General features: G+C 43.2%; 1 protein-coding gene and 1 long non-coding RNA gene across 2 annotated transcripts; one reads left to right on the top strand and one right to left on the bottom strand.

Annotated features, from left to right (window-relative positions):
* Positions 1-54,985: 54,985 nt before the first annotated feature.
* Positions 54,986-56,044, bottom strand: LOC148056641 (uncharacterized). The gene is made up of 3 exons (XR_015702501.1): positions 55,887-56,044; positions 55,710-55,793; positions 54,986-55,015 (listed from the first exon to the last, which is right to left on the bottom strand). It is a non-coding gene; the product is annotated as an uncharacterized LOC148056641 (long non-coding RNA).
* Positions 56,045-56,334: 290 nt separating this feature from the next.
* CUNH8orf48 (chromosome unknown C8orf48 homolog) lies at positions 56,335-97,803 on the top strand. Its single transcript, XM_087748346.1, has 7 exons — positions 56,335-56,467; positions 61,567-61,689; positions 68,513-68,745; positions 71,218-71,370; positions 72,503-72,587; positions 84,211-84,285; positions 94,664-97,803. Exons 2-6 carry the CDS (start codon positions 61,614-61,616, stop codon positions 84,267-84,269), a joined length of 606 nt encoding a protein of 201 aa, XP_087604472.1. The 5' UTR covers positions 56,335-56,467; positions 61,567-61,613; the 3' UTR covers positions 84,270-84,285; positions 94,664-97,803.
* Positions 97,804-129,856: the final 32,053 nt, after the last annotated feature.

Raw genomic sequence — 129,856 nt, 5'->3', positions numbered from 1 at the left:
CTGGGGATGGCTGCGCACCTGCCTGCCCATGGGAAGCAGTGAATGAATTCCCTGCTTTGCTTGCATGTTCGGCTTTTGCTCTACCTATTACACTGTCTTTATCTCAGCCCACGACTTTTCTCGCTTTTACCCTTCCGATTCTCTCCCCCATCCCATCGGGGGGGAGTGAGCGAGCGGCTGGGTGGGGCTTAGTCACCGGCTGGGGTTAAACCACGACAACTGGGTGGGGATCGACTCTGTGGCGCTGCAGAACGTACATGTATAATAGCAACACTTCTCCCTCCTCCTCCCAAAGGAAAGGTTACACACAGAAGGCAAGAAATAAAAAATGAGGGAAGAAATAAGCATGTTGAGATGAGGAGCAGAAGACATGGAGTAATAGATAAATTTCTCAGCCAGACACTATCACCCTCACAGCTTACTCCCAAACTAATTATTATCCCACAGAGATCAGTTTTGAGCAGGAATCCCAAGGAATAAAGGGTGCCAACTTCTTCCAGGGAGCTTTTCTCAAGTAATAGATGGAGCCCTGGGCAAAGTACAGAGCGGAACTGAGCTGCTGAGGCTGGCAAATGCTCACCTTGGAGAAACATATTGATTCAGCTTAATCTGTGAGGAATTTGAAAGCAAGGGCAATTCTAACCCACCTTTACCATAGGTGTGCTGCCAAGGGGGGAGATGCTGTCCAACGCAGAACTTGCTCCCTCTCACCTGATGCAGCAGCAGGTTTGCAGCTCCTTTTTGGACCCTTCAGGTCTGTCCCCACATCTTCTACCAGAAATCGGCATTTACTGAACCTGAGGAGATGAAGCAAAGGGAGGTATCAAAAGAAAGCAACTAACAGAGAACTACGCCACAGAGCTGAGGCTAGCAAATAAATTTTGAGTGTGTTTGAGGAGCAAGGTGAAATCATAAAAAGGGATCTTATAACTACCCAGATCAATGATGAACAGCATTTTAAAAGAGGCTATTTCACCTGTCCTCCAGCTTCTTTTGTTCTGTGTTGCTCTGCTTTGTTGTTTTCAAAGATGATATTTTAAAAAGTCAATTTGATCAGACTCTTTGCTAAGACAAGGTTGAGCTGTGTTTCATACAATTAATCAGAGCTGTAACCGGCTAGAATGCTTTAAAAAAATCAAACTCCACTGCATTAGCTTAAAAAAATCAAACTCCACTGCATTAGCTCCATCAGAGCATTCACTCCGTAACAAGAAATAACATGGCTGCTGTGGTAAACTGGAGGCAGAACGGTGAAAGAAACAGCTGGATTTTCCAGGTACCCGGAAAGTACTTTTAAAATATGAGGTGGAGTCATCAGTAACTCCTGCTCCCGACAGAGTTGTTGTGAAGTGGAACAAGAAGGACGCGTCCCTGCAATGCAGCAGGTTCCCTTGCAGGGCTGCAGCCTCTCGGCTGAGCAAAATGCAGTCTTGAAGGCCTCTCCTTTACAATGCTGGCTGTAAATACGTCCGTACGGCTCATGGCAGCGCCGTTTGCTGCCGAGGTACTCGGCTGCGTACTGAGCCAGGCAGAGCCCCACCAGACGTTAGTACGTTGCTTCTGGCCCTGGGGTACTCTGTAGACGCAGCCAAAGAGATCAGCCCTGCGCCCGTTAGAAGAGTGGCTTCAGTGAATATTCTTCTTGGACAGAGGCTTTTGACTGTCCTCCACTGGATCACGAGGGGCACTCAGCATCTTCAGACTCCGTTTGCTGGATGAAGAAAACTGACACAGAGCAGTGTCTTGTACAAGGCCACCAAGACAATGTCACAGCCTTGACTGAACTTCTAAGTACAGCTCACAGCATCTTCAGACTACAGGGGTTTTTTTTGTCATTTTAAGTCACATTTATTACAGAAATCCCCTGTACTACAGGAACCTGTAATTCTTTTGATCTTGCTCTGAGTTCCTTACATTGGCATTGATTCTGCCCTTCATATGGAGGCCACCATCAGCCTTGCTTTCAGTGGTGCTACCCCCAGACATCAAATTGGTCAGGTTACGCAGAGGCTTTCTCCTGATAGAAGAGTGGCTTTCTAAAATTATTTTGCAGTCTGCAAGACCAGTTTGAAGATCTTCAGTTTGCAGGGAAAGGTAAGCTAAGTTGTAGGTGTGGTGTGTCCCACACCAAGCAATTCCTGTAATCTCGTTGTTATTAGTCACTCACCATTTAGGAAGCGTTTAACAGGCAGCTAGTCTACCACAATAAATCCCTGTCAACAAAACAGTGAAATCTTGTGTAATGCCGATGAAAATTACATTTTGTCTGGGAAACATTTGAGAAAAAAACAATTTACTGTGCCATTTTTACTGAGTGAAGGATGGGAGGGGGCATTACTAGACACCCCCACTGCTATGCTCCTGGAATATGAGTGCCGAAGGGGCTGTTGAAAAGGGAGCCTCGTTTGCAAGTGTTATACAGAGAATGGTGCAAAAAATCCACGGAGATGGTGGGTTTAGATACAGTTCAATAACCAGTCCCAGTCAGTATGCACGCAGTCCTGCCCAGATGCTGGATTCTGTCATTTTGTAAGCAGACAGCATAATGTACGTGCACGGCCAAGTCCATTGCTGGTGCGCTGATGCTAAGGTCAGCTGAATGACACCAGGCATGAATTTGGCCATCGGAGTTTGTTTTTCTCACTTTAATGATACTCAAGAAATAGCTGTCTCAGGAAATAGCCTTAGGGAGCACAGATTTTGCCCATATTTTAGAATTTTGACTGTCGCAAATAGATTCTGAAGTATCTTCCCAGAGAAGAAAAATTTAAAAGTAGCCTAATTCAGGGAATATGAGGCTGCTGAGAAGCAGGAAGGCAGAGCTGGGTAAGGGCTCCTGCAAACTTTACTTTAACCCTTGGAGCTGTCCTCATTCTAAAGGGCCCTTCAGTGGAAATTTTTTAAAGTGAGTTTAGATATCATGAGGTGGTGTCAGGGGCCTTATGTGCTGAGCTGCAGCACCGTTATAATTACAGCCTCTGCTAAGAGACCCAATATTACGCAACTAATGAGTTTCGCCTGAAGGTTTGGGAAATACCTCATGGCAAAAATCTGTACCATTTCTTACCCCTTTTTCTGCTGCCATCCCCTGGACAGCGATGATGATCTTAGTGCCATGCGTCTGGGTCAAGTGCAGTGGTTCCTACCACCTGGTTGCTGATGCCGTACTGCAGTTATGTCTGCCACGTCATAGGATGTCAAGAGATATGCTTGACAAAACACGACGAGTTCATCCCTTGTACTACTGAAGGAGTCTCAGGACTAGCACATGGGCTGCCTCTGAGGTGGTACTGCTGAAGTAATTCAAAAATCCAGTCTAGCCCCCGATCTCCCCTTCAAAAGGTTTTACACCGCAGAAGAGGTTGTGACTACAAACGGGCACCGAGCAGCCTGCATGCAGGGACCATCCCTGTACTCGGCTAAATTCAGTACAATCAAATGGAGCAGCTCAGATGTCCCTGGTATTTTTAGACTCCCCGGTTGTGTTGCTTTGCTTTAGATTACTAATCTGCTAGCCATGCTGTGATGGGGCTGTGGGACAGCACCTCCAGCCTGCTTAGAGTCAGAAGGTTTTTAGTTAATTAAAGCATCACTTGCAGAGATGGAAAATCACTAAGGAGATGTGAGGTAAGGAAGTGTTCAGTAGAGTGTTGTGGGTTTTTTTTTCCTTCACAGTTGCTGTGGTTAGATGTTTTTAATGGAAAGAAAACAAAATGTCATCATAACAACTCTGATGGAATCACCTGACACGTCCACTTCCAGCAGAGTTTAGAGAGCTAACTGATGAACACATAGTTTCATCTGGTTTCTTGCTCTTGGAACTGAACTGAATACTTTCATAACAAATAGTTCGTACAGTGAAGTTTCTTCTCTTTTCCAGTGAATAGCTAGGAGCAGGTTGTGATGTTTCTCAGAGGCATTGTTTTTTACAAAATGATTCTACAGGATTCTTCTTGCTTATTGCCTTGCAATTTGAGCTGCACTTCTTGTTTTTTAATTATCATCTTATCATTAAGTGGCATTGTTTCTGCCCCCTGAATAGAACAGTCTCCCTGAGCATCAGAAGGCATGCTCATATAAAATTTACTTGCTGCCTGAACTTGAGAAAACAAGATATAAATCTGACTTTTGCAAAGAGCTGGGTTACTGAGAACTCACTTGCATGAACATTCATGGAATGGGATCGTGAGAGAAGTCTGAGCAAGGCCAAAGCAGATGTGTTTACAGTTTCAAACAAATCTCTGTAGATCGTGTTCTGCAGTACGTGTCCATCTCTGTTTGTGACAAGTAAAGCCTCTCAGTCTTCAAACACCGCAGATCCTGGGCTTCCCTAAGGACACAGAGCTATTCTCCCTCGGCTGGCTGTCAAGTGGCAAAGTTGTTTCCTGGAACTTCTTCTTAGCAGCTTCCATTGCACACTGGGCTCCTGGTTGGATTAAAGCTCTGCATCAATGAATCAATGACCGAGAGCCAGAATGGCTGTCTTCCCCTTGGCACTGCGCTGGGTTAGCTGAGGGCTGAATTTGGCTGGCTGTCTTGCTACATCTGGAAACGGATAAGGGCACTGGGACCTATTATACAATAGAAAAAAAGAGATCATAGTGAATTAGATCCAAAGCAGAGCAGGCACTCAATAAGGATCTGACGGGTACTCTTCCTCTAGTGTAAGACATGATCTAACAAAATACAAGTGATCTAGTGCATTAAAATACGCGTGGCAGAGAGACTGAACAGAACAGTCCTTGCAATACTAACATGTTTCAGGGTCTTAAATTCTTTCTTCCAGCACACAAAGCTCTGACCCAGCCAAGCTTGTCAGCAGCGGCAAATCTATTCCTAACTATTTTTCTTTGATGAAATGGAGTTGTTCTTTTTTTGAGACAGGACTCAATCCACAGCGACAAAGGGTGGATTATCTGCCTCTCAGCAAGCTATTGAAACCTCTCAGAGTGAATTTGGATGTGGGTTTAGGAAAGCTACTGAAAACATGCCAAGAACTGTATAATGCAGGGAAGGAGAGCAGGGATGGTACTTAAATGCAGTATGATATGAGGATGTTAGCAGCATCCGAGAATGCTGAGATGGTGTTTGGCAAATGACAGAAAGGGATATAAGTCAGGACTGGAGCCAAACTCAAGCTTTACTTGGCTGCAGACAGAATCTCCTCTGGGGTTTTTCTCTGCCATACTTAGAAAATTGTTTTTTCCCATTTGTAATGAAGCTCAAATTTCAGTATCTATGCATGCACTCTGTATGCAGTATCTTTTTAGTGAGAGAATTAGCTAGACCTTTTCCTGAGGCCCAGCTTTTATTCGAGGGTAAACAGAGGGGCTTTTGGAGATAGCTACTTGTTAGAGATCAAATTAAGGAGGGGATGTCCGTAGGGCTTGCAGTGGAAAAAATACTTTAGGATTCTTCTATGCTGTCTCTCTGAGAGCTGCCTTCTGTATGTTGTGCCTATCTGCGGATTTGACTCTCTTGTTCAGTTGCAGTTCTAATCATCTTACTCATGCTTCATTTCCCGCTGTAAACAAAAGGAATTTTAGGCTGCCCTTTGCTTTTTTCTTCCAAGTGGCTGCATAAATTTGCCCTTTTTAAAAAAGTGACTGATTATTTTATTGTGAAATCATGTGCTCATCTAGTCAACATTACTGAGTTGAGTCATCCCATTGTCAGGGAAAGCACCCTAGGGAACAAAGACGAACGATTGCAGGTTATTTGTCACCAGCAGTGTGTGGAGTGCTTAAACTCACTCAGTGATAGCAAATGACAGCAAGATGACTTTGTACTTAATACATTCGAGATACACTATAGTCTGGTGAAATCTTTCCTGGTTTTATGTATAGGAACAATGGAAGCCTCAAGGGGAGGCAAACGGAATGTATACGTTTTTCCTTCTATCTCTAAGCACAGCCAACTCTTACCTTCTTCCAGTGGGGCTCCCTGATCTTTCCGAATTCCGTTGCCCATGAGCCATGTTTGCCTGTTCCAGTGTGCACTGGTTCTAAGTTGCGACGTGCTTTGTTAGGTTACATTTCCAAGGAATATCATCAACTTCCACGCCATCTCTCTTCACCGCTGACAGGGTCAAAACGGCTTCCAGAAATAAGCTGAAAAAAAATATTGGAGAAGGGTGAAGGGGTAGGGAGGGAAACAACGATCTTGGCCAGGGCTGGGCATGACAACGGCTCCAGTCCTCTCTCCACTCTCTGCTGTCCTTTGCCTAGATCTGCCTGAGAATTTGCAAACACCACTGCCAGCCCCTGTAGGGCAGTCCAGCACTGGAGGAATCCTCGCATCCCTCCATACCAGTTACCACCACACTGGTTTCACGTGGCCCGGCCAGTCTTGTTCCAATAGTCCCAGCCCCATGTGAACGGATTGCCTGGTTTTATTCTTGCGCACCCGTACACCCAAAGGAACCCTTAAGACCGAGCACATTGCTCTGTAATGTGCTGTGTTCAGGGCTGTCTTGTTGTTGTTGTTGTTAAGGAGAGCAATCTTAATTTGGGGGCTGGTGCAGGGAATAGAGTCCCTTCAAAGTCATCTCTTTAACTTAGGTGTCACAAGATTGCTTTAACTGAAGAGCAATGGAAGAAGCGGTGAAGAATGGTGTATCCCATTCATCCCTTGCTCAGCTTGTTGGACAATACTGTCCAACGACGACGTCCTGCCTGGTGCCGACTGAACATCTATGAAAGCTGGTATGTGGGCAGGTGAAGCATGAATGTTTCTCTACAACGAACTGGAAAAATAATACGTGGTTGTCTAATAAAGTACTTCAAGGACACGCTAAAAGCGAACTTGACAGAGAGCAATTTGTCCAGCAACTCTTAGCGCTCTTAGCTCCCAAGAAGTAGCGACAAAATCCATAGTGTGAAGAAGCACAGGCCTCTTCCATGCCCGTGCACAAAAAGCCCGCGCAAGGTGAAGAAAACAGCAGCCAGCTGGCTCACACTTGTAGTGTCACTGGAAATTGTGGAACAGAAAGCGTTTACCGGCTATAGGTCTGTACTGTTGTTTGCGAATCTATCACATTTACTCATCCACTGCTGGTCTGGCAGTATCGTCCCCAACTCAAGATGACAAATCGGATTGAAAAGCCCACTGCATCACCCACCCACAAGCAGAACCTTGTTGCTCCTGGATAATGTAATTCCAGTTCGTAAGAACTGGTTTATACTTACATTGTCAGAAAATAAACACTTACTAACAACTCCCATTTCTCACTTTTCTCACACTTCCTCTTTAATATGAAATCTGAGAAGGGAAACACAACAGATACCCGGATGGTTCCACTCAGGGAACTTTGGCACACCCATCCCGCTATTTACCACGCCCTTACTGAGCCGATCTGTTTCGAGCAGGCAGGAGTGCTGGTAACTTCCTAGGGGAAAAGCTTTGGAAGAGTTCGGTGGGTGCTCACAGCGGTGGTTACTATGTTAGCAGCGGGATGCATGTGTAAGATACCTGCCTATGCAAATAGAAAAGGATATGGGGAAAGAGTCACAAAAGAAAGACCTCGGTTTTTTTCTTTTCTCTTAGTAAGATACATAACAGAAAATTTAGCCTTGACACTTAAAGGTAGAATTCTTCTTCTTTACACTTAATATAATCTGTGCAACTACTACTTTGTGATGCTAATGAGACCGTACGCCTTCTAGAAGAAGACGGAGACTATAATGTAGTCTGTATCAACAAAATATGGCTGGCTTAGAACTCAATGAGCCTTGACAGACCAGCAGCACATACCTGACCCACCACTGCACAGCAAATTCTTTACAGTTTGTTCTCAGTAGAAATCTTTCCTCTTCCTTTTTTCTCTCTTCTGCTGAACCCAAGCTAGACACTTTAAAGGCCACAGCAATTCAATTGCTCATCAGCAGAGCAAGCCTAGGTCTAGAATTCGTATTTAATTTTCCTGGACCATCTTAGCTTAGTCAATTCTCTACAAGGTTTAAATGAAAAAAAAAAAAAAAGATGCAGCAAAGCAGAACAAAATGACCTTTCAGCCCATGGATGAAGATTTTAACTGAAGAACAAAACAAAGCTGAGGAAAAATCCAATAAAGTTTCTTTTCATACAGATGAAAAGCAGTTCTTTATTTTGTTCAGATTTCAGGATGCGTATAATAAAGCTAGCCTGTAACATTTGTTTCACTTAACATTTCGAAAGCAAAGAGCTTCCCCTAAGCCAGCCCGTCGGCAAGTTATTCCTAGCACGCTACGGGGAACGCTGTGCACCGTGAACTATGCCACGCACATCTTTACTGCATGTAGCTCGGGAGCCTCAGGGGAAAGGAATATGATCATTTTGGAAAGAAAACTGTACTGAGTGAAGAAAAAAAAATCATAAACCTTAAATCCTCTTACTAAGACGTTTAAAATCATACGTGACACTGATGTTCCTTCTTTCTTTCTTCATCAACCCCCCTTTCACAAGATCGTGCACGTACAAACCAGAGAACTGATGAGTTTGTACCTTAGCTCTGGATTTCTCATCTTTCTACTCTTTACTCACAAAACACATAATTACCGCCCTCATAAATACTTCAATGCTCAGTACACCTCGGATGCGAGACAGAATCTACCCCTTTATGGCTTTGGGAGCTACTTTGAAATTACCTGTTCCTGAGAAATCCCCTTGCAGGGAGAACTTAATGTTTCTCATTCCAGCAAGAAATTCAGTCCACTGAGAAATGCTTTGGTAACATTTATAATTTGCTACCAATCACTCTGTATTTTGTAACATTAACAAAATACTTCACTGAACGAAAGTTTTAGTCTGCCAGGCTATTTGGGTACACGATTGCAAAAGAGATTCCAAATGCTCTTCCTTTCTACAATTTCTCCAGCAGTGCTTATGCAATCTGATGGAAACATCCCAGCATGGGAATAAATAAATCTGTGTAAGAATTTATACTGAGCTCTCATTAAACTGCAGATACTTGCCCAGCCTAGATCTTATTCGATCGTATTATTTGGTTCCCAAATGGAAGCCTGAAGTTTTTCTTTTGCCTACGTAAACTCTGACCTGGTATAATCTTAAGAAAATAAATTTATCTATGTATTTCAGATGTCACTCCTTTCATCGAGAGTCCATGAATGAAACTGTGTCGATGTCATTTAGACTTCTATTACCATTTCTCCTGATGAGACTATCGATCTGGGAAATTTTGAAGCCTCTTCTCCCTTCTTAAGCTTTTTTTAATTCTCAGAAAAGTTTTTGTAGTGGGCTGTATTGTTTTTCTTCTAGGCAGCTTTCTGAGTTATTTACAACCTCTTAAGGAAATAAAAGAGTTTAGTTACCAAAGTAACCAGAGCTACCTTAGTTTATCCTATTTAATCTGTTAGTCACGCTTCTATCTCCAGTTCTGCCACAGTTAAGGTACTGCTTAGCAGTATGCAGGCAGAATTCTGTCTCCAGATGACATCCCCACACAGCCACTCGCATCCATCCGCGGGAGGCACTGCCCTGCCCTGAAGGCACACGGGCATTGCCCTTGTCTTCCTCCTCACCCGCGTTCTGGGACACATGGATCCCCTGATAGGAAGCTTGGGACCGAGCTGGATCCCACAGTGCGTCTGCAGCCACTCGCCGCAGGTGCAGCTCTCAGCAGTAGAGGTGTCACTGGGAGCACAGAAATGAGCACACTGGGCACGCTGGGCCTGGACGAATCTTAATTAATCCCACGCACAAAGCTGGTGGCACAGGCTCTGACTGATGGCAATTAACCTGTCTGTGGCATCTCCCAGAGGTGAAAACTCCGAGCTTCTCAACTTCCAGGCTCTCCGCAGGCTCAGGCAGACGGTCCTATGTTATTTCCATCTTGATCACATTTTCAAGATCGCCTGCTTTCCTCTCAGGGTAGGAAACAAAAATGAACTTTGAGAAGTTAATCACACGCCTCCAGGATCTGGAGCACTAGGTGTGTAGTCTCTGTAAGTTCAGGTGACCCTGGTGGCACTTAGTGCACGGTCTGGCTGCTGCCACACAGCCATAATGAAAAGGTGACCATGTCATCCCAGTGGCCACAGCCACCGCCACCCACTTCTCCTTCGCCCCCCAGTGTGGGCAGGTCTGACACAGCCCCCTCGGCTGCTGCTCCTGGCTATGCCTCGCTATCGGATCAGCATCCCATCTTCTGAATTCTGTTCTGTGTTTCCTGTTAATTTACTATGTGTGTAAGGCATTCAGTCTCTGCATCAGTTATTCTGCTTGTAAAATAGAATAATAGGGGGAAAAAAAAGGTTGGAAGGCATCTCTGGAGGTCATCTAGTCCAACCTCCTGCTCAAGGGAAGACTAACTTCAGTTAAGGTAAGTACAATAATTACCTGCATTAGAAAGTCTGGAGAGATGCAAGAGGAAGGAAAATTTACATAAGATTAGCCTTGCTGTTGAACCTCAGAATCCTAAAGCTGATATTTCCCTTAGTAATTCTATTATCTCCATTAGTGTGAGTAATTTCTTACTCTTCTTGTACTCTCCTATTATATCTTTATTTTCTAATATGCACATTTGTGGATTTTATCTGTTGATTGCTTTTGGCTATAAGACCTCAAACCAGAGCAATTTAAAGAGAGAGAAGAACATCAGTTCTTAAAAAAACAGTACAGCAATACATCAATGCGTTACAGTGACAGTTTAATATGCATGATCAGTGTGAAGCTGAGCTGCCGTCCTTTCATAAGGCCATTAGCTATGCTTCCACAGAGAGTATCAGGTTGGATAACACTGGGTTTACCAATAACTAAGATTATCTTGCAATTTGGAAGTCAATAAACATAGCTGTTGTCTTGGCTGCTGATGTTCTGACAACCAGCAATTTTTCTCAGTCACTGTGCATATCAAACTTCATCTATCATACTTCAGATTACTAGCAGAGCACCAGGCAACATGCCATAGGAAACAATCGTCTGCTGGAAGGATGTTCTACCAGATCGCTTTTGTTTGAAGTTAGCTGGATTTTATTATGATTTTCTTTTCTTGAACCCTCTCTCCTCTGCTATGGCCAAGGAGGGACGTGCACAGGGGATCAGCTTCCTGATCCTGGGCTAGCCACATCTCCAGAGGTTGCTGCAGTTATTCCAGGCTACAAAGGTGGCTGGAGTTACTTCAGTTCCCTGCAAGGGGTGCCAGCCCCCGGAGAAGTGCCAGCCACACACCAACAGCTGGAGGCAGAACAGGAGCCACTCTATCAGCTCTAAAATGGGTGGGATGTCTTTCTGCTTCTTGCTCCTCTGACTTTAGGGTCATACGGAGAGAATAAAGCAAATTATTGAGGTCCACCCAGACTTTCCATTGTGAGACAAATTATCAATTGTATGTTTCAATCAGGAAAACTAAAAGCCTCAAGTTCAGTTTAACCACCTGCCTCAAAAGAGAAACTGGCAGAGTGGAGGTTTTACACACGTGCTGTTTGTGCCAGAAATGCCATCAGCGTTTTTCAGTAATGCGTTCAGAACATGCTCTGTGCCAGAGGCAGAGCGCAAGCTGCCCCCATGCAGTTCTGCAAACTCAAACCTGACTTGTGACAGCCCTTATTTCAGTCTCGGGGTTCAACAGTGCACCGCAGTCCTGACCTGACATGTCGTCAGCCCTTACTGGCAATATCCTCTTCTGGGGAGCGTGCCAATCACAGCGAATCCTTCCATTCGGTGACACTTCTGCATTTGGGAAAGTGTCACCCAGCTGAGATTAAAAACTTCATTCATATATAACATATGCCTCACTTGAGCAGCTGAAGAGTGGTTCTTTAGTCTTATAATTCCACTTGTCTCTGCCATGTCTTCCTGTTCCTGTCCCACCAGACCGTCCATACAGCAGGCTATTTCTGCCTAACATTACAGCAGATCTCATGAATTTGTTACAATATCAAAGTGAAATTCTACTGTGAAAAGTGACTCTGTAAAATAAACAGACAAATAAAATCTCATCCTGGAGTTCTATCTTCATTAAGTGTCAGTAAGTCCGTATCACACTTGCCTAGGTAACAAGTCAAGGGATGGACTCACCCCACGGCTATTTCTGCACACTCGGCCCAGACACTAATAATTAACGAGGATCTGCAGACCAAATAATGCCCTTTATTTCAAATGTGCGACCTTGTTACTTTCAGTGGGACTCCGGGAATTGATGGCTTGGTCTGAAAACAAGGCAACTGCACCGCTGGTTTTGCAACTGAAATTTGTGTAATGCATATGCTGATATGCAAGACAAAACGGGCTCCAGCTTGGTGTTGCCTAGCTTTGGTCCTTCTAGACAGGCGACAGGAGAAAAAGGTAGTAAAATTTGCCATTGCTGCTAATGGGACAGGTGAATACATACGGCAAATGGAAAAAACTGAGATATTTTTATCTTCTCTGTCAAAGAAATAAAAGATTTTAGGCCAAACCTTCAGCTGCTGATTTATCAAGTTGAGAAGTTTTATTTCAGGTGGGGAACTTTAAATTTTCCCTTGGTTGGAATAGGGGAATGTGAAAGAGGCCTTAGAAGACTCTTAATGTTAAAGTTGGTTAAGGATACGAAGAGGTGCTTTAGTGTGACCAAGAGCTACAAGCAAGCTGTGCATTCTGAAAATCCCCCGGGGGTCGACCACGTCCCTTCTCACCATCTCACAGCAGGGGTGCAGCCGATGCCTGGAACAGAAAATGGGGCCTTTTCTCTCCAATCACCTCCCTGCCTGCGCCGGGGCGTTGTGCCAGCTCTGTTGAACTCTGTCAACATACAACATCTCTCCTTCCAAGGACAGAGCTAAAAGTAAATGCAAATGTTATCAGCGATGTGTATTCCACGCTTTCGTGAGGATACCCGGTGAGCACAGGGGTCTCTGCAGTCTTGCAAGGGGCTGCCGAGGCCGGTGGTTTCTCAGCCACTGGCACCCTCTGGTGGAAGAGAACACAGGGAGGATTTTATTGCTTAGACACAAGGTCAGAGTTGTATTCTTTCAGAGAAGAGGTGTATCTTGTCAGGCTGCTGCCATGTTGCTGATCTGTCCACAGAAGTGCCAAGCCGCTGCCTGTACCTGTCCGGTTTACCTTGATGTTGTGCTGGGTTGCGTCTTGGGAGAGATAAGGATGCTTACGAGTTCTATGAACCGAACAAGGTCTAGTATCTCCTCAGAGCATGCAAAAGCCGTATCGGTTATGGTGGCAATTGATGCACACTCATTCAGGGTGAAAACAGATACCTGCTTAAGAGAGGCCTTCTGCAAGGCTTGATGTTCAAGAAAGCTACACCGATCTCTAGCTTTAGCTGCTGGCTCCTGGAGAAGGAGATTTCCATCACGAAGGACTGCTTGCTACCTTCCTTCCCCTCCCTGGCAGCTCTTCATTCATCATCATCCCCAACACCAAGAAGAGAGCTCTGCAGAGATCTCTGTGCAGCTCTCCATGTTTCCCTTCCTTCTCTGTTGTGCGCTGAAAGCCCACCAATGGTACTGTCATTTAAGGAGCACGTGCATGGGCAATCAGGAGTTGGGAGCAGGGCCGAGGCTTGGGACTGGCCCTGGCCAAGTGCTAAAATTCCCGTACGAGCCGCCCGCGAGGCTTCAGTGACAAGTAGTTTTCAGAGTTGGGGGGCAACTGGAAGTTAACGGCAGAAGGCACTAAAGAGGTATGCAGCCCAGCACGTCACCAGCTCAAAGGTAAGGTAAGCTCTGGCTTAGTGAGCCCCACACTTGGGGCACACACTTGAGGCGTCTGGCGCTCGACTAACAACCGGCAACACTACAAACCTCTGCTGACACGGCTGCTATACCCGAGGCTGGGACGGAGCTGTGGTACGGGACTGGAACAGTTATGCCAGCAAAACTACGATGTGAATGAGCACACCTTGGTGTTTATTAGTTCGTTTGGGGCAAAAGGATCAGCAATGAGATATCTTAGCGAGAGCGCAGTTTTGTAACCCACAACCAATTGCTAGTGCATCCTACGAGTATTCCCTGATGTAACAGATGAGCCATTTTAGGACCGGCCTAACAGCCTGAGTTAACCCTTCAGGACAGACACCTCGCAGATGGCTGGAAAAGGAAGGGCAACAGCCCAGGATATGGGCTGAACTTCAAAGCCACAGTTTAAATATTGCTACCCTTTTTTTGCTCAGTGATTATTTTGCATTGTGTCTGAGGTCGGTCGGGAAAAAGACTCTGAGCAGGAGACTAAAGTGACACGACAGAACTGTTCGATGTTTTAACGTCTGGGGGATTTAGTCCCTTATCTCTGATGCCAGCTGGGGAGAATGAAAGGCATTTCTTGGCATTAGATGAAAATTAACACATCACTTATAAGAAGTAACGGTCAAGCTGAAAGAGGTTCAGAGGTTCACCTTGAGGTTTGGCTTTAAGTATCCAGAAATACCAATGCCCCTTAAAATGATCTGAGCCTCTTGGTAATGAACGGGGCAGGGAGGACACCTCGTTTCTCCACATCTTCTGTTGTTCCCTGGGCATAGGACAGTGAAATGTGGCCACTTTGCTTCCTTTTCTACCCAGAAATCATTCAGCGTAGCTCTTATTTTAATGGCCAGGGAGCAGAAATGTAAAATAGCAAAAATACTAAGTGAATTGAACTTTTCTAAATTTCTAGAAAAGCTTGGGTTCTGCGAGGGCAAAGGTTTGGTTTATGGTTTATCTTCTTCAAATATTTCCCCTTGCCTAAATTCCGAGTGACCAGTTTTACCATACGTGCCAGTGCTTGCGGTTCAGTGCACTTCCCGGCTGCCTTCCCTCCCCGATCTCTCCGCGCCGTGCAGAACTCATTGGTTTGTGCTCACATGGGCGCTGTCAGGACATTTTTGACCTCTAGGGCCAAATCCATCCCGTGTGCACCTTTGAGGGAAATGGAGAGAATGGCATCAGAAAAGGATTTGATCCCCGTTGTATCACACGGTTTTGTATCCCGTTGAGTTCTGCTTTTATTACGCTCCGCGTGGCAGAGCTGTAATGTGAAACTGAAGCAACAAACACCACTCAGCTTCACAGGGTTTGCTCACACATTGTTCTGGGAGAAATCCGGACAAATAGCCTGGAGGTGGGGGTTCGGCAGCCCGTGCTCACAGGCATTATCCCTGGGGTCTTCCCTTGTTCCTCAAGGCACAGTTTCATGGTTGACAATGAGACATCCACACCAGTTATTGCAGACTACCCCTGTGCTATGGCGCGATGAATCTTGCCAGTGCAATCACAAAAAAAAGAGGATTAAAATAAGGGATTGTGACAGGTGGTCCCCAAACCACAAGCCAGCGAAGAGAAAGCCAATTCCTCAGTGAATGTACGAGTGGCACATGGTCTGCCAGCAAATTCAAAGCAGCGATAAGTGACTGATGGCATATAAGGTTTCTCTGAAGTGTCAGAGCAATTGCAGAACTGCCAGGCAGATCGCAACTTGTGTCTGCAGAATGTAGGAAAGTGTCAAGAGAGACAATCACAAGAGACATCAAAGTAATTTCGCGAAAGAAACAAGCAGTAACCAGAAAGCACTATGAAGACTTGTACCGAGAAATAGAAGAATGAGTCTTGCAATGGACATCTAAATCACTGCTTAATTTAATCCCCAGTACAGTGCCGCCAGTCTAAGTACAGCACTGGGACTGACCTGTTCTGGGTCAGTCGTCAGGCGCCTTAACTGTCTTCTGGAAACCCTTAGGTGACATGGTGTCTGTGAAAGGACTGCCTCTTTGCTAGTTTGCGTATTTTCTGTGTGTCTGTCTTCCTTTCTCTGGGACTGACTGAAATCTGGAACGTACAGCTCTTGGGTCCCAAACCTCTACTTACTACCTCGCCTTGCTCCTATAGAAATTTAAAGAGGAAAGTGATTTAGAAAGGCATCTACCTTATCCCATCGTCTTTTCGTAACTGTGAAGGATGTGTTCCTGCATGAAATGATCTAGTAATTTTCTTGTCTTTATTTTCAGTGTTTCAAGTGTTCTTAGGAGAGGCACTGCCAGACTTTCGACATATTGTTATGGTTATCACCTTGATAAATATAACCCTATTCTGTCTGCTTATCCCTCTCTTTTGAGTCTTCCCTGCTGACTGCTTATTCTCTTTCCTGTCAAGCATAAGTTTCTTTCCTTTATTTTCAGCATTTTCACAGCCTTTTCCTCAACCCGTTTCCAAAATCTTCATGACTAGTCTTCACCTTTTCTACCATCTCTCAGTCGCTATGAAAATGTTCATTCCAATTCCCTGCTAGTCCATAGAAAGCCTCCAGCTTGTCAAAACTTCAGTGATAAGGCTATGGGTTTTTTTGCACTTTCCACTGTCCTGTTTGAGAGAAGGCCCTTGTAATAAAATACTCACAAAGCTAGCTCCTCCTCAAGGCACGCTCTGCTGCGCTGACTCGCAATACATCGACACTTGCAGCTCACCGGTAAGCTGACCTCACCGCCAACCCGTAGTCCCCCCGCTTCATTCTGTGTCTCCTCAATCAAAACGCCTCACATGAAGATTATTAGCAGCTCAGGGCAGAAACTATTTCCGTATTATTTCATACAGCACCTTGCACAGTTTCCTTGACTGACAGTTAGGTCATGCACACACAGAAATACTAACGGCATTGCTGTCCCACAGCCTCACAGCCACTCCATCAGGACTTATTCCTGACCGTGCTCTGATGAACCCAAACGCCTGCGAAGACCTTCAGTTAAGCTTATGAAGCTGCCATGATACTTCTCAGTGACTTGACTTCAGTTCAGATATAAACGCTGAGCCTCTGATAGCAGTCTTTTATACTTAGCTAGAAAATGCTTACTGCAGAAAAATTCAACAGAAAATAATAGGAGCCCAAGGGGTCAGATATTCATCCGATTCAGAGCTGGAGATTTTAAGAGCAGGTTTTCCTGTGAGATTTCCAGCATTTCAGGCTTCTAATCCTTTAAACTCTCAAGCAGCTGTATCTCAAAAAAGAAAGAAAAAATTACAACTAAATAAAAAAAAAAATCCCAGACTTGTTTGAACTCCAAACACATTGTGATTTGAGTTGGCAATCAAAGTTTGGCTTAACTCTTACTGTGTTTGATTCCTAGGTTCCGTCTGCCCCGGCAGCATCGTTCAGCACCGCCCGGGCCTGAGCTTTACGCAGACGGAGCTCACCCCGAGCTTTACACAGACGGAGCTCCGGCAGCTCCTGCTGACTCCCAGCGAAGCTACCTGGACTCGTCCCCTCTTGAAAATCAGGCCTATTGTATATGAACAATCAAGAGCATTCAGGCTGAACAACCGTTCAAAAAGCACACCTCAGTAAATCACCATCTCAGTCAGCTCTGCCATTCTCTTTTCTAGCTACCGCTTGCAATAGGTGGCTTTTGTCTTTTTAGGTGAGGAGGGCCATTGGACTGTCCAGCTTTTTGCCGACATCAAGAGGGGGCTCAGTGAGAGGCAAGAGCCCAGCAGGGAACACATGAACACCTAATTTCCTCCCTCAAAAGACCTCTCTTGGGGTAGAAGAGTGCAGAAATGAGGCTGGCTCTTCAGGAAGGAGAAAACAGACCTGTAGTTGGGAGGAGGTAAGAAGGAAAATCACCAGGAGCGAAGGGGCTGTCAAAGTCTAACTCAAGGAAAATTTAAGACCTGGATTTTTACTGAAGTCTGTTGGACATTGCTGGTTCAGTCAAAAAATAATGCCCCAAAAAAGAACTAATGGTGTTAAATCCACTGATGTGAGCCACCTCTGTCCCATTCTCTTTGCTGAGGAAGATGAACAGTACTGACTGGTTTTAATATTTCTTGGTTTTGTTTTTGAGGAGGTGCCAACCTAGCAAACAGGCTCCGGTTAGACTTCTGTGACTAGGCAAATCATTACACGTGGATCAGGTGGGGCTGTGAGTATTAGGCATACACAAAACCTGTTGTAACTGTACATACAGATCAAAGATAGAGGTGTCTTCTTTTTCATGCACCTCTCAAAGCAGAACGCTAACATGTTTGTTCTCTTTTTTTTTTTCTTTTTTGCTTGTGGAAGTTTTGTGAACATTTCTGAAACTGACACTCGGTTAAATCTGCAGCTCACTTAAAAAAGAAAAAGCTAAACTGCCTAAAAACAAGGAAAAGAAAAAGCAGTAAATTGGGGAGCTCTCCAGTCCTAAGGAAAGCTGGCTACTCCAGGCAGCACCCTCCGTTCCTAATGCTGCGCAGCGCCTGCTCCGGCATCGTTCTTACCTGCGCTGTCGATAAAGTAAAGCCCCGCACCAGCAGGGCACTGCTTGCACAAGCACACAGCACTACAGCCAGCCAACAGGCTTCTAACAGGCAGTAGTGGTTTCTATATAAAACATGCGGAGATTGTGGCCCTTTTTAACTAATAAGCTTACAGGTCTGCTAGTTTTCTTCCGCAGAGGCAGGGTACATTTTTACAGATATTAATGTTGTTGATTCTCTAGTCTGTTTTCACCTAAAACCTGGCCAAACCACTGAAAGAACAGAAGTAGTCATGCGCGCCTACATTACAGAGAGCTATTTTCTCAGTAACATAAGGACACCTTGGTACCACATCACCAAAGAAAACCTGACACCAGGTTTAAATCTGTATCTTCAGAACACAGTTGATACTGCAGCTTTCTCTTCTTCATTATATTAAACACTCAAGTAATTATTAGCTTCTCCTGTAGTTTTCTCATTACAGAGCATGGATTTTGCTAAGTATCCACAGCATGCCCCCTGGTTCAGGGATGACACCCCTTCACTCATCAGCCTCCAGTAATAACGTGCAGAGAAAGATGCGTGCTTGCCCATCACCTTGGCACATGGGCCTCCTGGCTCTATCCTGAATTACTGTCTTTTATTTTCCTGCCTTCTTCACTTCCTTAATTATAACATAATAAGGCAATACTACCATAATTACTTGTAAAAGGACAAATCTTCAGCTAGCAAGCAGTCGCTGTGGGGAGCTACCTGTCTGCATCATACGAAGCCAGAATGAGAAGACGGCTCTATGGGACTCTGGCTTGCTAGCACCAGCCTGTGGGCCAGGAGTAGCTCCCTGCAGCTGCATTACACTAACGTGAGGAGAGAATCAGGCCTCAACAGCTTAGTGAGAACAGAACTGCTCAGTGGTATGAGACACCCGTGTTTTTCAGTCCCGTGAGGCTCACGGTTTGGGCTTGGGCTCAGAAATCCCCCAGCGAAACCTGCCTAGCAAGTCTTCATCTCCAGCCAGTGGGCTCCTCCGCTCCATCCCAGCTGCCTCGGGCAGCCGGTCCCCGCCTCTTACATCCCTCTAACTGACAGTCACCAATCCTTCCCGAGTCTTGGCTCCTACCGTGATTCTTCTGCCCTGTCAGTCCCAGTCTCCCTCTTCCCCTGAACTCCTCATCCACTGGGGGACTACGTCTGCGTGGATGGCACCGGGTGAGGCAGGCAGAAGCACAGAAGTCCCTAAATAGCTTTAAAGCAGCCGTCTCAGGTAGCAGCTGCTTTCTAGCTCACGCTGAACTCACGATGCTCCAGCTAGTTTCCTCTTTCTGACACCGCAAGCAGTCCCCCAGGCCTCCAGAGCAGCAGCACTCCCTTTCCTACCTGTCTCGACTCAGTCCTCCCTACCAGGCTCCCCATTCACACCACGATTCGGCCTCCCAAGTCTGGTTCCCTGCCTACTCTCTCCCCCCAGCTTGTTCCTTGTTTCCTTGCTTAGCCCGGTCTGATTCGCTCTTTCTTCACCTTTGAGCCTCTCTCAAATTCGACATTCACACTCAACTAGCTCCTTCCCTCTTGTGTTAATCTTTCAATGTGCATAAAGGCCGCGGGGAGATCAGGGAGAAGGAGGCTGCTGTGTGTGCAGTGGTTAAGCGGAAACCTTCGCTCTCCGAGGCTCTCCGGCCAGCACCACACATCCGCGCTCCGCCCTCGCGTGTGGAACCATCAGAGGGAGAATGAGTTGCAGAGGGCCCCCCAGCCTCGCAGCTATCAGCTGGAGGCAGGTGGCATTGATGATGCACATCAAGCATGGTAAAAATAAAGTATATGGTGGCTATCTATCATAAAATATTTACGTAATTTCTCATAGGCAGCATTTACTCAAGAGCCATGAAATGCAAAGACCTAAGTTACTGTAGGGCATCCTCACTGTGCCTGCTGTATTTCCCTGTGGTTTCTTTAGGGCCAGTCCCGGCCGGTGCCAGCGCCCAGCGCAGTGCTGGCTGACCTGAAGCAGCACCTGCAGCATCGGGAGAACTGATCAGCACCTTACAGGATCTGACCATTGGACTGCAGGCTCCTGTTAGCCAAGAGGGATTAGTTCTTCCCTTGCTTCTTGTTCTGTCTTGAACGTTCACTTGGCATTAAGAAATGACAAGAATATACCTGAAATCTGGTGGCAGAGTTCAATCTTCAACATTATAGAAGACTGTGAAATACTGACACTGAGCACTGGTACTGCAGGGAAGGCAAAGCAGCTGCAAATCAGGAAGTTTCCAGTTTGTGCTTTCTGCTTAGAGTAACAGGAATTTTTAATCGGCTTGCTGCGCACATAAAATTCATGAGAGGGAATGTACATTTCCCTAAATAAGAGAAACAACCCTCACATAGGAAAAAAGGCTTCTCTCTGAGAGCTATTTCCATGGTAACTTGTAAATTCAAAGCTCAAGCTGTTTTGGCTGCAGGGATACTCAGAAAAGGTAACGAGATTGTTTGTTGTTGTTAATAATGGGAAACCATCATCACTGTCCTCTCATGCAAAACAGGCTGGATTGTTTCTGTTTAAAACTTCCCCAAAGCTGGCAAAAAACAAGCATGAAAAATTTCACCCTGGCAGGGTGAAAGACTAAGAAAGCTGAGAGTGACTGAACATAAGGAATTAGAATAGAATTCATGATTTACCCTTGTAGTTCACAACCAGCATCCCAATATAGCCATGCAGCCCTTTTTATCCTGTCAAAATTCAAAGTGGGTCACAAGTTCTGTAAACATATACAATATTGATACGCAATTACAGTCATCTGCTTCTACAGCGGTTAAGTGGACATCACAGCACAGAACAGCCTATGACAAAATGAAGATGAGAGATTTTGAGTCGGGAAACAAATGCCTCCGGTAACACGCCCCAACACACACGCAGACCCTGAACAGGGACTCCGCATTTGGTTTCCAAGAGTTTATCCCTGCTAAGTGAGGCAGTGTAATCCTAGGCAGGAAAAAATAATATATGACCATGTTGTTAACGATAGTGCATATGCGGAGAGGGGAAATGATGTAAGGGCAGCGTCATTCGAAGTGTTCGTGCAATGCATAGCTTTATGCATTTCTTAGCATTTGAATACCTGACTTTGCAGGTGTCTTTATACTCTTTTAATGTGGAAGATGGGAGGAAATAATTGCATCCTGTTGGGTTTACTGAGGTACATTTTATTATGATGAACTCTGCGAAGTGCTGAGCACATGCTTAAAACCTGTCTGAGGCTGCTTTTTTCCCATAACAACAAAGAATAAAAGTTAGTAATTAGTCTGGCCTAATAGTGCTGAGGCTGAATGTGTGAATAAACTAGGATCTGCCCTAAGGCAAATACAGCTTTGGGCTTAAAGTATCACATCAGTGCTTTGAGAAACCAGTCCAAGAGAGCACATCACTCACCGCTGGCTATCTTTTGGTGGGGTGGTGGTGGGGCTGCTCGGTATTTTCTAGATTGTGCCCATGGATTTCCAGGGCGAGGTCCTATGCAGTCAGCCAACCTTACACTTGCAGAGCTGAAACGCACCACAGCAAAATGCCTATCTCAATGCGCTGAGCAGCATTTGGAAAGGTCTCTAGTTGTAAACAGAGATTTCATTTAACATTTCTGAGTCCAAGGATCTCTTTAAGCATGTTTGCCAAAAAGCCAATTAAAAAATGATGCATGAAAGGTGACTGACTGGCAAAGGTGATGAGCGCTGACATCTTTGGCAGATTGAAATATAACTCAACGGAACACATGAAATAGTTAATAAGCATAAATGTGCAAGCTGTTATCTAATATTAAAACAAAAAATCATCAGAAGGGAGATTATTTTGTGCAAATGTTTCTAAAAGTTTGCGTCATTGGACAGCCTCTCTCTACAATCAATGGCAACACTCCTAAAAAATTGTGTGGGAACCAGCTTTTGTGCAGATTCAAGAATACCTTTTGGAGTCTTCAAGCAAGCTGCACACAGTGCTACACGCTACCAAAAGATGTTGCCCTAACTCCCCGCTTTTCAAAGTGCTCAATTAGCAACAATTTTCTTCCTGGCTGCAGTTAAGCACAGGATAACCGTGATTCAGCCATGGATCCTGTTAATATAGCAAGTAGTGAGACGGGTAAGGGGACTAAGAAAGACCACAAATGGTCTGGCTTTATTTTTAGTTCAAAGATGAAGAGGTCACTACCGCTCCCGTGCTGCTATGGGCTCTCTGTAACACTGCAGGATTTTCCTGTGTAGGTGAAACTTCTAAGAGCTTAAAATAGGCATTTGTCCCCCGAAACACGCTTTTTAGTTATGGATTGCACTATGTGTAGGGAAAGCAGAAGTGCAAAAGACCCTTTAAAATTTTCATCCTCTAGGTTTTCAACCACGGAGACAGAAATTAAACCAACTTAGAGCTTTCAAAATTAATTTTTCCTACATTGTCAGAATAAATCTTCTTCTTTGTATTTATGTAATTGACTATCCACGTTAAACAAGGTAAAAATTACCTTGTTAGCAGTTTGTACCAATTAGACTTTAGAGCCCACTAGAAGATGGTTATCCCTGTATTTTCTTTCTACTCTGGAAATTTGGTTTCTCACTTGTCATCATCTGTTGTCCCCAGCGCAGTCCCCAGCCTCCCACCTCTGACACTTCAGCTAGTCGACGAGCTCCTGAGGGAATGAAGCTTTGGTATCAGGATAGCCCTGGGTTTTCTGTAGCCCGCACTCCTTAGCCTCGCTAGTTGAAATGCCTAACCATGAGTGTGAGATGTGCCATCTCCAGCAGGAACCAGTGGCTGCTCCCCGCAGGAACGAAGGAGACGTCAGGAAGGTGGAGCTGGAGTAGCTGCAAATGGTTTTCAATTAGTGGGTCCTTTGTTGCTGTAAAGAGAGGGGATTAGAGGCAGGTCAAGAGATAAAACCTCCCGAAACAGGAGCTCAGGCAGTGCCTTGGTGGGCGGCTGGTGGTCTGGGAGCGCTGCACTCTGCAGCTGCCCGGGCTGGTGTGCGCCTTGCCTTTAAAAAGGGGGGGGGGGGGGGGAAGGGCTAGGGAAAGTGGCTAGGGGTGAGACCCCCAGCGTGGCCCACCATGGCGAGGGGGCTCCTCTGCGCCCTAGCGCTGCTGCTGGCCCCGCCGCGCAGCCCGGGGCAGGCGGGGGAGTACTGCCACGGCTGGGCCGGCGGCCCGCAGCGCTGGCACCGCGGCTTCCAGTGCCCTGAACGCTACGACGGCCCGGAGGCCACGCTGTGCTGCGGGACCTGCCGCCTGCGCTACTGCTGCTCCGCCAGGGAGGCTCGCCTGGACCAGGGCGAGTGCCCTGCTGACCACCAGCAGCCCAGCCCCAGGCCTCCAGTGCCAGGTAAGCTTCCACTGCCTCTCTCGGATGGGACGGGGGCGTATCGGATGGGCTTTCTTCTTTGCATCCCCTGGAGCACCTTTCCCTGGGGGCATCAGCCAGATCCGTCCTCTGTTGCTCTGCCCGTCAGAGCTCCAAGCTGCAACCAGTGCGGCAGAAAGGTGTGGAGCCCTGGCACAGCGCTTATTTTGGTGGCTGCATGGGCCAGAGCCACTCAGCTCCCTTCTCTGGGAAGAGGGAATAACCTGGGGCTTCACTCAAAAGACTCTTCTGTCAGTTCTACTCTCAGAAAAGCCCCTAAGCTACTAACAAAGTAATCCGGTAACGCCTCTGATGTTTCTATCCCCCGTGTTGCTAACCCACTCTGTTAATGCATGTGGATGCCTTTAACGAATGCATTTTGACTTGGTTTCTGGCTTGTAAAAACGCCTGTAGCCCTCAAACCCAGATTCCACAGGCAACCCATCAGCAGTTTAGGTACTAACTGTGTGTCGAAACTCGGTTACAAGTCCGAATTTCTACCTCAGTCGTGCACAAGCGAACAGCAGCTGTGCCATCTGAGTCCTGGCACAGCTCCTGCGGGGAGATCAATGGCAGGTGCTGTAGGACTGACTGGTCCGCCCGGGCTTCTCAAATGAGCCTGCTGTAGCAATTGCCAGTTTCTCATCTTCTTGCTGCAGCAAGAGAAGAGTTGAGAGTAAAACTACTCTGGCCTGCTCCCCGGTGCATGCGTGTCTTAAGGAATGAAGAGCAGAAGATAACCAGAATACCCCGTGAGCGAATGGCTGGCTAACGTCACTCTTCATTTTCAGTGCCCGTGTACCTGCCGTTCCTTCTGGTTGGATCTGTGTTTGTGGCATTTGTTGTTGTTGGCGCCTGCGTTGGAATCTGCTGCTGCAAATGCTTAAAATCCCAGGAAGAGGGACAGCAAAGTGGACTCGCACCTGGCCAGGCTTGGCTGCTAGAACCCGACCTTCCTTCTCGCCTCTCCAGTTCTAGTTCTGCCACCAGAAGCGCGCTGAGCAGCGCTCCCCAGAGCACCAACATCGGCATGGCTCTGGCTCCAGCCCTTCCTATTGTCGGGTTGGCTGAAGATGCTCGGTTCCCAAGTCCTCCACCGAGCAGTGGGCAACTCCTGCACCCTCCGCACGCTCCCCACAGCATACCAACTGATCGCACCGCAGTAATGGCTCCAGCGCCTTCCCTTAAAAGAACAGTTTACGGACACAGTGGTAAGGCCCCCCCCCCTCGGGGTAAGGCAGGGTGGCCAAATGATGCTCTCGGGAGGTCGTGTCTGAGGAGATGACACGTCGGCATACAGCCTGAACCAAATCCTACTCCGCTATTACAAAAGGTTCTTTGGGACTGAAACGAGGACTTTCAAATGTTTGACGCTATTAGGAAGTGCACCAATTTTGGCTTTTTACAGCTCTGAAGATGACGTTTTAGAACTTCTTTTAGGTTCTTGGGTTTTTAACTTGTATTATTTTAATGCTATTGAAAAAGGCAAGATTCTGAGGCCTGTATACCTGTTCAAGGAACGACTGAAACTGTAGAATCGAGTTTCACCCTTCCCTGGTCCTGTCAAGCTGCCAGGCCACGCTCTAGGGGACACGCCGGGGGCCTTGGTTTCAATTTCTGTGGCTGCGTCACTTTTCAGCAACTTCGGACAGGGAGGTGCCTCAGGGGCGTTATTAATTGTGGACACCGGACAGCCTGTGAAGCACAGGAAGGCTGGACTTCATCTACACACTCCTACCAGGGATGGTGAAACACCGCCCGTGACTCCCCTGCCCCGATGAACTATCAGTTGGGTGGTGCTCCTAAAGGAGCAACTGGTAGCCCTAATTTCAGTCAAATATACGTAAAGTACAGATACTAGGGGAAGATAATAAAACAACGTATGTGTTGCTTCCTCTCTTCCAGTGGCTTAGTGGTCTTTTTTCTTTCTTTACATAACTGGACACTTCACATGGATGAAGAATTACAGGGTAAGGTAAGAACAAAGTAAGACTAATCAGTTTTCTGAGAACATGCTGGAAAAGCTTGCCTACTTTGCCTCCTTGTTGGTTAAGATGCATGCTGCCTGACTGCTGCCATCCCCTTCACAGCAGGAGACTGATAGGAAGGAGTTGTCAAATACATACTCGCTGCTGGAGTGTTTCAACACCGCCTCACAGCACAGAAACCCCAGTGATTATACTGTGGAGGCATGTTAAAAGGACTCCACAGGTGTTACCAGTAGGAGCAGGGGCCAAAGCTTAAAAATCTTATGTGTATAAGGCGGCTAAAGCCTTTCCCGTGTTAGCACTGCCTATCAAACAGAAAACTGGTACCATAAAGATGCTCGGAGCCTTCTCTTGTAAGTCAGTGGGACTGATATACTTTGTAAATAAATGTATGACCTTGCATTATGTATATTTTACTTCAGAACGTTACATCTTAATTCTGGCGAGCAGTATGTCCTACAGTAATGCTGATACTAAGCACACATGTGTCCGAGCGCCCCGGTTTGTGGGGGCACGGTGATGTATCTGCCCAAGTTCCTGACTCGTTCATGGGTGTGAATCAGAAATCTCACAGAACTTAGCCTACCCAGGGCTGTGACTCAGGTTTGCTTGGCCAGTTCCTCTTGAAATTGGTTATTCCAATATAATATAAGCATGGAAACAGAATACCCTAAAAATAAAAGCTTCCCCAAAATACCGAGACTGGTGCGGTACACTTGTTTTAGTACTGAAAAAATAGTAAGTTAAGGCTTCCAGAAATGTACCAGCTGGAACTTAAAGGCGTTGTCCTTGTTAGAGTCGGTGGAAGGTCGCTGGGATTTATTGGTAACTACACCAATGCGCAGCACCGCAGCTGGAACGCTGGTTTTTAAAGTTAGGTTTTAAACTTGCGTTGCTGAAAGCTCTTAGAAAACGGCTTCCTTTTTATAAAGTAACTGTTGTTTGCAGTTGGCTTAGGAAAATCTGTAGCTGAATGGAGTAGTTTATCTGGTTAAATGTCCAATTTTGATAGTACATCATGATAAAAACTCGTGTCAGTGCAGAGACAAATGGACAAAATCCGTCCTGATGCTCTTTGTTCTGGGAAATACAGAGCAACTCGTGTCACATTTATGCTGTTAGGAAGATGTATTTTATGCTTAGCAGACTCGGGCAATAGAAATGGAGAACAGGCGGTTTTATCAGCTAGTCTCTGCTTTAATAAAACATGATTATTCTCTACTGTAGATTTTCTGAACTAGAAAGGTAAAGGAGTATGTGACCTGACAGTCAGTACGCTTAAACCTCAGTCTGTAGTGCATACAGACCTCCTGTCAACTTCAACAGAAACCGCGAAAGCTCTCCAGGAGGCAGCTTCAGGATAAGGTTTAAAATTAAATAAGAAACCAGAGAAATAGCCTTCCTGATACCATAAAACAGAGAAGGGTCAAGAGGTTCACGTGTAACCCTAAAGGATTAAAAGGAAAGAAGCGGATCAGAATTGAGGAACAGAAAAGCTAAACGGTTTTGTGAATGCTGCCTTAATTGCTCTCCGGCGAGGATCAGCAGACGGTTTGGAGTCGGCATACCTTCCTCTCCCCCACCTTCCCCTCTGCAGTCCGCACCTGAAAAACTGAGGGGGAAAAAGGCAAAAAGGCTTAACTGAGTAGGCGCTCACTGGCGAAGCCAGAATGGGAACAACCGGGTTTTCTGGATCCCTATCGCAGTATTTTCTATACAGTTAAAACCAATGTTTGCGGCAACAAAGCCAGGTCAAATATTTCAAGGGTTCAATATTTCTTTTCAAAACTTCAAGAGAAAACAAGAAGGAACCAATTTGTTGCGCTCCAAGGGCTGGAGAGACGTTTTTCAAAGAACCGTTCGCTTAACGTCTTCCATCAAGCACCACTGTAAACTCGGATTACCTTGGTCTCAATTAGCATCTGCATTAAAATCAGATCAACTCATGCGGGGACTAAGGGAAAAGCACGGAGTATTTTCTATGTAAATTCTATCCCTTTACTAATTTGAGGGGCCTTGCCACTGAGTTTAGCACATCTTTAGATAGATGGGATATGTTCATGCTAAATCCCTTTTTTTCTCCCCTAAACTGCTTTTCTGGTTCAAGCTAAAGAAGGAGTACTTAGCAGAGACTAATAGTCTACTTAGCACCTATTGTACTAGGTGCTTTGCTTTGTTTGCCTAATGATGCCCCCATCCCATTCCCCTCCACTTCTCATTAAGAAATGATTTCCACTCTTTGCTCCTTAATCCTCAGTAATGACACAGGTGATCTGAATTGTTCTTGCTGTATTCTTTCTGGATTTAGGAAGAAAGAAGAGAAGAGCTAAGAATTGAAAAGGTGAAGATGACAGCTTTAGCCCTCAGAAGCCTGTTACAAGGCTTGCAGAATGGTGTCCGTGCGGTTTGTTACAGGCTTGTCTGCACATGGCCTTGCCTTGGTTTGAACAGTGGTTTTAATTTTCTTTAGCTTCAATCTGTTCCCAGTTGATCTGAGATAAACCAAAATGTATTTTTGTCCAGATTTTTGGGACAGATTTAACCAAACTAGTTTAAAGCATGGCAGGTTTCTATGTTGCATATAACCCTGTCTCCACGATATTCCTGGTTTACTCCTTTTTTTGCACTGAATCAATATACAGCGGCCGATCGATCCACTCTGTGCTACTAGAAAATAAAAACAAAGCAACTTAAAGAGCTTTTACTTCTCATGCTATAAAGCCGTGGTTTTTAAAGTACTGAATAAAAAGCAACCCCCCTTTCTGAATGGGTAAGTATCTCCAGTTTTCCCTGGGGAAAACTATGGTACAGAGAAGTTGTTCAAGGTCTTTCACCTCTTTCACTCTTCACCTCTTCCAAGGCTGCACACTGTATGGGCAGAACTGCGAAGAGATTCCAGCAACCCTGGCTCCACAGCTTAGATGAGTCCACTACTGGTATTAACAGTGTAATGAATTTTTTTGCCTAAGAATAACGATCGATATTTGCCTTGCATTAAGTGACAGGTTTGCTTTTATTCAGCAGAGCTGCAGTTTTTTAACTGTAAAACCAGAGCGGGCTGTTATGGATGCTGTGTGTTTTTTTCGTGTTTACGCCAAGGGTTTCACAAAGATCTGCAACAATTCATTCCAATCAAGTCAATTCAACTCTGAACTGAAACAAGAATCCCCTCTGTCCTTCAAGCAGAGCTACACTGATTTGCAATTCTTCAGTACTCTGGCAGATGGATCAAAAATTGTCAGAGTGCACAAGCCCATCAAATCTACAGTTTTCTGTGGGATCTCAAAGCAAGGAGAAGCATTCCTCAGATGGAAGTTACACTATTTCCTTAGGTCCTTCCTACAAGAAAGTGAAGGTAGTCACAATGTAAGTTCAAAGTTGCAGTGGAAAATGGTATGTAATTCTATTGCTTTGAAACTGTTTTGATTGTCTTTACACCACTTTACATTGTATTAGATCTTAACAGAGCAGAAAGGACAGTGCCTAACCAAAGCCCCACATACTGGGAAGTGCCTGCTGGCATCCCAGTGCCTTGATACAGATGCACGAGGGTGCAGGAGGTTCAGAGGGCAAAATGAGGCTGGATGTTTTTAACACAAGTTGGGGCAGGGGGGAACGTACAAAGCCCTGGCTGGCTGGCTGGCTGTGTCTGCACAGCCACTACCGTAGCATCTGACGTGAGAGCGAGTGTGCTGCTGCACCAAACCTCACAGATGTGGAGGAGGGCAGAAGGCTGCAATCTCTTGTTTCCAGTAAATCTATGCCTGCCTAGGAAAAAACACATCCTTACGTGCTCCCTCTTCCCTCTAGGGCCTCTGAGAGATGCAATACGTATCTGTAAACAAGCACTCTTGCCAGTATACTTTCTGTTTGCTTTTTGTTTTAAATTAAGTAAGCTCTCTTGAGCAGGAGCACTGTGGGAGGCTTCAGCTTGCCCAAAGCGCTGCCAGCTTGCTTCCTTCCCTTTGATGCGTGATGGCTAGCATAGCAGCCCCATTGCTGACTTCCAAACCTCGTCCCTATTGCTGAGAAATCAGGCAGTCACTGCTTAGGCAGAAATAGAGGAGAGCAGCCTGGCAGACCTGGGTGCAGATGCAGAAGGAAACTGGAAATGTTTTTCCTTTCCTAGGAAATATGGCATGGAGCTGCATACAGTGGCCTGCTTGCCTACATACCTGACGCCTGCCTGCGTGCTTTCATGTTGCTCTGCACGTGGATTTTGCTGGAATTATTTTTTTTCTCTTAAGCCCTTAGCAGTCACTATTTTACTGACAAAAGAGAGGTCTATCATGCTAGAGGTGGTACTTGTTCCCTGATCCTGGTTTATGGCAAGGATCAAACCCCAGCTCACTGATGTTTGTGGTCATCTCCTGTTTCCACTGCTGATTAGTTCAGTCCCTTCTTCCTCAAAGCATCAAGACTATTGCTTTCACAAATGAATGACTGACATGTCTCAGTATGAGACTTGTGCATGCATAAATTAAAATATGGTATGTTTTGCTAGTCCTTTTTTTAATTTGCCATGCAAAATTTGGGAAGAATAAGGCGACAGTGAGTTTGGTGGGCACTTTGGATGCTGAAGTTCAGAATCGTGTCCATCTTTACAGTACATTCATGTTTAGTCTGTCAGAGCCTGAGGAAGTTGATGCTGGATCCAGGATCTCACTATAGCTGGCACCGTACGAGGCCGGGTCCTGGCCTGTCGGTGCCCAGGCAATGTCAGTTCCAGCAATGTTTTCCAAATACAGGCATAGTGCTACTTTGAACTGACACAGTGCTTCTAGGATAGATGCAGTTGTACTGACAAACAGACACTTTGTACCAGAAAGATTACTGCTAAGAACAAATCAAGCTCTAGAACAGCTGCACAGGATATTTTCTTACTAAATCTCCAGAAGGGAATAGAATTGCTTGCTAGCACACTCAAATAGCATCATGATTTTGAATAACATAGAAATGCCAGGAAAAATCTGGCATAAAGCAGACAGGAAAAGAGATGTATGTCCCTTTATTAATTTCATGGATTGCAGCTGAATTTCTTAATTTCTCTGGGCTCTTTAGTCAAGAGGATAACTGATCCAAATGCATTTTGAGGTTTGGAGAAATTGGGATTCAGTTTTGCACTTAGCAGAATATATGATGCAGACAACCTGCAGCGTAACCTGCACACTTGGAATTCTTCTGCACCGCATATTTAATTTCAGAGGACCCCCTCTGCAAACGCCTGTCTTGGCTCTGCTCATTAAAAATGGTCACCGGGGCCACATATGTTATCCCCCTTCTAACAGGGATCTTATTTTAATTAATTTTTTGTTTTGCATCTTCATGCAAGCTGTCAAGGATGCAAGTCTATAGTTGTGTATGTGTGAAAAATAAAATGGTCCTTCTCTCGGTATAACAAACCCACTGATAAGTAGTTCTGTCAGCAGCAGAAACGAAGGAAGCTTGGCTTCCTCTGGAGCCGCCTCATGTTTATATGCTCTGATGCCTAACAAGGTGAAAAATGAGTGATGCTTTCCCAAGGCTTGGCTGTTCATCGCAGCTCACCGGCCCGTGGGGGGTCATACGGGGCGAGTCCTATAAATCACCTCTCTATGGGAGTATTAACGGGATTTGTCTCTTCCACCTGGCTACCTGTTCTCATGAAAGCTGTAGGAACTTAAGATCTTTGAGGCTTCAGCTCCTGTATCATATATGCATGATTTGATGAATGGATTCAAAAGGTATTGGGGAAGATTAGGAATGGGGACTTGACTAGTAAACAATACGCAAGTCTCGTATCCTTGGGATGCCAGACTATAGACTGTGCTGTGCCGGGTAGTGGAGCCATTCCTTAACTGACCAGCTCTTTCCAGCAATCGGGCTCACCATTTGAAGTCTTTTTTTCTTTCTGTTCCCTCATCTCCTGAATTTGAATATCACATTTCAGTTAAGGGTCTTGAGCTGGCTATTACGCAAAAACCACACGCACATTTCTGCTGGAAGAATGTGAGGCTCTTTGCATAAGCTCTTGGCCTAATCATTAAGAAAACTATTCCAAAATCTTTCCATCTCCCGCTGCTGTGATCCTGTCATATCAGAGGCTTGGAGACAAACGAAGACAAAAAGAAAGACTGATTTAGAAACCAGCTCATGTTATTTCCAGTGAAATCTCCTTGCCTCACAGATGTAAAAGTGAACCTGCTGCATTTATTTCTGTGGCTTTTAAAAATAATCTGTAGATAAAAGCAAAAACATTTTCTGCTTTGGGGATGGCTTTAGGAACAATTTTCAATTAACTGTGTTAAACAATAGTTTCTTAATTTCTCTGTGTATTTCATTCACATTCTCACGCTATCAAATTCATCTTTTACCCGAAGATACGTCTTTCATGTCTGCCATGTAATTGCAATGATGAAAAGGAAGGAAGGTGAGAGAGCAAGAAGTGGTGTATGGAAGAATATGCATCAGAGTCCTCCAATAAATACAGCAGGCTGCAAAGATTTTCTGTATAGCAAGGTGAGCAGAATTCTTTGCGAGTACCAATAAAGGCAGCTGCCAATGTTTATGATACAAAAGTGCTGTAAAAGGACTCCAATGTTCTTAGGCCTTACATGAGCAGCTTTTCTCTTATGCCAGAGCATGAATCACTGCTGCACCTGCTCATCAGCGCACTTTCATGAGTCCAGTCAAGACCCTGATGGCTCCTCTCCAATGGAATTATCTGTCCTCTTCCTCGCTCAATGCCCGTCTTCTACACTTGGCGTAGAGAAACCGATCACAACACTGGGTAATTATGCCTGTCAGAGAAGCTTCCTGGAAACAGGTGGAAGAGACAAATCCTGTATTATAGGTGGGGGAAACAGCAGTAGCTGCAGTTACAACTGTTAACTTGTCCACAGCATTTACATTACTAGTTTAACAGACAGGGAGATCAAAGCAGAGAGATTAAGGCCTAATTCTTCTAGAGTAGTCCGCTAATATTTCAGGCTTTTGATTCTGGGGTGTCCAACTTGAAAAATCGCAAACTAAATTTCAGATGCGCTCAAGACTCATGGTTACAGCAGGAGCAAATGGAGCAGGTGGTGTTCTGCGCTTCTGCAAGTCAGCCTGCAGATGTCTCAAAGTGGGTGTTCCCGAGCCTCCCAAATCAGATATTGCTTATGAAACTTGGCCTTGAATGGCCCTTAATCGTAGTTCCTGGCAACGGCTCCTTTATTCAGACAATATTACCTAGTCATGGAGGCTGTGGTTCGACTTTACTGTCAGATATATGAAGTACTAGGTAATCTGGCAGTACAAATTTGATTGAATTAGGCAGGACAATATGATCACATTTTTTATCAAACTGGCCAGAGCGTACACTATGGTGTTTATGCAGCCTTTGTGGTTTATGTTAGCTTTCTGCCAGCTCTGTAAAGATAAACGGTACCTTTTATGTCATAAAATCTGCCGAGACAAAGTTATTACCCAACATTTTTTTTCTAACAGACTTGAACCAGAGAGTTTACACTAGTTCAGTGCTTTGTTCCACGTGTCATTGGAGCTTTTAATCTGGTACAAAGTGCCAAAAACCAGATTCAGCACTTTGTAAAACTACAGGCTACCAAATAAATGTGTGCCCTACAAGTGAAACCTTGAATGATCCTTTACAAACTACACTGTTGATTTTCATAGGAGTAAACCTGATCACCATGAGAATTTTTGCAAGTACTGTAATCAAAACCAATTTAATTTCCAATTGGGTATGCAGTGGCAGCAGTCACAGCTGGAATTCATGAATCCTCAGGGCTTCCACCCAAGCTTTTCCGATGGCAAAGAGTTTCTGCAGGGATTAACTGAATAAATGGTATGAGACTCATACGGTGAGTAGGAGAATCTGAACTTGTGGGAGTTTATTTTCCTTCTGCGCTCATTTAGGAGCGATGATCAGATTTCTGAAAGCAAAAATGCTGTGGCTCAAACAGCACGGTAACTTATAAACTCATACTGCCCTGGGCGGAAAAAAATAAATGCAAGACTGCGCACATGACCCTGCTTTGTAAGTGGGCTTTTAACCCACGAGACCTTCAGTAGAACACCTTGGGGAATTCTCTTGCCCAACTTAGTACGTTTATGCTTCACTTCCACTAAAAGGGCTATTTCTGCCAAGACCCTAATTCCTGACAATTTCTTCAGGCATTTTCCCTCTAGATCACGTGGCACTTCGATAAGGGATCCCTACCACCCAGCACAGCACAACCCACTGCTTATCTGTGGTGAAATTCGATGGAGCCCCGCTAATATTTTCTATTAGTGAGGTCAGACAGAGAGCGATAATCCTACCAAAGAACTTGGCTCTAACCAGAGCAGGATTTTTACATTAATAATAAAGTCTTTTGAGGACTGATGACTGAATTCTTAACAGATACACAGTTTAGAGGACAGGTATGGTAGTTCTGAAGGGTTGTATGGAAATAAGTATACAGGATCTCTAATGTGAGCATGAGTGTTCAGGCACTTTCAACTGTCTGTTTTTAAAGATATCATCTCACCTATCACGATATCTCTTGATAATGTGCTGGGAGGCATCGATGCAGCATTAGCAGACAAGGGAGAGCATTAGTAAAATACGGTAGAGAAAAACAGGTCCGTTGAACTCAAACAGCAGAGGAGAAGAGTGTCTTTATGGGGTTCATGCACAAGAAGTGGCCACCTTACAAACTTGCTGTGTCGGTTCGGAGACGGGCTCCCTAAGGAAAGGCTAGCTGAATCTCCGCCAGCTGACAAAGATGGCGAATGATTTACCTAGGACTTTTCAGAAGTAATGCTTTTGAACAAGCTGTAACTCAGGTGCTTTACTTTTTAAATGAACTTTTTACTGATAAAATTCACAGATGTAATGAACTTGTGCCACCTTGCAGACTGTCATTTGCACAGGAGAAGTGGAAATAGGGTATTATTACTGGAAAAACTGTGCCCATATATATTCAGGAACAGACAAGGCACTCTGGAGGCAGCTGTCAAGGGGAAAGGGAGGAGTGGGCTGTGCAGCATCTCCTGTCACACAACAGGCAGTATTTGCTATGCCAAGCAGTAGTTTTTTACAGATTACAGCATTCTCTTCTTAAATCTCCTCTTTCTCTATCGTTCAAATTAAGATATGGTTTTCAAGGCATCCAAATTAGTTTTGAAATGACAGTATGTATACATACTGCTTAGCATAGCTCCTGGAATTCCAGGGGTCTTCAGATCTCATTCTCTGAACCACTCGGCTTGCAAAAACAGGTCCTGACATTCAATATAAAAGAGAATCCACGTACACAGACCAGAAACTATTACAATAAACAGATGGATGCTTTTGATTCCCTCCAGAAGAGAACAGATGTGGTTGCAAGCACAAACATATGCATTCACCTAAATTAATCATAATATTAATTTTAGTTTTCTCTCTCAGTTTATCTCAAATACATGAATTAAATATTCTATTAAAATTTTATGTGCTGTAGGTCAGTGTGCTTTGGCTTTCAGACTGACTTCTGCAATAATGAAGTTAACATGAAATTGCATCCTGGCTGTGAGACAGCACCTTGAAGTAGATACAATTCATTTGTCATGTCTTTTACAAAGCCAAGTCAAACCAAAATAACCTAACAAAATTAAGACCTGGCAACAAAACAGTTGCAATACAAACAATCCCCAGCTACGTAACTCAGAGCAGTACTTCAGCAAAGTGGCGGATGGGCAACATCCTTGGGACTTCCTTAACAATTAAATCAATCAGGATAGTACTTCACATGCAGGCAATTTCTCCCCTGTATAAATAGGAAATTATAGCAAACAACCCCTTGTTAAAGAAATGTTATGCATAAAACCAGATGAATTGGTGAAAATATTAATTCAAGGAAAAGTTATACTTTCCTATGCCTTATGAAGACAGCCTAATTCAGCCAGGGATTACAAAATTCATTACTAATTAGTTTCCTGTATGCAACTCATATTATGAATTTTTTGTTGTTCCTGATAACTATACGTTTTTCACTGAGGATAACAGACTCGTTTCTCAGTTCACAGACGAGCTCTTCAGCTACCCACGAATGACATACGTACCTCTTGCTAAGATAGTTCTAAAATCACAGGATAACATGATCTGCTGTGTGCAGATATTGCTGCAAGAAGTTCTTGCAAATCTAAATCTTTGCCATACTAGATAATACCAGAAATATTAAATAACTGTATAACTGCACTGTGGTACTAGTCTTATGTGCTTTGGATTTCTTTATCCGCCCCAGGGGATTACTGGTCTCTGCTGGGTGACATCTCTGGGGTTTTGCCTCCATTCCTCTTGCTTCTCCAGTCTACCTGTGTGGTCTCCCTGAAACAGCAGTGCAGAGGGGCAGCCCTGCTCCCTCACTGTTTTTTCTAGTTCCTGGACTGGACACATCTCCCTTTACCCTTCCGGATATCCCACCAATTTCAAAAGAGTCAATGATGCTGCAATTCCAACTTTATGCCCAAGTGAAAAGCCCTGCATTGCTTAAAAATGTAAGCACCCACTTGTTTTGTAGAAATATACTTTAAACTAAACTAAAAATATTTGAAAATTATCTTCTATTATTGAACCACAAAGCACCGCAGCCAGGTTCCAGCCTGCAGCTCCTGGAGGCCAACAAAAGAGATTCAGTGGCTTAATGACCCAACACAAGACAAAATGCAAAATCAGATCCTATAAAACTCCCTTTAAAGAAGTGACAGAACTTTCCAGATTAATTTTAATCTCAGCGTTGTAGGCAAATGTCAACTAGAGCCAGTCTGCCGCTATACCCACTTGTTCACTGCTCTGCATCTGTCTCCTTCCTGCCCAAACAGTACGTGGCATGTTTTTGTTTAAAATTCTTTTTTAATGTCACCCGAGTACAACCCTGGAATGGGCTTAACTATGATGGAGAATGAAATGATTCATTTCTGCTCAGGTACAATGTTGAAGGATGTCATGGTAAAATTGAAGATAGATTATATAGAACTATCCTCTCATTTGCAAAATGATGGGGATGTCGATAGCAGTAAGATCACATCAGTGTCTGCCTAATAATACGGACTGCTGGTTTTATGTGGCTCTATTGACAGTAGCTATCACAGAAGACTGTAGATCGCCTTCTGTAGACCTCATCTGGGGCTGATCACAGCTCGTGCGTGGAAATTCCCTACGCTCAGTGATCATTTCTACAGGTGCCGCTGGAAATTATTTCATTTAACCATATATTACACTTTTCCTCTAAGCTTGTTCTGGAGAAAAATATCAATGCACTGCTAAGCTAACCAGTCACAACAGCTCGTTGTGATGAGGAGTGCTGAAAAGATTTTAAAGGAGAGGGAAAATTCCAGCAGTACCTGTCATAGGTACCCCCCAGCTGGTGAAAAGCAGTCTCACGGCTACAGGATGCGCTAATCAATTAGATACTTGGCATCTATTATTCAGAGATCAATCCTACATCATTACTCAATTTCAATCACAGAAGAATTCAGGAGCAAAGATACCCATCCAGCAGCCCTGATACATGCAGAAGTTTCCCTAGGTGGTAACAACAGAGTTGGCTATTATAAAGGAAACCACATTTATTTCAGCATCACAACCACAAAAAATATAAGCAGAGGTCCCCTATGTACGAAAAGTGTTTTGCCAAACAGGGATATGTCTCCTGGGTTATAAGTAATTTTTTGTCATCAGTTCCCCTGCTGCTGCTGCTGAATAAACAATCCCAATTGATTTCCCTGCTCCAGATGATCTGTACAAGCAAATAATCTTTTCATTTATTTTCCCCTTGGAAAGGAGGAAAATCTTTCTTTTTCTAGGAGGCAATCTTTCTTTTCTATTAAAAGATGGTTGCATGGGAATATTGGTCAATGGCCTACGAAATGAGAGAAAGTGAGAGAGAAACTCTTTGCTGATAATTTAGATAAAGATTTATCTAGAGCCGTTCTTCTGGGTTTATCCTCTCAGTAACTGTCATTTCAAGGAACAGAGGGAACAATGTCATTCTCACTTGAGTGTGTACGTGCATTGCTTCTTTCTACTGGAAAGAATCTAAATTTTTCATCTACGTGTCACGAATCCTATAATGACATAATCTAATGGAAATGTATCCCCTGTTTATTGGGAAAGTATCCCCATTTTAGGCAGAAGGAGACTATTTTTGCATTACAAGGATGTGCCTAGCCTCAGTGGACACACTGCTGACATCTGTGAAGTGTCCAGAAAGCTACAAATTTGTTTCAATATGAGCTGTCACTTTGAAGAGAAAAACAGAACCGTGTGACACCAGGCATATTTGAGTAACATCCTAAAAAGACACTGAGACATATTCCAGCATGGTCCCAAAAAGAGCTGGACTGGCACAACTCAGAGGTAGAGCAGAGGTGGGAAGAGGCAGTTAGGCGTGAGAGAAGGGGAACCGCTTCAGCAGGCAGAGCCAACAAAGCCTGTGCACGGATGAACTACGGCTTCAGTTAGATATTCAGTCTGCTTTGGTTCTCTTTAGAGGCAGTGCAAAGACAGAGAAACCTCTAGAAGGTGATCTGAAACATCCGAGTTATGCTTTTACCATGAGTAACCTTCAGAGGTTTGCATACCCTTTGCCGGCCTCAGAAGAGCAGCCTGGTATTTCACCAAGTTAGGCACTTAGGGTAAGCCTAAAGATAAACCTAAACAGGAAACTCTTCCCCCAGATTTTGTAGCACGTGTAACACCTGTACAGCGCTGAAGCTGAAGGGGTCCAGCTTCCCTTTCCCTCTGGTGCTAGGGAGTAACTACTATATACATTAGGCAGAACTTGAAATGTGAGAGCAAGAACAACCTATTCTGAGCTCAGATCAGTCCCGGATGATCAGCAATATACTTCTTGTGTCATAGGAAACAGGTATTCAAAAGTGTTTAGCTTTTTAAGGCATCATCTTTTCACATAACAAAGGAATCTGGGTGTCAGAAAGAGCAAAACAACCACCTCCTGAAAAACAAGGTCTCTTTAAAATGTCTCTAGTTAGCAACCTAGAAATACACCCGAAGTCACCGACTGCTGCAAGAGATCACGCTGCTCATGCAGAGATCTCCTCCCTGATGGCAATGCTCGTGGGATTTTCACCTTACTTGTATACTGGTGATGAATTTATAAGCAGATGCAGGCAACTTGATAGCCCTTCTCTTTTTATCCTACCTATTCTTATTCATATAATTGTCTAATCCTTATTTATAACTCCCTAAGCTATTTGCCTCAATAATTTACGTTTTATTCATACTCTGGGGTTTGAAGAAACAGAGCATAGTGTCTCCTGCAAGAAAAATCCAAATGATGTTTCTTTGTGGCTGGAATTTAATCTATTCTGAGTGGTGCCTCTGTTCCCTAGTGCTTTGCTTACCAGAGGTTAGCTCTCTGGTGCTGAAAATAGAAGATCTTTTAGCATTTCTGTGCAGGTGTGCGCGTGCAGGAATGCAAATCTGTAAAAGCTCCAGAGTTCATCTAAAATGCTAATAGAATTGTAGAGCTCATCACCTATAGAGCTTCCAACCTGAAGAATACGTGGTGCTCATCGCTCCTTCCCAGACACAAGCAATGTACCTATAGGTCTGTCTCTTTTTCCACTGGTCAGCAGGGAGTGGTCTTAATTTTCACTGTTGTTATGCAAAGAAAATGCCTTGAATTTTATTGAGGGTGAGGGTGTTGTTTACTTTCTTGATCTCTAGAGGTGTTCATTCCAGATGTGGGGGCAGTCATTCTCTGAGTGCTTTTTAAACATGTATAATTCTGCTCAGGTGTAATTGAATTTACCAGTTAGAGCATCCTTCCATATACCAAAAGGAAAGAGACAAAACCAATCAGCTCTCTCAGCCGTGTTACAGTGAACAGAAATGGAAATGGGAGAAATCTACCATAGCTTCCCTGAAAAAAGAATATGGCCCGGCAGTAGTAAGCTCTGCTAGGAGCAGAATGACGTGCTGAGCAGGGACAGCTCTGAAGAGGAAGGCAAGTAGGGAATACCACGGCCGCGGGCTCCCATGCGTTACCTACTAGCCTGAGTATCACATCCTTGTGCGTGCTCTAAATTAAATCACTTTTCTGGCAATCTAATTTGACAGATCTCCCTCATCGTCATACGTAAATGACGTTCTTTATTTGCATAGTGCAACAGGAGCAAATGCCAAAAAGAAGTTTGACGAGCTAGTTTCTACTTCTGTCGACTACTGTCTCTAAGTGACGCTGGGCGAGCCATTTTTTTCTGCATCTACTCCCCGTTCAGGCAAATGGGCACATCACCATCCATGAATACTGTCAGGCAGTTTAACTTATTAACATTTTAAAGTAAAATAATTTTAAATCCCTTGGTAAGAGCTCCTGAAAATTGTCCATAGTGAAGATTTTGAGCGGCTCTACATTTCTTGGCTCTCTCCACAATAGGATCCGAACTTGTTCAGGCGTCACAAGAACAACCGCTCGTATGTCACTCGCAGCATAACGACAAGGCCAAGATCTACAGAACCTGATCTTGCCAACTCCATACAATGGGAGCCCCGATCCAACAATTATGTCAGGTGGGTGAGGAAAAATGAGGAAGCTTGCCTGGAAAAATTTCATCCCAAAGATCAGATTCCTGAAACCTACACTGGTGAGCAGCGCCTGGAAAGGTTACACAGATCCCCCCTCACGTCTCATCATCAGCTCTCCTGGGGCCAGCAAAGCACTGTTAAAGCACTTGAGTTCCTTTTGGGAAGGATCCTGCGAGGCAAGTTAAGAACTGGAAAGCATGTTTACCGAATAATAGTCTGAGGTGAATTTTAGATCTCTCAAGAGGCTCCAGCCACATAATTGCAAATGCTCGTTATTTTATCTGAACCTCATAACTCTAACTTGCAGTGATTAAGCTAAAATTCCCATCCCAGATCTGCAGGAACACAAGTCTTAATAACAACTGCTAAATCTCAGTATCGTGTTCAGCCACCTTAGTAGTTTGCTTAAAAAAGCAAAACATCTGCAATCACATTATCAACCAGCCAAGGGGCTGAAATCTCCCAAAGGGATATGTTGGGTTAGAGAGAAATTTTGCTTAAAAAGGAAGCTTATATCATCAGGATGAAAAATCCCAACGAAAGAAAGCAGCTATGTGCTGTAAAACATAACCACCATAATGAATAGCAACCTTTTTTGTCTCTCTTCAATGCCCGAACAATTAAAAAGCTTACAATGGATTCTCCCCTTCCTAAATGCAGGTCCAGTCTGTTATTTAAAAAGATTGCTTCAGGTTTATCACAATGAGTGTAGAATTCTTTGTTTGTGGCCAGCACAACTAATACAATGAATACCCTCACATTCTTAGGTGGTACTGGTAAACAAATAAAAATAATCCCTAACCCTAACACGATCCCCCATCTGTCATCATGATAACAATGCTCTGGAGCATCTTGTGCCTGCACACCGTCATCATCCAAACAGCATCAGCCATCGGAGTGAGCCAGCATACGTTTTCTTCTTTAATGAATCAGAAAGAGAGAAACCAAATGTTGAAGCTGATCTTGCTGAACGTTTTCAGGTGGCTGCACAGAACCCTCACAGCATTATGACACATCCAGAAAAAAACAGAGGCAGACTCAGTTTCACATGGCTAACAGCATTGCTTGTGCAATTTCTTCTGTCAAGACAAAGTTTCTTCGGAAGAACTACAGCAAATATCCTTCATTGCAATCAGTTTGTAGAGGCTACTGTTGCCAGTGGCAACTTCGGTCAGAAGAGGGTAACTTGGTGGTTTAGGGAGAAGTTTGATTCAGAGCAGATGACAAACACAAAGACCTCTGACATATGGAAAGGTGGGTGGGAAGGGAAAGGGGCTGTTAGGGCAGAAGGCACAGGGGTACTGCCTTCCCCGCTTCATGTCACCGACCAGTGCCGTTGCTCAGTGTTGCTGCTCCAGGCAGGATGCAGTCAGGCATCTAACACATGATGCTCCATCGGATGCTCGTCTGCTGCACCGTTTGCCTGTGTGGCTGGGTCTCAACACTCCCCGCTGCACGCTCTGCTTGTGTAATCAGTGGCAGGGTCTCAACGCTCAGATTATTTTAAGCGAGGTCTCAACATCTATAATGAGAGACTTGGTCCAAATTACAGCAGGCTCAGCAATGCCACCAACTTACAGTAGTGTAGCAAGTTGCCACCTCTCAGCTGGGCTAGGCACTGTCTGTGTGTGCCTACCCAAATGTGAGCTAACGGGGCTTGGACTAAACCGAAACGGTTTAATGGAAATTGGATTACTTCACCAAAGGCACCTGATATTTAACCTTTATCCCAGCCACTTCCCTTTTGTTGTTGGATGTTGAAGTTGCAGTACACACAGGCCAATGGCCAGCTCCCTGCCTAATGCTTTGTTATCTTTTTGATAAATTACACTCATTAACTCTACCGTTTCTTCTTCTGCAATTTGAAAGGATTATGAAGACTTGGACAATAAGATAGTTAACTAGGACTGCAAAGCACATTTTCAAGGACTAAATTTTACATCTTCAGTTCTCTATTGTTTTTCAGTGACTGTGAAGTACAGAATGAGGGGGCTCTAGCTAAAAGAAGCAAATGAAGTCTTAAATGCATACTTGATTGAGTACAATTACCCACCAACTCTTTTGAACATCCATCTGCAGACAGGCAGAGATGAAGCATGGAGAGAAGGCACAACAATAGCTTTTTATGTAACAAACTTTAATGCCCTTGGTTGGGAAGCAGTACGCTTAAGGCTTCGCAAGCACTTTCTGATGCCCCTGGTTTCCTTCACGCTAGGAATGCATCGACAGTAGAAGGGATGCTTTAAATTAAACAATTGTTAATATGCTGTAGTTAATAAATACACATGGATTCCAGTCTCAGCATTAAAATTTGGATATGACAGAATACGGGGTTATTTAGATCTGGGGTTTTAGTTTAGACAGGACGAGGAGCACAGTGGGCAGCACTGTTAATCATATTCTGTTCCTGACTTTTCTTGAACTGGGAAAATTCACTTAATCTCCCTAGCGCAATCCGTAGCTTTGTAAATCAAGTCGCTTTGGATGTGCTACTGCTCAAGACCTCGCACTACTACGTTAATCTGCTATGCTCCCACTGGCTCTAAGACCTAAATCAGTTGCCTTTTTTAGCCCTAAGACTGGCCGACGTAGTCTGGTATAGCCTGGCACGACTTTTTTCCTCCCGCACCTGTTTTGCAATCAGCATCCCAAGTAGTTAGTTTAAAGCTCTACGGGGTGTTTTTACATAAGATCACCCCTCTGACTGCAGCACAGGCATACCCAAAGTTCCTGACTCTCTGCCTCATTACAAATCAGAATAACGAGCACTTTGCTGACATAACGCCCTGCACAGTGTTCGTGACCAATGGCCAGCCCAGGACAATTCTACGTACGGGGTGACATCAGCTCTGTTCTTGGTTAGGGGAAAGCAAAACAGAGTTATAAATGAGAATACCGCTAGATTTCCCAGCCCCTCTGCCATGCCTTCTGCATGAAGCCATGCCTGTTACACAAGACTTACCACATTAAAAATCAGAAATGGTTGCAAAAAACACGTGTTAAAGGGCTGGCCATGGAATATTACGATGACTTCTGTTAAAAACATCATATGCTGCAGGTCAGCTACAGCACTGTTTTGCTATTAGAACAGAACAGCCAAGAGAGACAGTAGGTATTTTTCAAATTACTTTTTTACCATTAGGACAGTGTATTATATCCCAGATGATGAATTTAGATGGCCCTCAAGACACCTGTAATCCTTGTATGTTCTTTCTCTTCATAATTCATTGGCAACTTAGGCGTAACTGCGTAAGAAGCAAGCAGGCTGGGCACTTGTTAACGCGCAAAGAGCAGGGACACAAAGATCCTGAATGGCAGCAACGAGAAAGATGACGGCACTTGGAAGTTTTTTGTTCTTGTTCACCTCTAGGGACTCAACAGTCAACATACACGCAAATTTTGGTGCACCAAAACCACATTAGCAACTTATGAAGGAGAAAATACCTCCTTTGTAAAGGAAACCGCAGTTTGATCATCCTTAGTAAAATACACAGTCTCAATAATCACTGTATTTGTACTGTCAGCAAGAAGCAGCTGCATCAGTGTCTTCTTTGCCTTGTCAATAAAAGGCAAAAGCAAGCACCCTGACACGTTCGTGGTGACTAGCAATGGCCTCTGACTCAGCAGAACGAACTCGGCACCCCTCTGGTCTGCAGAGGAGGGGGGATGAAGAGGCAAAGGATACCCATGTACAATATTCGCATTTTCTTTGGGGGAGCTACGCTCACTGATGGGATGCTATAATGACAGTTCTCATGGGGCTATTTCATGTCAGCAGCTGGATTTCATCTGTTGATACCACTCAGGGCACTAGGTCTTGGATACTCTATTTTTAATTTTTTTTTTTGGTCCTAGATCAAAATTTTGCCTACAGATTCTTAGGTGCAAATTACCACAGATGTGGGAGTCTGCAAAAGTCAGGTATGAACAAGAGCCCTCAGATCATAAACTCTGTGTGTTTGTGTGCCTGGTATTTTTTTAAGCAAGCCACTTTCAGATCCCTTATGAAAAATACTTAGGAAAGATGTATTCCCTTTTATTCCATTGAACCATATGATTCTGTTCATTAAAGATACGCTTTATTCCCTGCACACTGCAAGCTCCTGCTCAGCAGGCCTTGCTGGCATGCAGGATCAGTATATTCACCCTCCGCAGACCCCAGTGTCTTTCAAAGTCTCCTTGTCCTCTATCACCACAGGCAAGTTTGGTTACAGAGTAGCTCCTTAAACTTTTTTTTTGTGATTCTGTGATTAAGAAATGTCTTCAACCTCTCACTTCACAGCAGCACAGCATCACTGAGGTTGGAAAGGACTCTGGGGACCGTGCAGTCCAACCCCCTGCCCACAGCAGAGTCAACCGGGCCCAACTGGGTTTTGAATGTTTCCCAGGATGGAGACGCCATGACCTCTCCGGGCAATCTGTTTGAGTGCATTTAAATTTGAAATTCGCTCTCCACAATTACCTCAACAGCTTTTATCTTTGTAACTAAAAGTGACTATTAGCAATGTCAGCATGCAAAGATCACACACAGGTCTGCCCTGGTGTGAGAATGGTGCCTTTCACCCCCAAGTCAAACCTCTCCCCATAAGATACAGGATTGTTGTTGCCAGTGTTTAAAGGAGTATCATCATAATTAATTTGTTTTGAAACGATATCCAGATTTCCAGAGCACATAATAGGACTGAGTCCACAGAAGTTATAATATTTACTTTGCCTTTTATCACTGATGCTTGGCATTTTCATTTCAGTGCAAACATTAAAACTATAATATCTTCTGACAGTTTTATTTTCCATTTTTATCAAACTTTTGTTATAGGCCTGCTTGCCTCTGATACTCACTGTTTTAAAGTGTAAGTGCTATCTGATCTTCAATGCAGACTAGTATTAAAAGGAAATGGCAAATTGCTTTCGGAGATTAGTAATCCAATCCAAAATAGCTACCTCTACACATTTTGGTACTATAACTTTCCCACTTCCTTTTCTTCCTCTACAGAGCCTAAACCTAGCCTAAGATACACGCAATGTTGTAACAGCAAGAAACACTGCTGTGGCTTCTATTTGCTCTGATAGAGCTTCTATTTACTGCTAAGAGCTGAGAAACACTACTAAAAGAGTAAACAAAACTTATCTGAGATTGGACAGAATAAAAATGGAAATTCATTCCAAATCGACAGATAATTTGACAAAGTAGAAGCAAAGGAACCCAAGACAGAGCTTGAGGAACTCTATCTGCAACTAAGCAAGGTTTTGAATTATGTGCCTTCATTACAGTTACCTGCCACTGCCTGCTCTACAGGTAAAACCCGAAGGAGCTGAAAACTTCAGCCAAGTAACTGAGAAGTTCTAAGAATTTCATGGTCAGCACAGCACAGAAAGATGCTCTCAAATCCCAAAATACTTGGGATAGTAATCCTTAAGTTTTGTTCATAAACAGTAATATTCCAACCTAAAAGGAGCTCATGTTTTACAAACCGTGGAGGAAATAGGGGCTTTCTAAACTAAGGAGGTAATCCCTTCCCTTGCTTTTGCAAACTTTGCCACTCTCTTGTAGGAGATGTTGTTTGAATGCGAAGCGTGAAGTTTAACACCCTTCTCTATTGAAAATTAATACTTCCAAGGATCTAGTCTGTGCTCAGTCCGTACTGACAGACTATAGCCAACATCGTAATGTTAGTTTTGGCACCACCCATCTAATGCACACCAATCCCCACCCTGATATTTTATGTTCTAAGTCATTTGGCTAGGGCGTGACACAGACTCCTGCAGGCAGTTAATAGAGGCCCATATGCTACAGCCCTCTTAATGCCCACACAAGCGCCTGCAAACACAAATGTGCAAGAAAAAAAATTGTAAGATACCCATCTATGGAAATTGTGTAATAAAAATGAGCAAATAATAGTCAAATAGTCCTCACAAATAATGCAACTACAAATTTACACTCAATAAAATTATTCACTATTCTTCCACGACAATCACTGAGTAAGTTGTTTTCTTCCTTGTCCATCTAGAACCTTAAAATCACAGGTGAGATCAGAGGCAAATGAAGAGGAAATTACCATTCCAAGGACAGATATTATTATCTTCTGCTTCTAACAACAAATACATTATTGGGTCAGAGACAAAGACGCCCACCCTGCCCACCAAACAACAGAATAATAAATACGCAAACTGAATAATTAAGAGGCACCTGAAGCCACTGGAATCTCTGCGCAGAAGGAACACTTTGTTATGTGCTGTGGCTCTAGCGGTGTCTTCTCCTTTGTAAGTAAAAGATAATAAAAGGTGTTTCTTTGTAGTAGTAACACTGACTACATTATTGTAACAGTGGTAAGAGGCCTGGGAGTGACATCAGGTCTGATAAGCCCACATAGGTCAGGAATGAATTAGAGGGGAAGTGTTTTAGGGACGGCTGCAAAGATCATAATTGCCAGCAGCAGTAGCTGTGCCTGCAGAAACACCTAACCAAGCCTGCCAATCAACAGGGGAAACCAGAAAAACACAGCGTATCTTACACGGACGCTGTGCTCCGAAGTAGTAGCTATAACTGCAACAAGAAGAAAGGTTCCCTAGTCCAACTTTCTGTGTCATTTTTGGGAAAAGATCCCAGTACTGAAAATAAATGAAGATCTTAAGTTCTTGAATTATTTCCATCTGTATGCCAAGTAGAAAGCATTCACAGTAACTTGGAAAAAATATTTATTTTAAAACAAAAAGGTAAGGTTGAGTTAGTGCTGGAAAACGTTGGCATCGCTGAAGAGAGCCAGCAAATTCTGCATTTGTCATCGAAACCAGTACTGAGCGGGCAGCAGCCATGCCAGCCCTCACTACCTGCAACCTTCTGCCAGGGGTCTTTAATCCCACTGTCACCCATGGCCTTCAGGGAGCAAACTGGCCCTGTCATGCTGTGGTTCCTCTGCAGAAATTCCCCGCAAGGAAGCCAGTCAGTGGTTGTCTCTGTAGAGCAAACCCTGTAGGATGCTTTGTTGTAACGCGAGTTTGTTCTTCAAAGGAAATTCCGAGATGGCCCGTCTCTTGCTGTAGCTATCAGGGCAACAGTGACAGTCCTTCCATACAATCACCACAATGGTTTCCCAAGTCGCGGCTTGAATTAATCATGTGCATCTATCTAGTAGGTACTACACTCAAACTTCTAACTTGTTAACTGCTTTAACTGAACCATTATTGCATTACAATGATTTTAAGCCGATACTATTATTAACAGGAGTTGAACCAGCAACCAAACAGAAAGGGTCTACAACCCGAATTTGTGTTTCACTAGCCCATAGAGCTGCAGTAAGAGCTGCTATGGAAAGCCAGAAAATGGACAGGTACCCTTCAGTCCTTACAAATCCACTTTGGAAAGATGGAGTTCTCTAAAAGTCTAGCAGCAGAAGCAGTCTGTAGGAGAGGACTGAAATTTTACTAAGGATCTGTCTAGAAGATAACGACACATGCATGACCACCACAATACAGCCCAGGTGGAAAACAGCTTGGGCCCATCCTCACCTGGGCAGTGCCAACCAGAGCAGGACCTCGGACACCAGATCCACAGGCAAGCTGGGACTCTGCCAGGGAGGCAGCCAGTGACACTGATACACTTCAGCTGGCACATCACACCAGCCAGCTAAGAAAATTTTGTCAATATTTCAATTATTTGGGGAGGGAAGAGAATAAAGTTTAAATAACAGCCTAATTTTTAAGTTTTTAATAAAGCCCCTGTAACTCCTGGAATTATACCAGCCTAGATCAAGGTCACCTCATCTAGACGTTTTTTGTTTTTAGGCGCAAGCCTGCTCTTGTGTTTAATGTTCCCTGATACTGCAGAGTACCAAAGTGATAATAAGACCCTGTTGTAAGGACACGCAATTTATTCAGGCAGAGTACATTTCAACACACGTAACAGCTTCTGTTACATGCTAATGGTGCCACAGTTTCACTGTCTCATCTTATTCTGTCAACTTTGTGGCTGAATTATCGTTTTAATATCTTAGTCTCTGCTCTGACTATGATTTGTTCTTTGTCGTTCTTCTGATCTGCACTTTAGAGTAATACATTGTTAGAGACACTTTAGCTGGTTATAACAGTGCACTGCAAAAAGAAAACCTCTTCACTCTTACAAATTATGTGTATCTATGGCCATACGTGATCTAAACATGTTCAGAATTTGTAAATCTTTCAGTACATTTGAGTAGAAATTCCTGACAGAATAAAAATACATCTTTACTCTTCATTTTTTGATTAAAACCAGCAGCACATTCCCGCATAACACTTTTCCCAGTTCACATATTTTCATCACAACCTCCATTCAAAATGCATCTTCCATCCATTCTTTACAATTATTTTGCTTTAAATATTTAATGACAAACACACAAAATACAATATTGGATCAATGCGGCCCTTATTTCATAAACAATTCCCAAGGTACTACATACATGCATACAGCTTAACACATAAATAAGTATACAGCAGATCAGAGTATATATTATTATTTATAACTGAGAAAGGACTATAAATGTACATTACTCTTCAAAATTCAGGAACAATCTAGCAGAGTCTTTTAAGTTGAGCTACCACAGGAGTCAGCAGGTGTTCTGTGAATGAAGAATTTGAAAGCTCAGGGCCTCATACCTGTAAGTGTTCTTAGTTTGAAGAATTTATAAAGGTAAATAGGTGCAAGAAATAATAATGGAAAATTCCATTTAATACAGGACAAAGGAAGGGCAGACGTAGATATATTCTTAATGAAGGCAATAAAGCCTGACAAGGAGCTGAGAGACTAGCCAAAACCTTCAGTTCTTCTGGGCAGGTAACTTTCCCCGGCTGAATCCATATACGGATGGTGCAAATCACAGGGGGACAAAAAAACTGCCTTCCACCAAATCAAGTTCAACACTTTTTCCACCATACCTATTCAGACTTGATAGGCCCTGACTTCCTTTCCATAGATGTAACCTGTTCCACAGTCCTGCCAGGGAACTCTTCCGTCGTGAGCATTTTGGTAATGAACAGAGGGTTACAATGATTCAGGAGATTCATCTGCTAGCAGGCTGGGATTTTCAAGCGAAGATTGCCAGGCTCTCAAGTCCACAATTCAAAATGCACTCTAATGTGAGGATACCTAACCCAATTCTAATCTAGCTGTGGAGAGCTAAATTTTTAGAAGTTTAAAGGGAAAATAACTAAGCAACAAGTTTTTATAGCTCTCCAGCTTAAGTATAATTTTTGAAAGCATATGGAGTTGAGGTAACCGTAATAGAACGACACTTTAATGACACTTTGCCCATTAGGTTATTAAGGAGATCAGTCCATTTATTTCAGCTGCTCTTAATTATCTTCTGTGAAGTCATTCTGGTTTTATACTGGTGTAAACACATCACATCCCATGCTGTTTAATTTCCTTAAAGATTTTGTTTGCCTGTTTTTAATTTTACGAGGACTTTAACTTCCAGGTGTTTAAATCAGCAATGAAAGAAAAAGAAGTTAATCTTAGAATGAAATGGAATCAATTCAAACTATATTTTAACTTTATGAGTGTTCATTTTCTTATGCTGGCAATTCCCAGTCACCAATCTCAGGCAAGATAGTCTGACACTTTTAACCATATAAATACCATAATTTTGAAATAACTATAGGCTTCTGCTTGTTATTGCTTAAGATTCAACAGAGGATGCATCGCAAATGGGCCTTTAAGGAAACCAATTCTATTATTCCTGCTAGCTGGGGCAGTGACTACCATCGTGAAAGTAAAATTACTGCCATTAAATCAAGAAACTAATTAGAATCAGATCATCAAGTTCATTTTCTGCTAGAGACTTGGTCTACTGGCATGGGGTAGAATGATTTACTTAAGAGTACATATCAGGACTGAGCCAAGTCTGTTGGCTTAGCGTATTTCTGGTATTCAAGCTGCCTGAAAGAAGCTCAGCAGTTCAAGAAGGTTCACAGGCACTTGTGGTAGCTAGATCTGGGCTAGCAACTCTGAGAGGAAGGTGGGGAGTATGCAGATCTGGAAGTCTGGCTCATGCCTATGTATGGAGTCAAAAGGAATCAGACTCTAATCTTCCTCCAGAATCCCATGCGGACATGGAGCCCTCAAATGACTGCATCAAAACCAAAGATACTATTTTTGCTTTTCCCTTCATTCTCCTTATCAAGAGCCCTCCATCCCCAAACTCTGACAGCAAAGATCAATATAATATCAAATGGAAAGGATTATGGTCTGCCTATGCTCAAGCTTCTAAAATAGAGAGAGAATAAATCTCTTGAGGTCACATAACGAGATATTAACTGCATTTCACAGTACTTGTGAGATACTGTCTACGCTGAAAATCCTCTTTCATACACAGACACTGGAAATCCCCTCTGCATGTCATCATTTAACCCGTCTGCCAAACTCCTCCCTCTGTAGGTGGTTCAGCAACTCAAAAGGCACATAATTACTTAATAAATATCCATCAGTCAGCTTACTAAATGTGGGAAAAAAGCATAGGATTCTTTAAGTTCTCATCTCGTATGTACTTGAGAATGGCGTGATATGGTAATTCGCTCCAAATGATAACATAACCAATTAGACAACTTTTCATTATCAAAGGATAATAATGAAAAAGATAATGAATAAGAGGACGCATCTTGTCACAGCAAGAAATGCCGCAATAAGAATCCAGGAATCTCGGCTGTCATTTTGTCTGACCTTAAAGTCATTTACTCTTTATGCTTTTGATTTCCCACCTATAGTGGGTGGCAGCACCAATACTTATTTTACATGTCTTTTGAGAGTAATTAATGTTTTTAATGTTCTTCAAAATTATATGATGAGTCAGTGCAAAATGTGTTCCATATGTATACTCTATTGTTTTTTGAGGACATTTTAGGCATATGCATGCTTACATGCCTACTATGAACTCTTACCGGCCTATAATAATTGGAGACCAAAAAAAAAAAAGCCCACCAAAATTTACATATATGACGTCCATTCTATTAATGAGACTTCAGAGTTAACAATTTTACAATTGTGTTTTCTTTATAACCAACACGCACCGGAGGGAATGATAAATTTACTTAAGAGCCACAGCATTATTCAACACACAGCCTAGCGGAACGTTCCACAAAGCACCGAGTGGTTTGTCTGATCACCTCCACTACCTATCCCCCAGGAGTTGGAAACATCAGCTACGTTTCATGTAAGCTACTGTTAAGAATATGATAGCTTAACCAATACAATGAAAATCACTATTTAAGATTATAGAGGCTATGTTTATTGAGAAGGTCTGTCTTAGACTAGGATACTAAAGTTCTCAAACTTCTCCACACAGGTACACACACAGGTAAGTGGCACAAACTGGCTGCCAAATTTCAGATGAGTGTCCATTTTCTAAGTTCACAAACAGCCCCAGAAAATTAAGAGAGAAGTTCTTTCTCCAAAAAGACAATCACCCCAAACAACTCACCTCCTTACCAGTGAGGAAATGCTTAGAGCAACATTGATGTTCCTTCTTCCAGGACCATGAGATTTCTCAGAAATAAGCCCACCTTCAGAAGAGATTATAAGGATCTCAAAACAGTGTCCTCTGAACAAACTACAAAATCACTCCACCTTCTCCAGTAGAAATAATATTCCACCAATAAAGAATTAGAAGAAAAACAGAAAGAGCCTTGCTAATATGACTTACAGCATGTGCAGGACACTTCAATACCGCAATGACTACTATCACAAAAGCTAGCTGAAGAATGAATAAATACTGTTTTTTTACAACAGATGGATATATGATGGGTTAAACAGACTGTCAATATGAAAAGCTGCAATCTCTAAATGAAGGCATTTTCTGAAGTGTCAAAACAACTCATCAGTTTGAAGTAAATTCTGAAAGATTCCCAAAAGAGTCAACCTATTACTGAAGAAAGCTGATTAATAAGTCTAGTATCGATCTGTCGAAAGTGACTTTGCCTTTCCCTTTGAAAGCTCTCCCCACAGCAACACACAGGGAATTCATCAGGATGGTCCACGGGGAAATCATTTAAGCAAAAATAATAACAGGAAAGAAGAAAATGAAGAAAATCTCCAACATTTAATCTATGGGTTTCTGAGCTCTCCTCTTTCACATGAATTAATGTCATGTTCAGGAAAAAAACCTAACCTGTCCACCTAAGGGGACGCATTATTCCCCAGAAGCACAATGATAAACCACTGATCTTGAATACCCAGCTACTTAAAGCATCTCCTTGAAGGCGCCTACAATAACTCTGCATGGGGAAAAATAAAAACGACCTGCTGCAAACGTAGACAAGGATGCAAACCAACTTAAAACACCACCTTTGTGTGTCTCTGAAAGGAAGAGGATCGTGCACTGGAACTTTCTTACGCTCAAGTTGCTGTTGTAAGCAGCACTGAATCTATCCAGACAGAAAAGATCAAGACTATCGTGAAACACCTGACTTAGAGATTCAGTCCCATCCCATACGATCTTAGGTTTGGGATCAGCGAACAGACAATTCCACGTGTAGTACTTTGAGAAATCAAGAGTGGATCTAACTCTAACGCTTCTCCACTACAAGTTTTACTTCCTCTGTAAGAAACTACTGTCAAATGCCTGGTCGGTCTCCTCTCTGCTCTTCAGACAGAGCGCTTCCCACCGCTGTGCCTGTTCTCCAACAGGCCTTTACGTCTCTGGTGAGGAGTTCGGATGCTTCCATATAAATGGAAATATCTATGTATGTACATATATGAATACATATTTTATAATGCTGGCTAATGGAACTTTATTGCATTTTCAGGTGTTTTCCCATAAGATCACTGCAATTTCTCGCTATTGGAAGGAGAAAGGACTCACAAGGAAATCTGCAATCTATGTGTGCAGTTTGCACCCAAACACGGGAAGGTAGATGTTTGCTCTTTACCATCACACTAGGACACACAGTGAGTAAGAGTATTTATCCAGCTGAAAGCGCAAAGCAAAATTAGGAAGGTAGAGCGTAGTTATGCTAACTGGAATCAAGCCTATGCACTGAGGCTAATACCAAACCTTGTAAACGCAGCCGTGGCTCCTTCATAATCCCAAGTGGTAATTTCTGTTTTCTGTCTCATCCTAAGGACATCCTTTCCTCAGGTTACTCTGGGGAGAGCGTACAATGCTCTCCAGCAACTTACAGAAGCAACACATTGTACAAAAGCTTGGCATAAAAAGACACTTGTCACGCTCTTCACAACCAGGATCTTCACTGGATGTTTCTCCCCTGGGTGGTTACCAAGTCTGACTAAGATGAAAGAATACCTGCCTGCAGAGATGCTACTGTGACCGAGGACAAGATAGTAAGACACAGTTTATCTTTTTTTCACAAGAGATTTTCAGTCCTCTTTTCTCCACCATGAAGCCTAGTGAAAATGCAGCTAATTGTGGTTTCCTCCTACTAACCAGAGCATAATTAACAACAGCTACCTACAGCTATCTACATTTTTTTCTATCTGAAACTCTGTGGACACTTTTAATATTTAATTCGTATGCACACTTCTGATCTGCCATGGACACCAGCCAGTCTCGAGCAACTTTAAGCAAAGATCAATCCATTTAATTAGAGATGTGAATTAATGGAAACTGAAATGACCATTTTAAATACGGCAGGCCCTAAACAATGACTCCCTGAGATGCTGCATGCCCTAGAGCGTTTCCTTTGTAATAGTTTCAAACTATCCACTCTCATCAATGATTTATGCCGTCTAGGTGCTACTTGGCAGTACTTCCAATGTCTGTGCTGATAAAGAAGAAAACTTTCATTGCATCTTGAACTGTCAACAAATGCTTTGAAATTTCGTAAGAGTTCTTGCATTTGTCCTTCATACTTCCAGAGTTTAAAAAAAACAACCTCAAACTACCTGCCTTTTCATATAGAATAATGCTTATGAGCATCTCATTAATGAGTCACATTAACTTTCTCCACCATCAGAATATGCTTAGTTCCATTGGCCTTGCACCATAATTCTCCAACTGGGTACTGAACCTCGTTGTGACAGCCCAATTAGTTCCGCTGGCAACGTTAATGAGATTATGATTATTTGAGAAACATACCTAGCAAGTATGAATTCTTATGCAGCCCTCTGGTTAAAAGGGATATTACAACTTTAATAGAAGGAGACATCAAAAAGCATTTACCCACACAAAGGGATTCAACAACTGTGTTTAAATTTAATATAACATGATGAAGAGACGAGGTGGAGTAAAAGCCTGTCACTGCTTCTCAGACAGTATTATTTATGGCTCTATATAGGACCAACTCCATGACATTAGCAGACGGAAATCTTAATACCTTCTGACACAACTGGGTTGAGCCATCTATTATCACCCACAAATCCTTTAAAAACAAATACTGGTTCAAATAATTATGCCGTTCAACATATTAACTTCCTAGACGCCAACAAGGGGAACCACAGTGATAATATTACCTGTTTTAGGGAAGGCCAGGGAAACAACTGATCTGTACCCCAGGCTTCAAATCAAAAGCCTTTAATATTAGGATCACACTCTACACTGAATAAATGTCAGAGAAATAAACTTGATAGAACAATATATTTTCTATGCTCCAAAATTATGAATTTTAAAAGGGACCGAGAACAAGAAACTACAAAGTCTTTAACCTCTAGGGAATAAATTCAAATACCAACCAGGTCAGTAATAACCTAATCTCAACTGTTACCATAAAAAAAATGGACGATGATAAATAACGAAGTACCAGGCTGCCAGGGACGTATTTAGTGGGAACTGTGAGGATCTGTGTTATTCTTGGTTATTCTGTGTTATTCTCTGTGTATCTTGATTAGAATTTTGAAGAAAAGGTAATGTTTCTCCCAACCCTATTTCACCATCATTTATAACCCGGAGCATGAAAACTGTCAACCTACCTCTTCGATTCTTCCAGACACTTATTCAGCTTGGGTGCTTGCTAGCTTGTCTGCAACATTACTTCCCTGAGAAGGAAAATACAACATAGAGCAATCAATGAAAGGTGAATCTTGGGGTTGGAGAGGTTTAGTACACAACGCAGATTTTGCTGATCTAAATGGCATACACTGTCTTAATTACATCTTCCTCCCTCCGTAGTGTTCGCAGTCTAAGTCTCATGGGTGTTCAGCTGACTCCCACTTCCTGCAGTATGGATAAAGGCCCCTTCCATTTGCAGCTGCACGCCTCTCTGATCACTACTAAAATTTGTATGGATGGAAAATGTAAAAGAAATGTTTATCACATATAAATTATTCTAATTTCTTGTAGCAAGCTAGATGAAAATGAAAAGGGCCAGCACCAAGCAGTCCACTCTCTGCAGGAAGCAGTGAACGACTGAATCTTAAAACATGTGAACAATATGTAGGCAGACCTGTTTATTCCACTTTGCTTTACACTCCACTGCATTAATGCATTTATTTACTCTTTTGCAACACTGTGGATCTATCTCATTACGCCGGCCACGCTTCCTTTATATTATAGGTATAGTTGTAGCACACAGAGTTCTCTCTTTCAAGAGAAACAAGATCACGTGCTGCACTTAAGCCAACACGAGAGAAGACAAGATCCTAAAGATCTCAGCCTTAAAGATTTCAGCCAAGCTGAGACCTTGGGAAGTCAGTCCAAATACAGCACGAGGTGTTTAGGAGGATAAAATACCTCAGTGATTTACATGTGAGAGACCACACGCTACGCATCCCAGAACTGAAGAGTAAGCTTTTCTTGATAAAAAGAATGATTTCCCTGAAAGACAAAAAAGTGGCATTAGCTAACCTGAAATAGCAGTGTTAAACCAAGATCCCAGTATACAGAAGAGCTGCTTTTATCACGACGTACCTATTGAAATTGGACCTCAAGCTACAGGTAGACTTCATCCCCTGAAATACGAACTTCTTGCACCTTATTTCTACGACAGTGTGGCACCAGGGCTGTAGCTACACTACCACGAGCACAAGCAGGTCGGCACCAGGCTGCCCACGAAGCCCCTGGCACCCCACGCCAACGGCCGGGCCTTGCCATGACCCACACCAGCACCCAGCCTGTCCAGCCTGCCTGCCTCAGCCGGCACCTCCCAACCTGCGCTTTCAATGTAAAAAGAACAACTATATAAAAGCAAAAAGGATTGCAATAAAAGGCTTTTCTCTACGCCTCGCTCCCTAAGGGGCAGGGAGGACGTGAGGAAAATGGCGGCAGGGCCAGGGCGGGAGTGCCACCCTCAGGCCAGGCCCCCGCCCCTCACACCGCCCCGCCGGACCCCTCACGCCGCCCTGGCAAACCCCGCCGCGGGGAGACGGGGCGGAGCCGTGCGCGAAGGGAACCGGCCTGCCCGCCCCGCCACCCCGCCCCAGGACGGCGCCGGGGCCTCGGCTGGCCGCCCCGCTCCCCTCGGGCGCAGCCGTCCGCTCCGCGGGACCGGGGTGAGTGGCGGGGAGCGTCAGGCGCCGCGCCCGCCCTGTGAGGGCGGCCTGGGCCGCCTCGGCCCGCCAGCGGGGCCGGTCCCGCTCCCGGTCGCCCCACTCGGGGCTCAGCGGCCCCTCCGCGCCGCGGGGCACCTTTTTGTGCTGAAGCGGGGCCGGTGTGGCCAGGCTGCCGGTTCTCGATGCGCTGGCGGGCCGGGGTAAGGAGCCCCGTCCGCGGCGGCGGTGTGAGGAGAGGAGGCCGTCTTCCCGGGCGGGAAGGGACGCCCGGAGGGGAAGGCGCCGGCTGTCGGCGGGGTTTCAGGGGGAGCGGAGGAGGCCGGACACGGACCCGCATCCCTCCTGTGTGGCAAGTTACCTGCCTTGGGAGGGGAGTTCTCGGTGACAGCCGGGCAAGTGAAGGTGCTGGGGGGGCTCGTCCGTGGGGGCGAGCCTCGGAGGCTGCAGGGAGGCCCGGTGTGGGTGCTGGCAGTGTGGTAAAGGATAGCCTCAGCGTCTGGTTGGTGCCAGGGGGTTCGAAAAGGGAATTCGCCAGTTGAAGCATACATTAAACGGTTTTGGAAAATTCATGTTTTCAGCCTGGAAATGCAGGATTGTGGAATTTAAAAACAAACAACAAACCACAAACAAAAGAACACCCCACCTCTGTCGCCTTTGGGTTTTAAGTAGAAAGTGCATGGAGAACAGTTTCTTAGTTGGCTGTTACTTGGTGGAAACGTAGGTTTTTCACGAGTGTGGCGTGTTGCAGTCACGTTTTTGCCTACTGAGAGGACGGAGCTTCTTTCCCTCAGGTTTTCTTCTAAAGTGCCTTCCATTTTCAGTGGCACTACATCACGGCAGCCTCTTCTCAGTGGCGAGTGAAGGTTCTGTCACCGCGTCTGTACGACAAAGCGATTCTCAGAAAAGCAATTCAGACAGTTCTGTGGCTTTTCTTTTTCAGAACCCTTACTGAAGCACGGAGCTTGCTTTCCGCTAATCTGTTAAGGTAGATAGTACCAGCCTTGTGAGGAATAAAAGCCGTATGATAGCAGATGCAACTTTAAAGTTGTCTGTAAACATGTTTTATTTGCTATTTATGAGTATACTTATGGCATCTAAGTAATTTATCTGCTGATCTTGTAACAAATACCTATTTTTCACTGTGAAAATTAGCTAGTATCAGTCACATCTGATATTATGAAGCATTTCTAGTTCAGCCAGTCATGTTACTTGCTGAAATTCATCTTCTCGCTCCTCAACCATCCACGTGCTGCTTGTGCAGCTGCGACTTCTGAGGTCAGCTGTGGGCAGGAGAACTAATTGACTCTCTGTTTGCATTTCCCATTGTTTTTTTCCAGGAGTCCTGATCTTAATAACCAATCTCCGGCCTGAATCAGTGGTGGTGTAATGAATAAAAGAATTCCTTAGCGTTTATTAATATTTAAAGTTTAGATCACAACAATTCTTTAATCTTTGGGACCACGTTAAAACAAAAAGAAAACCTTTGGGCCTAGAAATTGGGCACTACAGATGGGTTTTGGAACTCTAGCCGTGGGAAAGAAGTCCTGAATTTGTTTTAGGGGCACAGGGTCTTTACACAGTGCACAGAAAGACTTTGGCAGTAATGTGGCATGTAAAACAGGCAGCGTAGCATATTCATTAGGGAAATGGCCAAGGTCAGCACCTTTAAAACGAAGTTGCCTAAACCCCAGTAACAAACACCAAGTACAGTAGCATACCTGAATTTCAGGCATGACAGAAAGTGCCTTTGTCTACCTGCTGTTCTCGTGTTGGGGTTCCCATCTTTCTGATGAAGGAGGCATGACTGGGACTGCTGCAAGCATCTTTCCAGAGGGGTGTTGCCCACACGTTTACTCTCCTTATTTTATGAGAGTAGGGAAGCAATTGGAGCAAAATTATTCAGGACAAAGTTATTTAGGTCTTTAAATTCAAAGGAAGAAGGGGTACTGCATCATTCTAATAAAAAAGGATAAAATAAGTAAGGACAAAACTTTAAAATAAATCTGTTACATGATAAGTAATTATCTGAGGTCTATTTTGTTCCTGGAGCTTGAATCTGGAGAACTTTTATTTCTCTTTTTCACATTGGAAGCATGACTCCTTATTTGGGAGCATCAGCTGGCTGATGCTTGTTTTGTTTTCTTCTTAATTTTCTAGGCAAAATCTAAGCAGAACAAGGAGGTTTTGCATTTCTGAGTGGTGAGAGGCTTAATAATCTGAAGGCAAAAAAAACCCAACCCATTTTTTAAATGATTTTGTTTTCATGAATGATTTTATCCAAGTGTTATTGTAATTTGCTACAAATCTGAAAGGAATGCTGGTCAGAATTCATTGCTAATGTTCAGTGATAACTGTTACTGTGTGATTACCCAGTGGATCTTAATGATGTAGTACTTTGGTCAGCAGTAGTGCTTTGAAGGGTGTTGCCTTGATCAGTGCACTGATTAAGTAGTTATTTCTTCCACCCATAGTGGTAGCTAGAGCTGTAATATTCCTTCGTATGTCCCCCATTGCTATAAGTAATCCAGTCATTTTTCCTGTATAATTGAACCTGTTACATCCTTTTGTTTTTATTTGCAATGCTGCACCATGGCGACTCCCCCAGCAGATAGCTCTGGTAACTATGCAAAGTGGCAGATGGAATTAAGCCGGGGTTACAGTAGCTCTGGTTTGGACTATTCAGAAGATACCTTTGAGCCCCTCAGTGAGGAGGAAGAAGCCTGCTGGCAGTGAGGCAGCGAACCCTCTGAATCGTATTGTTCCACAGAGGATTTAGAGTGGTCTGCTGTGTCAGATGTGTTGGAACGCATGTCATGGTTGGCAGGCCAAAATCATGCAGGTATGCAGAGCTTACCATGCTTGAGACCTGTCTTTCACAGCTTTAAATTGGTGCGATGGAGACTTGAATCAGCAAAAATAAAAATGTAAAAATTGCGCACAGTGTTCTTGCTGTGCAAAGCAACAGAACCTCAGTATGCTGACTAGATCTGTGTCTTGCGCTCTCAGGATTTGCTGACAGCTACATGCAGAAGGGTATAATTTGGCCGTGGAAACCCTTCCTTGTAATGCTGAAATTCTGTTGGCATGTTAAAAAATATTCTGCAAGGTATCTTGATGGAGTTACCCTGTATGAAAAGTAGCTGGGCCGTAAAATAATCTTTCCAAGGGCACAGGGAAAGTTCCAGGACTTGAAATACTTAAGAGGGCTAGATCGTACCTTAAAGCTTCATCAGATGAGTGATAAAGAAGCAGGCAGCAGGACATAAGCTAACTGCCTTAATGTCTTGTTAGGTTTTCTTTTGTCTCTGTGGGGTTCTCTGTCATTCTTCTACGTTCTTCCTTTTTCCAAGTTTGGTCTGGTCAGTATTGTGAGTACTTGAAGAGATTAATATTTTTTTAAATCTCTTTTTAGTTTGGGAGCTTGTCAGCATGTGGAAACATTGCTTTAAAGATTAGCTACAAGACTTTTAATATATTTTTAAAAGTAGTGTAGACTTAAGATATATTTTAATGTCTATTAGCTGTTACTCTTGTAATCTGATTCTACTCCGTTCAACTTGATCAGCTGGCATATACTGATATATAATTAACCTTGTCTATATTTTAAAATTGGCAACCTGTTTCTTTTCCTACTGTAGACAAGTCCAGTAGAGATGTTCCTCCTGTCCCTCATCTAGCCAAGATTTTACTGTGGGTTTTTTTTTTTTTCACTCTGCAGTAATAACCAGCACCATTGTCACTAGGAATACTTTTTAAATACTGTTTAGGCATGAAATCCCAACAATGCGGGGCAAAATTTGTTGCCAGATATATATACGTGAATGTAAACCCTGTTTATTGTAGCACAGCGTTAGGTATCAGTGCTTCAAAAATCTGAATAAAGAGACGATCATTGCCTTGGTGTCTTATTCATGCTACATTATTATAATTGAACAGTGTCTAATAGATTTAACAGTTTTGCTTAAAATTTTTAGTTTTTACAAATAATAAGTTTTAATAAACATTTTTTTTTTTTCTGGAGCTATAACAAGTTTTTTTAACTTATTCCATGTCTAACTATTGATATCCTTATTTCTGGCATCAAGGAGTACATGCTGGGAGGAATCCTTGCTGTATGTGTAGATTTTTTTTTTTTTTAATAAGTGTTACCACTTTTTATCTTTACAAGGTTAATGTTTCATAAAATTATGAAGTCTTCTGAATGCTACCAGTTAAATGAGAAACTAGGGAATAATTCACAGAAAAATATTTTGGGATATTGATTGCTTTCTGTGGTATATATCTTACCGAGAACAGCATATATAAATAATGAAAACCACAGAAAACCTGTCGTGCTGGTGTCCCCATAGGGAAACATTATTTCTCTGTATAAGCCCACTGAATTTGCTGTTAGTACCCTGAAAACAGAGTGGAGAAGTCAGGTGCTTCCTGAGCGTGCTCAGTATTTTAAGCTGGGACCACAGCGTGTGCATCTTGCTGTCAGTGGCGGTGACTTTTCAGACCTCTTAAGTCTTTTGTCTTTTCCCAGCTATTCGCTTTCACATCTTTGCTGTTTCCTCAGTTTCTGCAGAACCGGAGTTGTGCTGGAACAAGCTGGAGAACAGGGAGCTGATACAGATTTTTTATTTCCCCTGCCCCACGTTATTTTTCACTTGGATCGATACCTTGAGGCAGGTCACGTAAGCTCCCAAGAGTACTTGTACTGCCACAGATGAAGAGCCTATTTAGGGCTGAAAATAAGCGATGAGGCTGAATGAGGGAGGAGGTAGATTGAGGTTAAGTTAGCATTGCAGGTAGAATTGAATGTGTCAACAAGCTCTAAGCAGTAGTTTCTGTTTTTCTCAGTGTATCTTATCTTGGCCTTCAGTGGGGTGATTAGAAATGAGCAATATGAGATACTTTGTGGGACAGAAGCTTGCTCAGCATTTCACCCTGACATCACTGATACCATCTGTATAGTCCTATGGCTTGGGGTTTCTTTTCTCTCAACAGAGAAAACTGTCCCATTCAACTGGAGGCTTGTTTGCCTCCCACTTTGTTTGTCTGCAGTCCTGCTTTCTTTACGATGTATGTTCAAAGCTACCTTTTTTTCGTTGTAGATGAGCAGTCTGAAGTAACGGGTTCTACAGCTATAGAAAAGGACGTCATGGGAAAATGGATTGATCTTAAAAATAAAGAAGCTGGCATTAAGCAAGACAAATCTGTCATCAAAACTGATGCTGGTGAGTTCAGTAACTTCAGTAAAGGTTATAATTCTTGTTTCTTTCAAAAGGGGAGGTAGGCTTTTAACTAGACTTAAATTTTCTATACAAGCTATTAAAGCTAAGCCAGGTAATTAGCCTGGCTTAATTAGCCAGATAATTAAGTATGAAGTTTCTCTTTTATGCTTTCTCGGAAAACAGTTTGTCTCCCATAACACACATGGCTTTGATGCTCCTGACACGTGATGCATTATCACAAGATCTGGATAAATACATTAAAAAATGTGTCCACATTTTAAATTTAACTGTAATCCTCCAAATTTTACTAGACTGTTTAGTTTTTCTCTTTTTCACTCCAGCTGGTGTGAAATGATCATTTCACTCCTACAGGTACTAGGAGTGTGGGCTTTTTCCCCTCCAAAGTAAACATGACTTCAGAATTTATTGTGTGAAATGCTTTTCCCCCCATTAATCGGTTGTATTAATTACTGAATTACTTGTTTGCCATGTTCTAGTTCCTTTCCCAAGCTGAGGGAGGCAGCAGGGCACCAATTTTGGCAAGAACAATGGAGCAGCTTTATCCAACACAATGATGTAGTATATGGAGGAGGAGAGGGGAAGGGAGGAAGGAAGGATGCCGTTTGCATGTACTGGTTATGCAAGTAACTGTGAGAGCAGATGGTGGGATGCAAGTCCTGCTTAAGTCTTTCTAAAAAGTGGGTCAGAGATACTATTTTTAATTTAAAAAAGAGCAAGAAAGCTGTAGTTGAGCAAAAAATAATTTAAGCAGAAGGGGAATCTTCCTCAGTCTGTATGTGCATGAAAAGTGAACAAGCTCAGAAGTTTTGTAGGTCACCTGTGAGACTGATTAACCAGGGAGATCCTTCTGCCTAGGTACTTCATGGCATTGCATTTGCACGCAAGCATCCTCAAACCGTCCATATATATCATAGGAAAACAGGACCTAAGATCATTTGTAGGCTATTCTTAATTGTATAGCTCATTCACAACACTGGTGAGTCAATGTTATGAATTCCTGACTCATCTTCAGCATTTATCTTTCTATTACTGGTTTTCCAAGACTGCCATGTAGTCAAGTGAGAAGACAGTTAATGTAGATCATCTCCTCTATAGTGGAGAGGCTTCTGGTGAGCTCCTCTGAGACAGTCTTTCTAAAATACATCAGAATCTTGTGACCATTTGATTCATAGAGAAATTGAGAAGGACCTGATGAGTTCAGATTCATTGAATGAATGGTAAACAACAGTATAAGGCTGAGGAAGTTTTCCATCTCTGCAGAGCTTTCCCTTGAAATTTACACTTGGGAAGATTTTCTCCTCTTAATCAGTTTCAGATTTTTGTAGTTCTGCACAAGGGACCTTTTGCCTTTGGCTTATGGACTTCGATGGGCAGGGAGAGTCAGAGTGGTCGCTCCGTCTTGAGTAGCAAGTTCTGTTTCATTAGCTTGCGCTGATGTATGAAGTGATGTGTTGTCTTCTGTCTGCCTGTCCTATCGCTTGTCATCTTAGCAGCTAAGCCCTTTCCAGGTACATTGTTGCAGTGCTTCCAACCACTGTCGATATGAAGAGCACAAAATAAGGTTCATGCTTATGCTGCTTTCATGCAAACACAGTACGCTGTCATGTGATTGACAAGTTATCCCCAAATTCATCAGCATCAATCATACTTAGCCGTGTACTACATTTTTTATTGCTGAGTATTAACATATAAACAAAATAAGCCCAGCAAGTTTTGTATACTGATATCTATAAATGCCTGCTTCTCTTTGACTTAGTAATTCAGTACCTGGTAGCCCCCAAGCCTCTTGTTATTTTATCGACTTGGAGATTTTTTTTTTTTTAAATACAATAGAAGATGAGTTCACCTAGAACTAGAGTGGTGCACAGTTAGTCCCCTCTCCAAATTCAGCAAAATGAATGATGTATGCACTGAGCATGTGTGGTACTTTTGAATTTGTCTTCAGGTAATAAAACAAAAATTCTTTTTATTATCTTGCTACTGATAGAGTTGAATGTGAAGGGGAAAAAAATCCTGGTTTGCATATGGGGATGCCCTGGAATGTGATTCTTGTTTTTCGTAAGTTCTCTTTGTGGGCTGAAATAAGAAAAAACTAGATGATGGCCTCAAGCCAAGTGAGAAATTTTTGTCATAGTTGTCTTTTTGTCTTCCTCTTCTCTGGCCCTCTACCCCAGTGTTGTAGCAACTAGTTGTTATTAGACAAATGCATCACAAAAGGACTATACGTCCCTAATTCCGTATAGATTATTCCAAAGACCATTACTCATCTTTAAAATTTACTACAGGAAACTGCAGTTCTTCAGCTTAGGTGTATCTGAAAGTTCAGGTGGGGCTTTTTAACGCTCTGACTTGTACTGTATTCAGAAGTTTGCTCTCACCTTTGTTTGTGACACGTCTACACTAAACGTTTTGCTCATTTCTTTTTCTGCAGTGTTACCACTGCACTACCGCTGGCAAAAGTGAGAGAGCTTTAGTTGTTGATGTTATTTAGAGGCATAGGAATGTTTCAGCAGCATCAGGCAGTTTTGTGGCTGAAATACAGTTCAGTCAATACTATCAATTTAACCGTTATTGTTCTTGTGATAGTGGTGTCAACGATGGGAAATCTAAAAGTAAAAACGGCCAGTGTAGATACAGGGAAATAAATACCTGCGGTTCACATTGCTAAGGTGAAAAAAGGCGCTGGCGTGTGCACATAGACGTGTGCACACTGAGGGACGTGTAAGTGTTTATTTTTCTGCATCAGATTTTTTTCCCAGCTTGTCCAGAGTATTTCTGAGTAGAAATACTAGATAGTTTGTATTCACTTTGTGAACAAATTTTCATATGTCCAAGCATTTACTTCTTGACTTACCAAATAGTAGTAGTAGTTTATTAAACGTATTTATTAAAAGTAGTAGTAGTCTATTTATAAGAATTGAGAAAACAGCCTACTGCTCTGTGTGGAGAAAGGAGCAGGTATCTGATAGTCTATACTGGCTCTCTTGCCTGTTCCCGAGCTTTTCAGCACTAAAGCTTACTGCTTGATAACGTGCACGGGTTGTGGCATTGCTGCAGACTTAGACCCTGAGATTCCAGACTTCTATTTCTGTAGTAAAATAGTATTAATGTATGCTGGATGGGGAAATTCCAACCAGCAACATCTAAATGGAAACCCCTGCTTGTAAAGAAAGTTTATCAAGTTCATTAATGCCTTTATGGAACTGGGAAAGAATTGAGTTTCTTCTGAAAGACATGGATTCTGCAAGGGTCTTACTGTTGTCTCATCTCACTAATGTTGGTGGAAACTGAGGGTATCCTTCACCATGCTGGAGGAACGTTATTTGCTTTAAATTCACATTGATAATAAATAGCCTGATATTTCAGGCTGTTTGCGTCAGTTCTGTGCTATCTGCACAAATCTTTCAAATGCTACGGTTGGTGATCAGGCTGTCAGCATGTTAATCTGAACTGCTGCACTCAATTGTACAAATGCAATTTAGATAATTATGAAAATGTTATCTTGAGATGCAGAGTTAAAATCTTTCTGAAGAGTAGTTATCAGTTACTGCCTTTCACGATTATCTTTCCTTTAACTGTTTTACGTTTTTTCTTCTTAAAATAGAGTATTAGTAGAGCATAATAAGAACAAAATGCCTGCCTATTTTCCTATTAAATCAAAGTTGGACATCAAAGGAAAAGGAAACTCAATAAAGATTTTCTTTATTTTTCTCCCTCCACTTGTACAGATTTAAAATGTCATAATTAAAGATGTAATTGCGTACAGAAAGCAAAATCTATGTAGGTCGCTTAGTTATAAACCACACAGCAGGGTTTAGAATGTAGACATGGAGATTAGCTTATCTCCGTTGGTACACGCTGAGTGCTTCTGTAATCAGAGCAGCTTCTTGGTCCAGTTTGTTGTGCTTTACTTTCTAAATCTTTCGTGCTTTGTGACCTTACTAACGTATGATAAGTGGCTCTGACTTGATGGCTGTTCTGGCGTCTGGTTTTGCTCTTCTTGTCACCTCCTCCTGCCTTATTCCTCTCCGATGAAGAGGGTGTGGGAATGCAGGATTCGGGGCAACCAAGCATCAGCAGAATGTACTTCTGGAATGGTAATTGGCACTGGCAGGGATTCTCTGCGGACAGGCATGCAGTGACATTTACGTCTGCCACCACAAATGGAGATTGAGCATTCGAGCATGTCTAGTTCAAAGATGGAAAGGAGGGAATACGTGAAAGACACAAGAAATAAAGCCAACCACCAAAGCAAGTGCATAGATCCTCTCGTATGCATCTCTCTTCTTTCAGCTGAAGGACAGGTGAACCTCGTATACCTGGAAGAAAATCTGAAAGTGTAAATAATCATTGTGCAGTTAAAAGACTAACTTTTCAGAATTTAACTGTGCGCTGACTTTTCTCATCATTTTTTGTTCTTTTTTCAGTGAAATTATAGTCCTTGATCCTTGATAATTTTCATTTTTTCTGAGCTTATTTACTGTTAAACATGAATTAATATTAAACAAGTAACTTCTTGAAATTGGTTGTGCAGTCAGGTTTAACAATTGCTGTTCTCTTTGCTAGTGTTTCTTCTAATGTCTGTAGGTGCAAATGAGCAAAGGGATGGGTGTATGGCAGCACACGATTCGTGCACTATTAGAAACCAATTCTTAATTAAAATGCGCTTCTATATGTCAGGAGAAACTTAAATGAATTAATTAGGCTGGTATTAAATTGTCACAAAATGTTCAGCAGACCCCATGTGTTTTACTTACGCATTTGAGTACTCAGTCTACGTAAATGCTTTGTTGTACGGTTTTTTTCCCCCACAGCAGTGACTTTTTCATCTTTTTATTCATTCTATGTGCAACGTAAATGAATATGCCACTATTTTATGAGTGCGATTAAACCCAGTAGTGGCACATGATTTAAACTGTTTTACAAGGGTTCTACATTATGATTGTAAGGAAAATGGCCTGATGACTGAAGTGGTGGTTTCCACTCAAATGTTTATGATCCTACCCAAGAAAAAATTTTTGTTAAATTGCATTTTGAAGTATTGTTAATTCTGACTGATCTGTCTATAAAGTATCACTGTGTCTTTGTCTTTAGTCAATTTGATCCATTGTCTTCTAAGGAGGAATAAATTGCTTTACGATGATTGATTCTGAGCTGTGGTAGTTGCACTTAAATCGTATCTTGTCCTTGTTGTCCATAAAGCAAAGCTCACCGATTCCTGCTTTGCTTAAGTCTTAACTATAGATCCACTTATCAGTTATACGGATTGACTGCATTTCTGAAGAGATACTCGGTTTACTTGCAAAATTCCACAGCTATATCTTGTGTACTTGAGGCGAAATTCATCGTAGCATATTTAGGCGAAGTTTTACATTCGTATTGTTCAGTGTTTTAAGGATTTGTGTCGTGGTTATGCCAAGGTACCCTACAGAATGGAATGCCAATGCACTAGTTGTCAGACAAGCACCCTGAAATATGCAGTGAAATGTGCAGTGCCTGTCTAGAAGAACTGAATTTAATCACTGAAAATGAGTGAAACGGACAATATGGAGGGATTGTTTAAATGGTATCATCATACTGTCCAGCTAAGTGGGCAGTCTAATTTGTTTCTGAATACTTTGAGTTAAAACAACCTGACCGTACCTTACCTGTGTAGTCGTTACCAGTTGTCTGACTTTTTTTGATTTTCAAGAGCGGAGTCCTGAGAAGGGAACGCTGTGTTAGCATTAGCTATGTGCGAAGGCATTCACAAGGCTTCTAGTAATGCTTACTGTAATGCTTTGTCTTCTCATTTCTCCTTTAATTACACACATTAAAGTGTTTAGTTGGGCTTCAGCAGTTGCATAAAGGTGAAATCTGTGTAATAAAGGTGGAGAGGTACTCTCCCCTGTTTAAAGAGTTGAAAACAGTGGTATCTTTTAAGGCCATGTAGTACTACACAGCATCATTATATGCTGATGCTCATGAAATACTGAATTTGTAACACAGTTACTCATGTTGGCTCCTCTGTATCGATGGGCTGTGTTTAAGCCCCTGGAAAATCTCCCACTAAGCACTGAATGACGTTGTAAATCCGTCCTTACCTGCCCGTGTGGAGTATAGTCTCTCAGTATTTATTTATGATTACAAGCCACTGGAAAGGATAAGAAAAGATGAAAGGTATTGTTTAAACAAGGTCATATGAACAATTTAGGAAATGATCATTGAAGCTTTAGAGGAAAGTATTTTCTACTATAATTGCATTTCCTCAAAAAAAAAAAAAAAGATGCCTAACTGTAGGCTGTAGAATATATTTGAGGTGTTTTCCAGAGTTACTTCAACAAGCAGGGCCTCAAATTTTTCAGTGTCTTATGAATTGCTCCTTAGAGTTACTAGATGAGTAGCTTTTGTTAAATGTTAATTCATTTTCTTTTAACAAGTTGCGGTTTCAGGCAGGAAGAAGCTGAATCTGTATTAGGCAGCCATTGAACCTCAGTTTATTTAATATCATAGTGTTGAAGTAGTTGCTTTACTAATACACTTGTGCTGTATCGTGAAGTAGTCTAATTCTTTAGGGTTCTTATCCCCTCCCCTCTTTGGAGACTATTCATAGAGACATTTAGTGTGTAAGTTCCTACAGTTATCATCCAGATTTTTATTTAAATTCTGCACTGCTGTTATTACAGTCATTGCCTCTAGGCTTGACATTGGGTTTGTGTTTTTATTAAATAGATAACATGAGGTTGCACAGGTAGAAGACCAGTAATTCTTCTCTTTCCCTGATAGAGTAATTGACACTTCTGTTTTGTTGATTTATGCCTGACAGAAATTACTGGATTATTAGATGGAGAACTGGATGCTCTCCGGTCTTTTTGCACCATTAAGATAAGCAAGATGCGTCAGCAGCTGATCTCTAAGCCGGCAAATGGCGGCACGTCAAGAAAGCTGCAGCATGGATTCACAGCAAAGAAACCTGAGACAAGTGACTTGAGCTGCATTGTTCCTGATCGGCTAATCAACAGGATCTGCCTGAAAAATATCAGAGAGACTGTTAAACAGGTACTGCAAGGAAGAAAAAAAATTAGATTTTGCCTACGCTTTTGTGAGAACCACTGGGAAAAAAAGCTGTAATGTAAGCATCAAATCAGGCAGGCCTCTGAAAGAGATTTATGCTTGATATCTCAAGATTTACCTTTCTCATCTTTTTGTTAGACACTACTGCAGAACTGTTGCTAGTTAAAAAATCATTGTAAAACATTGTCTGGTGATAAAATAATGATTTTTGTGATTTCGGCGAGGCTGGGATGGCCAGTTATTGCAGTCCACAGCAAGCCCTGGATCAGCTGAAGAGAAAAGCCTTGTTTTCTGGTTACGTTTGCACCTGTTAGTTATAGAAGTATTCTGCATATTATTTGGTTGTGGAGACCTTGTTATTCCAGTATTAAAAGTATTCCGAAGACAAAACCTGCCCCCTGCTCCCAGCTTTCTTAGACGTTAGGTAATGTTAAGAATTAAAGCATATCCAATAGAATGTTGGTGACGTCAGTTCCTTTATTAAGAAGCATCTGTATCATCTTTACACCATTCAAAGTGCTTTCCTTTTTCACAGCCCAGTGTTTTTTTCCCACCACAGGGTAGGCATTCTGACACAGGTCCTCCCTTCAGCTCTGCATCTAAGAGTCTCAAGACTGGTGTTTTTTTGGCCAGTGATCCTTGCATTCCTGCTTTGTGCTTGCAGATGGATTTGAATATGGGGTTCTGTGGGTTTGAATAGTGACCGTTGCCTACAGATGCCTTTACTCGTAAATCTGGGCCTTGGCAAATGTCTGTACTTTGTTTGAAATTGGTACAGAATGTCTGCATCCGGAAAAGTATTTCTGATAAAACAAAAATGAGCTTTGAATAGTAGTTAGTCATTTATTTTGTTTTATCTCTATCACATTTGCTGGCTTCAATTTATTGCTATATAGCACAGTCAAAGTGATAAATAGCATATTCCTCTGCAAAACCTGTGCCAGAAGCGATACTTTTAAAGTCAGTTCTGGCGTAATGATTATTTCAGGCTTCCTGTTTGTTTAAATAGTTTTGAAATTTCAGCAATCTTCATTCTTTTATTGTATTAATGTTAACCAACTCACCATCCAAATTTTGTAGAACTTTTACTGCCTCTTCATTTGTCTTACAGTGTGGTAATGCATTTTCTAAGAAAAGTGACTTTGACTGCTATGTCTATTTGCTGATGTCTTTACCTCCACGTAGTAACATTTTTATGCAGAGGAAAAGAAATCAAGGAAGAAGACAGAGAGGCTTGAGACATGACTTTCTAGGATAGATTCCACTGCTTATGTAGCAACTTATTTCGTTTATGTAACCAGATGGAATCTGTGTAAATTAAATCATAAAATTATTGATATTTCATAAATGCACAAATACTGGGATTTGCGTAATGCTATTAAATATGCTTAAGACTTCATGGTGGATAAACTAACAGAGGAATTAAGAAGTAGTACTGTTTATCTTACAAAGAAAACTGTAGAATTTTGTTTGTATTCTGACTCGGAGCTGCATGTAGATATTTGAACTAATTGCTTCAGAGTTTATTTACCTCTTAGAATTTTTAAAGATAATCATAACCTCTTAAAATTTGTAAAGATAATCATAACCTCTGTGGTTGGTATTTAAGGCCTTGTCTATACTGTCAGCATAGAACACTGCTGTTCCTGTAGCCTCATTACAGACAGGCAGATATATATGGTGGAATTATTGCTAATTAACAATTGCTGTTACCGAGTTGTGATGATCAAGTATTTGAAACGTGGAGTAAAACATGTTAATTTAACTTAATTGAGCCTTCAGGAGTTAGTGTATTTGCTGTTGTGGAAGACTGGTTAGCATGCACAGACTGGCTTCCTGGAACAGCAGGTACTCATTAAGCAAGAGTAACTAACGGCTGGTGGTGCTCTAAACGTATTTAACACTAGCAAAATATGTATAGATTTACACTGGCAAAACTGTAATTTATACTGAGTATCCGCGCAGGTCAAAGGAGTTATAGTAATTAAAACAATTTTTTTGCCAGCGTAACTGTATCCGCACAGTTGGTTTTTGCTGGTCACTGATGCGTTGCTTGGCAATCACGTGACTTCATTTTTTTTTGACCATTATAGCTTCTGTGGAAGAAGTCAGTAATGTCCATGCAACCTCAAGCATCAGGGAAACTTTGTCTATTACAAGAAGAAATAGTATATTGCAGATTAGTGCTATGATTCTGAGATACAAGTAGATAATTTTAATGAAACTGTTGTCAGTGCTGGAAGGGGTAATACCTGGGGAAAAGCAAATCTATTTAGTGTGAACACATTCAGACAGGCTCATCTAGATGATACTGTGACAAAGATTATGAAATAATTTACAACTGCCTACAAAAGCAAATTTTTGTCTTTAGACAGTATCTATATCTGTATTTTTATTGATTGTTTTTAACGGAGTGGCCATCTGGGTTGCTCGTTGCATCAAAGTCTCATCTTTCAGGTGACAGAAGCTCAAATCCACGAATCTTCAGTGTGCCCTGACTGTCAGCAGAAGAAAGCAGAGTTAGCCAAGATTACCTTTCTCAGACGAAAGAAGATGCTAATGGAAAGTGCTTTAATCCAAGAGAAATTGGAAGAACAGATTTACTCCAGGGTAAGCAAATGTTTAAAAAAAAAGCTGTGGTACGTTTTATACATACTGTAACTAAAGAATCCGTAAGCCAGATTTCCCTCTGATTTATGGCAATGGGATCAGATTGACCTGAACGCAGTGCAAGTCAAAATAGAATTTGGCTCCATATCATTAATAAAATGCTTGGGACTAACATACTGATCAAGTCATTTGAGTTTGCCTGATTTATATAAGCTGAAGGTCGTTCCCAGGATGTCCTAGAATTGTTTTGGGTACATCTTGATTATTTCTCCAGTTTGTTTTCTGATGGGCTGTCCAAGACAAAATGGTAAATAACAAAATGATGTGATAGTAGGTAACTATGCCCATACTAGCCTGCCTTAGTCATCCTTTGCCGTAGGAGTCTCGGAGTAGGACACTGCAACGTGTTACGGAGGCTAAGGCCTCTCAGATACACTGAGATTTCTTCTTGGAAGAACTGTCTTCTGTCTGTGTGTGGTGTCACAAAGATTCAAGCTTTATTGTTAGGAAATACCTCTGGAATAGATGGTAGGCAATGTAAGCTGAAACTTACCGATTTCCTTGGGCCTTCTGTGGCTGCTCCTCAGGATGATGATCTTCCTGAAGGAAGAACTCTTCTCTCACTTTTTGAAAGGGAGTCAGATTGAAAGCAGGGTGTTCTGAGCAATGAGTAAGTAGTGCTTGCTGAAGCCCTGAGATCTATCTTTCTGAGTTTCTAAGTGGGAATTTGTGCACTGTACCAGGTGTTTGTTTTTTTACCTAATAATGTCAGGCTCCTGATTTTTGCCTCCCATTCACTCCATATCTAAGGTTTGAGAACTTCAGTCTCAAGCGAGGCTTCACTTTTTTCTTCTTGTTTTTCTCGCAGCTTCCCTGAAAAGGCCAGCTGCTTTTTCCTTCTCCTTAGGGAAGAAACCTGCTTTGTGGGGCAGATCACTGGCCACACTGTTCAACAAAGTTTTTAAACAGGATGCTTTAAAAATCCAGCAGAATTGTGCTGATGAGTGCTGCCTACCTAGTGGTTGCTTTTGAGGGACTGGATGTAGCTGTCAATGGTAGGCCTGGGATACAGGACATGAGAAATGGCAGGAATACAAAACCAAGTAATTTTCATGTTTCCTTTTTATTTCAGGATGTGCTTACGCTTATCGGAGAAGCACTCAGAAGCTTTCCCAAACCTTCAGAGGATCCCAGGAACTTATGGCAAAGGCTGAAAGGTCAGAAAATGTAAGGCCTGAAAGTAGTAAACATAACTCAAGGACATAAAGAACTGGGAGAGTCTTCTGTGGGCAGTCACATACTGAATGCCAACGACTGTGGATATAACCTGTTTTGTCAGTGATGAATTGGGTGGTGGTTTAATATTCTTGCAGGTGGAACCAGATATGCCCAGCCTGCTGACGTCTGGGTTATGATTCAACTCTTTATTCTTCCTAAATGCAAATGTTGCAATATATTGTACTCCAGCTATATACGTTTTTCAAATTACAGAAGCCAACACTTTCTATTATTAATCTGACAAGTAATAAGTATTGTTTTTTGTGGGATTGCTTGTGGGATTTCAGGGCAGCTCACAGCTGCTTCCATCCATAAGAAAAATAAATGATTCCGTTTTTCGGGGCAGGGAGGTGTAATTACTGGATTTCAGCTCAATCTTTGCCCACTGTCTCATCTTAAATTGAAAGTGAGAGCCCCAGGTGGAGGAGAAAAAGAAGGTTGCAAAGTAACCATAGAAAAGAGTAAAATGAAATGGAGTATTTATAGAACTGAAATAATGAGACTGTAACAGAAATTAATCAGCAAGACTGAGGATGCCAAGACAAGAAATGATAATAAATTAATCATAGAACCTGTATAGGATAGGTGTCTAGGAAGAGAAGAAACAACATAGATTAAAATTGGAATAAGATGCCAAATGATATTTTTGACCATTTTTTGATTATACTTTGGAATTTGTTGTAATTTTCTGTGATTTTTCAAGATGGCAAAGTCACTGTCTTTCAAAGAATATATCTGCGTGAAAGATTGGTATTATCATAGAATCACAGAATTGTTAAGGTTGGAAAAGACCCTTAAGATCATCGAGTCCAACCGTTAACCCAGCGCTGCCAAGGCCACCACTAAACCATGTCCCTCAGCACCACATCTCCCCAGCTTTTAAATCCCTCCAGGGATGGGGACTCAGCCCCTGCCCCGGGCAGCCTGGGCCAGGGCCTGACAGCCCTTTGGGGGAAGAAGTTTTTCCCAATACCCAACCCAAACCTGCCCTGGCGCAGCTTGAGGCCGTTCCCTCTCGTCCCATCGCTTGTTCCTGGGGAGAAGAGACCGACCCCCCCGGCTCCAGCCTCCTTTCAGGCAGTTGCAGAGAGCGATGAGGGCTCCCCTCAGCCTCCTCTTCTCCAAACCCAGTACATATCCAAATAAATGGCTTTGTGCTGGGGATCTCAGTGGGCTAGACAATGAAATCATCTTCATTGTAGCCTCAAAAGATGTATGCTGATCTGTGGGCACAACTGCAGCCCACCGTTCTGATTACGGCTGACAGCAAGAGCTCATTGCGTTGCTCTTGCAGCGACCTTGTGGCCATTGGACTTGTGTGAGTCATAAAGTTTCTGACTCTCATCAGTCTCCAGTTTCCTGACTTACATGCATTTAGATCTCTGAAGGCTGTGGAAATCTTGAAGGAATATCCTTATCTATGAACTCTTACTGAATTTTTGTTACAAAGCAAATGGGATTAAATCTTACTGTTGCATTTTATTTTCCCATTTTGGGACAAGAATATGTGTAGTTGAAATTCGTTTTGTATTTTATACCCATGCAGTTATTTTCTTTTGTATGACATATATTTTTTATAAGAGGGCTTGAGGGCTGTTTAGCCTCTTGTTTTCACTCCCCAGAAATCAATGGAAGTCCTGAAAAGAAATGCTAGGATATAGAGGTAGACAGGACCACCTGTGTTAGCGAATATCTGCCTTTGGGTGCTTAAAAACCTACCTTGAATGATTTCACCGGGAGGTGATCCTGAGTAGGTCAAGCTCCAAGTGAAAACACAATGCAGCCCTAAGTTGTTCAAAGCTAGCTGTCCCCGCTGCTTCATCGGCAGTCTCTTCTGGTGTCTTGTAACCAGCAGGTTTAATAGTCCGTCGAAAATATTCCCCTAAGCTCGGCTTTAACTTTGAGTTGTCACTGCAGATTGGATAGCTGCCTATATAACGAATAAACTGCTGCTTGTTTCTTCCCATTACTCTCTAATCCTTTGAAATGTTTAAATCCCTTAAATCTCCTACCTTCCAATCTTATAAACCGTTTCATTTTAGATACTCCATCTCTATCCCTTGTTTGCTTTGGACTACTCTCTCTGTTTCTCTCGAGTCTTCTGAAGTCTCTAGCAATCTGCCTACCACCAGGCGAAGGACGCCTGTTATTCTCTGTGAAGTCCCATCAGGGCTGTCAGATAGAGAAGTGGTGATCAGGAATTGAATCCTTTGAAAATGTAATTTTGTTGTTATTGCCAATGAACACAGCTTTCAGCGCTTACAAAAAACACAGCAAGTGAGTTCCAGGACTCTGAATATAGATTGATTATTTTTATAAGTAAAAGAAGGCATTTTGACATTTTTGCTTTCAGTACATAGATGCTTTCTAGAAATACTGAAATAGTTCTTTGCAACTCTTGTCAAGCCTTTATGTAAATACATTGAACTATGAGCTATTTGGGTTAGGCATCTGACAATATTCGGCTGTAAAATAGTATTCATACTCGCGCAGCACAGTGGCTGTACAGTTCTTGTTTGTTTGCGTAAATGTCACAAAGACAGTTCAGATAGCTCCTTTGAAAAATCAAAGCGTGTTTTGCTTATGTCTGTTGCATGTGTTTTCCTACTGCTTACTACAGTTCTTCCATTTTTTTTATCAAGAATGACTCTGAGATCTGAGTGTTTGTCTTCTGCTTTCTTGTAGCAGCTATTAGGGATGTAAAATGGAATGAATGATCTGAGTCTCTAAATAATTTATTTTATAATCATGCAGTGTTTGAGACTAGAGATCCAAAAATTCCGACGTGGAGGACGTAGGAGAAAAAAAGTAGACCATGTCTCTTCCTTTTCCCCTCACAGGAGCTTCCCCCCTGCCCCCCCCCCCCCCCCTTCCTCAGCAGTAGATTTTTCTTTTGATCCAAAGAAACACTCTAAAACTATGATCAAGAAATATTTATTCATCTGCTCCCTTGTTTGTGCTTGCTGGGGCATAAAAGGAGCGAGGTGGATGAAGGGTGATTCACATGGTAAGCAGCCATAGTATGGAAACAAATCAATCTGCCTATTAAGAGTACTTTAGAGCTTTCGCTTTCTAGCTTTCATGCTACACAGAGTTGTGTTATTTAATCTTCTGAATGATTTGTGATGGAGTAGAGTTTATTGCTCTGAACTTTGTACGAATACAGAAGGGGTTTTCGTATATACATTGTTTTATATTATGTGTATGCTGGTAACCGGTTTCATGATGTTACACTTTATAACTGACCCTTTAGATAAAATTCTATTCCTCGCATTATCATTAAAATCAGTTTCCTGTGGACTGTAGCAATGTACTTTCCACTTTCATTTGCCCTAGCTTTCTCTCTAAAAAAAATTAATCTGGCTTCCAGGCTCAGTCATTCCTGAGTCTTGTTTCTAACCATCTGTTGGGCCATGGGACTTTGTATTTGTTTCTCCTCTAGGATAAACTTCCATCTCTTTCACAATAGGCTACTAGCACGTGTTTGGGAACGAAGTTTTAGTGCAATTAACTTGCCTGGATATGAACTGGGAACAAAGATAAACACGTTTGAATACTGATTTCCAGCTACTTGTGAAATATGTCGTCACAGAACGGCGGAGGTTGGGAGGGGCCTCTGGAGGTCACCTTGTGCGACCCCCTGCTCCAGCAAGGTCACCTAGAGCCAGCTGGGACCTGGTCCCACTGGTCCAGCGGTCCTTACATTAATCTTGAATCTTTCCTCTGAAGCTATACTGAACACTGAAATGCTTCAAACCCGCTTTGGGCCACCGCCTTTTCATAAATCCATCTCCCAGCCGTGGTTTCGTTGTGTGGCAAGAATCAGTTGGGTTTTTTTTCCCATAGCCAGTTTGATCAGCTTCCGAGAAGAGGAGCTGAACCCATTTATTCATACTGGGAGCTTGACAAAAATTTTAAACTGGTGGCACCGAGGACAAGGTTTTGCTTCTGGAGGGGATCGTGTTCCCCTGTGAAATTGTTAGCTGACACAGCACCCAGATTCTTCTTCAGTAAAAACCTGAATTGTAGCTTTTAGAGCAGTTATTCCAAATCGTACATACATACTCCAGCAAGAGCGGGAGTGCTTCCAGCTATGTCTTTCTTAAAGCATTTTGAAATATACTTGCATTCTTCAAATTGTAATTTTATTATCATTCAGTATGATTTTCAGAGAATGACTTTTTATTGTCTCCACTCAATAAGAGCTAACCTAGACGCTGTGCGCAAATCGTTACTGCCTGCAACCGAGTTGGTATTCTAAATGCCGCTGTGTTTAAAAAATGTTTTTTAATTTTGTGAATACATATATTAGTCTTACGAATACTACATTTACATTGTTTTTATGCAACTAGCTACCTGTTCCTTTTTCCTCCACAACTGATTCTGAAGATCTTTGCCTGCACTGACGGCAGCATGATCTGCATGGGGGAGGCTGGGAAACGAGGGGGAGTGCATACCTTCTGTCAGGAAGGTACTAGGTCCTCTGTCTTTCAAATTACCTACAGAACTGATCAGCGCACCTTTAAAAAATACATTTTCCAGCTTCTGGGCATGGATATTCACTGCTTATTTATTCATTTATTTATTTTGTAATAAAATAGTACTGTTTGTTCTCACATAGACTAGTGTGTACGATCCATAAATACGTTTGTAAAATATATCTGTAGCATGTAACAGAATCCTTTAGACTATTCTGTGAAAATTCATATTTTTAGTTGATAGCACTTTAAGAACATTTACATCCTTCATCTTGACATTTTTAAATAGAACATTTTTTTGCCTACAGAAGTAAGTTTACAGCATCATCACAGTATTATAGCTTGTTTAAAAATACATACAGCAGTAATGGTAGTTGCAAGCAAGCTATATACTTGAGCAGGGTTTTTGTTTGTGATTTTACATGTTTTCTACTTTTTAAAACAATTACGTATATTAATATTACATCCATCACTTTGTTAGAAAATATTACTTATATATGCTACTCACAATAGATCTCTCATTTTTCTGTGACATAATATTACAGGCTATGAAAATAGAAACACACCATTGTATGGTTGGTTTAAAAAGAATTACAAGCCTAGTTAAAAAAGTGCGTTAGGCTTGCTCTTTCCTTGGTAGGTTAGGTTCCACTAACGCTGGATGTCCTTAATCCACTTATGGTGGGAATGCCACTAGCACCTCTTGGCACCGAACCTTATGTGAAAGAAATACTGACTTACCGCCTGCTAACAAATCTGGGGCTTGGTCCTGCATGCTTTCTGCATGGAACTGTGGCTGAAGGCATGAGGGGTTCCTCAGCTGCAGGCTTTCAGGACCAGGCTGCTACTGCTGAGTGTCTGTGAATCTGATTTACTTAAGACTCCAATTGGATTTCAAAACCTGCAGCCGGATGATTAGATCAGCGCAAGACAACACAGCTCCGCTGAGTTTTATCAGCTGTGCTGGTTTACATTTACCAAAATCTGGCCTTTTGCCTTCCACGGGCCAGTGGGTTTTTGAAAGAGTGCGAGTAACAGATTTAAAGTTACTGTTTTAGTAATACAATAGAGATTAAAAATACATGATTGCGTTGGTTTTACTTTGCACAAATGAGACTAAATATATAAATATATATATATATATGTATAATAAAGCTGTAGGAAATCTCCAAACTGCTAACAACTCTTATAAATGAGATAAAACAAGGATATATTTGCTTGGAAATTTCATAGTTGCCGTTCTTTTATTATTTCCATGTTCAGGTAATGCAAGAGTATTTCATGGTGGATCCTTTTTTTTTTTTTTTTTTTATGAAACGAGTCCAGACGTGCTTTGAAAAATGCTCTTTTCGTGGTCTTTCTGATATTCCTCTTGTGCTTTCTGCAGTTTTTTACCTCTGAGTTTCCACTTGTGAAAACAGTAGGTTACTAGGGATGTCATTATCAAAGAGAAAATAATAATCAGCACTATTATCAGTGCAATAGTGGATGAGAGGGACCCCTCTAGCTGCTTAGTTTCAGTGTCTCTTGTTGTGTTTAGTTTAGCAAAGTTTTCATAGTCTGTTGAGGCCAAAAGTGCGGGGACAGGAACTTCTTTGAACTTGGGCCTCATTGGGATTCGGTAGTTGTTCTCACTCGGTCAAAATTTCTGAAGAAGCAAGGACTATGGTTCCCGTGTCACCTGTGGCATTCGTAAGACAGTTTTCTCCTCGGGTTCTCCAGGCATAGATGAGGCTCAGCAGCTTTGTGTATGAAGCCAGGGAGCACAGGAATAACAGTGTGTGCCACCAAGTTTACAGCACAGGTCATCTACATCTGAAGTTGTGTAAGTCAGAAACGCGTGTGCGCTGTTGTCTTCTTTATCAAGGGGCGGGGGAAAGCTGCTTAGCTGACTGCCAGTTTGTGATTCTTTGTTTTCTTGAACAGATAATTGAAGAAAATCGAATCAGTTTTCCAGTAACATTGTGGTGGCAGGGCTTATCCTCAGGCTTAAAAGAAAAACAAGCACTGCAACAAGTGTAGTTTATATCTTATGAATTTGTTCAGTGAGAGGTTTTTTTTTCTTCCCCCAAATATTCCCAAAAGAGACTGAAATCAAAGGCATATTTTTTTACTGAGGGGCAGGCTTGGTTTTGCTAACATCATAGGCATTAACAAAGTCAGCTACAAAACAGGAGCTCTCATGTTAACGAAGGGTTTTTATTTTCCCCTCTTCTTTGATATTTGCTCTCAGACTTGGCTTGTCTGGAAAGGATTTTGATTTGGGGTTTTTGTCCTCGTTACACTGGAGTTTAGGAGATGTCCTCACTGATTGCAAATCTGGAATCTGGAAAAATGACCTGGGTGAAAAATGACACAGGATTATTTAAGAGGTGAGCTCCCCTAAAGGCAGTGAGCTGTTATCTAGAATGTAAAAACCGTACTCTTTCATAATTCTCATAGAATTTCAAATACGTTTAAGTCATTTGGCTTTGATACATGCGGTGTGTGACAAATCCTAAAAAATTTACTGATCTGAGCAGTTCTGAAGTTAAGAGCTGGTCCGGAGAAGAGCTGGTCTGCCCTCCCCCTTCCCTTCCCTGTTCCAAATCTCATCTCAGAGTTAACTCTGATGAGGAGCAAGGCTGGTCTGCTCTTACTGATTTCTGCTTCCACTCAGGACAGTAGGATTTGGCCCCAGGGTATTTTACGTTGAGGAGCTGTAAGCACTTTCAGAGCTATTTATTTCAAATAACAGATTGTTCTAAACCCCCTCCACCCTACTCCCAAATGCTTTGAGGCCAAAATTAGGTTTCGGAGATCTTGCAGCATAACTGTTTGTTCGGAGATGCTCTGTTTGATAGGATGCAACTGTAATTCATCCTCGTTATAGAAATCTGTGGTTCATCCCACTCAGGCTAGCGGAGAACTGAGGGTCTCTCTTACTAATTAGCAGCACGTTCTTGTTTGTAATAAAGACTGTTTACTATAGATTAGCATTCTGTTGATGTTAAAAGATGTAAATGAGCAGTTCTTGCCAGTTTGGAACAATATGTTCACAAAGTCAAAAATAAATGTTGATTTTAAAGAAAGTTTAAAAGCCGGATTTTACTGTTGTTTAGGACAAAAAAATACGTGTTTGCAAAGCTGGTTGAAAGTTCATTTCACGTAAGGGAACAAGTGCAACATACCACATCTTTGATGAATGTCTACATGTTGCACTACTGGCAAGTCGTATATCAGGAGGTTATGACAATAGAATATTTTAGTGCTACTTGGCTATGCGTTCAACGCCTTTCTCAAGTAGCCTAAAGAAAGAAACGGCAACAAAAGAACTCAAGGAACTGAGAAATGCCCTTCTGATTTATGGAGTAGCTAAGTGTCCACCAGCCACGTGAAAGTCCGGGAGGGTGGAATGTCTCAGCACTAATGAACATCAGATCTTGTCATACTTGCCTGAACCTGTATCTCATCTGTATCCACAGCTATCAGATTCCTATGGGGAATATAAAATATAAAAGATATAAAATCATTAGGCATCTGGTACTGTACAGTACTGTTCCAAGAAGGTGAGAGGATGTTATTTGTAACTCCGTTTCACCATCAGTTCAGGTATGCGTATTTTCAAAAACAAAACAGGAATGCTTTTAACATCTTAAGTCTGCAAAGTACTGCTTGTGCTTCAGCTGCATTTTGGGAGAAGGAGACTGCTTTTATGGACAAATCCCTGCCCTTCAGAACAATGTCTGACCATTCTGTTCGTGGCTTTGCTGCAGACTCTTGAGTGACTATGACCAAACCACTCAGTGTCTGTGGGTAACACGGCAATGCTACCACCACTTTCTAGTCTGCCTTGCTTTTAAGCTTCTTGAGGGCAGAGAATGCTTCTTCCTGTTGCTTGTGGATGAATTGGTGAACCAGGTTGGTAAGCAAAGGGTGCAGGATGATGTGGATGAGAGAAACTTCAAAAATTGCAAAACATGGCTGAAGGTGGCCCACCTCAAGTGGCTGCACAGAAATAAGCAAGTGCCAAGAAGAAAGCTTTAGGGGAGAAGCTCTTGCTTTTTCGTGGGAATCAGCATGACTGGGTGTTGATCTGAAGTGCCTGTGCACTAATGCACAGAGTGTGGAGAAGAAACAAGAGGAGGAATTAGAGGTCTTCATGAAGTTGCAAGGTGATGATCTCACTGGGATCACAGACACGGCTCACACAACCAGAGTGCTGCCGTGGAAGCTCAGGAGAGCAGACCTTGGCCTTTTCAGGGACCTGCTTGGAAGACTCTCATGTAGAACACTCTTGGAGAAAAGAGGGGTCCAGGAGATCTGATTGATTTCCAAGGATCACCTCCTCCAAACTCAGGACCGGTCCACCCCAATGTGCAGGAAATCAAATGATGGTGGCAGGAGGTCTGCATGGATGGACGAGGAGCTCCTGACAAAACTCAAAAGTAGAAAGGAAGCATGCAGGAAGCAGAAGCAGGGACAGGTGACCCAGGAGGAACAGAGCGACACCGTCTGAGCATGCAGGGATGGGGTTGGGAAAGTCAAAGCCCATTGGGAGATGAGTCTTGCAAGGAACATAAATGCAACAGGAAGGGCTTACGTAGGTATATCTGCAGCAAAAGAAAGGCTAGGGCAAGTGTGGACCTGAATGGGGCAGGGGACGTGATGACCAAGGACATGGAAGAGGCCAAAGCGCTCAGTATCTTCTTCGCTTCAGTCTTTGCTGGCCAGATTTGCCCTCAGCAATCCCAGCCCCCTAAGACCAGCAGAAGAATGTGGCACAGTGAGGACTTACCCTTGATATGAGAGTATCAAGTTAGGGAATGCTTAAAGAAGCTACTGAACATTCACAAACCCACGGGGGCTCTTGGGATCCACCCATGAAGTGCTGAGGAAGCTGGACGGTGTCATTGCAAGGCCATTCTCATGAAGTTTTTAAAGGTCGTGGTGACCTGTGGGAGGTTTCAGAGGACTGGCAGCAAGTAAATTTCATTCTAGCTTCAAGAAGGGCAAGGAGGAGGATCTGGGGCAGTACAGGCTGGCCAGCCTCACTGCAGTCCCTTGGCAAGGTAACACAGCACATCCTCTTGGAAACCATTTCCAAACATACTAAGGACAAGAAGATAATTGGGTGTAGTTAGTATGGATATATGAGGGAAAATAACCTTGACTGACCTGGTAGTCTTATATGATGAAATGATTGGCCCAGTGGATGAAGGAGAGTGGTGGATGTTGTTTATCTTGACTTTGGAGAGGCTTTTTACACTGTCTTCCAGACCGTTTCATAGACAAACTGATGAAAAATGGACTGGATAAATGGACAGTGAGGTGGATTTAAAACTGGCTGAGCTGCTGGTCTCAAAGGGTTGAGATCAGCAGCACAAAGTCCACTTGGAGGCAGGTCAGTAGTGGTGTGCCCTAGGGGTTGATACTGGCGTCAGTGCTCTTCAGTATCGTCATTGATGACTTAGATGACGAGATAGAGTGCATGCTCAGCAGGTTTGCAAACGATACAACACTGGAGGAGCGGCTGATAAACCAGGTAGTTGTGCTGCCGTTCAGAGGGGCCTCAACAGGCTGGAGTACTGGACAGAGAGGAACTTCATGAAGTTCAACAAGGGGAAATGCCAAGACCTGCCCCTGGAGAGGAACAGCCTCATGCACAAGTACGTGCTGGGGGCCAGCTGCCTGGAAAGCAGCTTTGCAGCGAAGGACCCGGGGGTCCTGGTGGACACCAAGCTGAACATGAGCCAGCAGTGTGCTCTTCTTGTCAAGTCTGGTGGCATCCTTGCCTGCGTTAGAATGTTGTCAGCAAGTTGAGGGAAGTGATTATTCACCTCTACTCAGCACTGGTGAGACCACAGTAGCAGTAGAGGTAAATGTCTTCGCATCAGCTCGTGTTGCAACGTCCTACTGAGATCTGTTTTTGAGAAAGAGGTGGACCTCCAGTACTCTGCTTAACTTTGGAGAAGCCTGTTCATGTTATCTGTAATCATTGTACTAAGTACACACTTGTAAACACACACAAAGCACGCATTTCAAGTTGAGTCAGGTTCCGTCTACTGAAGTTTCAATGTCAATACATTCTCATGAGGAAACTTTTCATTAAAAAACCCCAAAACGTTCTTCATTGTCCGTGCTCTAATTCAAACAGTAGAGAATAAATTATTCTTACATTGTTTTGTTGTTTTTGTGTGAGTCATAAGTCTTCAGTGTATTTTGTCTGGGCATTATGAACATGCAAACTAGTGTCTCAGGACTGTGCACATTTAATTCCCATGAACATTTAATAAAATATATTAGAAAGGTTCAGGTATTTACAAAAATAATTTGATTTTTTTGGTCTGGAAATACTGATTTGTTGGAAGAAACTTTTCATGAAAGCATATTAGAATATCTGTGAGCTGAATACATTTCTAAACTTTTTAATGAAATAATAATGTTTTACTTCGATACTTACATAAGCATAGGCTATTGATGTAGTACAAGTCCTTGCCTAGAGATGGGCTTTACTACCGTGGCTCGTGTTTTAGCAAGCTAATGTTTAAAGTACAGTACAACTCAGTATAAGATGGAGAGGACAAAATGTGCTCCTTGTTTTGTAATATCCTTAGGACAGGCATTGTCTTTCCTTTTGTCCTTCAAGCTTGACCTCTGTGCCTCTAAGTAGAGTACTCCAACAAAGCAGAGACAAATATGTTTTTGAGGGTGAAAAGAGCAGGTTGGATGCAGTTTATATGAGAGGAACAAAGGAAATTACAGTAACAGAAATCAGTGTCTCAAATATTAATTCAGGTTACTGCCATCTGTCAAATACTGAATTACTGAAAAGAGATAAGAATGTTGATCAACAGCTCTTTGATTTCACTGAGACTCCTCCCTTTTTGTAAGGGCAAAACTTGCCTCTATTTGCTAGTGACTTGGTAGTAATGACATTATCAGTGTTATATTAAAAAGAGTAATGATGATTTGCATTGAATACTTAAATAAATAAGTTAAAATGCTGGCTGGGAGACCAGACTTATATGAAGTTTTAATTGGCTGCGGTTTGGGTTTTTTTTTTATTGTTAGGATAACTCTGTTTTCTGATTCTGTGTTTCAGTTAAAGGAAGGACTGAGTTCGGTGAATGTCTGAAATCTTCAGCTTCATTGGAAGGATGAAGGCCAGAAATTACACGTGAGCTACTGCAGTTTTGTTGTCCTAATAGGAAGCTGTTTGTACTGCCCTGACCCTTAGGCTAACTCAAACTTCCTTTGACCTCCTGATGATACTGATTGCGTGAGAATGGTTGGTAAGGACATATAAACCAGCAGCAAGCGAGAAAAATGAATAATGCTGTTCTCAAATGAACACAAAAACATCTTTCCAAAGTAAAGATGACAGACTGGAAACTATAAACATGCTCCTTATGAATTAATATAAAAAATCTCTTTGATTTCAGTAGTAGGAGTATCTTTGGTTTCTATCTGTACGTGTGTGTCTCTCTTATGTGCTCATCCATACATACACTGTGCATTTTCAAATGTTGAATTACTTCTTGCATTTATGTAATCTTAAATATATTATATATTGGCTTTTAAATAGAGTTTCAGGCTTGCTCGCTCGCTTGCTTTCTGCCTTCAGCTTGCTTGTAAATTTTCCTGCTGCCTTTCAGATTGTCTCTTCCATTTTTATTGCATTACGGAAGAATGTGCCTCCTTTCTCTAAATTTGCATCCTTTTGATGTAAAAACATTTGTATGAAATGTATCCATCATGCTGTAAACCTGATATGTAAATGACTCTTTTTCTCCTCCTCCAGAGCTAGTGTAGCAAGACATCTACTAATACACTTGTGCACAAAATTGCAGATGAAAGCCACAGTGGGAGTGTGAGCAAATGAAAGCGGGGAATGGGAGGAGGAAGGAATGGGAGGAGAGAAGGCAGGAAAGGCTTCAAAAAGCACGTAGTGAGATATTTTAGCCTTCCTACTTATTTTTCACTGCATCTCTGTAACCTCATGTGTAAGAACAAAGGGCCAGACTTTAGGAGTGTTTTAAATATGTACATAAGACCAACCTTGCCATTTTCAAACTCCATGTGCATAGGAGTACACATCTGTCTTTAGCTTAAAATACTTTTGGAAATATTAAGGTTTCAAGTCTGCAAAGTGCTGATCAGCTTTCAGCTGAGAGCCAGTTAGGCTTCATACTTCCCAGTAGGTTCTGTGTACTGTGAGGGTATCGGCTTAAATAATAAACATCGAGTTGTTACAGAAGGACACTTGAGGTGTGTTTGTAGTGTCACCAGGTCTGTAGGTGTTAAATAGCATAGATTTACCAGAGAAGTCCTAAAATCAAACAACCTCTTTATGCCTTTGTCTTCCGTATTATTAATCTCAAAACAAAATAGAAAAAATTATCTATGTTAGATTTTTACACATAGTCATCCTTAGAAACGTAATTTGCATAAAACCCTTGGGATTACGTCCAGTGATATAACTGGCAACTGAGATAAAGATTTAAGCAAGTCAATTAATCTTTTAATTAAGTGTATAAAATTCTAGCCCTAGTCTCTCAGAATGCTTTACGCTATTTTTATCCTAGTGAGCAAGAAGACTCTGCTTTTAGCAGTTGTTTAGCCTGTTCCGTCTTCATTATACTTCAGGTTTTCTCCTCCCTTATGCAAGAAGAGGAAAAAAACACAAGTTCTGGAAGTACTTGTAGTAACTCATTGCAGCATCAGTCAGATCTGTAAGCCAACAGAAAGTTCAATCTTGTTCCTCTAAAAGGAGCAGGATCTGGTGGATCCTGATTCTCCTTAAAGCTGCAGTGGGCTTGGGTAACTTTGAGGGACAGTCCGTGTATGACAAAAGCAAGTAGTTTCAGAGCAGAACCTGGTACCGTCTTACCTCTGCACTGAGAGCTGCTGAGCCAAACAGCTTCCGTTTATTCGGCTGTGCGACTGCTCAGGACATCTGCTTTTATGTTCCAGAAGAACTCGTGTGGGCAAGTGTCTGTGCTTAGCGTGGAACTTAAATGTAACATACTGTTTTGCTGGGCATTTAGTTTGTAGAGAACCCATATGGAGCTAATTCTGGTTTTTAAGGTTTTAATTTTAATTAAGTAATCCCTGAAGCACAGAGCAAAATGAAGCAACAGACCTGTTGTGTTGTAGCTTTAGACTCTTTCTGAAATTGATATTTATCCCACTGATTTTATTGGTGACTTCTCATGATCGTATAACATGTTAATTTGGTATGACTGTGATTTGATAAACTCCAGCAGCTTTTTAGGCGTGATTACAGCCTTCTTGTAACTGCGTGTTTTGGCAAATACTATTTTTTGTCTGTACAAAGTCCAAATCCTCGTGGAAGTGGCTGGTGCCTGTTATCAGGACCAAACTACACGTTAGTCATGTTGTAGACTGAACGCCTGACGAATTACCGCCTTAAACCAGTGTTACTAAAACGTACCTGTGGTACATATGTTAGCCGCCTTGTCTATGTAGTGGTGTGAAGAAAGTTTATCATCCTGATCAATGAAATCCTTGTATGACATTTTTAGGGTAGCTTTGAAACTGTACATGAAATGCTCCCCGTAGGTGTGCTGACTGAGGCTCAGGCACGCTGTAATAAAACATGTTGGGAAGAGACAGAGAGCCTTATTCCCTTCACCTGCTCCTATTTGGGGAAGGGTCTGAATTTTTTTCCCTTTTCTTTTAAACTTGGAAAACAGTACTATATCAAAGTGCTGTTCTCTGAACAGTTGAACAGATCTGTTCCTTCGTGATGTTCACTTTGAAACAGGCTTCACTGTATGTGCAAAACTATGTTCAGATTGTTGTTCTCAAAACAGCACCCAATATTCCTCTTTTCGGAGGGCGGGTTTTCCTGATAAGCCATTCTTTTGTTTTTTCCTACTAAAGGAACAATCTTATATCATCAGCTAAAAAATGTACCCCGTAAAACGTGGATTCTTTTTTCCCTTTGAAATTGTCTTTCGTGGTTAACTTTTTGCTAATTTAGTTCATATTCATTTCTCTTGCACAACATTTTATGCTGTTCTTCACACATGCCTTTCAAAATCGGGGCAATTACATCCTGCGATTACAGGGGCAGCCTGTGAATTTTTCCATTAGTCTGTATTTTAAACGTTATTCTGTGAAAACACAAATCCTGGAGTGCAAACAATTCCCTAGCCTACGTTGGTGCTTAAACTTGCTCCGTGGTTTTTTCCGTTTGCCTGTTTCTAGGGTCAGTTTGTCCTAATGCTCTCTCTTACATGGCTTTTGGAGTCAGAACAAGTACTTACCAGTCCAGGTACAAGTGGATGTTTAATTGTTCTCTTGAGTTACAGGATAAATGCAAACCAAAAGCTGTTTAGAGCTGAACTCAAATGAACAAAACCAAAACCTGAGAACCATCATGAAATAAGATCTTAAGACCATCAGTGGCCTTTTCATTAAATTCTCATTTTCTTTGCAGGTGAAGGAGGGTTCTGATTCTGGGCTAATTGGTTGTGAAAGAGATGAGCAAATGAGATCTGCTTTTGGATCCCCCTCCCTTTTCTAATCTCTCCTTTTTTCTCCTTCCCTACTGCTAGCAAGGAAAGTAATTACGGATGGGACGCTTTGCAGCCTTTCTCTTGGATCTGAAATCTGCCAAGGTTGAAACTCCCGCAGGGATAACATTTTTTTTAAATGTGCCAAAGAGCAAAATATTGTTTGAACATTCAAGTATTCATCCAACTCATTTAAAAAGAAAACTCTCCTCCTTCCAGCCAGTGTGCCTGTTCTTGATGAATAGTTACAGTCTAGGACTAGAATATATTCAGTACTCAGGGGATTTCACCTTTTAAATTGTGCAAGAGAAATAATAAGTTAAAGGGTGGGAGGGAGCAGGGGGCTGAGAGGGGGAGTGATGAATGTAATTTTAGATGCAGCTACTTTGTGTCTGTGCATTTCTGGAATAAGATCGCATTTCTTTCACCACAGCACGGACTGGGGACGGTCTCTGTCTAATGCGAGAGTTCTAGGTAAGCAGCAAGCACCCTTCCCTCCTCCTCACTGCCCTCCTCTCCCAGTCTTAAAGCCCAGGTGGCCTGTCTCTGGGGTGGGTAGAACTGGTGTGCCGTAAGCTGGTCCCAGCACTGAGGCTAAAGGAAAAGGCAGTGGAGGAGAAGGGAAAAAAGACTTTCTTTAAGCACTCAGTGATTACTGGTCAGTGTTGACTTTCCTTTTACCTCCAAATCACATTCCAAACAGGACAAGTTATGTGAAATGCATTTGAGATCGGTTAACGTGTTAGAGATCAGTGGGTTACGTGGCAGGCGCCTGTGCGCTGCTTTGGCCGTGGGTGGAAGGGGATGAGGGACATGGCACCTTCCCCCCTTTGTGGGCTGAGGGGCTCGGCCTTTAGGCATAGGTAGCAAGATGTACCGACCAGGTGTATGTATGGAGCAGGGGGAAGGGGGGTGCTACTTCTGTGGGGGAACAAAGGGGACAAATGACATGGGTAACTGAGGGGGAGGCTATATGCATGTGGAGAAGCGGGTGCACGATGAATGGGAAAGGGTGAGGGGTCCCTGGGCCCCCGGTGGGGATGGAGAGGAAGATGCACATTGCGTGAGAGGAGGAGGGTGTGTTTATAGGGGTCTTTGGTGCACCTTTGTGCTACAAGAGAGGAGATAACATATATCTTTGTGAAGGGTGGGCGGGTGTATGCGTGGAAAGCTGCTGGTACCCAGGGGAGGACAGCTATGCCTCTCACTAGAGCTGGGTAGCCCCAGTGGGGGCCACGAGTGGCCCTGGGCCGGGCCGGGGAGCAGTGGGGTGAGCAGCGCAGCCCTGGGTGCCGCTCTGCTCCGTGCTGTGCCGTGCCAGTCCTGCATGCTGGTACCGCGCTGCCCCGGTGCGGTGCTGTGCCATGCCAGCCTGCGTGCTGGTACCACGCTGTGCAGTGCTATGCTGTGCCAGCCTTGCGCGCCGGGTATCGCGGTGCCGTGCCGTGCCAACCCTGCACGCCAGGTGCCAGCCATGCCGTGCCAGCCCCGCACACCGGGTGCTGTGACGCCCGGTGCCGTGCCAGCCCCGCGCGCCGGGTACCGCACTGTGCCGTGCCCCCGGTTGGGAGGCTGCGGAGGGCTGGAGCAGGATGCAGCGGGAGCAGCCCTCTGAGCTGCGCCCGGCGAGGCACCCGCCTGCCCAGCCGGACAAACGGCACGTCTGCGGCAGGCGGTCTCCGATGCTCGGGCTTTTTGCTGCTGCGCTCTGAGCCCCGCGCCAGGAAAATGAGCTTTGTCGGAAAATCAGCTCATTAGGTAGACTCCCTCTGAAAGGGGCACACGTGCCCTTCGCATAATGGGGAAGGAAAGGAGGTTTTTGACTGTGTCCATTTAAAAAATTGCGACTGCTGCCCCCTCCCTCCTCCACTTTCTAATGAGCCCCCGGTTCCGCACAAAGGATTCATCATAGCCATGCAGTACTCACCTTCTCCGGCCACATCTTCCTCGGCTCGCTGGGCTACTTTCAAAAGGGGAGAGTGAGCAGGGGGTGGCAAGGCTGGGAGCCCGTGCTGAAGCCTGACCGCGGAGGTAGCCCGAGACCTTGCTAACTGGCTAGTCTCGTCCCCCCTTGCTCTTTAAAACCGAGAGGCAGATAGTGCTGAACAGGCGCGTTATTTGTGCTGCAGATGCGGGGAGGCTGGAATAGCTCCACGCACCCGCTACCTCAGCAGCGCTCGCTGATCCCAGCCAAATTTTTCAACTTTATTTAGGGGGAAGAATAGATCACATGGGGAGCTTCACCAAACTGGGAGGAGCATGTTAGTGCAGAATCAGGTCACTAACATAAAAACCCAGGAGTTAGTCACAGACACAAAGATTAATAGGGTTAGCATAATCCAGGCATAAAAAGCAGGCTGAGACAAAGACAAGAGATGCTTATGGGAATTAAATGCTTCTGTTTTCTTCCCTTATCTGTGCCATTAAGCAGGGTAATTTCTTGCTCCTGTTATCAGGTGAGTTTTCATAATTGAGTAAGAAATAGAGTAGAATGCAAAAGAAATGTTTTCAGCTTCCAAGTGCTTTTGAGCCCATTCTTCTTGGCTGTCAATCTAGCATTTCTACAGGCTTTTTTTTTTTTTTTTTAGATTTCTGAAATGCTGTCTGTCTCTGTCCTGCCGTGTTGTATCGATTCAGCCCCAGAGAAATAGATGCTACAGACCCATTCCAAAACATACACGTGCCCACATAAAATGGTCTAGATTGAATAGTTGCCTCTGACTCCAATCTTTAATTTGCGTCTCTTGCTCAGACAAAGGCAAGGATGCTTCTGGCTGATCCCTTATTGTCCTGCTGGCTGAGAAATCATTGTGGAATTAAGTTTCTACAGCTCCTTTTTTTGATCTCTGTCTTTCGTTCATTAAAGCACCCAACAGGAGCCTAGGTAATACAAAAGCTGTCCCCGAGTGCCAAAGAGTTAATTGCTGCCAGGACCACAGCATGATTCTTATGACTTCTAATATCTTTGTTTATTTAATCAACTGCACATTCCAAAAAACCTGTGATGGATTTAGGTTATTTAGAGGCCAAAACTCAAATGTGGATGCCTAAATATGGGTACCTAAATACATACATACATATCTTGTGAAGAAGTGGGCCTGACTTTTATAGGTGCTAAGCAACTGTTCTTCTGCATTTCCATCTGCTTTTAAGTCACATCCCACCCTCTGCCACCTTCCTCATGTCCACACTTTTAAAAAGAAATTAGCTTTGAAAAGTAGGCTATGTTATTCCTTTGCTTACAGAAGCATCCTGCCCAAAAGAAGCTCCATCCTAAACCGTGATACCAGATGAAGGGGAAATCGGTAACCAGGTGGATTGCCACAACAAAGCCAAGAGGCCTGATGTGTCCAGCTAGTGTAAAACTACAGGAGAGCTTGTCTGCTGCGCACCCAAAAATTACTCAAAGTCATCAAAGAAGTTGCACCTGCTTACAGAGTGACTATCCTTCCTTCAGTTTGCAGAAAAATTAACCAGCTTTGGCAGTTCAGGGCTGAAACAGTCAAAATGTTGATTCTTGGCAACTTCTTAATGAAGCATCTCTGGATTAGAGATGATACCAACCAAGAAAAGCAACCTTCACGTTAGTGTAGATCAAAATATATAACTCTGAGTCCTTTGGTGTGCAGTGCAATTCTCTGCTGTGCTTTCTGTGGAGTATAACGGTATGCTCCTTGCTTTCATTTCCCCAGCCTGGGGTGCAGAGGTCCAGGCTCCCGGCTTCCTGCGGGTCTCCTGAAGGAACCAGGGGAGTGCAGCTGCTTACACCGGAGGGCAGAAGAACGGCAATTGCAATTGGTTCTTTTATAGGGCAAATCAATGGAGTGGAGAAAAAGCACTTTACATCTTTACTACGATACAGACATGCTGAAAACACAGCTAGAACCTGTCCCTGTGCTTTAACTTGGGAATGGTGTATTTCTGAGCTAGTCTTGAAGAGAACCTGGATTTTATTACCTGGAGACTGACCTGGATGTATAACTTCTATTTCAAGTATGCAGAAGCCTGATTTTTGACAGAGATGCCATCCATTCCTCTGTATGTACAGTTTTGAGATATTTTCTTTGGTTTTGTTTTTTAATAATTTCTCTGTATTGCCAACTAGCAATGGAAGATAAGGTAACAAGCCTAACAAAGGTGTTTACAGGTCTGGTTAGCCCTTCTTTATATTTTCATCCCCAAGTTCTTTTTTTCTTACTGACTGAAGTTTTCTGTCTTACGCATTTCATAAAACTTCCTTTTATATTTCTTTTTATACACAGCTTCTTGCTGAAGTATCTTACGTCAACTGAAAAAGCTATATATAATGTGTATGTATACATACATATTTATATATATGCATACATATACATATGCAAAGACCTGGGAATACAAATTTCTACCAGTTTGTATTAGTGCAAGGGTAGTTTTTCCTCCATTTTTATTGATATTTAATTCTCCCCAACGTTTTGCCTGTGAACTCATAAGTAAGCCAATAAGGAATGTCTGAAAATGTTCTAATATATTTTTATGCTACGTTGAATCTTTTTTTCCAAATACTTGTTCTTAATCCAGTATGACTAATACACTGAAATTTCTCATGCTCTCAAATTTGCCACTTCCTGAATCTTCTCTATTTCAGGGCTCGTAACTGGTCAGAAACGGTATCAGTCAGTTTGAAGATTATGGTTGTGTCAGCGGACTGTCGACCAGCTACAGGAACAGTATTTATACGATAGAGCCCTGTCTCCCTCAGGAAAACTTACACTTCCCAGAAACTCAGTGGTTCAGTAAATACTTGATACCATGGTTAAGCCCACAGATCCAAATCGGCAGTGGCATACAAATGCCCAGCTCCCACTGATTTCAACGCGACTTAGACCGAAGTATCTTTGTGCTTATGATCTCTTGACAACGAATGCTTTTTGAAGTTCGTGGGAGCCATTAGCAAGACCACAGTATGTTCTGACAGTAATTGAAGGGCTAGAAGAAAAATGAACGTTTGTAACTCCTTGAGAAGTTCTTCAAGCTTTGAAAAATGGCCCAAGCTTCTCTCCCAGTCTGCAGCGAAATGTTCCTTATTCATCACTGCAAAAATCTCTGATGTCCCAGTCAGATTGTTGACATTTCCATTGCTGCTTCTATTTTAAATGTTATAATTAGTAATTTTTCACGCTTCCAGATTGTCCTTTCTCTTAGAAATCTGAACTGCAAACAGTGACAAATTAAAGCACATCAGATAGCACTGTAACGTAGGTACGCGATACAAGGAGATTACTCCCAAGGTAATGTTTTCACCTCTTCTACTTTCAGTGCCTATGTTGTTGTCAAGGTGCTATTCTCATTATGTAGAGATTGAAACAAGTCCATTACGTGTAATGGGTCACCCTTTCACCTTGGCGCCGTGAGAAGGGAATATGGCTTTCCCTATTTAGAACTGAGCAGGCATGCATTACAAAAAGAATTATTAGAAGCAAAGTTTCTCATCAAAGCCAGGCCATCAAATTCCTCTTCATTTGATAAAGTTATAAATATTGACTGCAGGGGAAGAGCAAAATTTATAGCCAAACATAATGAAATGAAATCACGTTATGCAAAAAGTTTCAGTGCTTGTGTGTTGTTGTTCTTCTCTTCAATCCTAACCAGAAGGTTTGATTTTTTTTTTTTTAAGGAGAGATAAAATTTACTTAATCAAAAAATCAGTTAACAGTCTATTCCTGGATGAGTACATAATGTAAAAATGGCTTACCCGAGTACTGCTGCTACATCTATCAGTATCACTAATTTTAATTGAATGCAGCCTGATCATAAAACGTGGAATGAGTTTTGAGATTTCAGAGGCGTTGTTGGTGGGAGTTACCAGACCGTTCCACTAGCATTGTGCATGGGTATCTATGGAATGGCTCCTGAAGAAGGCTGACAGTCCCTGAATTCTTTATTCCAGAAAGAAGGCGGGCAAGAGGAGGTATGGTAGGAGCATATAAAACAAATAAAACTGAGGCACTAAGTCGGAAATTCCTAATTAATCTCTGCCATTTTTTGAGAGTAGGGAGAAATTCAGTCAAATTGAAAGGCATTACAGAGAATATTAATGGAAGGAAGTGCTTCTGTGCATAGCACGTTGTTCTCCTGTAGAATTCATTGCTGCAAGTGCGCGCTGAGATTGAAAGCCTTGAAAGATTTCAGTACAGATGTCAATGTTCACGTGGGAATGAGAGCGTCCATAATTACAGGCTGTACGTTTTTATTGTGGCCTTCGGTTGCACGACACACACTACTTAGCACATGCAAAGAGGAAATTCCCTTTTGGGCAGATTTCTTGTATTATTCTCTGTAAGTGTAAAAGCATTTTTAAAAGCATCTGGGACTGACCAGTGTCAGAATACTGGGCTACATGGACAACGTGTTTGATCTTGTATAGCGACTTTTGTTTTCTTACCGTGAAACAGTTCTGGTTTCGTGTCTGCTAGGTGAGGAATAAATTCTGCTTCAGCAGCAGCAATATAAATCTAGACTTTTCCACTGACGTCAACTCCTTCTGTGTGTATCTACATAAATTTCTAGTCCTAGCACTAGTGGCTAGAGAGCCAATGTGTTTCTTTTACCAGATCAAAAATCTCCTCAAAACAGCTTCAATCACATAGTGAACATTCTGGAAACGTGAAATATAGTAAGAGCATTCTAATGCGTGTAGGATAGGTACATCTTGTTTTACAGCGCTGCGTTGCAAAGGTCAGAGCTGTTAAAGAAGCTGACATGTTCTTTGAAATGACCCCAAGTAATCCCAGAGTAGATCTCTGCCAGCACCAACCTTGTCGTTTCCTGGGTTTTCTTTTGTTGCCTCTCTTGCCTCGTGCAGAGTGCTCGTTCAATTTAAACACCGGTCGTGTCTCTGGACAGTATCTCCCATTCATGAAATAGATGCGTACGCTTGTAAGCGTAATGGAAACACAGCAGCTTTTGGAGCTTAAGAAGGCCCTGTTCAACAGTTGGCAGACCTAAGGTTAACCAGTCTCTCTCATTTTCTTTCAATAGGGAAACTGCGGCAGCTGCCCCCCTTCCTGCGGAGATTGCCTGGAAGGCCAGCCAGGAGGCGTTGTAGCCGGGCTCTGCTGCAGGGAGCTGCTCTCTGGGATGGGACTACCGGAAAAGGGAGTAAACTGGTCGCTACGAACTCCACTTTTCCATCTTTTTATCTTGCTTCTACCATCACATTAATATATTAGGACACAGAACAGGGTTAACGTTTTGACTGTTTTTAGACAGAAAAAGCTTGTTAAATCACGGCCAGTCTCCAGCGTAAGGTGCTGCGTGCTGATGGGCACACAGTGCTTTAGTGGTCGTGCTGATGGCGCTCGCCTGAGAAGAGCCCGGATTTTCAAAGGTGCAAAGAGGGCTGAAAACACCTTCATTCTCTGAGGTTTCTGGACAGCAGCTGTGTGTTTGTTTTCTAGTCACTTGCATAAATTCTTTTGAAGCCTGAACTAGCTGTTCCTGCTAGATGCTCCTGCCCACAGTAATCTCTGCGCCACCTTCCCAGCCCATTCTCTCTTCTTATACTTCAGGGACAGTCTGCGACCAGAAACCCTGTTTTCCACTTCCCTGTGCATCCGTCTCTGCTCTCTCTTCCCATGGTAAAGATCCCTATACCTCCTCTTCTCCCTTAACTCTCATTCCCGCTAAGTCGGCGTCCCTTATTCTTCTGTGCCATACCATGGGCTTCTTTGTACCCTGCTGCTTTCCTGATTTCTGCCAGAGGCGATACGGTTCTGCACATTGATGCCTGGAGGCAGACGTACAAACAGAAAAGCATCATCCATTTGAGTGCAAGACCTCATATCAAAGCCCTCATATCGCTTGACTAATTATCATCAGTTAACTCTTCTGTTCCTGAGGCTTCCTCAAGCTTTTTGCTTAAGCTCTGTTTTTCAATTGCAATTGCTTGATGACAATTTGCCAAACAAGTAACGCTCTGTCAGCTCTGCATGCCTTGGACTTTTTTAGTCTTTCCCTCTAAGGTATTAGCGCTTCTAATCCTGAAGTGTGGAACTAAAAGCTGATGGAGTGGTGAAATTTGTCACCCTTATTAGTTTTTTTCCTCTTTATTAAAATTTACCCGAATTTGGCCAAGTTGTAAGTGCAGTACAACCTGTGAGTTGCTCAGAAAAGTTAACGTTAGTCTGTGAGGGTAACCATGCTAGTTTTCTACAAGTCATGGCAGAGGGAGTCTCCTTCAGAGGGTAGTTGAAGGGAGAACCCGAATTTAGGAACTGAGGAATCTTACCTCTGGCCAATATCAGGAAGCTCAGGAAACTAGGTCTTTTAGAGCAATGTGGACAGCCTGCCCTTAAGCCCAAGCACCTGCAGATTTCATCTCCGCAGACCGTGCAGTGGCCTGGATCAGAGGAGGTCTTTTAGGACTTGTAACTCTGGATTTTGGCAGGTTGAGCTGTGCTTGGAGGTGAGGTGAGGGAAGCCCAGGACTGACTCGGCAAGGAGACTGGGAGTGGGAGGGAAGAAACACGGCGTTCAGTGAAGGGCTTTGTAAAGGGTGATGAGGCTGGGGAGCCAGTACATACAGGGGAAGTGGAAAAGGTGTGTTTTACCAGAGGAGCACGTCATTTAGGGAATGTCCTTCTCCAGGATGGGGGAGGAACTGGTTGGGGAGGATCTGGGAGAGAAGCAGCTGGGTCCAGGAGCTGATGTGGGAGTGACTTCAGAGATTACAACAGGAATGTGGACACTGATAGTCTCTGGTGAGGAAAATGGGAAAACAGGATGAAGAGTCAGATGGGAAGACAGGACTGGAGCAGAGACAGTTTGGCAGTGATGGAAAGGAAGGGGACCTGAAGGAAAGAGGCAGCAGGCTCCGAGCACGTGCCCCTCCACAAGCTGGCGTGGAACCAGAGACCCCTTGCCGTTCCTTTCCTCCCAACTAAAACAAGTGAAGCCCCCTGACAAAGAGTCTCATCCCTTCTTGCACTGGTCTGCATAAAGCTTACCAGTTTAGTGATAAACTGGAAGCCTGGCAGGCTATGTTGCGAAAAAGTCTTTGACTCTCCTACACAGCTTCAATGGTTGCAGAAGTTTGGGAATGTATAGCGAACGCTGCTTTCAAGTGCAGGAAAAAAGGAGGTGGTCTCAACAGGGTAGCTGACATACGAGAGTATGTCTGACGTTGCTTTTGATGGAAGGAGAGTAACGAGTCCCCTCATCCTGGTAACGGTCGGTGCTTCTCCCTCTCTTCCCCTGTCTTTCTGGTCTGGCCCTTGCATCTTTCGGGTGCGGGGATCTGGGTGCATTTGCACTGCTTATGCTGTTGATAATCGCATCGCTAGGTCTCATTGTTAACGCAGCTAAATGCAGCCTTGGAAAACTTGATTTAATTTCTGCCTTTACTACTGAGATTCTAATGCCGAGCTGCTGCAAATGGAACCTTTTTTGAAGTGTTCATTAACTGAATGTTCCTCATTTTCTGGATACTCAATTTGAGGCGATATCTGATCTGCAACAGCACCATGTACTTAGAGCTGCAGCAGGACCTGAGTTTTCAGCATTTAAAGCACCATATAATGCTAAGCACTCTACAAAAAGCATGCTCTCATTTTCTAAATTGGATATCCCAAATTAATGAATACTTTTACAACACAGAAACTTTCTAATCACTTTTTCACCAGTCAGTCCAGACAAAATGGAAGCGTTGGGACAATAAGTTCATAAAAAATATATTAGTAACGTGAACCTTAAAACAGCCATGAATAAATGAATCGTATGCGCCCAGAGTGGAGTCTGAGTTTAGTGAAGTGGGTTAAACTAAGCAGAGATGAAATGATCTTGTTCTGTAATAAAGCATTCAATCAGGGAGTTGTTCAACTGTTTCTGAGTAACCCCCTGTGGAGGCAAGCCATCAGGAATGGGCTGCACACTAAACAAGACGAAGAAAACAAACGTTGAATAGCTGCTCATTAGCTGAGAGTCGTCCACCCTCTACACTGAGTGAGGCAAAGGTCCTGCAGAAAAAATCATACGTGATTGTGTGATTGAAGGCGGTAGCATGCTGCATAACACAAGAGATTCAAATTAGGATCACACAGGCGATCTTAATTCTGGGATTTCTTAACTTTTGAATATTTGACTTCGCATTTTCGATAATGTTCTTCTAACTTGGAATATTGTGTGCAATATATATAAATGTTGTTTTTAAATAAAACTGGTTTGTCTCCAAGTCATGTCATTTTCACATTGCCTGCTGTCACCGGTTCTGAAGGAGAAGCAGCTGGTGTGCTAAAAGAAGTTATGGACTTTGAAATCCTGCAAGGTTAGGAACTGAGTGGTTGGAGGCAGATATTTACACAAATGTCATCTTTTTTGGCCTGCTGGATTCCTCCCACTGTTTTCTCCACTCTATTTTATGGAGCGAAGTGTAAACATTGGCTTTGAGGTGTTTCGTGGCTCTGGTCTGCGAGTGATCCTAACGGTAACTTGATGGGGTTCCATGGTTGTGGTTTCTCAGTGCCTTCTCTATCCGGTATTCTCACTTCATAAATAGAAAGTTGGGGTTCTTCATAATTGCCAGCTGCAAGCTCGGCGTGGGATCCGAGAGTCGAACTGAGCTCTGCTGGCTCAAACGTTACCGGCAGGAGAGATGCTGTGGTCAGGATTTGGTTAACTGCTCTGTTCATCGTGTTTGGGCCAGAAGAGAATCCAGCTCCCACTCTGCTAGCTGTGTAGGCTCTGCCGTGCTAAATAAAGACAAAATACCAAAAATGGGTGATTATGGGTGATTACGGGTGATTAAAGTGAGCAGGTGCATGTTTGACTACGGGGAACAGGTCGAGTAAATAGGAACTTGTGGGTTTTACTTATTTACTTTGAAACAACTGAAATTTTAAGACATCTCTTTAGTTAAGGAAACTCTAATCTTAGAGTAGTTCTGTTTTGTTTATTCATAGTTACATACAGTGTAAATGAAAACTGATTAGTTTCTCTTAATCTCAGAATCTTGACACAAAAGAAAGGGCAATATGTTTAACTCCTTGAGAAAGGCCATTAGATATAATACTGTAGTAAGGCATGAAAATCAATGAGTAGTGCTTTAGGATTTTTAATGAATCTCCCATTTAATCATGGGTGATCAGTGGTCAAAGAGCTCACCCAGGGTTGCTCCTGGCAGCGGAGTACAAGTTGGCCAGGAGCGGGAGGTGCCAGGAGGAACGTTTTCCCGGGACGCAGCACTGTCCATCTAGCTAAATTTGTTGTGTTGAAGGTTTATCTTCCTCTAGTACGGGTTTCATCATCTGTGATAGCATGTCCTGGAAACATAACCACTTTAGACAGGTCAAGATTATGGTGATATCCTTGAGACACTCTGTTAGAATCGAGAACTGAGTGATCGTTACACAGCTTGGTCCGTTATGTGTAACAAACACTGCACACAGACGCTTTTTAAGGTGTTCCGTGAGCAGTGTGGGATGTTTGCTGTGCCTTTGCTGAAGTGAATCTCTTGCCTTCGGAACTGGGATTCTGGAGGTCAGTACTCGATTGCTGCAGGAGACGCGGTGCTCGGTTCGTACCCTGGGACGGGATCTGTGGATGGAGGCGAGAGAAAATATGTCCAGAGAGATGCGTTTGGGAAGCTCACAAATTACATGTGCTACCTTGTTATGATATACGTGCATATATATCAAAAAGAAAGTGACTTTCTTAGGAAGAGATGTTACCCTGCGCCGTGTCTCATTTCAGCAGGTATTTAAAAGAAACTCCCACGCCTGTTTGTGAGTTACGGAGAAAGGCTCTGAATGGGAGCCGCGTGCTTCAGGTTCTGCCGGTAGCGTTCCATCACAGTACCGCTTAATGATATTTTCCCTGTTTTGCCTTATTTCTAGGCACAAGTGGAATTAATGTTGAATTTGGCCACCGTGGAAGAGGTATTGGCTTAGGGCTCCAAACGGGACTTTAGAAACATTTGAAGTACACGATGAGATCATACTGCTGTTCCGTCAGGTTCTGTCAGCAGTGCTGTATTGGTACTCAAGGTCGTTTAAGCCACAATATAATCGTACACCACATTTCCATGGATAGTTTTTTAAGACAAGGGGTGCATTTTCGTCCCCCAGTCGTTGAGTCATCAGGTGTATCGCAAATGAGCTGACGCTGATTTTGTTCTTGTAGTCAAAAAACTCTTTGCTTAAGAGGTTGCTGTAAGGAGGCTGTTACTGCTTCCTTGCTCTGTCCAGCCTCTTTTTTTTTCATGAAACGTGATTTTCTCTGAGCCTTTCTGAAATTGGATTTGAATTGGCCAATGGCTTCAGAAGTTACTGTCAGTAGGACAGTTCTGGATGGACATATGCCGACGACCACCTAAGGAAACAGGACTACAAATACAAATCATTGGGCTAAGCCTGGGTATTTGTAAGAGAGTGATGGGAGGACAGCTGAATCCTGCATTCCAGTTTGATCTCCACCCTGAATCTACATGCTCATTCTGCTGTGTGATAAATGAACACAGTTAAAGTAGAATTTCTGGCCAGTTGCCCTCAGGTCTGCTACATGGGGTGTAGTGTGTTGCAGCAGTAAATTTCCAGTTTTCCTTCCCCAGCAGTACCCGTCACCCTGGGAAGCGTAGCAAGTATGACAAGTTTTTGATCCGTTTCTGGTTTGTTTTTTTTTTTTTTGTTCCCAACAGTTGGTCTAAAACTTCTGTGTTTCTGTTTAGGTATGGAGCTTTAATGGATTTTTATTCCCAAGTGCTAGATGTACGTACCTTCTATCTGCATAAGCCTTTGAGTTTGTGTGTTTGCATGTGCCTCAGTCTGTGTGTTCACAATTCTGTTTCCGCATCCTTGGGGAAAAAAAAAAGTGACTTCACACCTGTGCTAGTGGTGTTAACTTGTGAAAGGTTTCGTTGGCTCATTTGTGCATCTATCCCTTGTTACGTTTCCCAGACCCTAGCATTTCTCCCCCATTCAGTTTTATTCTGAAAAGCTTTGTTCCTACTGATCCACACACCAGATGCTACTGTATTTTCTGGATGCCTGAACTCTCCACTCAAAACCTGTCAATGTCTTTTGTATAGCTATTGCGTGTAGCTAACTTGAAAGCGGTATTTGTGTACTATGTCACTCTGTGGTATGATTTTTTTATCCTTTTAACTTTGACAGTAGAAACTCTTACACAGTTGCATTTGTGCTAGAAAAATAGTGGTTTTACTGGTGTAGCTAAAGTCCGGTCTGCGCAGTAGATTTCTGATAAACTGTGTCATTCAAGAACAGGAAAAGATGTGCGATGCCAAAGCCCATGTGTCAGCAAATCTCATCTTTTTGTGGTGCGTGTTTTCCTCAAGCAGATAGTTTTATTATATTTGTACAAAGTACGGCTTTACTGGTGCAGTTTCATTCGCCTTGGAGCTCTCTGCCAGCAAGGGAGACTGTAATCTCAGCAACGTGGTGCTAGTACAGGGCTGACCTTATGAGGATTCCCTAGTGTATGCGTTTTTAAACCTGAGAAATGAATCTATACTTGAAAGTTTTGCTGACTTTAATATCGCCAAGCTGCACAGTTCTACTAGAGGCAGAATTAGGACCAGCAAAAGGAGCCTTTGGACAGTTGGAAAATGGGGTTAAGATTGCCGCAAAAGGACACAATTGGCTTGGGTAAGTGTCACCTCCCTGAAAGGGTGTGGGGTATAACTGATAGGTAGCTGTTCATATGTACCATATTACATTATTATTAATTATCACTTCTACTGATGATAATAATTCAAAAATATATTAATATAATAAGGTATAGCTAAGGCTGAGGTAGAGCCTTTCCAAAGGCCTTATCTGTTAAATGCCAGGAGAACGTACCTAGAGTAGACAAGTCTGGATACCTACTTTTTCAGAATATTTTTGAAATAATAAGTGACACTGGGGAATTTTATATAAAACTGCAGTGCTTTGGGATGCAGATCCAGTACTTTGCAAGGAAAGCTCCAGCAAACAAAAGTTAATGGTTAAAAAAAAAAATCCTGTCAAAATGCCACTTCTCAGGAGGCTGTTTTTCCAACCTTCTGTTGTAGTGGTTTTAAGTTTTATTAGAAGCTAAGGCAGGCTTCATCATGACAGAGCCGCTTAAGCTGGTATTTCACATGCACAGTTCATGTCTCAGCATCTGCTGAGCACCCAAAATAAATGATCTAGAAGTACACCTCTTTGAACCTCAATCAGCAGGCTTTCTGAGCACATCGGTCTCTCTTCATATTTCTCAGCGGCAAGAGGTACAAGCCTTTAAGCGGTTTAAACTACTGCTTCCTACTGCCCCCCTCAAAATTAAATCACTTGACACAGTAATTGGCATGTCCTCATTGCCTGGAGCCTTAATACTTTTAATGATGTCCAAACAAATTAACTATTAAACAAGGTATGAAGCAGCTCGGTGGGAACTTGGGGAAGCAGAGGATCAAAGCACAAAGCTGTAAAATGACTCCTGAAGTGCTAATAACTTCTAATAACTTTCAAAGGGAGAGAATTAAACTGTGGAAAGAGCAGCTCTGTCGTATTCTGATGATTTGAAGAGAAGCATGGTTGGGATGTGTAGCTGTTTGTATTTTGACTGGAGGAAAGGAGTGAGAAAGCCTCGAGCTAGCTGGGGTGGTTTAAGGAAGTTCCAGTCCGAAAATGAAAGAGGAGAACCAGATCGGATGGATCTGTCTGGGCATGAGCCGTGTCTGCGGCTCACTAAGGGACGGCAAAATCTGTGACTGCTTGCTTCCACTCCCGCTTGCCCGCAAGACGCAGCACCAGGGCGGCAAGCTGGAGTCAGCCTTCCCGGAGGAGCAGCTGAACCTGGGCGAAGCCGTCCCCGATAACGTGCTGACCTGGCTGCCAGGGAGGACTCAGTTTGACCTGAAGAACCTGAATCCTTAATAAGATGTGCAAAATGAGAATCCAGCTGGTCCCTTTCTGTCATACACGTTTAGCCAGGACCATCCTTTCGTTTCTGTGCTCAGTAAATTTGATACAATGCTCAAGGCACAAGAAACACAAACCCTTCCCTTCCCTCCCCTCCTCTTCAGAGCTATCTCAGGGACTGCTGTGGCTTTTCCTCTCCTGCCTCCATTCCTCTGCTTTCTTGTCTTTGCTCCCTCTAGTGTTCCCGTGTAGGTGCTGTCTTGCTCTCCTGCTCTCGGCAGGGCGATTGAGTATTAAACTATTTGATTTATTTTCCCTGCATTTTGCATGACGTGGGAATGACATCAGCCTACCTCTTACACCCTTCAAAGGGTCTCTGCTGAGTCTCTGCAAGCCTGCCTCATCTTCTATCAGCAGCATAGCAGCAGCCTTTCATAAACCTTGAGGCCAATTTAAAATTCATTAGATTTTCAAAAATACACCTGTATCTTTTTGATAATTTCCAAGCCTTTAATTCATTCTCCATTCATGGTTTTGGGATTTCTTTTACAACTGTTAAAATTTGTTTCTAATTCAGGGAGCTGGGAATTTAGGGATAATGTAGGATATGACACTTGGGATTAGAGCCACAAGTTTTGGTAACACCGCAACAAGATCCCTTGCACCTAGATATTGTGCCAGTTCACTTTTGACTCTTAGAATTACTCTAGCTACAAAATCTTTCTTAGCCATGAGATGTACTGTCCTGCTAAGTAGCTGAAAATCAGAAAGTATGAAAGGGGACTGGAGTTCTGTGTGTATCTGAATCACTGGATCACTGCTGCAGAGAGAACGTGTAATTAAAAATGGGGACTCCTCTTTGCACCACATAAAAAGATTCTTTACAGAGTTTTTGCTGAAACTTAACTGTTTAACGTACTCTGAAACTGCGTGTTACTTTCTTATGTATTCCATTTGCATGAGAGTATCTGTGGACTTGTATGTGCACATAGGTATTTCAAAGATGAGCAAATACTTGGAGGCCACCCTTTTTAACTGGGAATCCAGATCTCGACTGTAGAGACTAGTCTTTCAAGTTCTGGGATTACTTGTTGGGATTTAACAAATAAGTTTGGAAGGTTTCAAACAGCCCTCTTAAAAACCACACGCAGTCTTCCATCATCACTGAAGGTGAACTGGCATTTCTTGTGTTAGGAAAGAAGACGACAGCTAAATAAGAGCAACCACTGGGCCTCCAGCTTTAGTTTGAGGAATGATCCATTTGTTATCTAAACTATATAAGATTAGCAAGGCGAAAAAGAGAGCCTGAATTACTGTAACTTTTATCTATTCTATGAATAACTGGTACAACGGAGATAAGTGAGTTGGATCAAATCTACAGTTCTCTCACTAGTACTAAATTTAGTAAAAAAAGTAAATGATATAGTCAAACCATAACAATTTGAAAATCAGTCCAGCAGAAAACTGTCAGATGACATTAACTCTCGATGGACTGCTCAGCACCTTGATGTTGAAATCTGACGCGATCTGTGGTTGGGATTCAGATTTATAACGCTGAGGAGGCATCCCCCCCGACGCTGGGCAGGTCTGGAGTTGGTTGGCTAGGGACGAGGAGGCCTCTGCTTTTGCAGGAACAGTGAAGCGGAAGAGTTTCCTTCACAGATGCCCATTTGCACATTACGCGGAGGGATGCTATCTCCAAGAGACAGGAATGTCTTCTGCAAGTTCCCAGGAGTGCGTGAGTGGGTGAGTGACAGCTGAACACGGTCCATGGTGAGCCGCAGATCTGCTAATTACCACCTTCCCCCACTCACCCTTCCAACGAGCGATTTCCTGAAATCTGTTTCAGGGAGTTTTGTATTTTTGTCGCTCCGCATTAGGCTACGGTGCAGCGCAGCTTGTCACTTCGCGTTACATGTGATCACGCGGTCTGGAATCGGACCCGAAGTAATGGAAAATGACATAACCATAGTGGGATTTAACTCATCAGGTTTCCTCCAGCACGTCTTTCACGTTGTGCTGTCAGTCGGTTGCAGAGCTGGGCGCTGGGTGTCTGCTGCATCACAGGGAAATAGAAAAAGTGCTATAATACAATATAATACCCCATCTAGACCAAAATGTTTATTCTCCAGGAATACTTGGACCTGTTGCTCAATGGAGTAACGTTACTTGGTGGTAGACACTTCCTCACACACATTAAAAAAGTAGAAAACCAACGCTTTTTCGAAAAGCCCAAAATATTACCATATAGCATATGGCACCCAAGATACGAGTAAACTTGCAACATCCACTTCTGTCTGTCTTCCTGTGGTACGTTGAAGGTGTTGCTTTGGGATTTTTAGTGTAGAAATGGAGTTGCTGCAGGGCAAGGAAAGTGTTTTATGCCCTGTCATCTGTGAAGAAGAAGAAAGCAGATATTCTGTTAACTCCTTAGAGACTGTGTATTGCGTGAGTACCCTGTGAGTAAGAGGACTGGATATGATGATCCACAGGGAGACTTGACTCCTAGTTACCCGTGTCAGATAATGCAGCCCAGTCCTGGTGACCCTGGTTTTTGTGGGTGTCTCCAGGGTAAGCTGAAGACTGCACACGTCGCTGCAGGCCAGGAGGTGCTAGAAACCTTCTCCTGTTGCAGCACACGAAACCACCGCCACTGGTCCACAGCCCTTTCTACATCCAGGCCTGGGCAGGTCGGGAAAGAGGGCAGCTGGGCACAAGCTGCTGGGAATTTCTTTGATGTCAGCAAACGCGTAAAGAAAAATTCCAGGGCTTCATTCTCCTTTCACGAGGCTTTTACAACAGTGCATATCCAACAGAGTTCCTCCTAATTTACACAGCTAAAATGAGAGGAAAACCAAACTCATCCTATCTATTTGATGAAATTACCTGACTACTTACGTAGATGCGTAACTACCCCAGTATATTTGAGACCATTAATTGCGCTGAGTTTCTATAGCATGTGTAAATTGCACGGCATTGCTGAAGACGCCATTTGCCTTTTCAGTGAAACTCTCTTACCAGTAGAGAGGATGTATGATGTTCTGGGCATTTGGGAGCCTGGAAAAGCAGACAGCCCAGACTGCACTGAGGACAACGTCTGTTACAGGCCCGATTGTGCAGCATGCGTAGGTTTGCGCTTGAAGTGAAACAACTAGCATTTTGCCCATAATAGTGACCTCTCTGCTTCCCAACAGCTGGCTTACAAAGAGAAGCACATGGTGAAATGGCACCTGCTGAAGCCTGAAGCGTGGAATGACAGTCATAATCCAGGAATGTCTCATTATCTGATCAGCAGTAATACATATTTTCCTCTCATTGCTGCACCCTTGAAGAACACGGCTAAATACAAGGTGCTTTAGGAGTTCAGGGGGGGCATATTCAACAACATTAGTGCTGCCAGCAAATTGACATTATTGAGATATGATTGCAGAATCCTGGCAAAAGGAATGAAAAGCAACAGAAGTGCTGCTCCTTTTGTTCCACCCAAATGACGCCAATCACTGGCCACGTTAATGATACCTTCATTAAAACGTGCCAATAGAAAATCACTGTCTTTTTTGGCATGTGCGTTCCTAGATCACTTTTTTCAATGTGACCACAGGGGGTTGACACAAATTACTATGCTGCCAGCACAGCTGTCCTACATAATTTGTTGTTGCATAAAGTTAGAATTAATGATTTTAACAAGTACCAAGGCAGGGATATTAGGAATACGCACTACATAGCTTCTGGCTCTCTAATGAGACCCATCTGTTATAAACCATATACAGTGTAGCATGAGTGCTAAACAACGGGCGGCTTGACCACTTGCATCAAGAAGATCTTAATGGGATCAAACCTGCTTCTACAACTGGCTGAGGGCCTTGCGGCTTGGGCACGGCACTAGCTACGTCGGGACGTGCTCATCCATCTCGGGAGAGGGTGGCGTTGGGCGAGGAGTTGAAGTTAGCGCTGCGATGCATCCGTTGTTGGTCAGAATGGTACTTGCTGTCTTTGCGATGCCGCCTGTGAGGAGAGGTGTATCCTGGCTCCCTTATTGCACCTAAAGGATGCTCGGAGCGTGCGGAAAGAATAAGCCTGAACCAGTATAACTGGGACTCTTAACTGGAAGCTGTGAGTGAAGCGATGTGATGGCAGTCAGTAGATCCATGAAGCAATCAGTCCCATCTAGAAAAGAGGCCACTTACTGTGTCCCTTTATTCACCGGTTCCCTGAAAAGTATTTTCATTGCTCACTGAGATGAATATTCTAGAGCTCTGGGGAAGCTGAGGATCACATCCCGAATAAGCAGGTCAGGCCTATTGATGGGCAGCTTGCACTCTGGAAAACCTATAGGAGATTGCAGGGAAGTGTAGAAACAGTAACTAAACCAATATTTACACTTTCCACTCACTTCTGATTAATGGAAATAACACAGAAGAAAGAGGATGGGAAGCTGTATGAGGTTAAATTTTTTGTTCACTTTGTGCTTCCTCGTATCATAGGTCCTGCCAAATACCAGCTCTTCACAGAGAAAGGGAAATCAGACGTTTAAAACATCTTTTTTCTTCTTTAAACAGAAGAAAGTAACAGTCCTAGGAATTTGGCTTTATATTGCTACATCTGAACTTTACTAGACCACAAAGAAATAGTAGAAAAAGCCCTCTTGGTTTGGAGTTTAGGCCAAAGCTCAATGAGTCGTGGCTCAGAAGACCTAACAGAAGGGGAAAAGCCAGGGAGTGGAGAGGAAAAGGTTACTTGTATTCAAGGCCCAGTCATGGACTCTGCAGAACTTGTGTCTTCCATCCCCAAGACAGCTGAGCCCAATATTCTCATTTTTGTAGAGAGATTTGTTGTTGCTGTTGCCGATTAATCTTGGAGTCTGGTCTCAGGAGGTGCTGAGCACTGCTTGCTGTAGCTGGTAGAAATTCTGAGTGCTGATAGTTCACGAGATCGATACTTTTGTTCTCCAGCGCCTTTAAGTCTGGTCCCGTATGAAAAGCATTTTTCTTTAGTCATGCATTAGCAAGTTATTGCTCAGCGGGAAGAGGAGAGGAGGTAGAAGTTTAAGCTTGTGAAAGGTGTTCCAAAGGTCCTAAGAAAAGTAAATAATTCCAGTGAGTCTCATTGCAAACTGGCCATTAGCAGGCTTACATCTTTATATCCACTGCGCAAATAAGGGGAACTGAAAGCAACAGTTTCAGAGGAAGGAGAATCACTCCCTGAACTGCTTTAGATGTTAGCAACAGCAAGACACAAACAATGCAGACACATCGAGAGGTAAGTTAAAAGCCTTTTGGTTCATCTTCAGGCACTTTGTTGTAGGGGAAACCAGCGTGGTATCAAAATGTGCCTTTTATACAGAGCTTGTTTACTCAAGCAGCACAAAGCAGGAACCCAGCTTGGTAGAAGGAGACATGCCGAAGGTTGTCGGTTTTGATCTGTTCACTTTTATCTGAGACAGTAACGTCGTATCCTCTGGTTCTTCCAATCTCTGCAAAGCAGCTTTGCAGTCACTGCATTAAAGAGTGCTTTCTGCTGGTGCAGGGAAGCCTGCGACTTCGTCCCACTGCTGCACCGATGGGTGCAGATCTCTGGTTGTCCCATAGTACCAGACCTGGGCTGCTTACAGTCAACAGAGAAAGGCAGAAAGCACACATATAATGAGCAATCTGAAAAGATCTCCTACCTCTCTCCTTTGTTATACAGTCTGAAGCACATTTGTTCTCTTTAACGTAGGCGCCACTTAAGCCTGCAGATAGGTGGTTTGAATTCAGCTTAATGGCGGTAAAACTTTTGGCAGAGACTGGGCCATTTCCAGCAGATACGATCCTCAGTGGACCAGATACGAAAGGGTGCTCTGGTGTGTTTAGGGCAGAAGAGAGGGAAAATAATGGAAGCGTCCAAGGCAACAGGTGGCTTCCTATGCAGCTGTAAGAACAGCGGAGGAAGAGCCCTTGGCCTGATGAGAAACCCCACTGGAGATTCTGCCAGTGGTGGTACACCCCCACCCCACCCCCCCCCCGCCTCCCAGTGGGAGATCTTCGGCTGATTATGTGTCTTTGGTGGCATGAGGACCATTCACCACATCCTCTCGGCCTTACAAGCAGCAGCTATCTGCTCTCTACAGAAAGAATGTTAAATGGTAGCAGATGCCGAAAGGTCAAATTTGATTGTTGGTCACTGTTACTGACCCCTTCCACACTTAGAGACGCACTCCAGCATCAGACTGTTAACTGATGCTCCTGAACATCATCTGGTTTCCTCTTCCTCTTAACTTTGCTATTTCCTGGGTCCTGGGAAAGGCTCCTAATATCAGCACCGATACCCTGCTTGTTCACAGATGGTTGCCGAGAGGAGACACCTGGCACTCTGGGTCTCTTTGCATTGCTCAGATAATATTAATTACAGCTCCAAGGGAAACAGCCGCCTGCCAGCCTTTGACTCGATGCTGTTTGTGTTATGAATGGCACAGTACACAATTCTTTCCCTGCAGACGTGCAGTTTACCCTGCTGAGAGTAATTCATTGCCACTTTCCAGGTTTCCGGATACTCCATTAGCGTTCCTGAGGCTGGGGAAAGGGGCACTCGCGCTGATTACAGCACAGGGTGAGCGTCAGGGCTTGTGGCAGCTGTCTGCTGCTTTGTTCCTCGCCTGACTTGCCTGCCTTTACAGAGGTGTCGTGAGGCTGAAGGTATTGATGTGTGTATAAAAGGTGCTTTGAGATCACTGGATGAAAGGTAGCAAAACATGTATTTTATTCAGAGCTGTTTTTTTTCTCTGCTTTAGAAGGTCTTCATTAGCTTTATCCAGAGCCAGGGAGCTAAATATTTTCCCGGGTCCTTCTCCTGTCCCCTTGTTCACAACTCCTTCCCCTTCCACAGTGGTGACCACAGGGCAGGGGGAGAGCAGGGAAAATGGGGAGATTTAAGAGATACAGCACGCTGAGCAAAGAGAATGAGCACAGTTCTCTAAAAAGACTGGGTTTGTTACGGTGGCCCAAACACTCCGTCCCTTGCTCCACACCCTTGCTACAGCTTTCTCCACATATTAGCTCAAATGATTTCTTGCATTTGCTGCCATTAGTACCTCACAGCCATTCTGTATTTATTCTCCAAGGGGAAGTTCTTTTCATCTCTTGTAGTAAGGGTTTAATTTATCTGTAGCAGGGTACATTTGCTGATCTACCTGACGTGTTCGTGTGACTGCATTTGTCTTCGCTGCCTGGAACCGCGCGCCTTTCCCCTTCCCAGTAGTGACATTGGCCCACCCAAGGGCTTATTCCTGTGAGTGCAAATCAAGTAAGTGCTTAACCCAGGTTGTTTTCTGCTGAGTGTCCAGGTGCAAGATCAAAAATTGTTTTGCCTTTCTCATTCCTGCATAGTCAGATTGTTCTTAGGCAGAAGGAAAATACAGAGTGACTCACTGATGTGCAAGACACAGCCAGAGACTTCCAAATCACAATTACGGGTTTGAAGGAAAGCTGTGTGCTTCAGAACTGTATTAATAGACTTGAAATGGTCTAGAAATTTGTTGCCTGCTCAGTTTTCCTGCATGCTGCTGGGAATCACAAGTTGTTAATGTCTCCAGGCCAGTGGTATCCTCTAAGAAGTCCGTAGCTCTATTCAGCTCCCAGAGGACATGTGGATTCATCACAACTGTTCTCTTTTACATCCAAGAAAGGGCTGGAATCTGAAAGAAATGTGTCTCCCTGCTCATTTTTTCAATTCCCTTTCAGGACTGTCTGCCTAAGGTTTTAGATGTCACTTCGTATGACCGCTTCAGAGGGAATGACATGTGCCCAACACCTTGGACTCTGAAGGACAAGCCAGCTCATTTGAAAAGTGGATGGTGGGAAATGTGCTGTATATACAGGCTGAGGAGGGTAGCAGCATTCAGTGAAAGCCCCTAGCTAGTTTTAAAAAATCAGAAACAGAGTTTAATGAAAGATTAGATCCAAGTATCCTGTGTGCAACCCTTGGATTTAGGCATTCTGGGACTCCCTGAATTTTGGGTCAGAATCCTCTTAGCAGGGGATGAGCTGACGGGCCCGCTCGTCCCCACAGGCAGCACTGCACTGCGGAATCTGTTTGGCATTTCTGCTTTGGGCCCTCCTCTGATGGCAAAACCAATGGATTTCTGCTCCTCTCAAGTTTTCAAGGGGCCAGTGAAATGCCGGCCCTCCTGCTTCGCATCGGGCTCCCTTCGGTGCCACGGCAGTAGTCCAGAGTGCCCAGCCCTGTCCAGAGCGGCCAGCCCTCGCGGCTCTCGCACACAGAAGGTTTTCTGAGGGCTTAGCACCACAGTAGTGCTCTCACGGAACTGCCTTCGCAATCTTATCCCACGTGCCAGTTCCTTGCTTGCTTGTCTGCTAAGGCAGTCGCTCCAGTTACGACTCCGCTTCAAACACTGGAAAAGAGCGGAGCTCTCCTGGCTCCCTTGGCCTCTCTCAAGGGGTGCTTGCTCTGCAGTCATCTTTTTTCCTTCATTTGGTACTCTAATGAAAACCGCTATCCTATGTCTGGTATTTTCTCTTTGATTCTACCCCCTTATTCTTCCATGGTCTTGGTGTTGGATTTGGTTGAAAGATTTCTGCTAAAGCTGTTTTCCATTAGAAACTATTTAGCCACACCAAACCACTTCACAGGAACATCCACTTACACAAAACTTTCAACAAACAAGCACTCAGACGTTCAAGACCTCCTTGTGCTGTGGGCGTGAGAGTTTCACACGGGCTATGTTAGACTGGTTTTGCACTTCTTTGTGTCAGAGTGTCATTTTTTTCAGAATGATAAAGCTGGAGAGAAATGCTTCCGCCTAGGAAAGTAAGGCAGTTCAATGAGGCTGTTTCCAGATCACCCTTCTTGCATGTATTTATTTCATGAGGAATTTCAAAACTTCAGTTTTCTGTTCCAGTTTGGGACAGAAGAAAGTTTGTGGAGCAAAAAAATTTCAGTTCAATCAGTTCTTAGTCCTAGATTTAAAATATATCACATTTAAATGAAAAGAACGAAAGAAAATCTAGAAAAGAATATCTAAAGCTCTTCATGATCTTTCACCGTTGTATCCCTGTCCTCCCATACACTCTTACCCATCATCTTCCCTTCCTATACTCTAATTATAGATTCTTTGAGGCAGAGACCTGCCAATGTTTCCGTCAGTAAACTGCCAAGCACATCTATGATGCTTTACAAATAATCATAGAGAACGCATATTTTGTGAAATGTTTAAGCTTTTCCTGTTAAAAAAAAAATTCTATCTGCCATAGCAGGCATGATTAAATTTCAGCGTGCCATCCTTCCTCCGGTAAGGTGCTAAATTAACATCCTTTTCCTCTGTCATTCTTGCTTCTTGCAAATGAGAGGCAAGGACCCCTCTCCCCTCTTCTTCCCACATTTAAGAGTTTTGTTTCAAACCCTCGCAGCTTAGATACCAGCCCCAGTCCTGACAAACTAATTTGAATGTCTGCGGTGTGTGAGAATAAGGGACAATCATCTCAAATCTTCTTTAGCTGCCCACGGAGCCTTTGTGTTTACTGAACTTTAACTCTTCGTTACCTAAAATGACACAAAATACCTACATTATGAGAGGCACCATGTTTAAGGCTACATAATTCTCCCTGTCTTCCCTAGAACACCCCAGGACCTGAGCACGTCAAGCATCTTGCAAAGGGGTAGCTGCGTCTGACAGATCATCTTCTGTGCTTGTAGAAGCCTGGTTTCCAAAACCAAGCCATTTCACAGGTTACCAAGCGCTGCAGAGAGCTCCTACAAAATGAGGCTTCTCAACTTTTTTCCCTGAACAAATTATTCATCATTAAAAGCAAACAGGCACGTAGCACTCTGGAGACGCGGGGCCTCTCATCACCAGACGTGTCATTCTAAATTTGCCGGCAGGGCTGTCTCTGGAGCTGGGTGGCCCGCAGCACAGACCCCTCCTCGGCAATCAGCTGGAACAGAACACCGCAACTGCCAGATAAGCCACTTAGTAATTATTTACTGAATTTACAGTGGGGGATGGAAAAACATTTCTTTGTGCCTTAATATAGAAGCAAAGGAGACAAACACTCAGATTCAGTGTCTGAGGGAGCTGGCAAAGCCTTTCTTAAGTGTCTGTGTGAAATTATGCCTGGTAACTGTTTGCAGAGGTCCCCAGCCTGCTTCTGCTTTCCAGATTGCTGGGCCCACCTTTATTCTGTCCGCCGAAGGGCCTGCAGAAATGCGCACTCCCGTCTGCGCAGTCCCGCTCGTAGTGGTGTTGGCTCTGTTTGCAGCAGCGTCCGGGGTGGTCTCTGCCCGTTGTGTTGCTAAATATGCATCATGCAGGCTCAACGGCTGAGATTTAAACTGCTTCGTGTCACTGTTCACTTAAACCTGACTGCAGATGTTGCTGTTTCCCATAACGAGGTTTACCTTTTTCCCTGCTCACTCCCTTCCCTCTCATGCCTCGCGTGGCTTTCCTTTGCAAAGATGACACACTTTCACAGTGAAATGACAATTCTTAGGGAAACAAATGGAAGGAAAGACTGAATGATCTCAAATGAAGTGAGAGGCCCACCGGTGATAAAAGCTTCCTATGATACCAGAACTTACGCATTTGTGTGTGCATGTGTGTGGGTGTATAAGAAAGGAAAAATCTTCAGTTTTGAGGTCTCAGATGCTTTGCAACAAGATAATGATTTCAGGCTGAAAGCAGCATTCGACTGATCTTTTAATAGAATTCTTGGTCAGAAAAGATCTATTCAGAGAGGTGGAGATCAGAGACAGCCAATAACAACATTGACCCCGTATTACATTAGATCTAAGGTAAGTCTTCACGGACACAGTTCTTTTTCAGAAAAGAGAGTGTTGTTTTCTGGTTAGGAATCTAAATATAGTTGCTCCAAATTTTCTTCTTCAAAAGGGAAGAAGCATTGTTGGCTTTTCCGAATTTTTCTAAAGTCTGCTTTGCATGAATTTGCCATTCTTCATCTGTCAGGAGTCTCTCTTGAAATGAGATGGTTAATTCCTCTCTCCGCAGTAAGGATTTGGGAATAAGTAGTTTTTCTTTAAGATCTTTAGGGATTCAATCATTTTGTATTAATATCACTGTGTTACAAACTAAATTATACCCAGACACGCTGAAGGAACTTTAAGCAGATAGTGATTCCCCTTCGTGCCATCACAAATGGTTCTGTGGGTATTTCCAAATTTGTGAAATTTGACTCTCCAGCTGAGAGTGATTCAGGATAGTGACACTCTGAGTATCAAAGTAAGAAAAAATTCCATATGGAAATCAATTTTATTGCTTGCCTTTATAAAAATAATTTATTAGTTCCATGATGTATTGCCAATGAGTCCTTGCCTCACTAACTGTTAGGTTACATAGCTATTAGCTGCCCATAAATCCAGCCTGTTAACCATTTCTGCTGCTGATCTGCAGTCACGGTATAACTCTCAATATCCAAAGAGCTTGGTCTGAATTCAGGGACATGTAGCGATCATTTTGCTCCTCTCTGTGATACACAGAATCCATAAGTCAAAAAAATTCAATGGCCTGAGCATTTTTCCATGGAGAGAGAAAGAGATATAACTGTTAAATCAGGCAGCAAAATCAAAAGATGCGGTGAAGGACGATGATGCTCACAGAAGGAGGCGTCCAGCAGAACAGCCTCCTCCTGAGGATAACACGTGGTGATTATTGCTGGTTAGGGCTTAGATGTTAGTTGTCTTAATAAGCAGATTATTAAATTATTGACTTCTGAAGCATTCGTCACTGCTCCATTGCTAGGGACGGGATGCTTGAGGCAAGCGTCTGGACAAGATGCTGGAGATGAGCTGTGAGCTCACCTAGTCAGTCCTTTCCCATAACTCTTCCTTCTGTGAGACACTCGCTTTCCCCAAGATGAAGATGATGTTTTCCAGGTAGAAGCCTTTCATAAGCAAAGGGGTTTGACCCATGGGATCCAAGTCTATGAAAGATTAATGTGATGGCATGAGCTCCTAAAAGTGACCAAAGGAGGGAGAAAAGGCTTGGACAAAGCATCTCTAAAAGCCTGCTTTGTCAGCTGTCTTAATAATGTTTTAACCTCCAGTCTCCCTGAAAAACCTAGGTCCTGCTGGGCTACAACGTTGGCAAAATTGTCATATGAGATTAGTGGAATTGTTGAATAATGTTATCAGAGTTGTGCTTTTTATGGTTTATATCCTGACAGTCCTCGAAATGTTGTGGTCTGCCAAAAGGCCGTTTAAGCCAGAAGAAATCCACTAACGGGAAGGGTGCCACTGAGTCGTAAACTCGGAGAAGTTTCACCCCAACTGTCCTGACCAGGAAGGGTCATTCTGCCCCAAGAGATGGAGAGATGAGCGAGATTAACAGTATCAATGGGTGGTAATGCCATTTTGAACAAGAGAAGAGAGCAGAAATTGAGCAGGTTGCTACTGTGTGTAGGTGTGGTGGATGGAGGTATCCAGGTGCTGGTGCGCGATCTCTAAGAGACAGTACTCAAGGTGTGTTTTCAGTTTGTAAATTGTCCCGTGAGTTTGTATGGCTAATGCGTACCTCAAGGATTTGAGACGGCAGCTGGGAAAGAAATTTGATGCTAAAATTAGATTTTGGTTTATTTTCCTCTTTTTGTGATCTTCTTTCTCACTTAATAATTAAGAGCCTAACCTTCTTCTGTGCTAGAATTAAATTATATGCTTTCACCTTTAATCTGCTTCAACTGTATTAAATTCAGTTCCACTGAAGCTAGCAAACACAAACGAGATTACTTCTCCAGAGGAAACATATCCGTTTAGAACAGTAAATGTGGGAAACCTCTTGATGTGTATCTGCCATCTGAGGTGAACCCTACAGTGGAATATGTCTCCTACTCTTCAGGAATGAGCTTGAAGACTGGTATTACCAGCCGTGGGGTGCTAGGAACAAGTCCCTGTATCAGCAGAGATCAACAACTTATACGTAGGTATTGCCCAGGCATCACAGTGAGCTCTACAATTCAAAGATAATTGATCAGAATATGAGGTTGATTAAAATTAGTCTTGTATTTCAACAAAATAAGTTGATTCTATATGAATAACAGTGCAGCCAGCAAGGTCTCAATTTCTCACACGTGGTTTCTATACCTTATACAACATCTCATCATCCTATTTTTTCATTAAAACCTTAATAATTAGATCCCACCTCATTGGGACTGTATGCTCTGCTTGTCTTCAAACAAGCTAGCAATAAACAAGACCTTCCTGCTGATCACAGCGTGGCTCTGTGCTAATATGCTGCTAAAACCATCCAGGCAGAATAAAGGCCAGCAGAAGGATTTAACAGACTTGTAGGATCTGTGTGCGGTTGGGCTGCAGGCTTATTCCAGAAGCGCTGACTTGAGGGAGAAATTCTCCCCCTTCTCATGCCATGTCTGCCCAAACTTGAAAAATCCTCAAGCAAGGGTCTGTCCCCAAGAAAAGAAATGTGTAAGCGTTGTGATTTCGTTGGGATAACAAATGAATTCTGTGCCTGTGTGTGTGTGTTAGGAAAGAAGAACAAATCTTCACTGTTGACTGTAATGCAGTTTCAAAGGCAGTTGAAGCTGGAAGATGCAAGTTAAGACCTTGAGCTACAAAAATAGTTGTAGAAGCGAATGTGTAATGTGACATTACACAAAAGGATTAGTGGGAGTGAGAGTAGCGTTAAACTTTGCTCTTTAATAGGCAGTGTGGGACACAGTCACGCTCAAAAGAACCAGACTCAAATATAATCACTGCATCTTCATCTCAATGATGGACCCCATGCTTGTAGTTGAGCAGAATAGCTCACCTTTGAGTAGAGGAAAATTATACTCATCAGGTTGGAAGTTAGAGCACAGAATAGGGACGGGTAGCTTTGAAAAATGCCCTTGAAGCTTGAAGACGCCCAGGAAAGCTGCTGTGACCTACTGATAATATTAGCTTAGAGTAACTGCCAGCAATTTCTTTCCTTATGTAAAGAGGAAAACGTAGGTATGGGAACAATGATCTCCAGAGGCAAGAGAGGAAGAACTTTAGGCTGTAGAGAGGCAAGCCAAGCAAGAAATGGGCTGTGAGCCCTGGAGGCAGGGCACGGTGGTGTGGTACTCAACTGCCTCGTCACTGCCTCGTCGGGCAGAAGTGTATCTCACCACCCATTAGGAATTTTTTCACTCAGCTGCAGCTCTCCTGGCTGCCTTCGATTAAACAAGGATTGTCCCACAGGCAGAGCAGTGCCCTCCCGATAACAGTTTCAGGGAAATTGCACTCGACAGATCCATGGACAGATGGGACCTCGTGATGTAAATGCACGGCAGTGATGGGTCTCTCTCATCCGAGCTGATGGAGGACCTGTGTTAAAGACTGGAAGCACAGCAGCTGCAGCTCCGTAGGTAAATTCAGATGCCAGAAGGGTCAAGGCAACTCAGACATACTGGCTGTTGTATTGAAACAGTTTACAAAGGACGGGGAAGCACGAACTTAATTGCAATCCTCCTAACCTCTTAGCTATCCTTTTGACCAGAAAGTAGGGATTTGCCCCCTCTGCATAATCCCTCTTCCACTTTTCTTGCCCAGTAAGAATCTCCAGCTGTGGCTTCTTTGGGGAGCAGAAGCTACAGACAAGACGTTCAGACCTGTGTCCCCCAAAGCAGCTATATCTGTATAAACACACAGCAAGTTTCAGCAAGTTAGATCTGTTTCTAATTCTGTATTTGAAAATGAGCTTAAATGCCAGTGGTGATGTAATGTTAATTTACATTTGGATTCTGTTTCTATTTATTTTTATTCCTATTAACTGAATCTAGATTCCAACAGTTTGATTTTTTTTTATACATCCAGGCTCTCTTTGATATGAACAGCTCATTTTTTACTTAAAGCCTGCCAAATTTCATGCCTTATTGATTCAATAAATGAAGAAGAATGACAGGTAGAAGGGGAAATGGATGTTTCCTCCCCAAGGGAAGGCTTATAAATTTGATGTGAACTGTTTCTGTAGGAAACGTTTCCTCCGATTGCCACTGAAATGGCTCTGGAAGGAAGTTAGATGGTATCATTCACCTCAGGTTTGTCCTGGATATACATAGCTGGAGAGATGCTTTGGTTTTAAGATATCTCCTGCGCCATATTCCATAAACATGAACTGCCTGTATGTGAGAGATGGCTTAAAAATAGCTGCACGTCTCTGATCTGCAGCCTGGCTCCCTGTGGTTCTTTGCTCTCGGTGCTGCTGCGTGCTCTGACACTCCCGAGGACGCTCCTGGAGCTACCAAAGCACGCTGCCATTAGTTGTGTCCTCATTTGCAAATAGGCACGCTTCACATGCAGGAGTTCAAGCCGTTTCTCAGCCCCTGCGTATCCACAGAACATGAAGCAAAGCCAAAGGAGCCAGGGCGTGCATCAGCAGATGGCGTCTGGAAATCCAGACTCGGAACAGCAGACCAGGGGATTAAGGCAGGGACCTAAGTGCTTCTGAGCATTGGGTTCGTTTATTCTCCCAGAAAGATCAAGATTTATCTTGAGCAGAAACAGAAGTAATAACAGCTAGGGTCATCGGCAAAATTTCTCCCAAGTACTTACTCCCATAAATATCCAGTGGGGTGACAGAGTTCCCTAATGGGATGGTGTTGAAAGAGTTGCTGGAATAATTAGTTTTCTATTAGGACACACACGACATTTAATATCTCTCAAAACTGTTGTTTCAGGCCCTCCACAGACACAAATGCACTGGTTGCACTGGATTTGCCTCTTCACACTTTTCTTCAGAACAGAGGTTTACAAGAGTCCTATTTTTTAATTTAAGATCCTGAGATAATTACATGACTTCAGGAGGCAAGAGACTCATTGTGCTGTGACTCAGTCCGGGCAGGCATGCCAGTGAGAGAACAGACAAGCCACAGCTAATAAGAAAGCTCTTTATTGTACACAAAAAGTTACATTAAGCTAATGTTATAAAGGCTGCAAATTGAAGAACTCCACAATCAGAAAATAGCAGAATGGAGGTTGATTTTTTAAATTTAATTAGCCCCTTTGCCTGTTTACATTATGATATACCCCTTAATTACATGATTACATCTTTTTCCAGAGGACTTCTGTCTTGAGGTTAGATATTGTTGCCGGCTTTCTGTATCGTTAATTTACTTTTTTAAGAGAGCACACAAGCGGCATGTGGCAATTGCTTTCCGCTCGTTTTTTCCATTACCGTGAACTGCTCTTACAGAAGGCGGCTGCGGGGGATACCAGAGTGCATAACCTCTAGGATGCAACCTCTCCTACAGATTTCCCCAGGTCTAGCAGAAGAGGTATGACTTTCTTTTATTTACTAGCAAGGTTGCATCATGTAGGTGAGCTCAGAGATACTGGTCTCCTCAATTAATCAGCTTTGCTCATGATAAGGAAATTTGCTGTGCAGTTATTTCTGTGCTGGGCATTTCCAATCTTTCAGATGCAATGAGCCATATTTATGAATGGCATAAGCTGCAGTAGCTCCAACAAACTTTGGAAATCCATATACCAGGGTGAAATTTGATCCTTTATGTAGATACAATCAGATTCACAGGCAGGAATTCATCAAACCCTGAAAGATATCTTTTTTTTTTTGTTACAGCTTTTATTTCCTCACAGTTATTTGCTTGCAATTTTAGTATTTCTCAGGTTAGCTGCCTCTTTATTTCCCACTTTCCTCTCTTGCTCCCCTCCCCATCAGGACTAACAAGAACAACAGGCTTTTAAAAACACCCTCTGTGACAATCCTCCTCCTCAGAAATCACTCCATATCCACTGTGCACGCTACTCTGATGAGCATGGGAACAGGACAGTCCTGAACATTGACCCACACAGTAGGAGATGGATTGGGAGCTTTGTTCACTACACGCAGGGCTGAGACTGGTCACATACTTCCTTTTGCCACTAAATAGGTCCAGTAGGTCCTTCAGGGTAGCTGCAATTCTCTTCTGCTTCTTGTGTCATACGTACTAGTCCTGAGCTGAAGTGGAAAGCAGCCGCTGTTCAGGACGGTAGCCTTCACGGCAATGGAAGCCTGAGCTCGTCCTTCTGCGGTGGTCTTGGCCAGTACCGCTGCCACCTGAAGGGTAGGAATGGAAGTCAAAGCAGCTCTGCTTCCAAGGATTGTCTCTTTTTCTCCACTTCAACACCAGCTTGAGAAAACAAACCATCTCCCTTTGATCCTTACAGATACTCCATCAGAAGCAACTTTGCCTTTCATTTGATGATCATCTCTGCAGACATGAGAATGAAACGGACCGTGTCCTGGCTGTGCAAAGAGCCAAACGCAAATAGAGCAACATGTGTACGTGCAAGGAAAGGCCGTGTGCGCGGAGCAACAAAGCACGTGGCAAGCAAGGACACCTGCTTTATGGAAGAGTCACTGGGACTCGTTCTCCTCTCTTCCCAGCTCTGCACTTTGTAGAAACGGGCCCTTCATTTTAGCCTAATAATGAGTCCGGAATATAGTCTAATGAGTACTGTCAGACAACAGACCTTAAAGTTTTCTCAGCCTTTTAACAGACATGGACAGACTTCCAGTGTTTTTGTCTGAAGCTTTGATTAAACTCTTGCTGAAGTTTCCCTTTGTTGATACATTCCCTTTCAGGCAAAGGTGAAGAGTCAGGGAGAAAAAGCAGCCGATGTCTGAGAGCGTGTAGGCGCCCATCTCTATCCCTAATAACGCAGTCCAGATCTAAGCCACTTGTTGCCTTTCCCTGCTCAGTGGCTTGACTGGTTGGGTCATGTGGCTTATGAAATGCCTTGCTTAGTGAGGGCACTGACTGAGAAGATTGACAGCTTTTCCATGTCAGAGGACCAAACTGGCTCAATCCACAGCAGGGAGCTTTAAAGCCTTAAAAAGAGCAGAATCTCCACTGCTCGCAGGAGCCCATTAGTGATTTTCTGCTTTTGAATCTAAGTTTAGGATGTACCATTAGGATCCCGGATAACCTTATCAGAGGTGTCGAAAGGAGTTAGCAAGAAACTCTCGCTGTTTGATTCCTGTCTGATCGCAGAAGCAAAAGAAAGGAAGAAAAGAAGATGCAGATAGAGGGGGAAATGCTACCACGGGGAGGGTTCTCCTCGCCTCTAAAGGAGCGTTAACGAGCATTAATAGATACTAGATGGCAATATGTTAATAGCAGAATATCAGTGTTTGTCAGGCACTACATGACAGGCGAGATGCCTGATAGCAGTGTTGGTAACGAGTCCATCCAAGAGAAGCGTTTCAAACTGGCTGCAGGTTGCAATTAGCTTTTCCCCCTGCTTTTTTTTCCTCCTCTTCCCTCCTCCCATTCCGATATGCCACTCGCACCACTTCTTACACAATTTTCCCTGTCAGGATTGAAGAGTAAAACGAAGCCATTTCTGATCTTTCACCATGACGAGTCGTTCCTGAATCTCATTAATATTGTCAGATCTTATCAGAAGAGTGACACAGAGGTCTGCATCAGCCCTCTGCCTGGCCACGTCTGCCACCACACAGAAGCATGGGAACAGGAGGATGTGGCATCTCTGTCTATTACCTTTAGCACAAGTCATGACATGAAAGATGTGTTAAACTTCTCCCGTACATACTCCTTGCAGAACTTACATGGTGCTCTAAAATAGTAGGAAGAGGAGAGGCAACTTTTGCTTTTATTTGCAATTAAAGGTGTCTTCTTTCAGGCAGCCATCGATGTAAAATTCACCCGCTGCTCCATGGCAGTCTGCCGTAGCCCGACATGGAGCGAGCGCTGCTTGGCTGCCGTCACAATGCACATGCGAATGCCATTAGCATTTAACCTTTATTACAGGGTAAGCGTTACTACCTAATCTCATCCTCATTTCGTCACATAGCCATACCCGTAACCCAGATTTCAGCCTAACTAGTGTCTGATTATTCTCTTCTTGCTACACTGGAAGGAGTTCTTCCGTTAAGCTCAGCAGAAGGATCAGGCTGTCCAGATGAGGCAAGTAATGGGCTCTCAGCCTAAGCCTCTGCTTGCATGCCTTTTCGTTTTTTTAAATCTGCTTCTCTTCAAACTAATCCAAGACCACTGATCTTAATTTTGACTTGTATAAGAGCTTTCAGCATTAGGATCTGGGTGTAAGAGTCTGGTTACCCATCACTTTGCCTACAAGATATGTCTTGCTTCTTACCTCCTATCCATGTGTTTGGAAGTTTTCGTGATCCAGTGGAGATACAAGAATGCAGAAGGATGATGAAGGAAGATAAAGATTTAAGAAGAAAGGTTAGGAATCTTTGGGCAAGGGTCTCTTAGGTTGCTTCTTCCTCTGCCTGCTTAGTGGAACGTTATGGGAGACTTCCACACTGCCGAGCTGCCCCGGGCTCCTCTTTAAAAATCTTAATGTTTCCCTCTGACAGTGTTAGGGCAATCTCTCAGACCTGAGATACGTTCCCAGATATCTGGGGGGGAATCTGGTAATTAATGATAGTCATGAATATCTGAAAGATAAAGTTTAATCAGAAGGCAGATAAAAATAGTAAAGTCAGAATTTGAGCAGGGTGGGGCTTCTAAAGCATGTAATGAATTGCTGGCACTTTTTAGGAAGCAAGCAGCCCGGTTCACGCTCTCCTTAGCAGAGTCCATGGAAAAACAATTGCTTTTCATGCAGTTCCCTTCTATGCCTATTTCTAGGAGTTAAAAACAGGGAAAATCGGTGTTTTTTCGCTTTGCACTGAAATGCATAGTGAAAGCATTGAAGATGAACAGTCACAGAGGTTCTAAAAAACCCTGATTCTTCTACCTCTGAGAACAGAAATAACATAACCATACCTTAACATATTATCCTGATCTCAGGCAGCAGACACAGCTATGGAAATGTCTGCACACATCGCAAGCGTCTCTCCGCTGTCATCCTGCCAGAGCTACAGCTGAGACCTCAGGAGAGAGAGGAGTTAAAGGCAGTGCCTCACGTGTGTCTCTTTCTCCTTATCGAGAATCACGACTGCAGCCTTTCAGCCCCTTGAGATATTTGTTTCTCAATAGCCAGTGAACCCCGACAAAGCGTTGGGACAGGTCCTTATAGCGAGGCACTTCATCCTCAAACAACCATAGGGCTGGCGTGCACTCATCTGCCCAGCCAAGACTGTCCAGTGACATGATATAGTGAAATCATTTGATTTCATGAGAGAAGATGGTGGCATGATTGGCAGAATGATTGTATCCTGATACAGAAAGGATAACGTTGTGCAAAGCTATAACGGGTCTAACCCCAACCTGTTAAGCAGCCCAAATCTAGTTGTGTTCCGATGGAAGGCTCCTTGGCAAACCCTGCTTTTCAGGATGTTGGCCCGTCCTCCATCAAAAGCCAAACCCATGTCCATGTCCAGACAACAGCTCCTAGCTATTGTTATTTTTCAAGATGATACAGTCTAGAAAAACAGGGAAGAGCGAAGCCAGCCTGAGAGGTCTGAGAGGTCTGAGGAACGTAAGCGTGTATTGATGTCCTGGTGCCCAGCCCTGGGATGGTACCCTTGGGGAAGGGCACGTACCGGTTTTAGCTGTGAAGTGTGTTATAAGGGACAAGGTAACTCAGGAAAGGAAGAGGTGTAACACGGTAGGGGTGCCATCTCATAACAAAGCATATGAGACAACTGATTTCCACTTAAGCAAGACCCTGCACAGGGGTTGTCTTCCTCCATTTTCCCCTTTGATGGCTCTCTTCTTGTTATTTTGTCACTTCGTCACTGGAAGGAGTGTGCTGAGGTGCAAGAGTATGCTCTGTCTGCCCACGGTGCAAGCAGCTATTAGCTAAGAAATACGATGCTCAGAGGCATTTTAAAATATGGTGTGATTTTGATGAACGTTAAATTTCTTTTACAGGACAGCATGCTTCCATACAGAGACACCAGATCTCTTCCCTGTAATCAAACAGCAAAGTATCAATCCTTCCTTTAAAAAAAAAAGGTTTTAATTGTGAGACAAATGAACATGAATGCCTCCCCCTCTTCATTTTACAAAAAAAGACTGACTAGGAAACTAATTAAGCGGTTGGTTAACTTTATGCATATAAGCAGCTTCATTTAATTTTAAGTCAAGTTACTGCAGCTTCCTATTGAAAGCATCAGCAGAAAGGCGGGCAACTAAATCTCCATAAAAATGCTGTTAATCTTGAGAAGACCTTGAATGGCTCCTGCATTCCCTAATGGAGCCTTTCATGCTCTTTTCTTTTCGCAGCCCCATTCCTATGAGATGCACTTTTGCTTGTGCACCGGTAAAAATACGACAATTCAGGAAGAACCATGAACCTTCCGTGAATTAATAACCTGTAACTCCTGTTGAATAGCAATAGAAATAGAAGTAGGATGCCTGTTATGAACCTGACGTTGGCTCAGCAGCGCAGCAGGTATACAGGACGGTAACTCAAATGAGACGCCTGCCAGGTTTCTTCAATGCGCGCTACTTAAATTTTAGGAAAACTGATTCATTGTGCAAGATTTCTGTAGGTCTACAGTAGAGTTATATGGTGTTTTTCATGATTATGTGTCCGTGCTGTGACTTTCTGCACAGGAAGGTGCAAATTTATGCATATTCGTCATAAAGGAAAAAGAAGATTTTCGTGTATTTAGGCTTGGGCGCACATCAGAGACGACAGGTGAATCTATATGGTATTTTGGGTGTGAGCTTGCGTCAGTGCTGGATTCCGAAGTCCCCTTGTACCACACCGTTTGCGCTCAAACCTGCACTCAAGCCCAGCTTTTGGTAAACTCTGGGGTGCGCTGAGGGAGAGCCCGCGGGTGCGTGCTGCTGACCGACGCCGTTAAAGCAGGGAGCTGCTCTCAGCGCGGATGGGCCAGGCCGAGCCCTCGGCGGAGCACGACGGAGTCCACCTGCCCTCGCGCCGCTTTGACGTAGTCCAGGCTGAGCCCGAGGCTTTGGGTCTTGCAGTAAGGGCACAGCGCCGGATCAAAGAGCAGATGAGATCCTTAGGCGCAGCCTGCCTTGTAACGGTGCGGGCAGCCACGGCCTGCTGGACCTACGAGCTAGGCAGGGTGGGTAAGCAAGTGTGGGGGCCGTGGCAGGTTTTAGCGCTTTCAAACAAAATGCAAACCGCTTTAGATTTACATGCTCTTTTTCACGTTCTGTCTTGCACAAAGCAAACTCCCCGGGGACAGACACCCTGAAAGTTTTGCCTCCCTCTTGCACTTTGCCCATCTTGACACACATTCCTCCCTTGCAGCGGCGTGGGTGGCTGCTAGTGCAGAGCCAGGGGCAGGTGGAGAGACTGTGGAGCCGCAGGTGCAGAGATGAAGGCTGCGTAATCACCGAAGTAGAAATGTTAGCAGAAGGGAGACGCTGAGCCAGAAGCAGCAACAATGCAGAAATATATTCAGAAAGAGCAAAAGCAAAGGGTAAGGCAGGCGGAGGGTGGGCCATCAGCTGAAACAGTGAAGGCAGCGGCAGCAGCCGTCTCTCCTCCTCGTGTGCTCTGTCAGACCGGCCACTGGACACACTTTTACCTGCCTATACCAGTCACCACAAATGTGGGACGCCTTGCTGATGCCATGGATAACACCACTAATTTATTGAGCTTTCAGGAGTATTTAGAATGGAAAAGAGCACTCATCTCTCGTTCCCACATACGCCCTCCAATATCGGCTGTCACTGGCAATGGGCATGCTGTTAGTCATTTGTTTGGTTCAGCTGTTTTGCCTGCTGCTTGGGTTTCATAGAGGCTTTCTGGCTTTAAAAAAAGTTCAGCTATGGGTTTGATGACAGTGCAGAGGTGGGGTTCCAGTACAGCGCATGAAATGCCATCTACCCATTTTATTTTAATCCTGTGGTGTGCCGTAATGTGGCGTGGCTAAGGTTGGAGAAGAGGGTCATACGTTAACTTGATGTATGGCTATATCTTTACCTGCATACCCCTCACTATTCCCGAGCGCTGTATATACCTGTGTGTGTTTAATTTCCCGTATTTCTTTGAGTATACTTCCTATTTTTCGTGTGACTGCATCTGTAGCTGTTTGTGGACGAGACTGAAGAAGTCGGTCAGCCTTCTCCTCCCTATTCCGTCTTTGTCATGGTTTTGTTACGGTCAACCGATGCGAGGTGCAGCAGCTGAGCAACTGGAGAGTTGTTTATCCCCCGAGAAAGGCCTTTACTGTCAGGCTCAGTTTTTGTTCTAGCAGGAGATTTACGCTCACACACTTTACTCCAGAAGCTGCAAGATCCAAGGCTGTCAAGTGGCAAATGGCATTTTATCCAGGAGATAAATTTAAAAGTTCAGCCATGAGTTTGGCTGGGTTTTTTGGATAATCCAGCGGGCAAGAACAGAACTGTATAGGACGATGGCCAGTGAAAGAGAGGATCGCTGCCACACCATTACAGGTGGTACATTATTTATGACAAGTTTAGAGAAACAGACTGGGTCGTACAGTTCATACCAGACCATCGAGTGTGGACTTCAAGGAGTAGCGTTGGTGACAGACTCGGTAGCAACTTTTGTTCCATGCGACAGCTGTCTATACTGGGAGGAACTGGTGTCGCTCAGATAATGTCGGCAATCAAGATAGTGATCACTTGCACTTTTTAAAAGATGAGGTGGCACATTTTGCAAGGGTATTTTAAGTCCAGGGCCTTGGGTGAGTTACTACATTGCACCGTCCTAAGACTCAGATTCGGTTGGGGTATACGCTTCTCCTTTCGTTTCCTCTTTCAAGCTGTTATATGCACTGTTAAACAACCGGCACGTTGCACCCCAGAGGTGAGACCTTTGTAAGCCATGAGGCTTGCGCAGCCTTCATTCCTCGGGTCAGCAGCAAGACGGCAACGTTCAGCCTCTCTGAAGGCAGTTTGGGCTGGAGCAGTTAGACGCTGGAGGTGCCACCATCCCAGCCTTGAAGGAGCTTCTCCCCTTGAAGCAGCCCTGTGCCGGGGAGAGCTGAGGAATTGGCTGGCATGGTGTGGGCAGGAGGCAGAGGACGCAGGCTGGGATCTGGCTGGCTACGTGCCGCTGCGCTGGTGAGGATCAGCAGAGCGTGATCCCACGGCTTGGGGACAGGCAGGAGGAGCCGACATGAGTCAAAGCCAGAGCCAAGCTAGGACACCCTGAGCCTACAGCAGGAGCTGCGCGCACGTCAGCGAGGTGCCTGTTAAGGCTGGCAGGCTGGGAATACTGTGTCTTTGGTTTAGGGATCCGGGAACTGGAGGGGAATGAAAACTTCTCCGAGCGACGCACTGTGTTAGCAGAGAGGTGACCCCAGGGAGGTGAAGCTGCTGTGGCCTGGCTGAGCCCCGGGACTGTGGGGTGGCAGCGAGGGGAGCCGAGTGGACGAGGGGCGTCAGACCCAGGTCTGCTTTACAGGATGGAAGAAGGTGTGAGCTGAGCCCCTCGTTAGTCTCGGGGTTAATTTCTGCCTCTTCCAAGGTTGTGGCCTAGAAGTGCAGAAGTGTTTATCTTAGGTACATTTTTGACATTTAAAATCCCTTTAAAGAACTCAAGATGTGGTGGTGAGGTGATTTATGGGTTAGATGTGCAAATGAACGAAACCCGTGAAGATACGCTGCACCACTGCTGTATTACTGCCTTTAAATTCTGTTCCTATGAGTGTGCATGCGCGTGGGGGGGAGAAAAAGGGGAGATGCTGAACTTGAAAGAAACAGTTATATGGAACTGCAATTTCCTGCTATTTTAAGCATACTTTATCCCCAGTATTTGCTAGCACAGAAATCTCAGTAAACATAACTGCTCGTTCAGCATATCCTAATTATTTTGGGGATATGTGGCGATATGAATTGCATATCATTGTTCCTGAGTTAAAATGTTCCTCTTTACGAACCTCCTTCCTCATTATAGTCCCGAGCCACTGGAGAGTTTGAAGCTCATCTATTTGTCAAATATGTTTTGTGAGTGAATTCTTCTGTCACCATTCTTGGGTCTTTGTATCCACTGGTAACAGCCCAGGCGCTGCCATTTTACTCAGAAATGGATCATCTAACCTGACTGTGCTGTCAAAGATTCTGCAAATAAATAAACAAATAACCTGAGACATTATGTGTCTGTGCTAGGAATACCAAGTCCGATGTCACTGTTATGTTAATAAATTAAGCAGCATTAATGATTTATAATTGTTATAAGTAGATGCTCATTATGAAATGGGTTGCTTTGGTTTCCTTTGTTTGTTTTTAGTTAACAGCTGCTCAGATACTGAACAGCCTGACTGTTTTCAAGCTGACGACTCCTTAGGACCCAGAACAATTAATTTTCTTAAGTAAAGGTAGGCATGAAGTTATTTTTCCTGGAAATTATATAAGATTTTTTAATGTATCTCCCATGCTGAAGTGGGATGAAAGGTCAAAACTCATTAAAACTTTAGCAAAGCAGAAATCTACATGAAAAGATTCATTTGGTGTTTAATTTTTATAGTCCTTGATTTATCAACGTGCCTAAGTGTATGTTTAATTTTCTACATCTCTCATCTCAGCCAGTTACTTGGGGTTTTATTGAGTCAAAAATTGATGAGATTTGTGGGAGTCTGGTCTTGGAGCGCCTGGGGAATAAACTTGAAAAAAGAGAAAACCAACTTGCTTTCCAAGATTGCAGTGAAGCCATGAACCTCTGCCGCTATCTCTTTCCCTACACTAAGCAGTAAATGATGGTATGAACCCATTCTTTGCAAAGCGATGGCCCTGTAGAAATTAAACTGTGCTTTAAATGGCACATACAAGACTCATTCCAGACTGCTTGTCTGGAGCGCTTGCAGGAGTGGGTGGCTGCAACATCTGGAAACAGTTCTGTTGTTCAGACCTGCCTAAATCTGGTGCTGTCCACGGTTACTTATCTTCCGGATAAAGAGAGGCATCAATCCTTTTTCCTATCGTGTTTAATGCTTTCCTTTCTGGAACCGCTACAGGCCCTTTCCTGTAGTCTCGGGGTTCCCATTCTCTGCCCTGTTAAATAACAGCTGGGTAATGGAGCAACCAACTTGGCTGAAGATTTTTAGATGCTTTCAAATTGTGTCCGTCAATGTCAAGTGGATTTTATTCCCATAATCCCATGGCTGTGCTTGGCAGCTTGTAAATCACAGCTGTACGTCAGTGGGAAGGAGTGGATTCCTTCCGTCTTAATCTGCAGCCTCTTACTTTTATGACTCCTTTGTATCATCACTCTTTATTTCCATCACAAGGAAAAAATGTCTTCCCCCAGCGGTTGCATCCAGATGAATGTGTTTTATTCTCGGCAAGATCCGAGGAAGGCGATTTACAAGGGTTCTGGGCACTCGGGACACAGGAGCACTGGTACTTTTGAAACATGCCTTGCATGTGATGGATGGGGCATATTATCTAAATGCTAATAAATACCGAGCCACAAATTGGCTCCATTTTTCTTCATTCCTCTGCTGCCTGTGGTTGTTGAATGACGCTAAATCTAGCCTCGGACACATTACAGTACTAATTAGTTCCGATTTCTTTCTTTGTTCTTTCTTTGCGGTAGGGCAATATGGATGTGCTGCCTCTGGGCATATTTATGTTACACCCTCGTTGGCTTGCCTCCACCAGGAGCGCGTAGCACAGTTTGGTGTGAGAAGGACGAGATACAAAGCTGGTGTAAATCTCATCTGGCACAAGACTCTCAAGCATAATTTAAAACGGTCAGTATGTTTGTATTTCTTACTAAACTCTGCAGGACTTTCCCATAGGGATGATGTCCTTTGAATGTACATTTGATCGCATATACGTGATGTAACGTACTCTATCAGATTAATACTTGCTACAGCATCTTCTGTGTAAACTGAAGAACAAATCAGTTGTTCTTCTGAGCATTCTAGATTTTAGATTCTTAAAGATAAGCTGATGGATACTGACTTTTTCAGCTTACATTTTGGGCCAAAATTTCAAAAGCAAGCGCGTGACTTCTGCTTAAACAACTCTAAATATACTCTGCTGCTGGCAGCATCTGAGTAAAACTGCTGCTGGCGGTACGATACCTGGACCTGCAGAAGCCCTTATGTCGAGAGTTATGGCAGTTTGCACGTGGGTATATTGGAAGTGCTGGTGATGCTCACAAGCATGCCTACACATAATTTGCAAATATATCAGAGCAGCTTTTTGAAAATCTGTCCCCAAACTCTTTGTGAGGTAGAGTTCATTTGCAATTCTTTGTATTCAAGACATTCTCAGTAATAGCACCTGTTGTTTTTTGGCCAGAAAACAAATAAACAAGACACTTTGCACTGACGCTACACATGCATCCTGCAAGTCTTACATGTTATTCTAAATTAAATTAAAAAAATAAAATAAAATTCATGGCTCATAGGCAGCCTCTAGGAAGGCCCTGCGGCACCTTCTGTGAGCTTTTGGGACCAATGCTGACTTTGTAGCAAATGAAAACTTCGGCTAGCTCGGCACTTCAATACTAGGAAATA

This window comes from Nipponia nippon, unplaced genomic scaffold (genome assembly GCF_047370975.1).
Source record: "Nipponia nippon isolate SJK-2023a ecotype South Korea unplaced genomic scaffold, ASM4737097v1 scaffold_12, whole genome shotgun sequence".
In the NCBI taxonomy this organism is placed as follows: Eukaryota; Metazoa; Chordata; class Aves; order Pelecaniformes; family Threskiornithidae; genus Nipponia; species Nipponia nippon.
Note: the sequence above shows the minus strand (reverse complement) of the source record. Positions and strands in the feature narration are given on the sequence as shown.

Coding starts and splice junctions, on each gene's coding strand:
- CUNH8orf48 (XM_087748346.1), top strand. CDS start 61,614: ATGGGAAAATGGATTGATCTTAAAAATAAAGAAGCTGGCATTAAGCAA. Junction 61,690..68,512: donor TGTCATCAAAACTGATGCTG/GTGAGTTCAGTA, acceptor TATGCCTGACAG/AAATTACTGGATTATTAGAT. Junction 71,371..72,502: donor AAGAACAGATTTACTCCAGG/GTAAGCAAATGT, acceptor TTTTTATTTCAG/GATGTGCTTACGCTTATCGG.